Below are 144,179 nucleotides of genomic sequence, written 5' to 3' on the forward strand. Positions count from 1 at the left end.
CTGAAAAGGGCCAGGGTCCAAATGCTGCCCACTTCCGCAGTAAGACAGTGTCTCTCAACACTAAGCAAGAAAGCGCCATGGCAGAACATTCCTGACACACCATCTTATGAGTCAGAAACAAATGGGTTGGGTTGCTCTGCCTTTCATTCTGCCCGTTTGAAGGAGCTGTGTTCCTTCCTTACCCGGATAGATGCTGCCATACTCCGCATACCACTGGGCTGCATGCCAGTGCATTTTTAAAGTGTATTGCTCCTGACTTGTATGTTCATCTTACTTGTAATGTGATTGATTTCAGTCATTGGGCCAGAAATGCCCTTCCAAATTGTCACTGCTTAAGGGCACCGCTCAGGGAAAATACAGACACAAATCATCCCCCAAAATAAAAAGGTCAACAGTATTGAATTAGTTCATTTACAGAACTCTGTGGAATTAGCAATGTACTCTTAAATTGCTTCTTGAGTGAGGACTTTTGCCTCATTAATCCTAAACAACCTATGAACACCGTTAAAGTCCAATAGAATAATGAGTGAGGCTTCAGAGACCTTGCACACATGCTGTACTCCAGAAGGCAACGGGCTACTTTGTAATGCTGAAATACACAAGCAGCAGCAGAGCGCCTGTAAGGCAGCAAGCCCCTTGCTTTGCCATGAGAATGTGTCCCCTGCTTTTGCCATGGTAAAGACTCGGAGGCTCAAGTTGGTAAGTTACCTCCAAATACCCACAGCCCAGATTTTTGCTAGTATAATCCAGACAGTTCTAAGAGACGGTTGTAGCAGAAATTGGGTGCATTAGGGCAGACATGGCCATGCACAACTTTGGGACCAGTCTGACCAATGCAAGACAAGGTAGATATGCCCACAGATTTCTTCCAAAAGAAAATTCATAGGATGCAATATACCTTCTCCCAGAGACCCCCTCCTCCTGTCACTCATGCAGTAGTTTCTCATCTAGTTTTCTCCTGGCTTCTTGCATTTGCTCCAGTGAATGGATCTTTAGCTATATCACAGTCCTCTGACATTCGCTGTGAGTTATTTTAGTCTTTTTGGTTCTCATTTTCCTTTCTTTCTTTCCTTTAAAAAAGAAAAAAGAAAACCTGTTTCACTTTTGCTCTTATCAGAAGTCTGTCCTTGCTGATGTCTGTGTACTGTATCTCACTGGACGAAGGACTCTAGGTAAACATACAGATTTTGCAAGTGATGGCCAGTTTAGAATTGCCGCTAGCTTAATATTGCAGTATTATTTGCTTTCTCCATGTCGTTTATTAATATATTCCTCCTCTCCCTTCCCCTCCACTCCCCTTACCTTTCTCATCTCTTTCAGAGAAGAGAGGTCTGTCTGGAGTGCCTAGATATCACCAGTTCAGCCAAACACTGCACCTAGCTTTGCACATAGAAAGAGCGAATTAACTGTGTGATGTTATTACTCTAATCTTTGTCTTTCCTCACCCATCTTTATAGACGCTGTTTGTGCTTCTGACCTAGAGCTGCATGTGTAAATTAGACTGTAAACTCTCCAGCTCTGGGAGCAGGGCTTTTTTTTTTAAACTGCTCTGTAAAATACCTCAGAAAATTTTTGGTGCTGTTATGAATAATAATGAGGATAATAAGGCAATTTCCCTTTTTAGTGATAAAAAAAAAAAAATCCTGAAAGTATTGGGAAGGATGGAGGGAGTTATTAGCTTCCTCTTGCAACTATCCACAGTCAGCAGGAGCATTCACTTGGCTTGTCAAATAGTCAAGGAAGGGCACTGTCTTATTCCATTTGTTTCCCACCTCCCACATTTCTGTGGCATCAACACAGCTGAGTGGATTGCTTCTCTGTACGTCTTCCCAGGTAACACCCCCTCCCTTTTTTTTATTAATGTCAAAAGACATTTTCAGCCCTGCAGGGGACAGACAGCACTACCGTCTGGTCTCATGTTGAGTTATTAATTTAACCAAAAATTTCAATTTCAGATAGCCTGAGGTTAATCTTCTGCATTGGCAGCCCCTCATCATTCCAGTAGTGTCCCTAGTAATAACCTTTGCCTGCCTCATTACCTTTTTGCATGCATAATAGCACCATGTACTGTGGGACTAAAATAAGCATGGATAAAAATGGTGCATGGTTGTCTAGGATATTTTATAATGGTTTCTTTACCTGTTCAGAAAAAGGACAGCCTGTTCGGCATGTAACTTATTCTTCAAGGACTGTTGGGGGGAAAATGCACTTTTTACAGACCAACATCCATTTTTTTTTGTACTCGTCTGTAATCTCTGTAAACTGTATTGCAGGGTTTTAATGAGGCTGCTATTTGCAAAGATCTTTCTCCAAGTGTATTAGATGGCAGAGAGTATTAAAAACTAATTAGTGAAGGACAAAATGCAAGGAAAAAAATCACAGCACCTTTTCCTAAGTCAAATTTTAATTGAGTTTGTATGCAGCAAAACTGTTAGGTTCTTTTTCCCCACAAATGTTAAGTACAGAGGTTTCACCACTCTTATTACAGCCCCATAAATTAGTTTGATCATAACACATCCTTTAAAGAACAACTGTTGCTTCCTCAAAGTTTGTAAATCAAGCCTAAGCTTAATGTACTTTTTCTTCCCTTGAATTTTAATATTATTGGTGTTTTCATAAAACCAGGATCTCTGTTGCTTGTTTCGTGCTCAGTCCCAGTTCCCTGAATCTGACACTTTTGTAGATGGCTGTGATAAGCAGAAGATTGTGATAATGAGTAGTAAATAATTGCTAGACATGGGCAAGCTTCTAAGAAGCAAACCCAAATGTTTCCAGGTAATGAGAGGGAAAATATATCTGTGTGTATATATATATATCTGAAATGGGGATAAAGAAATTGAGGGTCCTACTTCCAAAACAGTTCGTCACCCACAAACGGCATGACATTTCTTGAAAGGCCTCAGCTTCTAATTAGCACCTTTAAAAAGTCAGGTTTTTTTCAAAAGACATGTATGTCCCAGCAGCTCCCATTACTCACAAGAGTGATGATAATCGGTCATATATTTTTCAGTTATGTGTGTCTGATGGAGGAAGACTTGGATGCTGTGCTTTTTGAAAGGATGTAATATATAGCTCATGGGATGTTAGTGAAAGCTGTATTTTCATACGGGGGGAAAAGTGAGTGTGGTTTTAAGGTGTGTTTGTATCTTTCTAGTTGTGAATTACTTCGGGAGCTGCACATAGCTTTGGCGATGCGGTAGGTTAAAATAAAGGGAGTGACAGCGGTCTAGTTGTTACTGCTTTAACAAGAAAAATGTTTGTGTGGAGAAGGGAATGCTGGGGGAAAAGGGTAAAATGGTTTTTTGTTTTTACTTTGTTTTAAGGGAGTGTGACCACTCTCGATGCATCAACGGTAAAGACTGAGCATTTGCGGTTCTCGAAAGAAGTTTGCTTTGGGGGAAAAGGTAAAAGCAGAGCAGAGCTGGTCAAGAAAGATAATGCCTGACTGGTCAAGGAAATGGAGATAACAGGAGGAGGGATGTAATGGTATGATTGTGAGAATGAAAATGCCATGTTTCGTAGTGGGCTTCTCTCTCTAGGATATCTCTGTCTGCATTAGGGAAGTATTACAGTTGTATGTATGAAAGATAAGGAAAGGCAGTGCAAGGGAACTGACTATTCCTAGTGTCGTAGATTTGAGAATTAATTTGATCTTCATGTTCCCAGGTCTGTAACTTTATAATAAAACCGTCCTCCTCCCTCTATGGGAGTTATGTAGTTTATGTAATGTATATCCATCTTTATGTGCTGTTACATAGAATAATGATTTTTCCATTCATATTTTATTTAAATGATCATTTTCTTTTCATATTTTTACTTTATTACAAGAAGCATGATATAAAATGACATTTTCATTTTTACTTCTCCTTTCAATAATGGGTGTCCTCACTTTTCTAGCAACAGACCCCAATCTTTATGCAAATACTATTCAGAAATAGTAAAAACAATAGCGAAGACAGAAGAAGCAACAGCCCTGAAATATGCACAAAGGAGAAATGTGTCTAAGTAGCATAGCTTATTTGCTAATAATTTTCCAAATGTTATCTTCAACTCATTCAAATATCAGAGAAGCTGAGGTGGTTTCCTTAGTTTTGAAGATTAGTTCTTCAATATCAATGGACTGTCAGAGCTGAGCAGCATAGGGTGTCTTCTACCTGTCTGCAGCAAAAGTATCGAGGAGTTTGAACTGCTTTTGCAAATGATGTGTTGGATCTCTTCCCTTTCAGTTTGAGAAGAGCAACTGCTTTGGTCCTTCTTGCAGAGTATAACAAGAGAGAATCAGGGTTCTGCTGAGTCCTTTCATACAGCTTAATCTTTAGAAAGTCACATGGCTGGAGTCAAAAATGAAAATATGAGGACAAGGTGCTGGGGCGCAGGAGCGATCCTGGACTCATTCTGCCTTAACTTTTCTAAATGGCTTTTTTTTTTTTTTTTTTTTTTTTTTTTTTTTTTTGTGTGAGTATGGATGCAAGCGTCATGTCAATGTACAATGGGAATGCCAGCTGCTGAGTAGAAGTTGTAACGCACCAGAATCAGGGGAAAAGGGAGCTGAGCGACACCACACAGAGGACTTTGGATAAACATGAGAAGTGTGGTCGGTACAGGAAGCTGAAGAGCTGGCAGGAAAGGCAGTAATGAACAATAATAGATTTAGGTGTCTCTGCTTAGGAATTTCTGTGCAGACATCTTGTCTTCAGTCCTTCAGCTTCTTTTCCACTCTGGCTAAGAATTTTTAAGTCCAGTCTTGCGACCTCCAGCACTGGTACGTGGAAGTCTTTGAGGGGACTGTATTATTGAGTTGGAAATGGGTGATAGGAAAAACCCACTTAAGTATCTATATTTTTCTTTTTTTATTATTTTATCCTAGTGTTGATTTAGGTATCTGCATTGGAAACTTGCCCTAACCCGACAATCAATAGTCTGTACTCAGCACTTTAAAGAGCATGCACATCTTGTTTTATAGAAGTATTTGGTTTCACTATGTTCATTACATTCAAAACTAAACTAGTTGCAAAGACTCACTTTTCTTGCTACTTGAGAGTATGATTCTATTTCTTGAAATCAGCAGAGGCAGCTTGGCGGCGTAGGGAATAATGGTTTTAACGCTACCGAAGATACTTTGGCTGTTGTGACGGTGGAGGTGCTCCCATCCCTGCTGCTTTCACTGGTTTGCTGGAAAATGACGAATAATCAGATGGGTCATTTCTGTTCAATTGCTGTAATTTATTGTCCCACTGAATCCAGATTTTTCTGAATGTTAATGAAAAAAACACCTATCACACCAGCTCATGCCATTCTGTTTTATGACCTTATTAAATCTTACACTTTCTTATCATGCAGTGACAATTACTGGAGTATAGGACAGAACTCCTTCTCTGCATCAAGACTTTCTCTTGTCACCAGTACAGGCTGAATGATTTAGACCAAATGAGCAGTCCTGAGAGACATTTTTACACTCTTGACAGGATTATAGAACAAGAGAAAGGCCATTAACAAATACAAAGGAATAAGCAGAAGGGAGAAGGCAGGTGAAGAATGGGAAAGTAAATCTTTAGATCTGTCACTTCATAATAAAATAACCTTCATGTTAAGATTTAATGAGCTGGTTATCCCACTAAAGACGAGGAAAATACTGTCATCCTGCATATCCCAGGGATTTTTGGCACAAGACACATCTGCTTACCAAGGCAAGACTGGAGGGGTGGTGTGTGTGCGTGCGCATCTATACGCAGTGTAGGCTCTCTTCTTATCGGTGTGATGGTTCTGCCTCTGAAATCAGCCCGGTACAGCAATGGCTGTGTCTGCAGGCAGAGCAAAACTTACGCTCTCTCTGCAGTGGTACAGTGAGACTAAAAGACTTCAGTAAATGACAATGTTTTATTTTTATCTACTCCCAGAAAGCCAGTGTTACTTTTTTCCATCATGAGAATTTCTTTGCTCTTGCATTGATTTCAGTAGTTACTCTTCAGCTACCCTTCTCATTAATTCTGTAGAAAAATTAGCCTTGTACCAGGCATGATTAAGAACTGAGAGCCCTCATTCCCAGCGAAGTATGCTTTACCACTAGATGATTCAAAGCAAAGCACTTTTACTATTTCTGATATAAGGAACTGAACTTTTTAAAGGGCCTGCTTTAAAGCTTATTTTGAACTCTGGGTTCATCAGAAGGCATTTTTTAAGAGTTAATGATTTATTCATAGGTAAAATAGCCATGCTAATAATGTGTTTTGCCTATTATAATACATACCTCACTGCCACACTATAGAGGCAGTTGTCATGTGGTCTTATCTTATAAATGCAATCACAAAACACTGTCTTAGCCTTGCTGTTTTTTTCAGCCACCGTAGCCCTCTAAGAAAAACCTTGCATAGTTTTTACGGCGTGCCTGGCATAGCAGTGTTGGTAAATAATAACATAATAATTATATTACAGTTACAGATCCAACCCCTGAGGTACTAGCCACTCCACAAGAAAGATTGTCCGTGCTCTGAAGAGTTAAAGTACTAAGAGATAATATTTTTCTATGTGTGTGTTTTGGAAGGTAGAGGAGTTGGAAGTATTGATGTATTCAGTTTAGAGAGAGAAATCGGAGGACCCCGAAATCAGATAACTGATGTCACACACACAACATAGCGCAGAATTGCACCCAGCTGTCCTGGGTTCCAGCTGAGCGTGTTGGTGGTGTTATTCTCTCTTTTCCAGTCGGTTTTACTACCTCAAGCAAGGTCATTCTCCTTTTCTAGGCTAGCAGGATAATACCATTCCGCTGGGGAATTAAACATTGCACAGTTTGGCACTTCGCAGCCACCAGTGAAGTATTGTATTCGATAAAGACATCTTTCAGCAGTTCTCCACTAAAGAAAACAGCAGAGAATGCAGCTGTTCAAAGCGCTCGAGGTGTGCCATCTCATCGGCCCTCTAGGCTCCTCCTTTTTAATCTGTAAGATATTACATGGTGTACTTTGAAGCGGGGTGGGAGACCATAGAGGAGGAGTGCTGTTTTCTTTCTGTTATCAATCACGTCTTTTGAAATCAAGGCTAGGAGTCCAACAACTCATTGTAGCAGAGTTCATGCTTCACCGTGCAGTACTTTTTCCTTTGAGAGGGCAGCGTATCTTGATCAAACGCTAACCAATGTGCTGAATATTTTCAGCATGGCTTTTGGTGTCAGAGTGGGGCTTGCCAATGTGATAGTGGGGGGGCTGCATCTTTTATAAAGCCTGTCTGATTTTCTAACACTTGTGAGAGGTTCTCCCACACTGGAAAAACAAAACAAAGTTACTTGGGGGCAGATAGTTTTGACACCACGTTAAGTATGAAGTTGATTATAACGATTCCTAGCCAGCAGATCTTTTCTTTAGAGGGGAAGCACAGTGACGGGACTTCACAGCCCTCTGACAGGGTTTCTGGGAGGGTTGTGCTTCCAAGTGCATTACGAAAGTTTTAATTAAAATGGGTAAAAGTCTGTAGTAATATTTTCTTTCCTTCCTGTTGAGGGAAGAAACATAGCGTTACAGCTGCTTCAGCCCTGCAAAATGCTAGGATGTCAAATTGCTGGGTAATTGCAGACATTGGTCATCTCTGCGAAATGCAGCGATGCATCAGTGATTGGGCTTGCTTAGGGTTGTTTGGGGTTTTTTACTAACAAAGCTTTCTGCGGGACTTTAGGCATTGACCATTACTTGAGGTCTGAATCTGCTAGTGGTTGCTGTTGTTTAGTAAATAAAGTTGACAGGGGAAAAAAAGAGCAAACGAACAAAAACAAAATAAGGGAAAATAACCTTGAAGCTGTGGTAAATATTGGAATACTAACTACATAAAATCAAACCAATGTCTCACAAGTAGAAGAGGAAAAAAAATGCAGAAAAGCACAAAGCTCCTTAGCAGAGGACAGATTGGGATTTATTCAGTTTAGTTTAAATTAGTCTGTGGTGTTTGTAACCAGGAGTAGTTCTCTCCAGTGTTGCCTCCTGTCACACCAGAAGGGCTCGAGGATTTGAGTAAGCAACCAAATGGCCTTAAAACAAAACAAGAAATAAACACATGCAGGGAGAGGATCCATTTCTCTCCTTATCTCGTCGCTATGTACCAGCCGAAGCCACCCCTCCTGTCACGTAGTGTTAGCTCCGTTAAGAGCTGTTGGGAACAGACCGTAACAAAATCTTCTGGTCTGTACAGCAGGGCCCTGGGGAAATCTGATGGCACTGAACAAGTCTGTGACCTGCCCAAGTGACCAGCCATGACCGGAGCTGGGAAGGCAGCTCATTCCTTCATTGTTGTTCAGATTCTGTAATTTTTCCTTCTAAATTCTGTGAAGATAGAACAGGACTGAAAATGAGACAACGGTATGCATGTATTTTGAGCTGAAGCACGTTAGCACTCTTTAGATGAGCTATCGTACATCAAATGACCATGTGCTTATTTTACTACATACTTCCTTCACAAAAAGCCTTTAGTCTGTAGGAGGATGTTAAAAGTTGCAGGAAATGATGTAATTTTGCAACTGCATTAAACTTCATAATGCTACAGTAATTCAGTTGCAGGTGAATTTTGGGGACTGAACAGCTGCTTTCTTTTTTGACTTTCAAGGTCTCATTTAAGTGGTGTCAGTTGTTAATTATTGCTGGTATATTTAAGCTTGAAGTAGAAGAAAAGTCTTTTGAAGTGATGCTTTGTTAAATGCAATCTTTCAGAATTGTTTGAAAATTGAATCCATTTTGCATAATAATTTCTGCTAAGCTTAACAATAGGTGAGTTTTGATCCTTCCTTTGTGTTGAAAATGTTACCTTAGGTTTTTTGCATTGTCAGCATGGCTCCCCTTCCTGTAACATCTTCCGCGCTTTTGTCAGGAGCAGAAATGTGGGCATCAGGCTGGTAAAACCCCACCGGCTCCCCCGCTGTGACGGGCTCTCTCTGCGGAAGGAAGTAGCATTTCTGTGTTACGCTTTTCTTAGTAAACAAAGGCAGGCAGCAGAAGGAGGGCAGTAGGGTTAAGCAGTCGTTCTTAACGGAGTGCGACAGCCTGCTTTGTGGACTTGCAGAAGCGGTTCTTGCAAGACCAGGTTTTAGACCAGTCCAATAGTTTTGGCTAGATCCTGTGATCTTCTTTAGGTGGATATTCTGGCTGAATCGCCAGTAGTAGTTTCAAATAAGAAAACTTTTGTATGTAGAGTGGCTATATAAATTCCTCTCTTCTTCTTGGTCTTCTCCATTTGAACTTGAGAGCTACGTGGTTTTGACCAAACGTCCTCAAAGCCCATCTCTCTGCAGTGCATTACACAACTCATTCTAAGCCAGACTATTTCATTTCAGAGACAAAATGACTTTACTAATCAGAGTAGATGGGACCCTCACGGTATTAATAACATTTATTAGTTGTTTGCATTACAGTTTAGATCTCCACCTTTTTTCAGTTTCAGGTTTTTATCTTCTTCCAGCAGTGTCACCCAGCTTTCACTATCTTCAAAGCCAGATCAATGCTTTATTATACTTGAGCTCATGACCTGACATTCTACCTGTGTTCAAAACAGGTATCTACGAACAGCACATGTTTTAATAAGCCTTAATTCTTCAAAAATCCCTAAGTATGTACAAGATGAGGGGAATGAGAGTAATTATAATTTTAATTGCATCAGTAAAGATTACCTCCTGACTCTGGCAGGGGGGAGATACTGATTCTAATAGTGGGTTAGGTAGCTGACTGTTTAAAAGAAAATGACATAGTTTCAATATGGTAACAGTAATATCCAGGTGCTTTGCTCATCTCAGTTCATCAGGAAGCTATGGCAAGGGAGGAAAGGGGGGCCGGGCAGGGGAGTACTTGCAGCTGCACAATGTCCTCAGTAGTCATTTGCGCTAACGCAAAGGTGTATTTTTTTATAGATTAAGGGCTCTGCCAGGCTCAGTGCTCCTTTGCGCTTTGTACTGTAGCCCTGTGCAGGCAAGATGGCTAAAATGGAGGTGGTGAGCGGGGGAATCTTGTCCAGTTGCTGTGCAGCTGAGTGCGGAGCTGCGAACAGAAGCTGTGGTGGAACACCAGTAGCCTCCAGTCACTTTAGTCACGGCTGTGTTTTAGGCAGGCTTGGCAGTGCTCTAAATCAAGGGTAAAATAAATTGTGTGTGTGCTTCAGGACTAAGGAAGGGGCAGTTGTTTAATCTTAGCCACACTTTTTTCTGAATTCTCCAGTGGTCATGCCTCATGACTTCATTGACAAGTTACAGTATAGGGCTGTGTAGTTGGAAACAATGTGGATTAAAACCGGTGAAGCCTGCATTCCAGTTGTTAGGGTTTTGATATTTGTGCATGGCGGAAGGCACGTAGCGAGGAGCTTTTTATTGAAGTGTGCTCCTGATGCCAGTTTGGCTAGAAAGAGGTGGACCTTTACTACACGGTCAGCTGACTCTGTAATGCCAAAGGGGAGGATAGGGGAGCTGGGGCCTTTACAAAGTGATAATCTGGTTCGCAAATAATCAGACTTTGTGAAGGAAGGAAAGCAATTTAATTTGTCCACCAAGAACAAAAGAGCCTTATCTTATTAAATTGCTATAATCAGAGCAAAAAAGCAAATTCATTTTATTAATGCAAAATGCCCTTGTATTTTTGGGTACTGCCTCCATTTCTGATGTACCTGAGTGCAGCAGGGCATGTGTGAGGGACCATGGCAGGTAAATAATGAGAATGCCACCCTGCTTCTGTGTTCAGCAGAGACCATCGTTCTGCTTTGAAATAATCTGACAGCAGACTCCACTTGCAGTATAATTTCTAAGTGGCTTTTCATTAAATCACAACACAATGAACTTCTTACAATAACATACGTTATTTCTCTGCAAACATAATGAATCATGAACAATTTCACAATGAACGTCAAAGGCAGTTAACATGATAGTCCTATTTATTATAGAGGGTGGCCATTATATTATATGGTGTATGATAGCTTGGACGATAACAACTTAAATGCATGTAATAAAATGTTTGAAGGATACCTTGATTTATAACAGCTTGCTTGTCCTAGCATCCCCTGCTATGTGTGTAATAATAATACATTTTATAACAGCTCACTGAAGGCGAGTGCCATATCCAGTCTCATTTTGTCAGGCTAACGTAGTTGTAGTTGATGCTTAATTGTATGTTAATGTGCCAGTGGTAGCTGGCGTGTCGATCAGGCCCGTCCAGAAAAGGGCTGTGTATGCTGTCCAGCAGGCAGCTGAAGGCTTTGTCTCACCTTTGAGGCTTTGTTTAGGTAAAGATGCCACCTGGCTAGGATGGCTATGGTAAGGATTTTAAGGGGTATGTATCGCTATTCCTGAGACAGTGATGTAAGGCTGACAGTAGCTAAATTATAAAAACCGAGCCCAAACCCCGCAGCGTTGCATGGGCTTAATCCGCGCCGTTCCCAGTGCCGTCTCCGCCGCTGGTGCTAGGCAGATGCCTGTGCACGAGGAAGGGAAGCACCCGTGATTCTTGCATTCGCTTGCCACCTTCCTTGTCGGGTGGCAGTGTATTGGTGACAGCTACTTAGTAATCAGAGGCTTGCTGATTGCAGGCCCGAGTGCTCTATTTGCTGACAGGATATTTCTGTTCTTTTAAGTGGGACCTAAGTTTATGAGCTCATCTGTATGGGGAGGATTAATCCAGACAATGAGTTCTTATCTGGTGCGTCTCAGTAAAGGGTGTTACAAATCCAAAGAGTGCATTTACATGGTAAATGGAAGAGAGCTCATAGCTTTGTTTCCAGCGGTACCGGATTCAAGGTACAACCACTTGTTGAATGGAGCTCTCTGCATTTTAGAGGGACCTGTCAGTGTATATACACACGCGGAGAGGTTTGGCGTCTTCTGTCTTGCAAAAAGCAGAATAATGTATGTTGGTTTTGCAGTGCAAAGGACAAAGATGTACTGATCCTGGAGTAGGGCTTGTATTTGTTCAGACAAATAAATAAGGCATTTTAGTGAAATACCTCAAATCACAATTTAGGGAGAATGTAATTGGCATTCTTGGGTTGTAGTTCAGACTAGTACGAAAGCAGGATGATGTTCTTGAATTGTTTCAATGTTGTCAGTAAAGGATAAGCTTCAGTTCTGATCCTATTCCTGTAGATTTTGCAGGTTTTCTGGAAAAAGGTATCCAGTACGCTGTTTTCCAGCATAAACTCCCATACAAGGCTCACTATAAAACCAGGGAAGCATCCCAAAGCACTCATACCAGAACAACTTGTTTTATCACAGAAATTAATGTGCCACTCATGCAGTAATCTAAGATGTCAGTAAAAGACTCTTTATTCATAAATAACTGATATGCAGTAATTTACGTCTGTACATTTATCTTCAAAAGGCTATAGCCATACAATTTTTGCAAACTCTACATAAAACATCCAAACTGTCCATTATTACTTTTTCAGTACAATATAACACAGCTGTTTGGCATTACCAAATATATATATGTATATATATTTATATATGTACATGTGCTGAAAAAAGAAGCCAGTGCAGCCTTTTCCAAGGAGTCTTTCCCAAGTATTTTACTGTACAACATTCAGAATTTACATTGATAGAACAAGGCACAGAAAGTGTGGTATGAAGCCAAGGCCATGCTTTTTATTTAATGGTCTTCGTCTCTCTTCCCTACTCCTTCAGCTTCATACTAAAGAAAGCATTCAAACCTCTGCTCTTCTTTCAGTTCTAAACACACTGAAACTGTGGGGAGAAGCGGGGGGAGGGAAGAATGAGCAAGAACCAACATTTTCAGAACCTATTAATTGCGAAAATAAAGGAGCAGAAAACAGGTCTCTCCGCTAGAGGAATACTTGTGTTATTTTCTCTTTTTAAAAAAAATTATTATTTACTTTGTATTTGATTATGTTGAAGTTCCCCCATCCCTTTTCACCAAAAGGCTGGTCAAAAGTTTTGAAAGTTGAAAGTGCAATGGAAACTTTTCAGTTAGCTCCAGTCATGCATGACACTGTTTCAAGTCTCACCAGAGTGACCAGCATCACATTTTACTTCATCCACATTAACAAAAGGGTTTTGTACCCATGTATAAACTGAGATCAGCAGAGTCACAGTGGGCATGAATTTGATTAAGAGGTGGGAGGAGGCAGCTACATCTCCCAATCACAAATTATATGATGGCGGTTTGCTTTTCCCAAATACATGTCAGAAGTGTACATATGCCACATCCCCAGTGAGACATATATGGGGGGGTGGGGGGTGTGTGTGCTGCTTCCTGATGCATCAGGGAACTCGGTGAGGTTCAGTAACGGTATCTGGGGTTTAGATTGAAAGTGGAAAGAATGCAAAAGCCTACAGCTTCACGTAAAAATATTCCTCCCTCCCCCTCCAACTTCAGTGCACAAATGGGGGAAAAACTGAAGGAATTGCTTGAAAAGATATCATCACCATAATTTTAATATTCCAAATTTCAATATGGGAAATGCCAGGGCTTACATTTTTTAAACTGCAAAAACAAAGCTTCAGTCAGTTCTAAGCGAGGATTTGTTAGGAAACATTCTTGTTCTCTGTAGCAAATAGACTTGCTGTTAGATCCATGTCTTCCCCCTCCTGCTGTGTCAGAAAAAACTTCAACCAGGCTTGGTGCAGAACACCCTTAACTTCATTTTGTGCTACACATTTCCTTTTGGGATTAGACAATAAGATTTATATACAGAGACCAGATAACACAGGGGTTTGACATCTTCTTAAATCTGCAGAAGTACGTTCTCAACCAAGGTTATCACACCAGGGGCAGACAAACTAAGTAGCTGCTGACAAAACCACGGTTCTACAGTAGGTGAGTGTCTAATCTCATTAGATTACAGTACACTACATTACAGATCAGGGATGGGTCATCTACTCTCCCTATCCCTTAGCTAAATTTTCACAAGTGACTTCAGCTCTAGTTACCCTGTGACAGCAAGGCAAGGAGGCTACCCATTGAATCCTGGCTCACCCGGATTCCCTTGTAAAGCACAAACCAGTTATTCAATACAATTGAACAGCTTATTTAAAAGCAGCTTTTGCAATAGCTTGAAAATTACAATACACCCCTACCCACCCAAGCCCCAGACAAGAAACACTAGTAGAATCTGTACTATTCACCTCTAATACAAAAAATATAGTGGCAAATTCCTAGACATTTATTTTATTTTTGGACAGAACAGCGAACATGGATACTGACAGATTTTTCTTTTACTTGCGGCAATGAGCAGAACATCAGTTCTGTTTTCTGCATTGCGGACACTGTTACTATCAAATCATTCTCTAAGTGATTCTTCAATCTTAGAGTGATTTATTTATTTTTGTCCATGTTGGAAAGGAGACTTTTGCTACCGTTTATGCTAGTATTGGCAATGAGAGAAAAGAGCTAGACTGTGCGCTACTAGAAAATGATTCATGATCTTTTGCCAGCATATTGAGTTTTATTTGTTGCTACAGGTATTGTGTGTTGTATACCTGGTATTTTTAGTTACTGTACTTGCTCAGGAATCCTTTAAGTAGTTTTAACTAGATGATCATTATATATCCGAGAAAGGATGTATGTGCCATTTTACGTGCTGCTGTGGAAAACCCGACAGCCTCTTCTGAAGCAGGAATTACTCAAGGGAGTAGATTTACCAAAGGATATACCCCAAATGAACAACCCATAGAAAACACTCCTCAGCAGGTTTAACATGAAAAAGGTTCTCGGTGAATAATGTTAACCATCTATACTGCTGTGTGAAAAGTGGGAGAACTTCCTAGGTGTAATTCAAATTAGTAAAAGAAAGGCTGGAAAGACAAATCTTCAGATCATTCACAGTTGTTCAGGAGTTAGGAAATTATTTCCTGTTTTCCACTCAACTTAACTACCATCCAAGAAATCATGCAGCCCTTTGCTTAAATCTATGTTTTATAGGCAGAAATAGACAGAAAAAAAAAAAAATTCAAATCATGAACAGAAGCCCACAACAGTTCCTCGCTTGTTTTAGCTTCACTGTATACATAAACTACATTTTTTTTGTAGTGGAAAATATTATCTGGAATTGATCAGTTGCTGAATGTTTTAAAACTCTCATATAGCACTATCTTTCAAGTGGGAAAAAAAAGACTATACCTTTAGTATGATGTTAATACCTTGGGGTCCTACAAGAAGATGCCCGTTTCAGTGATTTACGCCGAATAAGCTTCTCTCTTAACCTGCTGAAAGCAAGCTGTGCACAGGCCCATAGAGGAGGAGACCAGCTGTTGCCAGAGATAAAAATAATAACAAAAATAGTTCCCCATATTTTAAGAGACTTGTGTTGGTATCTTTTCATCTATTACAAAAAGCCCAATAAAGTTTTTGTGGGAGTACATCTTGGTTTTATGGGACTTGCACTAGTAATGAAGTTTGAATTTAAATCTACAGAGCAGGGTTCCTTTCCTTGTGGCTTAAAGGATTTTAATATAAACTAGTAAGACTGCAAAAGCAGTGTTGTAAAAACTGTAAATTAGCTTTACAATGCTGCAGTCTGGCGGAGCTGTGAAGTGCACCATTTTGGTGACAAAATTGTAAGTCATTTTTAAAATGCAACTATTAGTCTTAAATGACTCACAGCACAGAAATATCTGAGAAAAGTGCTTAGGAAGATGAAAATATACTAGAGCAGACTCTGGTGATGTCAAATCAAAATGGCTATTTCGCCATCTCAGACCCAGGGCAGCTAGATGGAATCTTAAGTGTGTAACATTTCATTTCTCTTCCTTTCACTTTCTAGTTTGTGAAGAGATTTTTAAAATTATTTTTCAAAAGTCATAATTTATAAAATAGAGGAAAGGAATAAATGTTTAATTTCTGGCCTCTAATCCTGCTTCAGATGCTCCTTTACATCTGTCTTTTGGATCAAATCATATATATATGTATACAGATTTCCAAAAAATCTTTTTAAGATAGATGTTAAAAAGTGTGCTTCTGGAATTTAAAGATTGCTAATAACTGTTCCACATACCTACTTATATAGTATGTGCATACAAATTCTAAATTATCATTCTGAGTGAATGAAGTATTGCAAAGCATACTTACAGCAGGCTTCTGGGGGAGCTGCAAAAGTCAGCTGCTTTCTACTGTGGAAAATAGGAAGCAAACGTTTAACATCTTTTACTTGTATTGTTTAGCTGTTTGTTAACGGTAACAAAATCCACGTTTCTACCTCATTTATCTGGTAGCAGAAGCATTTACCGAAAAACTGTTTGAGTATCTCTGTTTCTAAAACCGGGACTGTGCATGAAAGAGGGAGAAGTGGCATAAGCCTCTATAAGTAAAAGTGCTAAGTGCTATTAATATCATCCCACGGTGCTAACACAAAACAACAGAAAGAGAGCATCTGAAACCAGGCCTGCCTGTACCAGACATAGCAGGTAATAATCAACAGATGCAGTGGGGGGGAAGGGAATAGAAAAAAAACCCTGTAGCCTATTTTTCCACTCAGAAGTCTAACTTAAGGTCTTACTGTCCAGTTACTGCCTACCAATACCCATGATTATCATGGAGAACAAATAATTTCCATTTTATGGTATTTTTTTAAAAGATTTTGACATCTTCTCTGTCACCTCAGTCTTTTCTTTCAGCTAGACGGTTTTTCCTCACAGGTTTTATTTTCTGGATGTTCAGGATGTATTAGCTTGAGTAATTTGCATAGTAAAGTCAGTGACTGTTCTCAGGCGTCGTGCACTTTCTCCCAGGTGTTTCTTGTGGCTTTATGCTATCGCAAGATCTTAATCCTCTGTGACTGATACGGAACGCAGAAACGGCAAGAAACTGAGGAAATGGAGGAATTGTGTGGTTTAGCCCGCGTTCCTGTTGAAAAGCAGGTTTTTGGTCACTCCATCTCAAAAAAAGATACAGAACTAGAGATGATACAGAGAGTAACAGCAAGGATGCTCAAAGAAGTAGAATAAACCAGGGTTTTTCAGCCTAGACAAGAGAATGAGTGGAAACGAAATGTGAGAGAAGCCTGTAAAAGAATGCATAATATGGACAAGGTGATTTGGTGACAGCTACTCAATATTCCTCGCTACGTGGAACTAGGGGAGGCCAGGGCAATTCTTAGGCAGCATGTGTTAAACAAAAGGAGAGCTTGGAACAAAGGGCTGTTTGGAAAAACGCCAAAGATGGTTGCGGCACTTGTTTCTCCTGGATATGGGTCAGGAAGGCCAAGTGTTTCAGTGGGTTCAGAAGGGATTCGTCAGTTTGCTGAAGGACAGTATCATGTCTCAGACATAGCGGTCCGGTGCAACCCCCTGCTGAGGAAGTCCTTCAGTCCAGGGCATGTCCCTAAGCTTTCAATCCTGGTCGCTATTAGAGACACCATACAGGACTACATAGAGTTTCACCTGATGGAGAGTGGCAGTTCTTGTAAGACTCTGATGTCGGCTGGGTAAGCTCGCATTAGAAACGTAGGCTAGCGGCTTGGTTACCGTTTCAAACCCCATTCCAATGGGAGAAAGGTAAGTAAGTAAGTAGTACTGTGGCATTTCTAGTCTACTTAAAAGACCACAGGAGCTTCAAAACAATAATAGGTTAAAAAAAGTCAGAGATCTTGATTCAGAATCACAAAAGTAAGATCAGTAACAAAGAAGCTGCTTTAGCAAAAGTGAAGAAAAACCAGGAAACAAAACCTAACGGGAAACACCGATACTCTATTGAGCAATGTAAAATTAAAATCTTACCTCAGGCCCAAAACTGAACAGTTTCTGTTCCAGCACTGTAGGAAACTTTGACATTTATTCCTTTTCAGTACGTTAACTCAGACACTAGACTTCATTGGATTTTGGGTCTAACCTGGATTTTGGTGTACAGCCCAGCTCCCTCCATTCTGAAGGCCCTTTGAGATGCACTTTGGAGGAAGTCAGTCAAGACCACGTCTGGCTTCTCTCTCTCGAGGCTTTACTGAGCATTCAGTAGGCAGAGTTGGGTGTCGCTGTACACAGAGGTTTTCCAAAGCTATCCAAGTCTTGAAAGTAAACACTGTGCATTTCCTGAGAAAAAGCTTAAGGTCTGAGCTCCATATAGCAGTTCTTTTTGACCCCATATGCTGTGTGTAGCTCGCATGTATATTTGGAAAACGGGAGGAGAAAATACATACAGCTCTTGGGAATGCCATGAATATGTTACAGCACCTGCAGAGTAGTACTTAGGTCTTTGTTGTGGGAGCTAACCTAAGCTAGTTGAAAATTAAAACTGCATCTGAGGAGAAGCTGAGAACAAATTAACTGCTGGAGAGTGACTGTAGCTGGTTTCCCGGACAACGACAGCTCACTAAAGCTCCACCGCTTTTCTGTGGATGCCATTCCCTATTTTTTTTTATTTCATGACATTTTGTCCAATGAAGAACAGGTTTCTGAGGAGGAGGAATGGAAGTCACTAGAAATATAATTCAAACACAGATAGAACCATGTGCTGCTGAAAACAGTGACAGCTTGCTGCCAAATAAGCTGGTGTTTTTGTCTCAGTCTTAAATATGCTTGCAGCCATTATGATTTCCCATTGCAAACAGGAACTCCTGTCAGGCTGCATAAAATACTAAAGTGCAGAAAATGTTTGGGGAAGTCTAAGTATTTATAAGTCTAAGACTATTACAGCCTGCTGAGCTGGGAAAGCAATGAAATTTGCAATTGCAGATCAGCGAGAACAAGCAAAGTCTTACATCGAGAGTTGTTCATCATACTTTTCAGAACTGGAATCCTTGGTAAAGAAATGGTTTCAGATTATTATAGATTTGCACACTAGGTACCTACCCTGTGGCCTGTCATGCTGCTTGGCCAAATACAGGGGTAGAAAAACCCCAGAATGCTTGTTTTCAATTTCTCGCATTTCCATAAAGCTCTGAAAGTCTTGTTCATGTTCCTGCTTCATGCTGATTGTGTTATCACCAAAACTGATAGCCTAGGGCCAGAGCTAATGAGCACCTTGGCTAATTTTAAAGAATATATGAGTAAAAATAAGGGTTAAATTTGGCTCATTACCAGTTCTAGGACACTCACTCACAGTGACATCTCTCTTTTTGGTTCAGTTGAAGTAATTATTTTTGTATGAAATGGATAAAAAGTGAGGAGAATGCTCTAGTTAGATTCTGGGTTTGATGGTAAATGCAGTATGTTTGTAACTAAACCGAGTGTAACGCAGGTAGCTTTGTATCTGGTGACTTTTCCAAACTGTACAATGAAATCAAGCCAACTTTTGGCAATACTATGTGGGGTTTATCGTGTCAGTCTGAAACTAAACCAAAATTAAGCTGTGCTGATTGACTTCACCTTTACTTTTTAGTTTAGCCCCAGAACATGAAGTAATAAAAAATGTGTAAACTTGCTAAAATAGGGCTGGCAATTTCCTGCATTTTATTTGGTTATTTAAATCCACCCCCAAAACCACATTTTTTGACTAAGTGGAAGTTTGCAGGCCGAGAACTTTAGAAAATTTCTCTCACACACGCACACAAACTAATTTCACAGAGAAGGGTTTTGTTCTGTTATTTTGTTAACAGAATAGGCAGGAAAGCTCTGCAGCAAATGTACATTCATTAAGTGACTGAATTTTTAAAAGAAATTGTTTGGAACACACATGATACCAATTAAATTAGTTATGAAATCTTCTAATTCCTCAAACATCTGAACAGGATAAGGCCAGATTTTCAGTTCTTCTGTAGCAGATAGAAAGTCACAACATGATGCTATCAAATGAGGTTGTAAGCCCACTCTGTAAGTGCGGTAAGTTAGAGATGCAGGATGGAGGGGAGTCAAGGCCCCAAGAAGACAAACCTTTAAGCTAGGATTAACCTCTAGTGGCTCTAAATACTCAGTATCCTATTTGCTGATTTTCATTAGGTATTACATTAGCATTACTGTTTTGTAAATACATAGCATAATATTTACCTTTTATGGCTCTGTATCTCACTCCTTCCTGCCCCAGGAATGACAGATGTGTAGTTTTGGTTTTGACATTAAAACATGGATTTTAAATGAGAGAGGACAGGGAGAAGCTTGTGTTTTCCTTATTACTGAGATGATTCTTAATAGGGCTTCTTCTGCTCCTCCAACTGAAAACCGCATTGTGGAAATGAGTGTCTGTTTCCATACACACAGTGTGCAGAAACCCTTATTTCCTCCCTGCCAAAGAGATTCTCTAGTGTAATAGTCAAAGCTGGCCATCAGTTCTTGGATGGAAAAAAGTGACTAAAGTCCATTTTGTCTGCTGTAGTTGAAGTCAGGCTCTTCGATCTCCGTTGCCGTTATGTCTGAGATTTTGGAGTGTGTCCTTCCTATTTCTTCCAGGGCACAGGCTAGGGAGTCGAGGTCGCCATCATGTTGATGTCGGGCTTCCCAGAGGTCCAGAATGACGGCAGATGGACTGCTCTGCGTAGCAAAATAGGAGAGATTCCTAAAAGGAGGGGAGAAAAAGGTGAAACAAAAAGGATGAGGAGCAGCATATCCTGCAGCCACCAGGAATGTGCAAGTGCCCTCTGTTGCGCCTGGCACTCTAGATGTGTTTAAAAACCAAAAAACCTTCAGGAAGACCTAGATGAGATGAGTGGAGGGAACCCTCAAGAGGACACACACGGGTGCATTTATTCTTCAAGTATCACTTGCTCAGTTTAGCAGAGGTAGAACGAACAAGGGACTTGTATATTCTGAGGTACATAAATGCTGGCCAGCAGTGCCATCCTATATAATTTAGAAAACGAGTCAGTTCTGGAAAGCATCATTAGTAAACTTTGCAAGTATTTGTCAGGGAGAGGAATTATATAACTTAAATTGATGCCTGTGATTATGTGAAGATATCATATTTTATTAACATGTAGGTTTTAGGACTTTACAGGGGTGATACTTGCAAAGAATTTGGTAAAACAAAGTGTTTGTCCTAAACACATTACCCTGTAAGTCCTATTTATGGGCTTTAGACATAATCATCTGAATAAATACGTTAAATGCACATTCACAAGCAGAAATGTTATTTATAGCATTCGTATTACATATGGGTACATATCTGTAAATACAGGAAGAAACGGATGAACCTGTACCACAGAAAAGGAGATTCGGACTTGAATGCTATTGTTAGGTTTTCAAACCAAATCCAAGATAATTCAGTATTTGCTACTGACCATTTTTGGACTGTTACCCATGAGTACAAAACAGGCAGATACTCTCTTTTTCCCCCTCAAGCTTTGCTAATTACCTTGCCTCAGTACCTTCATCTCTAACATGCAGCGACCAGTCTGTGCGTGTGCGTATGTGCGGTACAGTTCCAGCTTTGACGAAGCTCCCTGTAGCAACAATATGAGGTTCCAGTGCATTGAAAGAACAGATTACTGTCTAAACTGAGGAACTAAAGGCAGGCTTTAGTTCCTGTCAAGTAATACCTTGACTTCAACAGAACTACTAGTACGGCAGTGGCCTGTGTTTTGAAATGGATGGGGAAATACTACGATGACACTAATGGGTTGTGCTGTGCAGCAGCTATGTGGGAATCTGTGAAGTCAAGTATTTATGCTCTACCATCTGGTTTTATAACTACATTTTGGGCTGTTTAAACTGCTCAACAACTTCCTTTTTCTATCTATGGACTTGATTTTATAAAAATAGATATTGCAAAGACCCTACCAGCTGTGTCCAACACAGAATCAAAAGTTAAAGGGCTCTCACAAATGCGGTCTTAGACAAGTCAGTGTAATCTCCTTAGTACACCGTCTCAGTTCCCTGAGAAAGAAGAAATCTCCTCCAGCTTCCTCTGCACATGAGGAACAGAAACCAGGGGAGATTAAAGCTCCTGACAATAGGTAGTAAACGCTGATAAGTAAAGCAGAATTTTCCGACTCTCTCACTGCTGCAAGACTATAAATTACTTTTTTCTTTAGTTCAGATGTGGTTTATTGAGATTGCCATGCAAAGCAACAAGTCAATGAAAAGTTATTTTGCTTGATTTAAGTATTCCTCTTCCCTCTCGGGAACACATTTATGGCGTTTGTGACAATCAGAAAATATTTCTGAGTGAACTGCCTCCACCAATTTAATTTAGCCAGGCGGCAAAGGCAAAATAAGTAGTAAATTAGTTTTTACAGCATCTTTCAGTTTTAATAATCATAATATTATTACTCCTAACAGTAGAGCATGAATTTCTTTTTTAAATATGCCTTTTCCTTAAAAAAAAACAACCCAAACCCAACAAAACCCTGCAAAATGTGTAACTCATTTTGGAATACAAAATATGCAGACAGAAGCCAAGGCAAGAGGCCATATGATTTTTCTGGGAGAACATGCAACCTCCTAAGTCTTTTAAACCACTGCTTTTGTAGCACGCAACAGTGCCAGAATCCTTCTACAGCCTGGTACTTCACCAAGACCCCACTCTCGTGGGCACACAAAGAGAAGGTCCCGGCCGGAACAAAGAACCCGTCCTTGGAAGCAAACATTGGGTAGGAACAGGGCACGCGGGCTTATTCAGAGGAGAAAGCAGTTCCTGTTCACAGCAGCTAGGATATAAAAGAATGCATGAACTGAGAGTAACTATGTTAATTACTATGCAGACATCTTTAATACCAGCAAACAAACAAAAAACCCCCATACCAGCAGCAAATTATTCCCATTGCATATGTAAATGTTCACCTTTCAAAACTGCCTGCCATTACCTGTTAATGCTGTTTTTTTGTGCTAACATCTGCCAGTCTTTGCCTTTGGCATTGGGTGTGTCAAATGTTGCACAGATTCGCTGTCTAATGGAGTAGGGGATCTTGAATGCTTTTGGACCCATCTGTGCGGGGAAGTTGCTGTCGTCGTGTGCAAAGAAAGCGATGGTTTCTCTTTCATTCTACACAGGATAGAAAAGCACAGCAGTTAGGGCATCAGGCTTTCTGCCTGCCGCGGGTCCGTAGGCGGCTCTTTAGCATGGTAAGAGAGCAGTCCAAGAGTCCTGTCGCACCCTCCTGTTCAGAAACGGGGAACCGAGGCAACATCCCTGCACAGCCTCTTCAGGCTGAGAACAGCTGTGAGCGCAGGCAGTTCCCTGCTCGTTCTGCTGCCTTGTTACGCAGGGACCTACCTGCAGGGAGCCGGGCTACGTGTACCTCTTGGGCGCCAGGTCTGCTGTTGGAGGACTTTTGGAGGACTCATCACACCTGAGCCTGAGCTTCCAGCTACAGTTTGTAGAATTGGCAACAGAAAATTAAATAGCTAAGAGGTATTTTTCTGATTTGTGAAGGAACTTCTAGAACATCACAAGCACCTATGTATAAAAACATTTAGAATAGTATAATTTTTCCTTCCAAAGTTTCCTCCTTTTGTTTATTTTTGTGTTACAGACAAAGTCCAATAGAGCAGTGATTGGTAGAGGGAATGCCACAAAAGAGTATGGGTTTCTGAATCTTTAATTGCTTAAGCCTAAAATATGGACACATAAATCCCTCATTTGTGACTTTTTAAAAAACACCTAAATTCTATAAGTACCTCAGTTGTTCTATATTAAAAATCTCCTAGGAATCCAGCTCCTTTTGTAGATCTGGCCCATGCTTTTCCTATGAAATTATACCGGTCTTGTGTAATATTTCGAGTCGCATTTCCATGCATTATTCGTTTCAGTGCAATGCAGCATAAATATTAAATAACAATGATGCTATAGTCTCTTCATATAACATTTATGACACATCCCAAAAGTCATCCATGGAAAATAATAGCAGTGCTGTAGATATATCGCATGGTCTGACTGTTTAAATTAAATATGCAGAACAATAGTACATTTTCATACCCTGCACATGTGAGATAAGCTACTGCTACCTGGTTAGTTCAGGGAATTGTAAAGCAACGAGCAATTCAAGTATTCAGTTGTTATTTATATATTTATTTTACAGTCAGATTATCCTCACTCTTCAATCACTTTTTGAGATAGGCATGAGAAAGCCTTCCATACTAGCAAATCCATTTGAAGACAGAATTGCAACATGCTCTGGGGACTTGTGGACAGATAGGTCCTTCTTTTAGAAAAAAAAAAAAAGCAGGCAGCAGCAACATTGTATTGAGATATATAGAGAATGACAGAAGTTTTTTTTATGAAGTAACAATAAAGAACTGGAACAATGTTTGGCCGTATTCTGAGGATGTTTTTATACAAAATTATATTTGTGGTTTTCTTATTTAGTTGCCTCATTCTCTGCACGGTGCAATGGGCATACATCTTTAATCCAGAAGTATTAATCTGGATTAATCAACAAAGTTGCTCAATAATCTAAAAAAGAGCTGAGGTTTTCATTGCCATAGGACACATCACCAGCTTGCTTGACTACATGTTTGATTTTTTTCACCTGTGAGCGCAGCTACAGTCCTTGCAAGACGTTCTGCGTATACCAAAATGCTCGAATAAGCGACTGGTCAGTGGCCTAACAGCATACAGGCAATCCCTCTGCTTTCAACTCTCAGTGCTCTGCAAGCTATTCAGAAACTTTTTGCAAGAAAACTATTACCACCAACTCAAATATGAATTATTTTTAGTGTTGTAGAATCTCTGTACCTGGATTTCTGCTGGAAATGGAATTTGTAAGGCTTTATATACTTGTTACAGTTTTGAACAGGGCATCAGGACCTACATAGAAAGGACAAAAATGGGGAGGGATCGCGTCTCATACTACACAGCAACTTAACAAAACAAAAAGGAGAGAGAACACTTTACCTCTAGAATGGATGTCTGGATCTGTAGGATTTGCTCATGACCCTTGACTTGCCGGACACAGACCTTGCAGGACAGCTGTGTAGTTGCGGGCGTGTAGCGCTCCAGCGAAAAGGCACAGTGCAGCGGCTTCTGGCTGCTGCACCACACGCGGGAGAACGGCACCTCCTGCGAGAGAACGCATCCCGCAAGAACGGGGAAGCAGGCGTGAGAGAGGGAGAGAGAAGTTGTGACAATCGCAAAACAGGAAAAAAATCCATTCTTTTGCTCTGCAACCGCTTGTTTACTAACATCCCTCCAACTCAAAGTAGGACAAAACTAATAAATGACAATTCAGTTGGTAAATACTAAGGTGTTACACCTGCTGACAGCTTAGATTTTGTTCAGTGACGCAAATGATGACAGACTCTCATCTACAATGAAATTCAAGAAAGATGCACTTCACTTACTCCTCCTAGGCAGGGATCGGAACTCTTACTCTAATCTGTGCCTCCTTGCCATCACCTTGTACTACAGAATCCCAAAAAAGGAACTTCCCATCAAGAACTGTACTTCCTCTCTAAGTTAATGCAGCATAGAGCATGACGGCATGTTTTCTATATTTATGGTCCATCCAAATTTAAAAACACCCACCTGCCTGGGTAGTCACGTGCAGCCCACTGCACATCACTGGTCAGTCTGTTTTACTTAGTTTCATCCTGTTATATTCTGTGACTACTTTCAGTGACTCCTCTACTTCAGCCAGGGACAGTTTATGGGATGAATGCCCTCATCAAATGCTATATAGACAACTGCAGCAATTAATCATCAGAGATTTCTGGCATCTCTGGTTGCTTTGAGTTCCTAAAAACGTACGGAAATAGACAGGAGAAGTACGTAGGGGGCAGCTAGCTTCTGTTTTAGGACTACTTTCTAAATACCAAAGTTCTGTTAATGGTCTCCTCTCTTTACACTTTCAGAATACCTTTTTTTTTTAAAAAAAAAAAAAAAATAAAATTCCAAACTTTAACATCAGCTATAAGCCCACTATGGCGTTCTACACTGTAGCCATGAAGGCACGCAAACAGTAAAAACCATTAAACCAAATGTGTTCTCTGTGAATTTCAAAATATTGGAAAATACTGTACACTTGGCAACCTGGAGAATAATGTAAAAGGGAAAAAAAGGCTGGTATTAATATTTCATTCCATTCTATCTTAGCATTCACCCATATGATTATGGGACAGCATTAAACAGCTTCAATGAGCAATTATTCTAACATGAGAAAACTAAAGGTTTTTACATTCCTTTTTCTAGAGGAGGATTATGAATTTTCAGGTTACTGTCCCTTTTTCACGCACTATTTTTAAATTTTATAATTGATTTGAACAGCATGTGAAGCTGATCCTTCAAATAAAATACAATAATTACGATACGCAAATTTAATCTGGGCATGCATTCTGCTTGCATTTTTCAGAGCTCTCTAAAGGGTTAATAAATGACAGACAAGGACATAAGATGTGCTGCCTATAGGCAGCTATAATTCCTTCGGTATTTGGTACTGATGGTTATAACTGAGTGACCTACCACCTAGTTAGCTGTTGAAATCAAGTAAACCATGCACTTCACTCTCCCGATGAGTTTCGATATGGAAGCTCACCTAAGAGCTTACAGCTCGGAAAACATGCGTTTCTTCTCTTGCCTTCCTATGAGCAATCTGCATTGGACTTAGGCTGCAATCTTCTCTATGTCCCTGAAGAAATTAGCTATTCGCTGGTAATCTGAGAATGCACAGCTTCAAAGATCAGCCTCACCCTATACTTTAAATACAGTCAGGGCTAAACTAAGGAGACTATCGTACTCATAGCTGATACGCAGTTTACTGCTTCTTAAAGAGCGTCTGGGGCTATCTGTAACGATGCACTAAGTGATAACGATAAGCTCTGCATTTAGATCCTGAGTTGGTAGCAGTAGCAAGGTACCAACAGCGATAAAGGAAATGTTAGCAAAATATTAGAAGTGGAGCAACTGTAATTAGATTTTTCCAGAGTAATCATCTCCGCTTTCATTCAGAGTGGAAGAATCACTCAGCTGAAAAGAATTATATGAAACATAATGCAGGGGGGCAAAGCATGGTGGAACGATGAACGTTTAAGTATTCCAGAAATGCCTTCAGTTTTATTCTCCCTTTATAATTAAGTTCCTAGCAGACAGAGGGAATGTAAATCATCTCATAGCTACAGCCAGACACTGGGTCCTCCAAGAGACGCAAGATGCTAGGAAGACAGCTGCTTTGAACCCCCAAAGGTGCCTGTCTGGCTTCTTAACATGCTCGTCACAGCCTCTTCCTGCTCTAACACCCAACCAGTTTTAAGGGTTCCCCCAGTTACTTGTGAACGTGGTGGGAAGGATGCCAAGCACTCAGCATCTGCTCCTGCAGGATGGCCAGGACAAACAAATGCACTTAGCATAGTCTCGAGAAATTCTGACTACCACCTGCCATTAACTGCTTTTATGCCACCGTTTTACATGATGATTTATTCATCTGCTCGAGCCTGGGAGCGGGATCTTTACTTATCTGAGAAATCATTGACATAAATCTTTCCTCATCGTGCTCTCTGATAATGGTTTCATTTGGTGGACCAAACAGAAAATTAAGGAGTAGGCTCTTTTCAGTTGTTCCTGACAACCAGAACAGCCAGCTTGTTTTTAAAGTGTGGTATGTAGGAGAGAAAACAAGTAAACACTGGAAGAAACTCCATATGAAGAAATAGATTATTTTATATATAAAGAGGCTGGAACCAAATCAAAGCTGTCAACAGCGTTGGGACATTTCACAAAACATTTCACTGAGAGGGAAATACAAAGCCAGCGTAAGTTGTTCTGCGCTCTCCGTTAGGAACAATTGTGATATTTCTCAGCTGTCCCAAGTCATCCTAGCTATACTCAATTATAAACTGTAAATATTTATTTGGCTTTGGTATCCGCACTGTGTCAGCCCGTTCTGCCAGCAGAGGTTTTGCACAGAGCTTTAACCCCGAGCGGCTGCCGCGAGAACGGGTGATGTGCCTGCTAGGATCCAAATCCCCAGCAGGTCTCCAGTCCATGCCTGCCTTAAAGCAAGCACAGCACTTAAGCAGTCTTCCGTGGGTTATGGCTCCCTCATCTGACTTTTTTTTTTGTTTTTATTTTGCAGCAATAAATTTATTAGCTACTTTGGACTGTGCCGCTTGCATTAGATTGAGCAAAGCGAGGTCCTTGCAACGCATGAAGATCGATACAGAGACATTTGCATTGGCTATCATGTCTTGTTTTAACAGAACCCTGTGGTTCAGTTTTGACTGGAAACTCTAGACTATTACTTGCCAACAGAGAACAAAAATACCTGAGTTTAATATACCATAAGCAATAGATTTATTCATAAAGTTGTACACAGCATTAAGAAAAGTGCTGAACCGCACACAAAGTATTTTGAGGCCTCTGAGTCACTCTCAGAATTTTGCATGCAGCAGGGACTCAAAACCAGCAAAGGAGGTAATGCCCCAAAGAAGTAACAACTTTACGGAAATTATCAGGCAGAAATAATCCTCCCCAAATTCTTAATTACAAAGAAACATGGAGGCTAGAGCGGTTATCAGCAAAGTTGTTTGCAGACAGCACAGTAAGTTTTGTTTTCTGCAGGCCATTTTTCTAGTTTATCACATGACAGTGTCGTTTGGGTTCCTAGGGGCTATTCCTCCTTACGCAGTTGCAATGCCTTTCTGCAGTAGCCTTCGCAAGCACTATGAACAGGCATTTCTACTGCGTCCAATATAGGCGAGCGAAAGTGTTAATCTCTGAACAGTTTTATATTCTATTTCTAGAGCTATTTAAAGAAGTTGCTTTGCTGCAAGAAAAGTCTAGGGAATTTTTCACCAAAGTAATGTGGTGTTTTTGAAGCAGTCACCATGGCGAGACAAGTTCAATTAAAACTTTCCTGCTTTTTTTTCTCTCGTACACTGGACACTTAACCAATGCACGTTCTGCACGATGGGGCTGTGGAAGGCGATTTGTCTGCCTTCTAAAGCAGTCAGATCGACATACGGTGACGCTACGTACATTTAGTTCAAATCTGCCAAACGGTTATTAGAAAGCAGTTTTCACAAAACAGCCTCGTTCTAAATGGCGCGTTGAGGTTGAATTTTAGTCTGTCATGCAGATTTATTCCCCAGGACTGGACAAGGGACCAAGAGACAATACATTAATCAAAGTATGGAGCTGTGATTATAACGCAGTGTGAGGCAAAACTCAATTTGCTGTATTAGGACAAACCACGACTTTTCACTGCTCAGGCAGGTACTAGTTGTGATAGGTATTTGATACAGTAGGGGGGCATCCTCATACTGGTCGGGTTGTCTTTCAAATGCACTTAAGTGAGCAGAATAAAGAGAACACTTCAAAGCAAGTAGTTCTTCGTGTGAAGCTGGAAATGATGCGGTTTCTTTCAGTTCTTATGTTGTAGCATAAATTATCCTTATATTCTTAATGATATAAGAATTTATCTGGATATAGATCAGGGTTTATAAGTTTCAGAGCCCATTACACTCATGTTTTGGAGAACATGGCAATACATTTAAAACATTTTGCCAAAATACCGGATGATAGATAACCGTCTTTCTATATGCTTCTGGGAAAAGGGAGATTATATAGTCTAATTCTAAGGTTCTGTATTTTAAACGACCAGCCCACTCTATGTGCCAGCACATTGCTTATAATTTCCAGTAACCATTACACTTAGAAATTCTTTTGTTTTGATTTTTACTTTCCTGTCTTCAACAGCCTCTTTAATTAATGTAGTACAGGGAAAATAATTTGCTCTTCCTCAGTTCTAAATCTTAGTATATACGTGCTGCAATTTGAACTCGTGACATTTAAATGCGTACATTTAAATGTCATTTTCAGCCATATATTCATAGTTATCTTTCTCATTCCGTTTTCAATAGATGAAAAACATCTTCACGAGTGATAAATTTTAACAAGACTATAGGCCTTCTGTTGGAGGTAATTGAAATGAGGAAAAGTACAAGCTTGCATTTTTGTAAAATGAAAAGTTTAAAGCATTCTGTTATATACAAAATCTGTGTTTGTCAAAGTCGTAAGACAATGCATTTTTGTTGCATACTCAAGAGATTAAAACCACACTTTTCAAAAATAGAAGGGACCATTGTCTTCTTTGGGTTATGCCTATACCAGTGAAAATTCTTACTTCTTCTGAATGCAAATGTAGACAAGTAAAACTGACAAGTACCTGACATGCAGTAAATGGTTTAATTCTCCAAAGGAAAGGGGGGATATCAAGGACAGATATCTGAAGACTGAAGGTATTCCCTTTGAAATGCAAAAGTTTTGGTTCCTCCAGTAATTGTCCTCCTTGGAGCCTTTCATCCGAAACCACTTCCTGCAATGGCAGAGAAGGAAAGAATTTTTTCAGTATTAGGAACAAATCCTAAATCTAATGAAACTTCATCTTTATGAAAGGTGCCTGGTTCACCTACAGCATTACAGGGTACAGCAGTGGATATCTCTCTCATGGGGCAGCTGATGGGCACTGGCATCTGTATTTCACCGCTGGAGCTGGAGGGATGGTTAGGCATTGTCGGCTCCGTCTCCCCGTACGCAATAATGGTACTTGCCACACTGGATTTTCTCGTTGGCTACCTCAGCATCAAGACCCACATAACTTCAGACTAGGAGCGCAGTACTGGAGAAGGAAACTTTAAGGGTATTGCAGCACAGTAATGGCTGTCTTCACGTTTTGGGGTTTCAAGTCAAAGCCAGCCAGTTTTCTTTTTTACTGCAATTTACTTGTGTTTGATTGTTACTATTTTATTGCATCCCGCAGGATCACCAGTACAAAGCAGACGTTTACCAGCGCTGCCCAGAGCGCGCTCTAACATCAGGATGAAGAGGGAAGCCAGACTATGTCAGCCCATTTCCAGGTAAAGCGATTTCCCTCCAAAGAGGAAATGGAAACCGGTTAAACTGTGACGACATTGCAGTTTAGTCCCTCTTCTCTTCTGGAATAACACAACTATCCTTGGTATTCTGATTAAGCTTTTGAATAAAAAACTCCTACGGGTTGTGTCTAGTATTCCTTAAACACTTGACAAAGGTCAGCAAGGTATTTACTGAACAGACTAAAAGGAAGACAGACAACATCAGGCATGTTGGTGAATAGTCTGCTCAGTTATAGATGAAGTCGGCAGCAGTTGTGGTGAGAAATTACTCTCAGGACTTTAAAGAGCACTGAAAGAAAGACACCAAGTGTACGCATTAGACAAAATACTTCGGTTTCATTTCTCCTCCCTTGAACATGTTCAGAATTACTGGACAAGACCCTCAGCAACCTTGGAAGGGCTGGCTGAGCAGGAATTTGCACTACAGCCCTCTAGAGGTCTGTTCCAACCTAAATTTTTATATAATTCTGTGAATTTAAAACATAATAGTAAAAAACCCACCCCTCCTGTACTTATGCAATGTTTATTCCTGTGCTGTTACAGTAAAAATGCTAGTGAGAAAGGAAAGCTTGCAGAAGTCTTTAAAAATCAGCTAGCAAGCAGTCTTTCAAAATTACCTTTTTTTATCCACATAAATGATATAAAATCTGTGTACATTGAAGAGGTTTAGTGCTTGTCAGTAGCAAAGTTGTTGTTAGAAGAACTACTGGAATCGCTGTGACCTTCTGAAAATATAATGACTGCTAGAGCTTTCTGAAACTGTAATAATGGATTTCTATTATAAACCAATTTACAGGCATTCAGTTTGTTTTAACTCCTGATGGCTGGGTTTACAAGAAAGGAGGAATAAGAATGGAGACTTCAGTTTTTGATTTTCAACTGCAAATAAGCTTATTTCATAACAATTTTCAAAATTCCCTGAATGTGTTGGAACCTTTTTAAAATGTACCGTAGTTGTATAAATACTGCTCTACCTTTAATAATGCATGTGGTCCTTAATTCCACAAACATCAGCAGGACTACGGCAAAATAAAAAATACAAAGGACTTGGTTTTTTATCTTTTGAGAGCCAAGAGTTTCCCAGCACACTAGGAATTGCATTAAGGGCAAAGTCACCTGTTGGAAAACTAAGGTAAAGTTTTCACACAGGGACAAAGTGAAAAAGCAAGGAACTTTGTGTCTCATATAGGACTGCACTGTAAAGCATTAACAGTGTCAAACAAAACTTGGTAAGCCCAATCTGATACTTCATACAAAAAAAAAAAAAAATTTGTATTTTCCATGTTCACCACTTAATATTTACACTAGCATGAAGCTGATGCAGCATGCTTTTAAGGGAAGTATAATTTAATAAATACACAGTTGTCTCATTACGTACACACTCTGTTGTAAGTTCTGTGAATGCAGAAAACTGGTAATTATTCTTCTAACAATTTTCCACAGAAGAGCAACAACTAACTTTGAAATCTTACCTATTTTGATGTGCATCAATGAAAAAATAAGCCAGTCTCCTTCATTGTTTTGCTGAATGTCACAATAATTTGAGAAACAAGATGGTACAGTCAAACCAGGCTGCTATGGGTGAGGGCTTTTGTGGGTTTTTTTTAATTTAATATACTGAAGGTAAAATTCAGCATGAATGAATCGCTGAAAGAGACTGCACCGTGCTGTACGAAGTACTGTGAAGAAAATAAATGGTTGCTCTGAGTAAGATTAATCTCATTTTCCTCTTGTGGGCCTCTCTCATAGTTGTGTTGCACAATTTTGTGGCAGCTTTTTTCTCTGTATTTAAAAGTTCCAAAGATTTTCGTACATTTTTAATAAACCTGCTGCACAATACTGAATGCATACAGGCATGGTGTAACTGATGCAGTTGCTACAGGCAGCAGACAGTACAGGTTCAGATCAACTGAACGGATGACTCAAAGCCACCGGTATGTGCTCACAAATGCCTAAGGAGTGCGGGCCTCTGAATTTCGGGCCGGAAAATACTGCTAACCTGCCAATTGTGTAAGTGTTATAAGGGGTATAATTACAAAGCTATTGTAAGTCTTTCACAATCCTTTCAGTGGCTTTGGTTTTATTAGGAGCACATAGACATTAGTGCGTGCTTCATTAAGATTCACGTGTCTATTCTGTGCGATAGCAAAAGGAAGCAAAAATTCATCTGTCACAACTCTCTTCATTTTAGTTCCCAAAAGAAAACCATTTTGTTAAAGCTTCTGAGTTTGCTAAGGCTGCAAAAGCCAGTGAATTTCATTGTTTTGTCTTGGAATACCATGTAGAAAAATCATGCTAATTTTAATCGTCACTCGGGGATTGTTTTGCAGTTTGTTTGTTTGGTTTTTTTAAAGGGGAAATGCAAGATTATTTGTTTAAAAAGGTAGTGAGGCAATCTCTTTCTTCTTGCTCAAATTGTAAAAAGGAGAGGAAATCCTGAACTAACCAATGACAGTGTCAGGGTAATGAGCGTGATAAATACTGCACATCAAATGATAATGACTTAGATTTCCTGCTTGTAGGGGAGTAGCGCTCAGCTCCGGATGCGAGCAGGCTCTGCCTGTGCCCACGTGGTAGCCGAGGCCTTGAGCCCACCCTAACGCTCCTGGCTTATCAGCTGTAGCTGTGTGCTGTGTTAACCGCGGCTGCGTGATCCTAGGATCCTGTGATTCCCTAGGACGTGGGCAGAGTGGGTTTCCATCTGCCTGGCAGAAAATGAAAAGAAGGTTTGGCTGTCCTAAAGCTCTTGCAGCGTAAATCCACAAGGGAAACAACAGCGCAGAGAAATTAAGGGACTTATTCCAAGTCATGCAGCAGTGGCATAAACATACACAGTATTCTCGTTCATTTGTGGTCTGGACCATTGCTGTTGCCCAGGGACCATCCCCAGGAATAAAGGAGTGTTAGTATTCTGTGGAAAACTAACTAAAACCAAATGAATGAAGTGAAACCATTTACCTGAAATGCACAAGGTGTGTTATCCATACAATATACTCTCAGATTGTAATCCAGAGAATTGCAAGACAGGCAGCCAAAAACCGCTACTTTCAGCTGTCGAACGGCACAGTCAGAGATGGGTTCTCCAATAAGAGCATAAGTTCCAAAGCTGTTTAAGAGAATGTGACAGGCATAAGGATCCAACAGGCAGTAGCAAGAAGTAGTTTCCTCTTCCACAGACATCACTTCCTGCAAAATGAAATTCAGGACAATAGGAGTCATGACATTATTTGTTTATTTTTTATTCAACTGGAACGTGAAGTAATTCTGAGAGCCAGTCTGCGCAATCTTGACTCGTGTTGACCTCAGGGGAGAAGGCAGACTACCGACATAAGTAAATACTCCCAATTTAGCCCTGAGTCAGCAATAGGATTTATGGCAATATATCGTGCAGAATTCAATGCGTACAGCATATAATAATAATGATGATGGGTAAGCAATTTTAGCATCTCTTTTTCAAGTGCTCTTGACTGTCTAGCTAATTTTTTTCCCAATGTCAAGTTAGGAAATTACCTTGAAGATTAAAGTCAATAAGCAAACCTTGAACAATAGTTGGTATTTGACTTCCTTTCAGAACATCCATTACAGTTATGTTTACCTTCATCAAAAAAACTCCCTATCCCACTCTTTTGCCTTTCATGCTTAGTTCTGCATTACAGCATCGTTAGATGAGGGATCTGAGGAGTCTACAGTCTGGTGTTACACTCCTCATTAATTCCTTTGTACCCAGCGCCAATGGAGCTGACCAAGTATTGAGTGCATCCGAAGTAGGAAAACTAAGCTGACCTTGAAATGGTTTAGAGGAGGAAAAGTATAGTAAGTTATAGCATCTAGGAACGCTTTAACTTACTGGGGTTTTTTCTCCTCACAACGCAATGAACCAAATAGTTCCAGCAGCAGCAGTGCAATAAAATCTGATTGCCTATGGATTTGTGTCTAGTTACTGGGTTCTGTGGTTCTAACATGTACAGTGAACGTTTTATACGTGGGAAATTCGGCACCTTTCCATCCTGTGTGGATTTCTGTAATGTTGAGTAACAGTTTGGTTCATGCTTTAGCCATCCCTTCAGGAGTATTATTAGTAGGCTGTCTCCCCAGATGATGCAGAAAGTTTACTATGTTTAAGACTGCTGCCTACCAAGCAGTTTCAGTTGAAGATGGCCAGTGGGCTTAAAAAATGCAGGTGGACAGACACAAATGATTAAATGCCCATGTCACAAATGCACAAAGCTTACTTTCCCTGATTAATTGGGATTAGAAAATACACTGTCAACCAAAAAAGCAAAATCTTTCATTTAACGTATACTAATCCTTCAGAGGGTATGAGCACAGAGTGACCACTGAATGCCCATCAAAATGACATGTACAAAGAGACAAGATTTTTAAAACAGGAGGATTCTCCTAGGTAAAAAAAAAAAATTACACTTGGAAGTGTATATTTTTAATGAGTTCCATAACTTTCTTATGGCATGATAAATTCTTGCATGGATATAATGATCTGTTCTGACATGAGTCTCTTTGGTAGCTATGATCTATCAAAACAATGTTTTTAAAAATAAATGGCTACTGGCTCCATTAAGTGATCCAAGAAAATGAATACTTTCTCATGTCACGTGGTCTAGATCATGAAGTTAACCCTTTTTGCACATCTTGGTAAAATAGTTGAAAATAGTTTAGCTGGTTCTTAACAAAATGCAAAATCTTTAATTATTTCTTTAAGATGACTTTTTCTATCATTTACATAATCTTTGACCTGTGTCTGCATGAATAAGAGCAATCACGTTTCCATCGCTAGCTGAAGTCTAAACTTACCTCCCATTTTCCTTGCGCTGTCCTTTTTTTCAAGTGAATATTCCAGTGCTCTGAATTCACTTCTGCGCAGTGCGGTATTGTCAAGGCAAATGGAGTGCTGACAGACAAATCTGCGGGCCCACAAGTTACTTCTGGTCCCAGAAGAACATCTGTGCCTTCTGGCTGTAGGCTTTGGGGGGGGGGGGGAGACAATAACATCTGTCAGGCTCTTTTTAATAAGGAGTGAAAATTTACTTTAACTGCAAATTTTAAAATATTTTAGTTAAAATCTAAGTACCTCATCTGTTACAGGAAAGGATAAGCGAACCAATTACTGTGCTAATTTTCATGTAGAAGCAGTAGCTGGAGATGAAACAAAACTATTAGGCCATATCTACTCAAATCATTGGCTGGTCAGTTTAGGATTCTGGTCTTTAAAATACATTTCAATTTGCTTAAACCAAATACAACACTAAAATTACTCTATGCAAGTAAGCCTCGCTTTATGCACCAGCTGGTAGTATTACCATCTAACTCTGCCTTCAAAGACTGTCATCAACAATATTTTCACAGTAGCGAAGATAAAACAAATTATGGTTTAAAAACACAGTCTCATAAATTTTCCCAGATTGAGTGTGAGCTCCCTGGTTTGAAAACACATTTATATTCTGCAGAATGAACAAGCTAGGTAACTTATAGCAGACATCAGGCACAGAACTTCTTTGCTTAAATTTAGAACGCTGCAAAGTTGATACACGCATGTGGGCTCCATTACTGTCAATGGAGACCCCATCAGCACAACTGAAGTCTGGAAGCTGAATGTATCACCTTTGTTTGGTTAGATTAACTGCTTGCTAAGTTATATAGATGAAGTATCTGACAAGAATCTTCTTTCGTTCATTTAAACCTAAATTTAGCCCTGTCCCACATAAATGTGCTTTCCTTACCTCTTATCATAAACACCTGCACGCAGCCAGTGACAAAGTGGATGAGACTCAGTCCTTAGCCATTAAAACTAGCAATTGAAACATCTTGTCCTGTTGGGGGGGGTTGGGTTTGGGTTGTTTTGTTGTTTGGTTTTTTTTTTTTTTTTCACTGTAATCCTTCAGTTGGATTCTACGTTGCCAAGTTTTGGCTTCTAAATGACTGGCCAGGGCATTCACTCTTAAAGCAAATGGTGTTTCCAAGATAAAAATAAAGGGAAGAACCTGAACCAAGATATAAATAAGATGACGTAATAATAAAACTTAAAACATAAGTAAGGGAGAAAATCCCTGCTTAAAGATTAGGATCTATTTCCCTGGCCATGTCACAAGCTACCACCACCCCTGCCCTTAGAGCTTTGCAGTAGCAACGTGGCAACAACCAAACCATCCCACGCTGCCTACGCTGAGCCCAGGCTTCATGGCTATGCTGCTGAACTCTGAGCCAAGCCGACGGGATAATACATTTAGGTGAATGTAGCTCTCACGTAGGCACACTTATGTGTAGCCCTGCACTGAAATCCATCAGATTCCAATCCTGCAAATTGACTGTGCATGTCCATCGAGCATCACCTGGGGGTAGCGTTCTCAGTATAACTGTAATAGCAGGTGCTCTGAAAATGCAGTTAAAACTACCATTCTTGCTAAAGACTTGAAAAGTTCCAACAGCTTCAGTGCCATCCCTTACTAAAGACTACATGTACAAGTATCTGTGAGATGAAGACTGGGGGGGGGGGGGGGGGGGGGACGGGACAACATAACATGCTAACAAAAAAGGCCAATTCTGCCTTTTCTTTTTCAAGTGTCATAATAATAAATGCTCCCTAAGCCTCAGTGCTTCTGAGTGTTTGTAGGATTCGTAGGCAAAAAAAAAAAAAATCAAAGCACAAACACAGCCTCTCCTGTAGCTGCCACGTTGCTCTTGAACAGCGAGCGCCTATGGGGCAGGCAGGAGCGGAGAGCGCGCAGCACAGTGCTGGCAGGCCTTGCTGCAGCAAAGCAGCAACCTCACCACGTTAGGAGACACAGGAGGCGATTGTCTGTTTTGTTGAACGGATGGCAGAATGACTATTCTAAGCAAACGGTTCAAGCAAAAAAACCTACTTGCTTCTGCTTATGCCTACGAATAACAAACAAATTTTCACAACAACTTCATTGCTAGGAAAACCCTGGTTTTGCACAGAAGACCATCACTTAACACCAACCACTGCTACTCTTTACAAATGGCTATTTGATTTCCTTAAAAATAAAACCTTCCCGCTGTTACCCCAAATCACCTCTCTTTCCAGCTAATTTAAGAAATCATCCAGTTACCTACAAAGAAAGGAAAATGTTTCAGAATTATTAGAAACCCTCAAGCCAACTTTTATGCATATTTATTTTTTCAGTAAGTTACTCAGTTCGTATGATTCCTCTCTGCTGTACCTTGGCAAAGGGTGATGCGTTCTACTGCCTTATCTGGTTTGATGCAGCCGCAGGAAGGGGGGTAGCAAGCGTATTTCCAGAGAGCGAGTCAAACCTTAGTTATTTAACTTGGTCGATGCCTTTCTATCCTATCTCTCTCCCAACACACACGTCCTTTGCCAAGTGGCTGCTGCTGACAAATGCATAAAATATGGGGAGGCTGTGGAGGCGGTGGTGGTGGAATTTTGCTGAAGTTACCTCCAGTACAAAGCTTAACAATTCATCTTCAATAATGGGAGCAAAATACAGGTTATTTTGTTTTCAGCACAACACCCTTAGGAGATGTGAATCCAGAGTTTTAGTTATGCTACTGGTGATGGTCCCCATCAGAAATAAATAGCTCAAATTTTTCAAGCATCAAGAATGAAACAAAACACAAATACACAAGATACGAGAACAAATAACGTCAGTAGTGGTAGGAGAGTCCTGGTAGCAGCCTAGCAAAGTTGATGGGAAAGACAACTGGGAGACTATGATTATAGTCTGTCTACCCAGCGCCCTCCCACCCACCTCATTTAAAAAAAAAAAAAATTAAAAAAAAGAAAAAGCCCGAGTCACTGAACTAGTGTAGGCTCTGGTCACGGCCGCTGGCGGCTTTCCAGGGTCACTCTGTGTAATTGCTGACAGCGTGCATCATGGAGAGACTGAGAGCAGCGATGTGGGTGAATGGCCAATGGCAAGCTAGTCTGAAAGGAGCTATTTAATTGCTTTTAGAGAATCATTCCCCTTGTAGAACATATTGGACAAACATATGGGAGTTCTGGGAATTATTTAATGCCAAATGAACTGAAATCAGTTAATTAGATGAACTCTCACACTTGTTGCAAGTAGCCAGAGTCTGTGTAATAACTGACGTGGTGCTAAGACTCTCGGGCAGTTCTGAGCCGTTGATTAGGCAAGGCAGGAAAGGGAAACATTACCAAATGCGGGTATTTAATATTCCCGTTGTTACAAGGCAAAACAAATCAGTAACTAGATCTGTCCCCTCAAATCCATCGAAATCAAAGGTCTGTAAGTTGTCCAGTAGAAGACAGACAAATAGTCACTACTGCTGAGCAAAAATTAAAAAATGTTTTTTCTAAAACCACTACACTGGTAAGAAACATTAGGAACTTCACCCCACAATATTCTGCCCTCTACAAAGTACTAGTAAAGAGGTTTCTTGCATTTAGAGGTTCATTTTCAGTTTAGAAATTGCTGCTAGAGGGACATTTGTACCTGAAGCCAGAACACTGAGAAAATGTTACGGGGAGGATCCAGTCCCTCAAGGAGAGGGCGAGTGCCACCGAAAGCGCCCTTCGTGTCGGCTGCCAGAGCAGCTGGTTGTGCGTCTGCAGCCCAGCCTAAAGACGCAGCAAAGCACGCTACGAACGCTAGCTGTTCTTGCCGCTTTCTGCTGTGCGAGGCGCCGAGTTGCGGGTGTGGTGGCCAAGGTGTGCATTCCATCCCAAAGCACTGCTCCGTTAAAATTCCATGTTGGAATACTGTGAAGGTTAACTGGAGAAGCGAGGAAGTGAATAGGAACAGTGCTGTCCATTTTTTTCTGGACACAGTGAATTTCAGAGAAGATTTTCATATTTGCCTTTCAATATTTACTCTCCCTGTGGCCAACCATAAGCATCTGCAACAGAGAACCCAACGGCGTAACAGGCTCCTAAATGAACCGTGGTACCTGGGAGGTGACGACTCTGGTGACGAACACGTCTGTGCCTTGACTCTGGATTTCTCATTGCAGTTCACTCCTTGGATGGCAAAAATATTTGCTTTCAGACTGCTGCAGACACTGATAATACTGTTTTTTTCCTCCCCTTTGCACAAACACTCATACAAATGAACATGATGGAAAAACAGCAAAATAAATTCATGGTTTAAAAAAAATCAATTTAAAAAAGGAACAGCGTGATATTTAAACGATATACCCATCAAGCCTGCAGTTTACAGATGAAATGGATTCTATTGCTGTGGGTTGCTTTTGTGAGATGAGAAAATTTTGCCTTTGGAAAATAAAAGTGCATTATTTGTCACATTCATATACCACATTGTGTGTAAATGCATACATTTATGAAGCTTTGATTTTTCAAATTATATAGTTCCAAAATATGTTTTAAGTCTGTGGAAGACTGTCTGTTTTCATTCTGTGTATGCACACTCCAGTGTGTGAATACTGTGTAGAGATGTTGGACACTCAAAGTTAAGTGCACATCAGAAATATATTCCGTTTTTCATATTGCGCATCCAAATGTGTTCAGTTACTACTGAACCTTCAAGTTTCTGCTGAATTCCTACAAATCACAAAGACAAAGGAAATGGGGGGAGTAGTAACGTGAGACCTGGTCTTCTCAGTCCTCTCGGTTTTCTTGTCTCCTATTTTTCCACTCTCTAATCTTCCCACTCTTATTTTGACTGTATGGTTGGAATCTCTGAAAACCATTATTTTACAGTATTTTCATAATCACTGCATCTCAGTGATGCTTTCCTCTAATATTTAGAATATAGAGGCACATTCACAATACTAAGTTTAGTCAATCTAAACTCATGGGAGGTTTTTGTATGATACCACCCAAGCACACTAATATACCTGTACAACTCCCAGCTTTATGTTTGATGGAAGAATGCAGTGTGAGGGTTTCTATATATTCAGGGACCCAAACCTTTACAGTTTATACTGGCACATGTAAAGAAAAAATAATTTGTTCATCCTGTAGGTGACTAAACGGTCATCTTAATCAAGAGGCACTTTGGCTATTCTCATCTTTTCTCACATTGTAACTGGTGTGTTATTGGAAACAATTAAAATGACAGTGCGTAGAGTGTAGTGTAGGAGAAAAAGTTTGCGAGAAAGGAGAAACAGAAAAAAAAGGGCAATCAGGAAAAATACAAATATTTCAGGGCAGATTCTGCCTTCTGTTGTAGCTCAGTTAACTTTCTTATTTAAGTATGGAATACAGACCACATTCAAGAAGGACACTGTATTATCTGAATAATTGCAGACTGACATTTTTCTCTTTGATACAGTTTTCACACAGGATATTTTATAAAGCTTTACATGCTTTAAAGGCATGTAGGAGCACTGCAACAAATTTGCTTACTGCTTCAAGGTGAATCGGTAACAGATCTGGGACCAGAACCCAGGATCCCAAATACTTGCCCATGCCTCATATCCCCCGACCCTGTCAGCAGGGTGTCATCAGACGATTGGATTGGCAGCCCCTTCTGACTGGAACAGCAAACCTTGCACTGCGATCAAGAACATCTGCTTTTGCATTAGCACACGACTACAACACGTAGAAGCCATACATAGCAGCAGATCCCCCCCTTCCCCAACTACTTAAGTACGTGACAAAGTTTCCCCCCCTTTACTCGAAAAGCAGCAGGTAAGTGGCAATTTTGGGGGGCAAGATACTGTCCTCAGTGTGCTGACTTAGCAGAAATTATCTCCTCACAGGGCTCAGCATATAATGATCGTAATTTACCACTTTTCAGCCTGCCTCTCTCCAACATCTCCTTTTCCTGCAATTCTAATATTTTTTTTTTAACCAGAGCATTATGCTCCCTCTATCAAAAGGAAAGCTGAAAGCTATGCAACAGGGGGCAGCGCTTCTCGTGCTTTTGTTCCAGCTGTTCTCATCTTATTTCTAGACCCCAGTAAGACCAGCTACTCTGCCACAGCCGGCAAACATTTCTCTCCTTCATAACAACCTAACTGGATCGCAGTATGTACTTTTTATTTATTTTTCACTTCTAAAACCTCTTTAAGCACGTATGCTGGCAGCAGGTGGTTGCGGAGCACGAGCGCTTTAAAGACAACAGCCACGCACTAGACCTTGTGCTGGCTCTTCCATGACGAGCATGTGGGGTTGAAGAACAGGCTGTTGTGAACGGACACACAATCTCTAGTGGAATCCTGAAGTATTTTGGTGCAGTGCAGAGCTGCCATCCCATCTACTGAAATATTGTTTTTCCTTTCTTGAAGAAATACACTTGACCTGCCTCCTCGGTGGGGAGAATTTGGGATGGGGAGATGTTAACAATGGCCTAGGGGTGAGGCATCCTTCCAGGTAAGTCACCTACAGACTCTGGCTGGTTCTTGGCTGGGAGCAACTAGCAAGATCTCCCAGCCAACAGTGCCGAGACTTACGCATCCCAGTTCTGTTAACCAAGTGACAGTTTCTAACCGCACAGAACCACTCACTTGCTGTAATTCCCTGCAGCCTGTAACAAACTTCAGTGACGCATCTTGAGGTATTCTGGTTCAAGGAACAAACCAGCAGACACCGATCTCTGTTCCAGCGCAGCTCTGCTTAGTCTTTCTGGCTTAAGGATGAAGTCAGAATTATGCAAGGAGGCAAGAGACATTTCACTCTAATTCTCGCTTGGCCCAGAATCAATAGCTTTGTTGTTTCTTTCACAAACATCAATAACCTGTACTTTCTGCAAGCATCAAAGCATGCATATGGTGTTTGAAGGTTGAGCTTAGCTGTTTTTCTCTGTAAGTAGTCCTTCAGTGGTTCTTTAGGAAATTCTAGCTGCAAGAAGCATCCTAGAGGATCTATGCAGTGAAGCCCATACATGTGTCCCTAAGACTTTTTGGTTTGGTGTCTTTTTGGAGGGACCACCAGTTCCATCGCTGATTTGTTCAGTTAGATGAGACACTAAAGAATTTTCAAACCTGATTTTGATTTCTGTTTAGGATACGGTGAGTTTTTTATTCCACAAATGATTGTATCAATTTACAGCAAAACCAGCTGATAATCTCATCATAGTATCTGTAGTGCACAGACAGGGACCCCCACACACCCCCAAAAGTGTCAGTGAACTCAGCATAGCTCTGTCAGATCCCATATCATCTCTGTCTCTCTAAAGTGACAGCTAACCCACTAATCCTGAACAGTCTAAATCTAAACAATACGATCCTTGCTCTCTCACACACGTTTCAGATGTATAAGGTATAGTGAGATCAAATCTCTGCAAGAACACCACAGGACTTCCTTCTTGTCTGCATCTACTGTCTGGTTATCTTTGGCATTAAATTAAATTCCACTGATTACCATATGATGTGGACAAGGTTCCATTCAGCAATTACAACTCGAGCTACTTAATTTTTAATGGTGATACATCTTCAGCTAGCGAAAATCAGGTACTAATTCTACCTGCTGGCATTTCCTCGCACCCTCGGACCACGGAAGCCCAGGGGCAGTAGAAGAGGAGGCTCCCTGCATGGCAGTGCCGTCTGCAGCTGCTAGAAAGGTCTGCTTCATTCCACCCAGTTCAGATGCGTGACAGATACATCAATCTTGCCTCAACTGCGTGAAGAAATGTACGCTGTTTTGATGGGGGAAAAAAAATGAGGTGGTTTGCTTTTGTCTCACTTTATAGAATTCCACTTTAAAGAAGAAGGAAGGAAAAATCCCCCTGTGAAAATCTTCAGTTCAGTTTGCTGCCTCTGCTTCTGCCCAGAAAAAAGGAAAACAGTAGGCAAAATTTGCTGCTTGTTTTTAATTAACCTATTTTAATTCATTTCTGCAGAACCCTTGCAGATAAAACAGCTGGGTTTTTTTTTTTCTTCCCTCCTTTTACATATCTTAATCTTTCATTGAAAATGATCAAAAACCTATGGCAGCAGATGGGGATAGAATATGAAAGTTTTCACAAAGGAGTACAGATTATCAGAGGAGGAAAAAAATGAAAATAGATTTCACTTTAACTTTTGAAAAATATTTCTAGGCTTTAAAATTTATAGGCAGCTCTGTATCTTTCAGGTCTTAAAGGAAAATTCCAGCCATCATTTGGCTGTAAGTTATTGTAAGTATATATTTACTGTATATGCAGTTATTTTCTTCTTTCCATGTCTCCTCAGATATACCCACCAATTTTTCAGTGCTTTTAGCTGAAGGTATGTTTAAGGTGAGGGAGATAGGAGAAATAGCTGCTGTAAAGCACTATAACCAACTCTCCTGTCTCCAGTTGTACAAACCAGCCCTTGATTACTACTTCTAAAAACTGTCCCTCTCGCAAGCACTCGAAATGAGGCTTAATCAGTGAACCACTCTTCACCTGGGACCAAGGTTTCCCAAAATTATCCTGGAATTAATCACTTAAAGTGTATACTACAGATTAATCACTTAGCTCTGTTTGGAATGTGAATTATGAAAGGGTAGTTTGAGAAAGCTAAGAAAGTTCTTTAAGAACTTTATTTTTTGCAAAAATATTGTTTGGAGTGCCTCACTGCAACTTGTGCGACTGGATGTGAACGTAGGACCAATAAATCCTGTCAGTGCACTTACTGAACTACAATTTGCCAGTCTCATGCAGAATTAGGAGCAGCAGAAAGACTCAACATCAAGAAAAGAAGAAATGAATTCAAGAGAAGTTTAGATTAGTGCAAGGAATAAAGGTCAGAAAATATAACTGAGAAACCCCAGTGGAACAAAGCCGCATTACAGCATTAACGAGCCCCGTTACAGAGTCTGCACGTACCAGATCCTCAGCGAGTTTAAACTGTCGCTGACACCTTTCACTGCATGAAGACATGGTCTTGTACTTGCGGAGATGCACTCAAGACGCAGCGGCTAACTTCTGGCAACAACTCGAAAAGGGGAACTGTAGAGTGCTTTTCAGTAGCTTATTTCAATGAAATAAATTTGATTATCCCTGTCACTTTTCATCTGACAATCTCAAAAGATTTAGCAGTCATTTATCCTCGAGAGACGGGCAGCACAGAGATTGCTTTGTCCGCTGCTGAAACGCGCCTGTTCAGAAGCGTGCGGCAGTTTAAGGACACAGCATGCCTTACTGGTTTAGAAGTTGACGTCAGGTACCTAGATGTTCCTCTGCGTTTAAATGGGGAAACACTCTGGCTTGAATGTTTTATTTTCTTTAAAAACCATCATTGTATACCTTTAGTGACAGCAGGTGAGAAACTTTATTTAGTCGTAGAGGCCTACCTGCAGCAGCAGAGCTCTGTGTAGCATAGAAAAGGGGAGGGATGCCAAGGTGACCAGTGCTGTAAGAAAGATGCAAATTGCTGTTTCTGCTGCCTGTGATACAAGTATATTCCCGAGAGGGCTCATCCAGGCACTAGACTGACTGACTCCACTTGGATTTGAGGGAGTCACAAAATAAAGAAAACCCATTGTAAACAGTAAGTGAAGAAGGTGAAGCATACTTAGTGGTAATGAAAACAAAGCCTTTCATAGCGGAGTCTGGTAGCACAAGTCAAAGGCTGAGCACGAGGTTTCTGAATGTTCTGTGTTTGCTGACACTTAATTCTTTATGGGTAACATCACGGTTCCTTAAACTGGGCGGGGGGAGAATATACCTGAACAAAGTGCATAAGCCAGAATGACGGTGGCAGGCTTTCCCGAGTAATACCTCACCGAGAAGCTAAGTGACGGGGTATATTTACCTGTATTTTACCTGCAAAAGGACACAAATTCCTGGAAAACACAGGCAGGAAACGGGGGCAAAACAAACTGGTAGAGGAGTTTCTAATGTGTTGCTCAAACTCAAATGCTTGCACTGGGAGAGGAATTAGGAAAAGTATTTACAATAGGTGGTGGTTTGACGCTGACAGTAGACAGCACGACTAGCCATTAACAACACTAAAAGGGGTAGTAATTGGAGAGGTATCTGAAGATTTGCTTAGTGTCTAGACAGTAACTTGAGATCGAATTCCTGTTTTTCTCTCCTGTACTTCTACTAATGTAATTTCAGACAAGATGTTTAAGACTTAACTTCAAATGCATTTCAGTTGTTCAACTTGAGGCATCCTGACCCAGTATTGGCACCGTGGGCTACTCCAGATCTCAGTCTGGCGACTAGACACATCATTTAGTTAATGAATTATTGCACTTTTTACCCCAAGCTCTTCTAGCACTTTTCACCTCAGCTCTTAAGAGAGCAGTGCAACCCCCGGTATCTCTCAAGTCCCTTCAACTCACAAGGAACTTGCCAAGAACCAAATGTAATAGCTCTCTAAAGTTTTCAGTTTAGAATAAACTTATCTTAGAAACTAAATAATGCAAACATTTCCCTCATAAAAAAAAACAAACAAAAAAGTGGTCTTAGGGAAGAAAAAACAACTGTAGGTCTGAAAATGAAGAATGTGTTCTACCAGTCTTGACCGTTCAACAGTGTGGCTAGCATTATATAAGCTTTACCTTCCCTCTGAATCCAGATTTTAGTCTAGCGCGAATGTTACACTTAGACTAAACAAGCTGTCCTCATTTGCTGAAAGGCACCCAGTTCCGCACCAGTTTTGCCATTTTACTCTCACGCAGGGTTTGATCAGTAGCTGAGAGTGAGTGAACCAAGCGCGCAAACTAACTCGGGCTCTGCTGATGTGTGGTCTGTCACTCTCAAAGAGAGTGCGGAACACTTTGATTCTTTATAATCCATGTTGTGTTAAAATTAAAGCCGCTAGGAAGTCTTTTTATCGGAACAGCTATCAAAATCTGCTAAAGCCATCTGTTTCTCTGGCCCTGTTTATTCATAAAAATAAAGGGGAAGATCCATTCTAAATCAAGCGACTTTGGGCCAAATTCCATTGTATCAATGAAAACACCCACATGTGCAGCTGGCAACAGAGTTGAGTGCCATGCATCTAACAGAACCTTTAAAAAGTTTTAAAAGCATCTAGAAATGAGCTAGGTTTCTTTTGTACGACAGACATTTGCAACATGCATGATGGACCAACATAAAAAACCCCCAGTGACCTGCATTTGCCAAAACCACAGTTCTGGTGTTTGTTTTCCTTTTTTTCCTTCTTGTCTTTGCACTAAGTATGACAGAGCTGAAACCCTGAGAACCGCAGAGAGCTAACTTGTTTATTTATGAAAGACCACCAGTATCTCAAACATCACCTTCCTGTCCTACCAGACGCAATCTTAAAAAAACCCCTGAGGATCAAAGTGCAGTTTAATTTCTCCTGTTCACAAGCTGGTGGTGGCAAATCTGGCGAGGGAACAGATTTTAATGGCGATTTATAAAACAAAGTAATTTAAGAAATTACTAATTTAAGAGCATTCACTTATTCGCATCATCTAGGCTACCAAAGATCTGTCATGAAGTAACAACAATTCAGTACCTACGTATCATAGGGTCATTCAAACTGATGACCTGGATAGTGAATTTTAACCTGTTGTCTGCTTGAGAGTCTACGGACCCAAAGGTTCTGTAACAAGTAATTAATGAAGGCATCTGTGCTGTTAGTAGACTTGCATGATGTAAGTCTGCAAATCAAAAATCATAAAATCATTGACTCAAAATTAAGCACTTATTCATCAATCTCCTTGAGGTGTCCCATCCTTCAACAGCATTTGCAATAATTCCGTGTGATTTCACAGAAACATCACAAAGATCCTTTTTGCTGTCATTTATACAGACACAGCATATGTCACAACAGTGTGGTCACACCAGCAAAGGAAGGCGGAGTGACTCTTGCACACTCCAGTCCTTTAGACAGTGTTGACAAGAAATGCATTAAATGAGAGAGTTCCACCAATTCTGGATGCATATGTGTGGCTTTTAGCATACTTCTTACCTGGACTCCTTTTGAGTGATGGCAAGATAGATTTCCCACGAGCTCTCTTCGGGAATAGCTCCATGTGGTATCAACAAACTGACTCCTACAAAAGAGCAAAGGCAGAACTTAACTTTGGGAAGGGCACTGGGTGTAAAGAACAGTGCACTACTGGCCTCTGATTTGCAAGACCTAGGAAGGCCATCTACTAGAGCAGAAGAATGCTCGGAAACAGTGGTTCTGACTACATCACTATCAGATGAAAGGAAAATACATTATTAATACGATCCACATTGTTATTAATATTTAACTGTCTTAGAGCCTGGAATTATATTGACCCATGCTTAAAAACTGCTTGCTCCAACAGAGGTTTTAAATAGTTGACTTCCTGTTGTTTTGTGTCACTAAATGACACTGGATTCATAGTCTAGTCTAGGTGTGACTGAAGGCTTAACTGACTTAGTGCCTCTGCCTTTGTAATATTCATTCCTGAACATAAGAACAATCTGCGAAGAAATGAACACATTCCATGTGTTGTGCATGACTGTACACTAACTATCGCATCCCTGAATTATATACTGCTATCAATCTTCTCTAAATACAGACCACATTTTTTTATGGTATGCTTTAAAGTACCCATTTTATGAATCATGAAGGATGCAAGCTCTAAAGCGTTCAGTTCAACCAGATACTAAGAGATAAGCCTGGACACACTAGTAAAATGAAATCAAAGTTGAATTTAAAGTGAATAAAGATCACCAGAGTTTGAAAGATACCCTCTTGGCCAGCAGTGGTGGTATCTGGCTATTTCTGCTATATTTGCCATTTTAAAAAAGAAAGTATCCAACATAAGGAATTTTATTCAGCATGATATGAACGTAGTGATGTAGTGCAGCATACTGCAGGACTATAATTTTTACATCTTTTATTTGACTTTAATTTGGTGCCATATGTTTTCAGCTAATTTAACAAAAAATTTCTTAAGTCTAAAATATGTCTCACAAAACTCTGAAGACACAAAACAAACTCTACTTCTTAAACAACGCAAATTGAGCATCTCTACTGCAGTGTTTTAGTGCATAGCCCAATTTTGAAATGCCAGTTGACTTTGAAGCGCCCCGCTATGGAAATCTGTCAAGCTATTAAGCTAAAAGAAAGAGAAAACCAGAAAGCCAGGAGTAAATGCTAACGAAAGCCGCACTAGAGTTTTCATTGAGAGTGGAGGCTGTTCTCCAGAGACGTCTGTTTGTTGCACGCTGCAGACTTCAGTAACGTAATGAAGGCTGACAACGTTAACGCAGTCAGATGTTGGTGCATGTAGATTCTGCGTCAAATATGACCCCGTTATATAAGATGCTGATCCAGTATCGACCGCCTTCCTGGGGAGCCCTTCTTTTGGATCAGGACCCAAGTAAGCAACAGCTTTGATTAATGTGACTTTCATGCTGAAGACATCAAGAGACGCAGGAATTTATAACAGTTCAGATAGGCATAATGCCTCTTTACTACTCATCCCAAGCTTTGTTCTGATCAGTCTTCTCCTGTGTGGGCAACATGCTCTACTTCCCAGAATTTGCATTAAGGGAGCCCCTACTTTTTCTTTTCTTCCCTTTTTTTTTTTTTTTAAAGTTACAGAACACTACATCAGGCAAAGTAAGTTTGATCTAAAATTATTTTATATGCTTTTAATGAGAAAGGAGCTACCCACCTGTGTTTGGAACCACTAAACGGCCACCCAGGTGTCCAAAGATGGCAGTTGTCTTCAGCTCACTTCTTGTTGAAATAGAAGACAGGTTCTGAATGTAGGTAGCCTTATTTCTAGCCTGCATTGTCCCAAAAGCTCTATTATTCCCATGAGGAAAAGTTCCAGAATGTGCCTTTCCATGATACTCGGCCCTCTCCGTCACCCCTAGGGACACCATGAATGAACTCTGAACTTTGACTTTGATGTCTGACAGCGGGTTGAACAGCGAAGACTCTGTCATTAGCTCCTTGTCCATGGGGTCCTGCAGGCAGATGGGGCCACTGTACGTCCTGCTCACTGTCAAGTCAGGCTGCATGGAGGAGTTCAAAAGCAGGGAGTTACCTGGCAGAATGAAGCAGATCGGGGGGTTAGTTACTGAATTGATGCTAAATCTGAAATCTCTTTCTGACCTCGCCACCATTTCCTTTTTGACTTGCTCTTCCTTCCTGATATTCTCAGGGCTCAAAATCACAGGTACTTGATCGCTATGTTTTCTGCACTTTAGGCAACTCCAGAGTGCATGAATCCAAGAAGGAACTTCCTTCTTCTTTCGGTTATGTGTATGCCTTCTTTCTTTCTTTTTTTTTTTTCTTTAATTAAAACCCACTGGGTGAAAACACATCTTCCTGCAGACCTTTTCCGTGAGCTTACACGAAACAACAGCTTCATGTCGGAGGGAAACTGGGTTGAAAAGAAAGTGGGACATAGGGAAAAATACTACAGCTATTCATTTAGGAGCATTTTAGCTCGGAAAACACTGAAAAAAAGAGAAGGAATGGATAGATTTAGGGCCTGAATCCTTTAGCTGGTTTGGTCTTTTTTTGTTTGATTTTGTGGTTTTGTTGTTGTTGTTTGGGTTTTAGTAAATAAGTTTTCCGAAGTAACTAATTTTCTGGAAATTATCTGCGCTGCATCTTTGAAAATGTGATCACTTTAAGGGACTGCAGGCTGGGTTGCTAACATAAATACATATCTGCAAAGAATAAAATTTGGATCCCTCTAATCCATTTTCTGTATGTCAGTATTGTGCTCTCTTTTCTCAGCAAACTGAACAGAGAACTGGCTTTTGTTTTTTTCAGCTGAATTGTTTAGTTTACAAATGCTCTTATTTAAAAAGCCCACAGACAGAGAACCCAAAGTAACTGAAACTGAACTAATAGCATCCTGGCATGAGAGAAACTGGCACACTCAGATATTTTCAGAGTGTCCAGAACTAATGTTTTTGAAACATTAAGTGAAACAAACAATTCCCCAGACTCAAAACAAGACTTTCATGGCAAACCGAACAACAAAGGAAAAAATTACTATTTGAGACCGTCATTGAGAATTACATGATGCTAATTAAAGGCTTGGATTTTTAAATGAATGAGTAAACATCCTTCAAACATCCTTGTCTACCAAGCCCTTTTTCTAATTTCTTGCAATTTATGCTTGGTGAGGAATGTTGTCCAGAAAATAAAGTAACTGTAAAAACAACACCACAACCCCCCCCCCCCCCCAAACCCCTAACTCTGCAACATATTTCACTTTTCCAAAGAGAGGAGAGACATGGGGATACTTTCACACCCCACCAACACACCCGCCCACCCACAATAAGGCAGGTCTCTATGTTAGAATGTCAGTACGGAATTAAAAAAACATACTATTTTAAAGTAATCACCATTTGTATTCCTCCCCACCTTTCTGTCCAAAGGAAATACTATTCCAGAAAACATCTGAGTGCTGCTTTTAGTAAAAGTAAATATTTCTTCCCTATTTTATTGTACTGGTGGCTTTCTGAAGTATTTAAAAAAAAAAAAAAACAAAAGCAAAACCGAACATGTTTACGCACATTTATTTCCCACACACCTCAGACTGTGGATGTTTGCATGCTAACAGCAGCTTATAAAAATACTTAAAGTTGGGTTTCTCAAATTAACAGTAAAAAACTAATCACTTTTATTGGAGTAAATAAAATAGAAGATCTGTAACTGAGTAGGAGGGAACTACAGACATGTTTTCTGGGCTTGTTTTGGTTTGTTTGGGCTTTTTGTAAGTCACAAATGTCAGTGCGGAAGCTCGTGAGGGTATTTCTAAAGCGCTTAGAGTGTGGTCAAGGTGATGTATTTGTCCGAGCTGCTGTGACAGAGCAGTAGCAGAGCCAGTAAGAGACGGTCCTAAGCACCAGTAAGAGACGGTCCTAAGCACCAGTAAGAGACGGTCCTAAGCACCAGAGCCCCTTCCTGGCACTGCGGCTGCCCTCGCCTGGCGTGCACACATCTGCTCAGCAGCAAGCTGCAGTGCCCTCCCACAGCCAGGCACCAAACGTGAGCTTAGCATCCCTTTGCAGTAGGAGCTCTGGAGAGAAGAAAATGAAATCACAACACTAACCTTGTCTGACTGTTTTAAAATTAAATGTCTGGAAGCCTCCTGTCAGTGCAGATGAATCAATCACATCCACGCCGTACTCACTCTGACTCCGTCTGTAAAGGGTAACGCCAACCACCAGCACAGCTACAGCAATGACTGCTGCTCCCAGGCCGGAGTACAAGGCAATGTCGCTGGCAGTCTCAATATCTGAAAGGAGAAGAAGCAGGTACCGAGTCAGCAACACTCACAAAAACGTTTCTGACTGGCGCTGGCTGGCCGTGAGCAACGGGGATTGACTACAGGAGGCCAGAGCCACGTGGCCAGGGAGGTAAAGCTTGGGCCATAAATGTGGAGCAGCTCACAGCAGGGCAGTGGAGCACAAAGGAACACTGAAAAGCAAGCGTTTGAAAGCATGAGCAAATATCCTGATGCATCACTCCATATAGGTGAGCTGACATTGCTTTAGGGATTGCATCACGGTCTTGACAATTTTCTTTACAATGGGAGAGTGGGACTTGTGAGTCAGGAGCGGAGCGCTTACTGCTAAATAGCCTTCTCTCCCATCAGCACGCATTGCTAGCTTGGGCTCCTTGCTGAGGCGTGCCGTCGTTTCCCATTCCAGCCCAGCGGAGATGATTACGGTACGGTAATACGGCCCTTAAAGGCAGGACGTGGAGCAGCGGCAGCTAGGGAGGGCGGCTTCAGCTATCGGCACAAGTCCCAGCTACTGCCAGCCTCCGGGGACGTGTGCATTTCAGCTCTGAATTCTGGAGCTAATCCAGGAGGTCATGAATCCTCTCAAAAATTCTTAGTGAAGATTTCCCCTTTCCCCTCTTTATTTTCTGCCTGAGCTTTAGTGTAAGAAGGAAGAGTCCATCCTCTCACAGCTCAGAGGGGGCTGAGGAGATCCCACCTATCTTCTTGGATTCCTGCAAGCATCTTCAGTCTTCCAAACCAGGCTGGAAACCAAACCTTCCCTGTGATCGCACCCATGCATTAAGCTTACAACCAAGCTTTCTAGACTTCAAACTTCTACAGCAGAGAAGAAGAATTCATTGCTCTGAAAGGATGAATCCAAATGAAACCTGCAATATTATGTAATTGAATTATCCAGTCCCGCTATTCTAGATCTGCTGGGATTTGGGACCACGTACCATGAAATTAAATTACTTGGCAAGTACACTTAGTGGGTCCTTAGATAGTTCCTTAATGCCAAACTCCAGTTCAGAGGAAGAGATGATCATGTATTCACCCTATACATCATCTGTTAGCCGACCGGGTGGTGCTCCTGCCGTCAAGTGAGAAGCACTCGCTACACAAAGTGCGTTTATTTATAACAAACGATGGTGACAAAAATAACTAGGAAATCCAGACCAGTCAGTATCAGTAAACAAACGGCAATGTACAGAAATAGGGTAGGAAGTTAAATTCAGCATTTAATAAATAGCCAATTACTGAAATTACTTAATTAGTATTTGGGAGGAGGCTTCTGTTGTGCATGTTCTTCTGCAGAAAGTCAGAGAGCTTTATTTTAGCTGAATTTTTAAAACGAACATGAAACTTCAGACCATTGAGATGAAAGAAATGAGTACCTATTGGCAGCATGAGAAAAGCTAATTTTCCTGCTTCACCAGTTTCTTATGTAAACTCAATGTCTGACAGCTAGCAATACAAGCAGCTGAACTTCCTGGGAAGGCACACCAGCTGCCAAACGCAGGAGCTGAGTACCGACTGTTCTCTAACAGAACTGAAATACCATATGAATTGCAGCAGCAAGGAAACCGAGTACGTAAACACTGCTCCAAGTGGGCTGGAGCACGTGGGAGATTTGCTGTGAGTAAGGCAGCGTAACTGATTTTTTAGTTGGGCAGTTGAATCAAAAGTAAAATAAACTGTTTGGCTCAAACTTCCTTAAGAGAAAACACCCTTTCCGTCCCCATTCTCAAGCTGTTCCCTGTCAACCCCAAACACAACATTCCAACATCCCATTCATCCCAAAATAAATGTTTTGAAATCAGTTTTACTAAGACCACTATTTAGCCCAGAAAATACTTCTGCAGGTGTTGAATTTTTAAATAACCTCGTACTGAAAAAGGTTTCCGTTTTTAACGCATTTAGAACTTGGGGCGGGGGAGATCACAAAGTTTCTGTGCAAATACCAGCTTTCAGAAGAAATCCGTCTTCTGTGGTATGTCACGACAAGTAATCACAACTGAATAAACTTGTAAGTAGCTCTTACCCAACTTCTTAAAACATTACACTTGCCACACAGTTCTACTAAATCAATTACTAGAGAAAAAGATTTTTTTCTGAGGTCTTTTTTTCCCATTTTTCTCCCATGAGATGCCCCCTTGAAAAATGTTGTGAAGAGAATTTTAAGCATTTTAGGTTCAGAGTTAGGAATTCTAGGAAATAAGCTGTTAGCTGACGATGTAAATGTGTTTGCCTACCCATGGGAGATGTCCCTACTCTTTCATGGCAGACAGAAAAAGTAGACAGCAACAGAGAGGGTCACGGGGGAAGACCGAGACGACCTGAATCCCAGTCCATGCCTCAACCACATGCTGGTCTACCTCCATTTTACTCTCTAGTATCAGGTGCAGAAAGAAAAGTACAGAAACTAATTACATTTCTAGTCTTTCCAATTTTTATTCCCAAGCTATTTTGTTGTTACAGGGAATTAATTATGAAACTCTGTTGTTGACTTAATTTTTGTGGGCAATTAGTACACCGAATAAGCCAAGAGAAGGAATGCTGTGTATCTCCAGTGGCAGCAGAAACCTAACAGCAAGCGGGTTCTTTTCCCTTCTAGAGAACCAGAGTGAGCTGGTAGTTATTTCATCACAAAGCATCTTTAAGTCTTCCATTTTGATCATTACTTTGAAAGAGAAAAGTGCTGAAAATCTGCATTACCTCATCTACCTTCTTGGGATAATAAATTATAAACTCTGAAACATGCAGAAATAACCTGTCAGTAAAAAATTACTGCCACCATAACAGCAACAGGTAGCAAATGTAGGAGTTGATCTCTCACCATCAAAACCAGAATATAAAACACACCTCAAGTTCTCACCTGTGAGTAACTGTAATTTATTACTCTAAATCCACTTCAATAGCTCAGCTGCTTCTTTTCCATTGAAAAGTGAATGCTGTTAAGTATCCCTAGAACTTGAATTTGACACTTTACTATAAATTATATGATTAAAAACTCTTACAGTTACTCTTTCTGAATTTCATTCTCTTTAATAAAATGGTCAGTGTTCTGTTTCATAGAAGACCTGGAAGATTTATTCGAGTGTTCCCATAACTATTCCCCTGCAAGGGAAAAAACCCACCCACAAACCCGAAGTAACTAACACACAGAGTTCAGAGGAAAAGGATAACCACCTCAGAATTTAGCAGATTTTTAAATAGCTTTTTCTTAAAAGAGTACAACCAGAGTGACACGGCATTCCTTTAAATCATTCCTATGGAATACAACTGCTTAAGAAAGGGGACTTTCATTTTTATGTAGGATGTTAGTATTTCTTTAGAAACAAATACTTTTTTTAAAAAGTAATTTTAATCTCTTCCCCTTTCTATCTTTTCTTATGGATAATTCCTTTTCCATTGGAGACTAGACATTAAAGAAAAAAGAAAAGCATGGCATATTTGAGGAACGGGGTAATTTTCTGCCTTTATTTTTTCCCCTAAGGGAACAAAGTGAAAAACAAACTCAAAAAGAAAACATTTCTAGTCAGCCAATTACTATTTAATGAACTGCATCCTCCCAGCCCAGAGGAGGTAGGGACTCTCGTAAAGCACTACCATTTTTATACATTTCAGTTACAGGCTACATGTTTGTGGTAATTGTAGCCTATATTTCACTCCACCTCCTGACACTGTTACACAACATTTATTGAAAGCACGTTTGATGGTAATGAAGTTTCTATTAACTATGATTAAGTTTCATAAAGCACCTGAAGATAATTTAAGATGTGCAGGAGCAGAAAATGAAACATTTGGTTTAGTACATTAGGAAACGTAATTGATTAAATTATCTCATTTACAATAAGTGCTTTCCAGGAGCTATGCAGGGCATACATTTCCCCCCGTCTACCATTAGAGTTTGCTTGGAGATCTGCAAGATTTTCCCAGCTTCCCACCCTCCCCCCCATTTCTGTCACTCTCACTTCTGGTGCCCCTTAGCAACTTAAATCCAGTTTTCATATAGCCAGTCTTTGAGAGAAGGATCAAAAGTCAGAGAACCATGTAAGAGTTACTTAGTAGAACAGGTCGTTTCTCAATTAGCTTCGTAATTGACTTTGATTTTGCATCAGTGATGATTCATGCAGTCTTAGAAACTAAGTTCCCGTCTCTCTGAACGCCAACAAGCTGTATTGCATGTTTCTAACCCCACAGCTATAAAGGAACCCTTTAATTCTCCTAGGTATCTTATATGCTAAAATCAATTCCATTAAGGTTTCTTTTTTAATAAATCAGAAAATAAAGCGATTTGACTGATATTCTTTCAAGATTCTCTAATTAAATGGGATCCGCGCAGATAAACAAAGAAAAGCGTATCAATTGCCCGAGCTAAGTTATGACACAGACCAATTGTACGTGACCAACTGGGAGATGACTCCAGTGAGACAAAGACAAAACCAAATGAAAAAGGCTGAAGCAGCCAAAGCAAGCACAGCACATTTTTGAGCAACCGAAATTTGACTTTGTGTATCCTTAGAAATACTTAAGAACTGGAAATGTAAAGGAGAAATATTCTCATGCAAGCTTTCTACGCGTTTGGAGCCGTTTAATGGGTGAAGCTGGGTGGCTGCCATGCACCCTGCAGAACTACAGAGCATGAAAAAGCCAAACACCCTTCACTCACCAAGAGCTGTAGCCATCTTGGACAAGAACTCTGCTCCTCTGATTATTATTTTTATTGCGTCACATTTTTGCAACAGTTTTGTTACATGCCTTTGTAAATAGTTACGAAGTTATCTGTGGATAACATGGATTTGAACTTGACCAGTTCTTTTAAAAATCAGAGGCATACCCTGGGATCTGATAACCCAAAGGCTTCCTTCAAGCCAGCAAGAAATTTTGCTGCAGAATGTTTTGACATTGCAGTCTACAGCACGCGAGCTCAAAGCAAGGGTAGTTCAGGTTTGGATCTCCAAATGTTTTTGGGCCCGAGTTCCATAAAATTTCAAGTAATCTGATCACCCTATGCCCCTATATCCTGGAGGAATACTCAGACTTAAAACCCTCATATTTTATAGTATGTAATAGAAGAACCTGTCTTCAAAGAAGATATAAACAATCACATGCCTTAGCTCTCAGTACAGGTGGATTCTTGTTTTAAGTCCTTCAAAGAAATTAAGCCAAAAATGCATTTATAGATCTAGCTGTCAAAATTCAAAGACAATTTTTTGTTGAGAATTAAGCAGTCAAAAGTCCTCAAAACTTTGTGTACCATTTATGAAAGAAAAAAGCAATGTCTTTGCTTTACAACAGGCCTCACGGAAATTGTGGTTTTGATGAAAGTGTGTCTTTTTTTCTTTTTTTTTGTTAATGAAATCTTTCAGTTAGTCAATTCACTCCAAACATGCTGCTCTAAACTAAAATTCCACTGAAATCAATGGAAGACTAAGAAACAAAGAGTGCAGGAGAGAAGCCCGCCAAAGCAGTATTTAAACGACATCTATAAACTCTTCACAGGGCAAAGCACATAAACACGCTTTACCAGTTGATAAATCAAGGCCCAAGGGAGCTGAACAAGACCAGGCAGAGCCAGTGGTGGAACCAGATTTGAACCAAGAAAGCCAAACCCGTACGTTCATTTCTTTTTTCCTAATTACAAGTCCTCAAGAGATCCATTTCCAGATCAGCATTCCCGTAGAAAGGGCTCGCAATCAGACACAAATGACTAAAGAACGGTCACTTTTCTATTTTTAGTCTAAAACCTATGATCACAAAGTTGCTAAGAAGAGGCTTTCAGTAGATGTGAAAGCCTTTCATATAACCTTCAGTTTTATTTAGCTCCTAAACAAATAAAACAGAATGGCAGAGAAGATGAGAAAAATCATATTTACAAGAGAAAAAAAAAAACCAACAACTTACTTTGGGATTTTATTTCATGAAGAGGTTTTTTATCTGAGAGAGAGAGAGAGAGAGAGAAAGTTGCACTTAATAAATTTACATGGAGCATATCTATTTCCTTTATCGCTTCTGTCTAGCTCTGTAAATGAAACATTTTCTCCTTGTTTGCTGACAATATGAATATTTTATGTTGTCCATATTTTTCTATTCGTCTCCCCCCCCCCCCCCCCCCCCCCCCCCCCAAATCTCTTTCAGCATGTTTCTTAGCAGTAATTTCTCACTTGGTTAATTCAAGTATGTGTTAGCTTTATTGGATGTTTTTGTTTAGAATATTATACATCTCAGGAATAAAGAAGTTCAATACTTTAAAGCGGATCACTTAGCAAAGAAAGTCAGTTAAGAATTGGTTCTTTCTTTGTGTGTTTGCTATATGGAAAGGTTAGTGATGGACGTTTTAAAAAGTAATTTTTAAAAAGCCAAAATGTACAATATATTCACATGTAGATATCTAAATATACACGAATAATAACATCTTTATGTGTTATAAAGAACATAATCAATTATACTACCATGCATATGCAAATATGTTCTAAAATAGATTTTATACAGTAGCGCATCTCTCAAAAATGAGGCTTCTCTGTCTCCCTCGTAATAAGCATTTGAGTTATCCTTTATAACCTAATACCTGAAAAAGTAACCTTTAGGGAGTGGGAGGCTCGGGCGGGTGCGGCACCCGCCGGGCACGCGCGCAGACTGTCGGTGCACGAGGCGCGAGGCGAAGCAGCCCGCCCGGCACGCCAGCCCGGCGCGGCAGTCCGCAGGGACGCCCAGCCCCTGCCGATGGGCGCGCGTTCCGGGGGGCTGCAGGGCTCTCCAGGCCGCCCTCCGCGGGCCCTCCGCGGGCAGCCCCGAGAGCCGTTCTGCCAGCCCTTAGCTTCCTGGGCAGTCTGCCCGGCATCGCAACTGTTCCAGTGCCTTTGCTGAAAGGGCGTCTGAAGAAAACAGCAAAACACCACAACTTACTTCTGTAAAATCTGACAGAGACTAGCAGTCCAGCAGAATTACACTAATCTGATAGAATAAGATGTGGGATATAAATCCTTAAGCAGATAAGACTACATCCATTTTGTACGTGCTTTGCGTTGTAAGGAAATTCCTTTTGCCTGAGCTGCTCCCCGATTCCTCTTTTGGATTTCTTTTGTACGAAGGATCCGGTACTGGTTACCTGTAGAGGTCGGCTGTCAGCACAGCCACTGCAATCCCGTGATCCACACTGGGAAACAGCGGTCTCAGTGGAAACCGCATCAAGGCACAAGATGTTCACAGCTTATTAATTTGCTATGTGATAATGTAAGCAAGTGAATTACGAGGCACCTTCTATTGTTTTTACTACTTGTGAAAATAGCAGTTTAATAATACTTAACCCAAAAGAGTCTTGGATTTTGGCGTTGCCAAAAAGCTGGGTGTGTGTTTTTTTCTTCTTGAGGTTGTTTTTATTTTTGCTAGGAAACAATGTACGTAAGCACCAAATGAATAGCGTCAGACTCGAGCTTTGCAATGGAAACAAACGTTTCTGTGCTGCTGACATACACTGCTATCTACAGAAAACTGCAACAGAATTGAAATGCATTTGCCGTATAAACTGGTGCGATTGCTCGATCCAGAAGCCTCTTGGCAATTTCAGTATCACGGCTGGTTGAAAAATGGAAAACAAAATTATTTTGTGATTTATGGTGCATTAGTAAAAACACGTTTGTAGTTCATCTGCTTATGGCCTACTTGTTTGTTTCTTTTTTGGGAACTGGGAAAAGAAATCAATAGTTTTTGAAGTTATAAAAAAAAAACTTTAAAGCAAACAGATAAAACAAAAAACTCTACAAACCCCTCTCTTTTATTGAGCAAAGAAAAAGCTTTCACCTCTGCAAGACAGAGAAATCCACCGTGGAAAAGTGTACTACCGAGAATACTGGAAGGAATAAACAATGAAAGAACAAATATGCAAGAAACCAGTAAGTTATTAGGAGTATCTTGAGTTAAAGTGACCTCTGCATTCAGATTGAGTCAATCTCTGTTTTTCTCCCAAGTTGGCAGGCTTGGCAATCTTTCATATATGTCAAAACCAAAAATAATTCCACCTTTCTTCTGCATATGAGTTTATATCTATTCAATTGTTACAAGTCCTGGAAGAAATTCCCTGAAAGAAAAGCACTTTCAGTTGCTCCTCAGTTAAGGACTGGACTATCTGGATCCATCCAGAAAATCAAAAACCAAAGCAAGAAAAAGGATGTTTCTGCGAGTGAAAGGGTGTCATGGTTGCGTTATTCCCAACCTCTCCTGTCAGGGACTGAATAAAGCACCTGAGAGCAGACCCTGTTTTATCACCATTTACTGACTCCAAATTTGAAAATTCATGCTGAGGATTAGTATGTTTTCTGCCAGTTCAGTCAGGCCTACGCCCTCCTGGCACCTTACGTTCTCTTACTTTCCTTTAAGTTCTTATTTGTTAACCAAAGAAATATTTCACTTCTGGTTTTGCCTCAAAAAAGGAACAGAGTTAACAAGTTGTGCCTGATAAATAACCTCCCAGAGATTAGTTTTCTGTAGCACAGTACTGCATTTCCTTCACAATTCCCCATGGGACGAAAAGCAGAGCAGAAGAGGCACATATTGCAAGATGAACACAGGAAAAAGATTTTAAAAAATAGGGTAATTGCATCAATTCCTATTAGCTGAGAAAGCAATTACAGTCCTAAAAATACTGTGACACAAGTACACACACCCAGCACGACCCATAAAGGAGCACAGCATCACACTGACGAAAGGAAGGGGCCGCGTTATGGCTCAGCCTGAAGGCGCGTGGAAGCGCGAGTGGCGGAGCCGACACACGCTCCCCGGCACTGCCCGGCGCGGCAGAGGAGTCGCCGAGCCGATGTAAAACACGAAGACCACGCAGGCCAGAGCCGATCTCGGCTCCTCGCCTGGCAGGAGCAGCTGCTGCATCGCCAGGCTGCAGCCTCCTCTGCTCGGCTCCCGGCAAGCGCTGGTACGTGCGAAGGGCCACGCTGACAGCAGACTCGACTCTAAATTACACCCGCATAGATTTTTTTCCTCCACAAAATACCCAGAGATCAGTTTCTGATCCCAATATTAGGTGAAAAATCGCTGGTGTGTGCAGCAGAGAGATTATATTTGTCTTTAAATTAATTTTGGAATATTGTCAGTTCACAGCTTCCCTAACTCCCATCTCACTTTATGAAAGGAACAGAAATACTTCACCCAGTGAGATTTCTGCACAGAAAATCCAGCAGCAGCAGACTTCCCCCCCCCCACCCCCCCCCACCCCGATATTTAGCATAAGTTAAGAATTGAATTTTGTTAATTTTAAATAATATTGCTTTGATGTCAACATACGCATCCCTAGTAGGCTTAGATTTTAAACAGCTTTTCATTTCAATCAGAAAATCTGGCTTTTATTACTTATGCCACTTACCCTTTGTAGAATGATTTTGATAGTTCATTTCCAACATATTTTACAGACTTTGTGTTTCACAGCTGACACTGAGTTGATTAAATCTGTACAAAATTTACTCATATTTTAAAAAATGCTTTTTGTATCTTTTTACTCATAATGATCCATTTATTTATTTTAAAGAAGACAAGTTCTTTACACATAGTGTATTAAGAACATTTTAAGTCTGTTAAGAGCATTTTAAGTCCCGTGTGTAGAAAAGTGATTTGCTTCTGAAAGAGAAAGCTTTTGCTATTCCAGACGTACACTGTTTACTTCACTTCTGTTTGCACATGGTTGTGCAAAATAGTTACATTTTCTTAAAACTGCATCTAAATCTAAGTGATTCTAAATGTCATGGCAAAGAAAAATTAAAATTCTTCTGCAAAGGCGATGATGAAATCCTGTGCTAGTAGATTTCAACTTGCTGGGGCATTTTTCTGTTCTCTGCAGTGCCATTAGTCAGGTGCGTTAGTGCTTCATTAATACCACCAGTCTTTGCACCAGTGGCTGTACAAACAGAAAGCAGAGGGACAGCACCTGATCCAGAGAGCTTCATTTTATACAAAGCACATGACAGAAAATGAAAATATAATTATAAAGAAATCAGATCATTATTAAAACTAAGTTAGTTGCCATGTTGTAACTATTCCAATAGCCATCTATCAAGTAATTTGGTGATAAGGGCTTTCTTGCAATGCTTGCTATTGGAGTTCTTAATAGGGCACATTAACAGAGGAGCTTAAGTAAAGCAGCAGCAGGGAAAGCTATACTTTATTGTAATCTATTCTACGGATAAACAGAGAACCTGTGTCTCCGGGGTTGTCAAAATGACATCTTTTATAGGCATTAAATTTAATAACAGAAAAAATAAATGCTCTGGCTGCATTCTAGGCATATCTCTAATCAGTGATATGACTGTCATGGGATGTCCGTTCTTTCTTCTTTTTTTTAAACTTTGTTTTCTCAGAAGAAAGGTGAATTGGCAACTGGCTCCTTACAGCCTGAAGTTTTTTTTGCTTTCAACTCCTAGTGATCTTTCTTTGCAGGACCTTTCAGAAGGCAATCTGCTTTATTTTCCACAGCCAAAACTACTACATTTTTATCTGCTGGGAAAAGCCAACCCCTCCTCTGCCTCATACCCCCTCTGAGATTACGTGACTGTTTGGACCAGCTGACATCCTAGCCCCTCTCCTTTCTGTTGAAGGAGCTTGCACACAAGGGTCTCACTAAAGCTGCAGGCCATACAGATTTAGATCCCGAATGCCTATACAGAGTTCAGCACTGGCAGCCTGTACTGGGGTAAAGGTTGCTCATTAAGAGAAAGCAGTCACTTGCAAGGCATGTTTTCAATAAAGGCACAGAACACTGAATGAATGCACCAACATGTACAGAGTTCACCCTTGAGAATTTTACAAGGTAGCTTTTATATTTCTTACTATGAAAAACAGTCTTGTTCTAGGGAACACAGACACATTTAAAAAAAAAACAAACAAAAACAAATCCAAAAAACCACCTTGAACGTTGCACTGGTAACACGTCTGTGAACAAAACTCCGAACACCCAGTCCCTTTTCCTCTGTGTGCAGTAACACGGATAAAGAGATTTCATTTGGTCAGTATGTGAAACCTTTGTTCATACAAAAAAAGCTTCAGAGGGCTTTATCCTAGAATAGTTCCTGAAAACACACTCCTGGAATTAGCAGTAAATATCAGAGGCAGTCCTCAAAAGACAGCTGGCAAGCACAGCACCAACCTTCTGCACTTGTGTGACATCTGAGAAGGACCTGCACCGATATTAAAGTGATAATTCACCACTGAACAGAGCGCGACAGGGACATTCTAAAACCTGCCTGTAGACAGCGTCTGGATCAACTCCTCGGGGAGAGGGAGGCTAAGAACGGAGAAATTAACAGCTGGAGAAGCCAACAAAAGCCCATGTGATACCGTACCTTGTTGATACAACATGGTCAGAGGCCCAGCCCGCACCTGAAACCAACTGTGCTCAAGGACTCCAGGAGCGTTGGCGATTTCCCGCATGGAATGAAGCCATCGCCATCAGGTAAAATGCGTATCGTGACTCTGCTTAATAACCATAGCTCCTCCCCAGGCCACATGCTCCTTTCTACCAAAATAAGCATAATGCTATACTTGTTCCCCTACCTCTAAAGCCTAAGTGCAGCATGGAAGATGAGACACAGGACTGACGCACTATGAAAGGATATTATTCTCAAGATTAACTCTATCCCAGCCGAAAACCGGGACAGTAGGACAAGTAGTCTATAGGGAGGACAGGTAGACATATAGCAAGACTGCTGGGTATTCCTTCCCTCCAAAACCAAACAAAATCTTATTTAATGTCTCAGCTGAGGTATACATATTTCTGAAGCCTGAATAAATATACAGGATGCTATCTGCCATTAAGAAATTATTAAAATCGCAGGGCAAAAAAGGGAGTTCGTTGTTTTAGAAAATTATTCTCCTCATCTCACCACATGTACTTCATTGAAGAACCGGTTGGGCGCAGTAGGCACTTACACTATTGTAAGCACGTACATGATGGTTAGGAGCACAAGGATTTATAGCCATATTCCTTCTGTTGCGTGCATCATGGTGGAAGAAGAAAATGACCGCTTGGCATAACGTGAACACATATATGCAAAAGAGCAAGAAGGAAGGGTAATGCAGTACCATAGAAACAAAGAAAGAGGACCATTTAAATATAAAATTAAAGAAAAAGTAGACTCATTTCAGTTTACATCTTTCAGCCCTAGCACTCCTGATTGCTTCCACGGCTGCCATTTCATTGCTAGAAGGCGAGGAGGTGACAGCATCACTTCATGGGTAGGGAGCAGCATTCAGTGTAGGAATAAACTTGTGAATTCCTTCTTTGTTCTGAGACCGTGCAGCTGTCCCCGGGTGTTCTGCAACTCTACAGCTGCAGGGCTGATTTTCTTGGCTCCTAGTTGTTTGTTGACAGTAGCATCTACCAAATGCCAGATGCTTTCCAGACGTTTATGAAGGGCAAATCCTTTCACAGGCAACTCACCATGAAGCAGATTTGCCTTTCACTTCTGTGTTACAGGCAAAAAATGGAGTAAACTTTGACCTTAAACAGCTCTTGCACCAGAAGTATTCATGTTGCTTTGCCAATTTACTTGCAAGAAAATGTAGAAGGCAAAGTAGTATGTTCTGTGAGATATGTTGTAGCAGGTGGTCATAATTACACATTGCAAAAAACCTTTATTTGGATTTTTAGAATCATCTGAAAATTAATAGGTAAAGTATGTGCTACACAAATCCAGTGACTCAGAAACCACTACGGATTCAAACTTCACATATGCAACCCTCTGAAAACAATCTGTCTTTTCACAGCAATATTTCAGCCAGAAGAGTTCTACTGACACGGGTGTGCGGCAGATATGCTACGTTACCCAGATTACAGTATACCTTTTAGGCCATACCTCCTAAATCCAGTTCAAGGCCAACTGTTACTCACCTTGAATGCAAAGCCCTTCAGTACAGTTCTCTGACTCTTGACTCAAGCCCTCGCAGTACTTCCCTCCGTTTCTTGGAGGCGGTGCGATACATTCCCGAACTCTCAGGTGCTCGCATTCTGGACTGCACACAGACCACTCGCTCCACACCTCCCAGCTTCCGTCCACTGAATGGGCAGGAAGAAAAAACAAGCATCACCACTGGATATCAAACTGGTGTAGTTAGAGGTCCTACCAAGAATACTTGTTTCATCTCTCTCCTCAGGTCACAGCAAGTAAACCAAAGTACAATTCTCAGAAGAAATAAATACAGTTTCATCAGACGCGAAGTTAAAATCCAGCATTAGAATGTACCGCCTCAAGTGTGCAATATGGAAGCTTTTAAAGTGGCACCAGTATATAACATTCTGCAAATACAGTCAATTAAAACTGCAGGAGGAATCATTTTCTTTACCACCTAGCTATTAGCTTCTAATGTTTCAATACAAATGCTACCTTAAAACAGGCTGATGTAGAGAGGCCACACATTTTCCTACCAGAGAAATGATGCTGACATTTACAAAAAGAGCGCAGCCGGCCTTACAGACTTCTGGCTAACGCCCCGAGCAAGACAATGGATCAGTGCGTTGCTTTGCTGACTGCTTCATAGCTGTCTCTAACCCTGTCCCAAATGAGAAGGGATTCCACAGCTCCCTTTCCTTTGCATGCATAAATCAGAGTGCAGAACAGTCAGATGAACACAGAGACATATATAAATAACATTAAGTTCTTTAAATCCCAGTTCAGGACATGTTCTATCTAAAAAACTCGTAAGAGCTAGAAGAGAGATGTGCCAGAATCCAGACAAGTTGTGCTGCGACCACAGGCAAACACAGTCTCTCAAAAGATGCATGCATACAGCCCTACGAACTTCCTTCAGCTGTCTACGTGAAACACCAAGTCCTAAATCAGACAAGGGAGGTTTCAGGTGAACAAATGAGGAAACGTATAGTGTCCAGGGATGTAACACTCTGCTCCATGTGTAGCATGAGCTCAATTTCAAAAGGTTAATAGACCTGAAAGCAAACTTTTGCAAGCTAAGTATTACTTTTAAGTGAAGTTCTCAGCTTAGGTTTCTGCGTTTCTCCTTCTGGCGTTACTAACATCACCTCTCCTTTCCCTGCACCTCCACCCTCTTACATGATTTTTCATATTGAACCAGTTGCTGTTTTGCTATTATTTAGTTAGCTTCAGTGTAAGGTAAAGCACTGACAAACCTGGCAGACCAAGGCCACAGGTGCTTGTGACTACTGCTCAGACCCTACACGAGGCTCTGAGCTGCAGTCTAAACAAGGATGCAAGCATTTCCAATTTCCTCTTCGACCTCCGTGGGCTCTTCGGAGCACAACTGTCTACCTGGCATTTCAGACCGAAAGAGCTCTCCCGTAAGCGTGACATCCCAAGTTACTCCTTAGTAGACTGCGCATATCTCACCAGGGCAGAGAGAAGTGCAGGTAATTTTCTGCACTGACATTCCTTCACAAAATGCACCTCCGTTGAGTGGAGCAGGGTTGGTACAGGTCCGTGATCGCTTCTGCCAGCCCCGACCACACCGTGCGTTGCAGTTTGACCACTCAGTCCAGGATGACCAGCCTCCATTAACTGCAAAACACAAACATGCTTGAGGTTGCAGTAGGTGCGTTAAGAGACATCGAGCAACAAATCTGATCAGATCATTTCATTCAAAGGCAGAATTTTGTTTTTACATTCTGCAGGTAAATTCCACGCTGAAGTAGGAGCACTGCTACCTATCAGTACACAACTACATAAAGGCCACGGTGTCAAAGAACACAAATGTTTGTTTTGGAAGAGCAATATGCTAAGCAGTGCAAGGACTGATAGAGCCTGGGAGGGAGGTAAAAGCAGGCACCTCAACTCTCATAAAATATGCTTTGCTTAAATCATAAACAAGACTTCTTTATTTTAAAAAGGGCGATTTAGGAATGCTCTGCTTCCACCAATAAAATGTCACATGCAGTAATAAACGTGGAGAGCAACAGAGGATGGAAATAAAGCAATAGTTCTGCTCTTTTGTCCTTTGCTGTGTAACATCGAGATTCACTAGCTAGTGCCTGGACACTGCAGTACCACCGATCCAATTACGGCAGCCCTTTATGCACCTCCCCAGGCATGTGCGTCAGGGTTTCCTGATACAGGCAACGCTTATTTATGTGGTTTAGCTTATAATTGGATCTTCTTAATATCTGGAGCAAGGACTGTTATTATTGACATAACTTCTGGGAATCCATCACAAACAAAAACCTCGTCATTCTAACCACTAAAGGCAGGCGTGATCTCAGCCTTGAGCAACAGAACTGAAATTTGTCATAACAGGAAGGAGGTTAGCTATTTGATTTCAAACCAGTTGTGTGTTAAAAACATAAAGTACTCCAGCAATAAAAGCACACACATTAAGTTTTTCCATAATGACCACATTTTCACTGACCATACACCACAACTGTCGCAGACATGCTCCTTCTCTTGGCCACAATGTTGGCAGCCATGCAGGTATAGTTCCCGGAGTCCGACAGGCGTGCCTGTCGAATGATGAGGTTGTGGTCTGCTCTGGTGTCAATGTTCTCATCCCGGTTGGAATCTATGGGCTCCTCGTTCTTTAGCCATTCCACCTGGCAAGGGATGGAGCAGAGAAGAGCATGAAGTAGGAAAAGATGGAAGCAGGAAACCAGCAAAATTGTATTTCAGTGATTTCATTAATAAATGTCATTGTGGTCTTTATTTTAAACATTACGATAAAAATGAAGCTAGGAGGGGATCCCAAAAAGGAAGACATCCACAAATTCAGAAAATAAACTATTCCTATTCTGAAGACCCTAGAGCTTATTAACACAGGCACACCAAATGAAATGCTAGGACATAATAAAACAACAAATAATAAAAGAACAAAAAGAATGTCAAAGAGCTCGTTCAGAGTTGCAAGGGTGTGGATTATACAACTATAAAAATGTTATTTTTCTTCTACTGGGAGAAAAGGAAGGAAAGATGAGGAAGAAGAGGATAAGAAAAAAAGGGAGGAGAACAATTAATCATGCTTTTCTTTGTGGTATTAGGTAGTTAGGAGGCTTTAATATTTAATCCAAGGAATCAAGAAGTGATGATAAAAAAATAGTGGATCATTCTAGTTTAATATAGTTCATTTACCTTGTGGTTTTCTTCACTGTAAGTATTGAAGCTTGAACCTGAAATAATTATCTGAAACAATTTCAACTTATTATTTCCTCTATATTTGTTTTTGAATCTATACTGTATATTTTGTTTTTATTGTAACTATTCATTTATTCAATTATTATCCTACTTAAGAAAGCCCTATTGGCATCCCTAAGAGAATGAAAAAACAGGGGGAAAAGTCTGTAAACCTGTAAAGCCAGATGAAGGCACTTGATGCCTTGGGCTAACGACCTCATTAATCTGATAGGGAAATACTTCCTTTGACTCAAGGAAGAGAGAGACACGACCAATGGAGATCAGCAGCCCAAGTGAAAGTCAGCTGATGATTGCCGCTTTTTTATTCCTCCCCTAATCCTGAGAGGAAGGCGGGATGGGCTAGTAACTTAGAAAGGCTGATTTTTATTCAAAGAAAATGGAAGAAAATCTCAACTGAGAGAGAATAACAAATATTTAAAATTACTACTCTTGATATGTAGTGCATTATATGTTCAAAAAATTGGACAATGATCAGTTAAGCTTCGTAATAGGTTGGGATGACGTACTAAGTATTATTAATTCCACATTTTCAAGAGAGAAACAGACAGAAGGATGAAATCGCTTGACATCACGCGCAATGGAAGAGCTAAGTCATCATAAGAGATTCCCAATTTACATAAACATTCTTAAACCATTAGTATTTGTTGTCAAGGTACATAAATACCGTGAAATGCTGTGTATAATATATTTCAATACATCTTCTCTAGGTCATCAACATATCTCTGAGTATACCCAGGAATTATCTGCAAGTTATTTCTCTACTTGAAACATTAAAAAAACCAGCTAAGGCATGGTAAGCTGCTGTTACAGAAGTGAAAAATTAAAAATAGAAGCAGAATCAACAGATTCTATAAAAAGACTAAATAAATGTGAGTTATTTTAATAGGTTTTCTAGACCTAAAGGAGGTATGGCTGTACCCTGAAGTCAAATACCCTTCTCCTCTCAGTTCAGATGAATAACCTCGTTTAGGAACTTGTGGAAGGACTTGGAACTTTGTGGTAATGAGCTTATGGATTTGCTAGCTACAGGCATTCATTAGCACACTGTTCTGTGCAGATGGTCTGCAATTTGTAGATTTTCCAGTTTATAAACAAATCTGCAAAAGCTGACCATCAAAGCCAATTAGATTTCACGCCAGACAGCAGGTTCCCCTTCCACTAGCATCAGTCATTTTGGTTGGCTGGGGACAGAAGGTGTGTGACTGACACATCCGTAGCTTCTCGCGTCCCAGCACCACAGCAGTCAGCTGGGAACTTACCTTGAAAAGAATCTAGGTCTGTGGCACTGTTACCCTACATGGAATTAAATCAAGTGATTATTTTACACGTCTGTCAGAAGAGGCATTACCTGAGTATGAAGTACAATTATATCTTTCATACCGAAAGTAGTTAAAACATTTTAGCTCTATATACTCTTTTCCTCAAACTGCAGTTAACCAAAAGTGGTAACAAAGAGAGAACGTCACCATCAAAGCTTACATGAAGCACTCGAGACGTGTCCGTCTATTTCTGCATTCTTAGAAAGCCCTGTCCTAACCCTCTTTTGGTTTGGTTTTCCTCTCAAATCTTAACTTTTTTTTATTTTTCAAACAATCTCCTTCACAAAAGTTTAAAGAGTTTTGGGACCGAATGACTTTGTATGCTACAGCACACATCAGAATAAACATTTAGGGTGCAGCTTCCAGACGGTGAGGTTCTAAGATACGCCCCACAACATGGAAGGAGGCACTGCCTGGCACAGGTACGCTTACTTAGGTAACCCAGAGGAGACTTTTTGCCAAATCTCGCTCCCTGAATTTGCTTCCCTTACTATTGTTAGGGGATGCAGTCATGCTTTGCAATGCACTCAACGCACCCAGTAGCTGGGGCGTCCTAATTTCCACTGCCAGGAGCACCCAGGAGATCAGGTGAATGCTCGTGTTCATGCTCCCTGCCTTTCACTCCCCCAGCGAAGTGACACGGTGACGCCTGCGCCTGTCCTGAGCGCGGATGGCCAGGCGCAGCTCTGGAGCTGTAACCAAACAGCCCTACCAAATGCAGCAATGCCGAACTCTCCCCTTAACAACCTCTCTGAATGCATGACATTTCCCTTTGGTCTGGGTAAGACGAGCAACAATCAAGTAATCCATTCACTATTCAGTCTCCCTTCTGCAGTTAACTATAATACTAATTATCAGAGGGGGTTTCAGCAAAGAAACTAGGAATGCAACTGAAATTATGGAACAGCAGCACTAGCATAAATCAAGTGACAGAAATTCAATGGTTGCAGTCAGAATTAAGCTCACTTTATGTGCAGTGTAATGACAAACATAATGTTCAAAGAAATGACAAACATGTCTAGTATATTACTAGAGTTCATTATTTCACAAGTATATACATAAATTTTGCATTTTGCCTCTCACTGGGTCAGGGGCTTTTCTGGGGTGGCGAGGGGGGCCCAGGAGGGTTCAAGGTCCCCGTCACTGTTACACCAGCACTTCGGGCTGTTTGTCCTGCAGACAGCTTTTCCAGGAGGGAGTGCACACTGATCCACTTTTACCAAGTCCAGGACCGCAAGGCTTAGCGAATGAAAAACTTTTACATTAATGCAAAGCATTTAAAAGAATGATGATCACGGTGAAGGGAGAACATTAAACAGACGGAACATAAACATGGAAGTGTTGAGAGATGCGCGATCAAAGGATGATTTGTAAGCGAGGGCATGCATTGCCTTTTGCATATCTGGAGGCTTGATGACACTGCGAATGCTCATCTCTAATTCCAGCCTCCCCCTCCCTTGAAGGAAAAATAACACTTATTCAAACTCATTCACCGCCTTTGCCTGAGCAGACAAATGCTTTCAGAGATGGAGAACTCAAGGATGAATTGTTAGAACAAACTGAGAAATTTAAAGGAGTCGTGATGACGAAAGGTTGTCGTTACTTGCAGTGATGCAACCTTTGGAGAAATTCAGCGCACACGCAAACACACACAAAAACCAACCAAGCAAAATAAAGGCACCAAAGAAACCTGCAGTGTCTCCATGCTGAAATGAGGCGTGGTGTTCTGAACTGCCAACCTGCAATGCCTGAAGAGTAGACTCAAAACTCATTAGCGTTTAATTTCCCTCGCTTTATCATCAGTGGAGGTCATACAGTTGCTTGTAACACAATTAAATACATTTCTTTTTAAGAATTAGTCTGTCTGAAGATCTTAAATATTTCTGTCTTGAACTAGACTTAAAAACTGCTATAATGTGCTGTAAGTTGATATAAAGATATCTGATTTTTTTCCTCTGAAATTAAATCTGCTCAGAAATAAAATACCCCCATCAATTTCTAAGAAAGGCTAATCACGTAATGATCTACAAAAGAAATGCAGGGGTAGATATGGATTAACTCAGCTACTACATATTGGGTGGCAGCAGATGAATTAGCATAATCATAAATTTGTTCCAATTACAGAAAGCAATTACCAAAGACCAGCTTACAGTATTATTAAAGCAAAATCAGTTAAATACACCATATCCTAGGTAGATTACGACGGGAGTTAGCAAGCTCTTTTTCTTTAAAAAATAAAGCTTATCCCAACTCAGCCATATTTCTGTCTGCTGTATACAACATTAAAACAGCCTGTCAGCTTCACATCACGGGAGCCAACCGCTGTTTGAGTTGCTGCAGGTGATGGAGTCTCACTGCGCTTAGTATGTGCAAAATAAATAATGTATGCATGTCAGCCTTATTTGTGTAGGTATCCATACAGATACTACAAACATACATCTTCCGGTTGCCATACAGCAAATTCAAACACTCTGGGGACTCGCAAATATCCATGAGAATATTGCCGGAGGCAGGAGCATAGCTGAGTGAGACTGCAGGGAAGCTCTGGCAGACGTCGCTACGGTTCCCTTAAAACTCTGCCCACTTTACTGGTTATAGTTGTGGCTTCTGTGGGAACAGAATGTTACGCCCCAAAATCTCAGCTGCTTTTGAGCCTGGTGGCACTATCACTGGGAGCATTTTATTTCGCTTTGACAGCACTGTGCTAGGCCTGTACACAGATATCAGCCGTGTAATTCAAGGAGAAAAGCCGACTAACTCCAGGTGAGGAAATACCATTCTTCTGGCTAAGCGTTACCCTCCTTCACCACATCTGAGGGGCAGGCTACACAGCTGTTAAACCTCCTGGTCAGACTAAAGAACCTTCTTATTTGCAGTAACAGAAATGACTTTTTTGTTTGGTTGGTTTTAATACCAAACTTCTTATTTAAACCTTGAAGATACGAGTAGGTCAGATATCAGTTACAGGCCTTAAATGATTTTATGCACTAAGAGTTCTTCATCAATTGCTCGATCTAATTTAAACATCCCAAGAGCTGGCTGCCCGTGACTGGATTTTCTATTCCTTCTAGTGTATCTTGTTTGAGACTACAAAGAGATTCAATACCCAACAGGAACAATACAAGTCAGACTTCTTGTGGGCACACATGATAATTTTGTAGGTTAGAAGACAAAAGACCTTGGTACTCCTGCTTTTAGATTATACCATCCTGCCCTTTAAATACAACACCTGACTTTCTCATCTGGTCAATAACCAGAGTACGTATATATCAAAGATAATATAGTTAGAACGTCAGCTTCTCTTGAAGAGAGAATCAATTGCTTTCTCGATGCAAGATAAACGCTTTGTGATTTTAAGATGGGAAAGGTCAACACCTGACTTACAGCAGCAGAAATGTTTCTTATAGCATAGTCAATTTACAGATTTTAAATATTCTTTCTCTCAGATAGAGAAAGTAGTAAACACATCCTTAACCTTCCTTTAAACCAATACCGCTGTTCATTATGTTCTGAGAACAAGCCAACACTTGTATCTTTTGGATAAAACTGTTTTGTCAGCCCCAGATTCACTTAATATTTTAAATGTAGTACATCAGACTAGCATTTAGAAAGTATGGTAGAGAATGCAATGAATAAATAGGTATATTGCTGCTCATGAGACTGCAGATAACTACACTAAATACAACTCTGGTATCTTATGCTTCCCTGGTAGCAAGGCACAGACCGTCTTTTTGTGAGCAGACAAAACCAAAGGCAGCACACCAAGGAGCGGGACCAAACAGCAAGTTTACAAGTGACAATGATGGCAAATATTTCTCAGATACTTCGCCACACCTGACTAGACGTTAATTTAAAACCAAGGACCTGAGATGAAGTGCTTTGTAACCCCACATTTTTGTTCCGATTTCTTTATTCTCAAATTTCTTCTTCTCCTCCATACATCTGCCTACTGTAGCTGAAGGTGCACATTGTCTTGTTATTACTAACAGTAGCTCTAACTCTGCAAGGGTCAGAACCCTATCTGGTAGTAAGTATTATCCAAAAAACACGTTTAATGTAAAGCTGTTAAAAATACCTATATACGTTAAAGATAAATGTAAAGATTCCTATGATAAAGAGGACAAAAAAAGTGTGTTGGAGGTCAGAAGGGGCGGGGGGAGGGAGAAGAGACAGATGTCTTGATGCATAGACCATTTAAAGAAAATGTAACAAGAAATAACCTGGAATATAGGTGCATTTTTATGTCTGTGTCCTTTGTCCGTAATACCTGTTTGACATGCCCATCATCTGTTTTTTAATTAAACAATCCTCCACCACGACTTTCAATAGTGAGGAATCAAGTTTGCACATGACTTTTTGACCTGACAGAACCAAGCTATCCAAGCTGACAAAAAGTCATTAAAACAGGTCTCTTAGAGACACCTCTTTGGATCTTAATTCTTCTTACACTGCTGTAATGACAACTGCAGAACAGTGAACATTATCTTGAATTGATTCCGATACCATTTTTGCTGTTGCCCATGAAGGTACTTAATTAATTCAATATAAATAATACAGAAGGCATCTCTACTTATGCTCTTAGCTCCCTAAGAACAAAAATAACACTGTTATATAAACAAAAGAACTAGGCAATACCGTATTTTCCCCTCTAGAAACTGACTTTGCGTTAAAAAAGAAGAAAAAGGCAGAGAACTTCTGAAACTCATAGTATCTAATTTCTAGCTGAAAACTTTTTTTACCTGGAGAAGAAGATATGTTTGAGGCTGATTTCTTTTCTACAAAAAAGTTTCTTTTTTTAGAAGATGTCTGCAATAGATTCTCTTCCACATCGTGATTAACAGCAGGTGTATCAGGCTTCTGACACTTTCTCCACTGACTCTAGAGCAAGCCTAGGGAGATTGCATCGCTGGGCGAATGTCAGCTTTTATGAATATTCCTCTCCTCCCGCACACTAATCAGCTCAGGCCTCTGGCTAGAAAAAGTTCTTTCTACCTTATCGCTGATTTAGGTCTCATATTCCCCAATCTTTAAAAGCCTTATTTAAAATGGCTTTTTTCAGTGACCCATAATGTTTAGTGGAAGAGAGCAAGACACATCCCTTTCCATTCCTTTCAGATCTAGCATGAAACTCCTGTTTCTAAAAATGCAAGTGTGTCTAAGCTGGAGAAATCTTCCTTGATGTTACAGTTAGAATGGATGACTACAGGCAGGGCAGGTGCTCCAATTACAGTGATGCATTAAGATGGCAGCATATCTTTGTTACAGTTTTATTTTGCTTTCTACCCTAAGACTCAAATAAATAAGCAGAAGAAGCCTCCATCAGCATAAATCATCATGGGAGATTAATAAAAAACAAAAGCCAGTTTGCTGGGTACAAACCATTCATATCTACCTTTATGATCACACAGTTATTTTATCAACACAATCAAAAAACATTAATCTTCCTTGCTAGGAGCCTAGTGCCAGCAACACATAAGAAGCAGGTCAGCTGTACCTCCTGCATTTCTTTAAATTAATCCACTGAGGAATCCTGTTACCAAATTGTTTAATCACAGCGCTGTCACACTGTTCTGGTAAGCGTATTTTTCCTTCATTAGATTGAATATATAATCTCATTACAAAAATCTGACACAGTGACTAACTCGTATATCAGCCTGCGCTTTGTTGGCTGTACTGTGGAAAGCAGCACAGGAATCTTCTCTTTCCCAGAAGCACAGAACGGTTTGGGTTGGAAGGGACCTTAAAGATCGTGTAGGTGCAACCCCCTGCCGTGGGCGCGGACGCTTCCACTGGGCCAGGTGGCTCACCTCACTCTGAAGAGACGCGCTCAGCTGTTGCAAGAGGGATCACCTCAAAACTCAAGAGCTGCATGCTGCTAATGCACATTTTCTTTCTTAGTACTTCACTTTATGTGGCACGGAGCCAGCGTATTTGCTACATAAACCTCCAACAGCAAGGGAAGCCAAGAGAGATTATACTCACTCATGGCACTCGATGTACCACAGCTCATACTCTGAGCTGTGTCCCCTTTGCAACGAGCGTTTGTGTTTGTGTGCTTTAAAATCACAACCAAAAATTCATATTGCTGAAAAGTCCAGAGGAGGGGAAAAAGGCTAACATGGGAGGGGGTGAGTCAAAAGGCAATTAAAACATGCTTTTGAATAAGCGTAACGGGAAAGGTGACAGCCTGCACGTATATCTCAATTTATAATGCTAAAGGTGGGCAAGGAGTTGACTCAGACATGCTATTTTAAACCATTGCTATAAAGATAACATTGCTAAATATGCCATTGCTGATGGTACATTGTCTGATTGTTAAAGATATAGCAGATCCCCAAATATGTTTATCTTTATTCCTATTTTTGGAGGAATAAGTATCTAACATTAATTGGAATACTGTTTTTTTACCTCTGTGCAAAAATTATGAATGAATCAGCATTAATAAACCCAAAGGTTATTATGTGGGCTTATATGGTAGTTTTCCAGTGGGGCAGTGCACACAAATGTCTTGACTTCAATTATTTTACGGTAAGCAGAAATAAATGACCTAGTTGACCCTCAAATCCTAGTCTCCAGACTATAAAGCTCATCAATACAGGTGAGCAGATGAGACTCATCTAGAGCTTTCCTTTTTCTAGAAACTCAGATAAACTAAGGATATATAGTAATCCACAGATCTTGTTTTAAAAGGATGCAATGCACACTATATGTTTCTCAGTATTATGAATTAGGATGGTTGGAAAGAAGCAAACAGCTAAAGGCTCCAGGAAGGATGTTCAGGTGCCACGCCAGTGAGGTTTTATTTGTTTTTCAATGCACAGATATTTGGAAAATAATTACAAGTGCAGTTGACACTGAAAAAAAATTTTTAGATAAGATTATTGGAAATTATGTTTACAGTGTTTTGCTAACATGGCATCCTGATAGGCAGTATCACATTTGTAATAGATTCTCAGAGATAAGAAAATAATCCCAGAAAAGCCTACAGTAATTGAAAAAAAAGAGGACAAATAAAGAGATCTCTTCTCTTGCACTTCTAACTGCTGCTGATCAACCATCACGGCACAGCATTACAAAATCTCAGGAGCATCCCTGCCCATGCTTCAGATTATTGCTCTCAAGAAAATTTAGAAGAAGGGTCCAGGTCTTTGGAAACCGCGTGTCAGGAGCATTGCTCGGATCGCACACTGGTAAGCGTGAACACGATCCTGCCTACAACTGTAGGCTCTATTATCTGCTCTCAGTAATCGTACCTGAGATCAGCCGGTTAGTCATTAGTTTGGTTGGTTGTGTGGTCTCCTCATCCCGATTATTATCACAGCAGCTTCCGCACTCCTGTTCTGCACATTACAGCACACAAGGCTATAATTTTACTGTTACGGTGAATCATTACTATGTAATGTTGGTCTTTATTGTTGGTAGCTTTCAGATATAGTAATATCTCACAGTTACATTCTTGAGATTATCAACAGAAACATCCTTTAGATCCGTTAATGAATCATCTTCTACACACTGGAAGAAGTATTCAAACTCAACCTCTATAAAGAAACAGTTGTTAGTTAACAAATGTGTAACATTTATGCTGTGTCAGTAGATGCATACTAAATGCAGCTGAGCACCAGATTCACAACTTACTGCCTTTTCTTGTAACGTTATTTGCAATTAAAAAGGTGTTGATCTATTGATCTATGTCCAGAGAGGTAAAGCATTCCCTAAACCTTTACTGTTAACAGCATTTCGGTTCAGTTTCACAGTACTGTAACAATATTCATTCCAGATATAAAAGGACCAACCCAAGTATATTGCGTCAGCAGAATCTGAATAGAGAGAACCCTCACTACATTAGACACAAAAGGCATGTTGTAAAAAGAAACACAACTAGAAAGTGGAGTAACAAGTATGACTGCTACTTTGAAGTTACGAAAGATCCTGAAATTGGTATCTACCAGTGGGTCTTTTCTCATACCAGGTTGGTTGGGTAGGTTGAATATTTCAACCTATCCACAATCTTTTCACCTTTGAAACAGCATAATCTTTTTTTGTTTTGTTTTGTTAAAGGATATAAGTTTTCCCCTTCTTGTGAAGTTACGAAATTTATCTACAAGAAGGTAAATTTTCTTCTTAGAAGCTTATGTTTGTGTCTCTACGCGGAGCTCCCAGTAACTACAGTAGGATAAAACACCATACAGTTACTAGATGGTGCTGCTTTCCTTCATCAAGGTTAGTCCAACCACATTGTAGCTACATACATATGCACATATATACATGTCTCTATACAGAGAGAAAGGAAAAAATGTGTTTGCATTAGGAGTACATTCAGTTTGTGTGTTGATGATGAGATTCAGGAAATGTGTTTGGAAATACACAACTACAACAACATTTGGATAGGAACAGGGAAATCGTAACGATCTTGGCAAAAACTGAATGTAAGGGCACGTACAGATCTCCCTTGCTTGTGGGAGAAGACAAGTGGTTGATCAGAAAGGATCAACATATTTGGGGACTCCTCATTTTGAGAGGGAGACAGTTGATGGAGGAGCTTCCTTAGATATAAAAGGAAAATTCAGTTGCACAGAAATCACAAAAATAAAAAGGAAGAGCAAGAACAGCTTCAAGGGTGGTTAAGAGACTACGAAAAAAAAAATACTGTGAGCACATGGGTTCATCACAAGATACTCACTGTCTAGCAGATGACATTTGCATCTGCACTAAAGCGTAGTAGATACGGAAACACTTTACTCCAAGGACATCTTGCATTCTCCCCTCCTCGATTAGAGCACTAGTCACAATTGACAGTAAACCAGCTGCTCTCGCTACGAAAGCGAGAGTGCAATTTAGCAAAATGGGCGCTGATGTGAGAGGATCAAAAATCGCAAATGCAGTCTGTTTTACTTCATGTAAGCTGTGCCCAAGAGACGGTTTCGTCCTGGTTAGTAGTGGTGCTCTCCCAGAACCCACACTCAGCCTAGAAGTGACTGCTAGCAGATTGTTCCTCCTCTCACTCAATCCTCCCTGCAGTTCTTCACACACCTTCCTCCTTTTGCTCCAGCACAAACTGTACCATACGTTCCTGACATCTTGAATGACTTCGGCTAGGAAAAAACCAAAACCGATTCTAAGAGAAGTTTTCTCTGTAGCTTTGAAGATGTCATATATCCTTCCTGTCTGTTTCTGAATGCATAAAATCGGGAAGGTTTGAGAAATGCTCTGCCATGCTTCTCTTTCCCAATGACCCTTGCATCTTTTCCTTTCACAACAGCCCACGCCCTGGGCAGAAGATACCACATTTCTGAATTCTAGTTGCCCACCCATGACATTGTCAGGTACACCAACAATCAGAGGATAATACAGCCTTCTACCAAATAGATTTGATCCTTCTGCTCGCAAACCTTTGCTTTCAGCATTCAAATTCAGAAGTTTGAATCCCACTGAAAAGGGAATAAAAGCAGATGCACATGAAAGTACTGTGCAAAAGTGCTATATGCTCTTCACAGACTCAGAATCACAGAATCATTTAGGTTGGAAAGGACCTTTAAGATCGAGTCCAACCGTTAACCTGGCGCTGCCAAGCCCACCACTAAGCCACGTCCCCACGCACCACATCTGCACGTCTTTTATATCCCTCCAGGGATGGGGACTCAGCTGCTTCCCTGGGCAGCCTGTCCCGGTGCTTGATGACCCCTTTGGTGAAGGGTTCGTTGTATTATAGGGTTTTAAGTATCGGGAGAAGATTGCCAAACATGCTGAAGACGTAACCTTCAGGAATCGGGGACAGAAAAAACCAACAGGACCTGTAGGCACTAACACAGCACTAGCAAAGAACCACAACAGTCATTGCTCCTGCTGACCAGAACAATACGCCAGTACTGATAAAGCCTCCAACGACCTTGTTCGGTCAGAACGTACACCGCTGTACAGCTCCCAAATCCTTGTAGGACTCTTTCACAACTACCTTTATTATTTATCATTATAAACTTCATGATAAAGTCTTATAACTTATCCTTTCATGTTCAAGCATTTAAAATTAAGAGCATTTCTGAAAATAGTACCAGAAAAATATATGCCACTGCAAAACACTACATCAAAAAAAGAAAAGCCCCAAAGCACATGTCTTTATAAAAAGGAATTATCTATTCAGGGGAACTACAAAGTTATTTCACTTTGTTTTTCCTCATTTTAGCAATCTAATTCAGAAGTGTTTTGCTCCAGCATTTCTATTTCATGACCTCAGTAGCTCCTGGGTGTACTGATTTACTTAGAACAAGTCAAATCCCAGAAGGAAAACAAACTTTTTTCCTACTGGAGGAAAACACAATACGCAGATCACTTGCTTGCGTGAAATCCAGCACAAATACTTATTTTGGAGAGAACATCCAAGGATTTTTTCAAGTAAAGAGTACATGTGCAGGAACTAAGATGCTTCCAATAGCCGCAAAATGTACAAAATCAGCAAAAGAGGCACCTGGAGATACCGCTAAGGAGACAAGAAGAGAGCTGACAAATGCCATTGTTTCAAATAATTGGTACAGGTAAAAAAAAGGGTACAGGTAAAAAATGAAGTGACAGATTTAACGCATTCAAACAGTGCAGTGGCAGAATAATGGAGAGAGGAGTATAACCTCAAACTGCGTATTAGGATGGCAGAAGGCAAGCAACAGTGCACGTGTTCCTCCTCTCTCTAGTGGCTGGTCTAAACGGGAATGAAAAAGCTGTAGCGGCTTCTAGCTATAGGAACAGCTCTCCACTGCAACCTGGCAGAGTTCTGCATGCTCACGGTAAAGTATATGAGTTCAGACCATGCTAAATACCTCTGAGCTTGATTTCCAAGACAAATCATGCTTACCTGGAACTTAATTATTTTTTCACTAACTGATAAACCTCTCTCAGAAGCAGGGTTTCCACAACATTGGTATACTGGCTGTTCCTTCTGGCCAGCAGCCATACCAGTGACGAATGACTGCTCCAGTCAAACAGGCTACATCTTAGGCACAGGTGTGAAAACTAAATTTAGGTGACAGCTGTATTACAGAATGAGAACAAGTGTTGATCTAACACACAGAGTCCAAATAAATAGGTTAGTTTTATGCAGATCTTATGCAATCTACGACTCCCTGAGATCGCTCGCATACAATGCAAGGTATTTGGTATACGATGCTGTGGAGGCTGGCAGGTCTTTTATCATGAAGCTTGAAGAACAGGCAGCAACACCCAACGCATGGAAAATGCTCAGGGTGTCCTTACAAGAAGCCACTTAGAAATTCCTCTTGACTCAAAATACTCAAAAGGCATTTTATCCATCCGTGTCACTTTGTTAACTCTACAGTTTAGAACAATGTAAGACAAAGTCTTAAAGCACATCAGATGCAGAGGCTCGCTAGCCAGCTACGCGTGACTCACGCAGCGCACCCGGCTGCCCTTGTTTGCTCATGCAGGTATGGCTTAAAGGGGATGTTTGTCTGCCAGTCAGCTGTCTGCAGCGGAAACAAGGACAAACATTAGGAAAAAAGCACTGCTTTGACAACCTGGGCTCTCCATAACATTTCAGAGTTGCCAGTGTCCAAAAAAGAGCATCCAAAACAGATCCACTTCAATGTTAAACAGCTTAGCAAAAATTTTTTTTTTAAAATGTGATTGTAATGAAGCAAAAAAAAAAAAAACCAAACAAACCAAAACTCGCCATTAACCTAAGTTGCACAACCAGATATCCCAATTTATGTAATTGACCGTTACCCTGAAATGTATACAGCTAACAAAACCCACTAAAATGTCTGTAACATATGAAAGAGTACCAGTTCTATGCCAAACCGAGTCCTTTTTATTCCCCACTTACACAGAATAACTGTGAAGTCTAAGGCTTTTTATTTTAACATATTGAGCAGTAGCACTGAAGTGGTTTTTACAAGCACTGATAATCACAAGCCTTTTTTGCCAGGAAACCTGTTCTTTGTTTGAACCTCTGCAGAGTATTACTGCAGGCTCTGTACCCTGTGTATTACAACTGCTGTTGTAATACCTAATCCGTGATCTAGGCTGAGTAAAAAAAAAGTTCAGGGAATTGAAGATGAAGTACTTTAGGAAAAAAGACAGAAAGATAATAGTGAAGCAGACATTTCTCTCAAAGACGACAGGTGATGAAAGGCAAGGAATGAATACTGGATTTGACCAAAGGTGAAACAGCATATAAAATAAACTAAATCTTGATTCTGGTTTTGTGTTGTCCAGGCTTCTGTGAAGCAGTCACAGGCTTAAACAAAAAGGCTTTAACTGAGCAGATGTTTTGTAGAATAAAGAGGCCCTACATATTATTAATCGTCATGTTCTGAACACAATCAGCGCAGAGCAGCATGTCATGTATGATCCATAACAACATCATAAAGTATGAAAAATGAAAATGATGAAGTTGCTCTTAAAAGAGGCTAAAAATTTGAATTGAACAGGGCACATTTGTGTGTCTGTGCGTGTGTCCGTCCAATGGAGAGAAATGGCAGAATTTTAAAACGCAGAGCAAATAAAATTGGAGAAGAAATTACTAGAACAATTAAAGGAGCAATTAAGAGGAAGCCACCGCATGGTTTCAGTAGAATAGGATCAACATTTAGAGGTTGTTCTGTTTCACTCAGTAGGGTATGCTGAGAACTGATAAATGGAGATTAAGGGGAAGGCACGTTGATACTTCTAAAATCTGTAAGGACTCCAGTAGAATTTTATGTTCTAAGTAGGTTCAAAACTGCTTTGTCCACACACGCAGCCATTCAGTTTCATTAGCCTAGTAACTGCTGCTTTAATCTGTGGCATTTTTCACCACACGCACGGTGTTGGATAGTGTCTAATAAAAAAATCTGAATTGCTTTGGATTCTTGGAGGAGTAGCAGAAAAAAAGCAGTAATGATGTACATACCGGAAAGAAATACCTATTTTCCCCAGCTAAATGAATAATTGGTCCTCATTGTGCAAGTAGTGCTGTGGTTAACAGAACCTTCACTCCCCAAAGACAGACTTAGACAATTAAGTCTATGAAAAATCATGATCTGTTCAAGGATTCACACAATGTGGACTGCCTCTGGAAATGTTTCTTGCATTCATATGTGCATAGTGACTTCCAAAGTGATATCTGTACTTCATAAATCTTTACTACTTTATGTCAAAACTGATTTTATATACAATTCTACATGGAAAACACTCATAAGTTAGACATTTGTGCAATTCTTAACATCTCCAGAAGATGCTGTGGGATATACATGAACTGTCATTAAAATGTTGCTTCTAGAATAGCGGATTTTTTTGCCCTGAAATGTCAGTATTTTAAAGGTCTAATTCATAAACAGCAATACCATAGAGTATACATACCAATTCCGCCAGAATTTTAACATCTTGTATTTGTCAGCTGGCTGTCGCCCAAGTGACCTAAAGGTTACATATGCCCTACTCTAAGTGTAGCACCTCAGAAGAACTTATTAATCATTTCAGTACCTTTATATCTTAGAAGCCTGACCTGCTAACCATCACAATATAGCACGGACTATTTTCAGGTGAATGTATCTGTTTAGAGACATTAGCAATTACCATTAAACTTGGATTTGTAATATGACCAATTTCTTTTCCAGAAACAATACTCCTCATTAACAGTTTGGAGTAACGCTGCAGTCGTAGGCTGAAGACCTGAAGTGTAAGACGCCACTCCCTCCCGCGGAGCGGGGGACGCTTTAGAGACCTCGCGAGTGCTCACGGCAGATGCGCTACCAGCCAGCTGCAAAGGAACAGTCAGGGTTCTGAAACGCTGGAACCTACTTTTCAATACTTAAGTTAAGAACTTGCATAATTCCTTCACAAAGCAAAAGGAATTTATTTCACTGTTCCAAATGCAATGCCATCTAATTTTGTCATGTCTACGTTAACTATTTAATTCTTACAGCTTCCCATAACTTTATGATTTTAAAAATGTGGATGTTGGCTGCAGTGGTTGCTTAGAAGTAAAACCAGTCTATAGGAAGAGCTTACATGTAGATAAATAATCATTGAGACATATTGCACATACCCGAGTTCAGTCTTGAAAGTGAAATGTCTTCAGTGAAAAATGGAACACATTTATTTTATTTCTAACTAATGTACCTTAAAAGTAAAGCAAATATTGATATTCCAGACACAAGACCCAAGATCTATAACTAACTGTATAAAATGCATGCTGTTTGCATTTAGTAATCATACTCTGTTTTCTATAACTAGAAACAAGATTCATTGAAGACTATAATTCACCAGCCTTTTTTGCCATAGTGTTTTACTACAATACCATTATCCTGCCATATTACATTTTACTGTATGTGTACAAGTCCCATAAATACGCAAGCCTATGTAAAATAGGCAGCAATGACTCTCACTACTTTTGGAATACTTGCAGCTTTTGAATTTTATGTGGGTTTCACATTTTGTTGATGTGTTTGCAATTGCATATGCACTGCCCAGAAGAGAAATGATTTTACATTTCCATTAAAAGCTATAGCAGTAAATAAACCATCAGAACCCATGCAGATATTCACTGGAACATCTACAGCAGTCCATTAAAATGTCAAAATCTGTGTTAAACATATGAAAAAGTAGCACTGGATACAGCACATTTAAAACTTAAATATATGCATATATTAAATGATAAAGATATCTTAGAGCATTTCACAAGCCTCTGCAGAGCACTCAACACAAGTTTACACTCATCAGTAATAGTTTAGCACAACAGCTGCCCTTTTATTACAAAAACCCCCCAAAATCAGACCATAGATGTAGAAAGAGCTGCAAGCTGCTACTAATGCTCACATACGAGCTGATCAGAGACTTAGTCTCAGAGAGTATTTATTTATAATAAAAGGGATTCAGAATAAATTTGAAGGTCAACTTCTGCTCAGATTTGCACCTCATGCATCACAATGGACTTCAATACCGTTACCCATCAGGCATTTCTAGTTGGGAGTTGGCTCCCCTGAGCTAACACGTATTCAACACAAAACCGCAGGTCTCTCATTTAGCAGCATTAAGAACCACAGCATTGTTCTAGGGAAGATGAGCAGAGTCTAGTAAGGTAAAGATTGTTTAATTTTGTTTGTATTTATTTGAAAGCCTGAGGTTTATAAACACTTATCTCTAATATCATGGTTTATATGGCACCTCAATACAAAGCAACTGACACTTCTAAGAGACAGTATAAATCTACAGTAACTACCAACGATGGTAGAATTCATTAAATTCACCACAGGCCAACTGTGTGCATTCCAATGGCAGTTTTAGAAGGTGCTCCATTTTATACGACTATCAGTTTCACACCCTTCTTCAAATTTAAGACATCACATTAAGCCCACGACTCAAGAAGGTGATAGAAATTCCTTCTGATGGTTAATGTCAGTACAGAATATGGAAGCTCGCTATGCAATTAAAGAAACATTTAAAAATCTGCTTATCAAGTCCACTAAATTAAACAGGAATAGCCTATAACAGCTTGAGAAATTTAAAGCCCTTTTGTCACTGGTGGAAGATTCAGTAGTAATATGCCTCCAGCATCCCACAACACTGGTCCAAAATAGTGAAAGGAACTTAAAACTAGTTGTCTAAAAAGATTACTAGCTAGGAAAGCAAGCACTTTTTTTGCTCCTGTACAAAAAATAATTAGTATTTTACTCTCTGGAGCACTAATTAGGTAGAACATAAAGAACAGAGATTATCCTAAACTTAATTAAATGGATATTGACTGAGTATTTTCCAGGTTACAGTTCAAGACTCATTTGACAACAGTCACGGAGTGCAACATCATGACTATCAAGAGCCAGACAGTAAGAAGGAATTACCACCAGTGAACCAGAGAGGATGTTATAATTTATTCTGTTTGCTGACTCTGTCACAAACCACAGGATCTATTAGTCATATTGATGCCAGATGCTACACCTAAGCTGGTACAGAGCTGCATGAAGTGACAGAATCAAGTCGTCCACATTCTTCATCGTTTCACTTTGAAGGTAAATGACTGTGTCACTGAGAGGCAGCGACTCTAGTGCTCAGTATGTTCTTAAAATTAATAGAAAGAAAAATATCCTTTGGCAAGAGTACAGGAAAACACTAAAGTATTATTAGGGTTACCAACCTGCCAGCATTATGGATATGAAATCTTACCAAAGTTGCTTTATATAGTCAAGGTAATAGGTACGAACAGCACTATATCATGTTAACGGCAGGACTGTAATACACAGAAAATAGCAGTACAACATGTATTTCTCAAGGATGAGGGCTTAATACCTATTTAGAAACTCGCAGCTTGCATCTCCATTGCTTTGCACTTTGTGTATCGATTTAAAGCAGAGATTTGCAAAAAGCAGCTGGGGTACCTAGCCTGGCTGGCTGGCTCAGGGACCCAGATGTGTTTAACTCCTTTAAACATCTTTGAGAACCTACATACAGAGCGTTACAGAATCGTACATAATGTGACTCTTATCATCAGACTACATATGGCACCAAGTGCAAAACCCCACTTTAGTTTCCTAGCCCTGCAATCTGAACCACACAAATGCTGGTTTACACCCATAGGGGACCCGGGGAAGGCACCTTTATGCCAAAGGTGAACAAAAGAAAAAGGACCCCAAAGAGTATATGATTTAGAGAAGAATTATCTAAATGCAGAAGGAAGGAGGAGGAGAAAGTATTAAGCAGAATGAAGGAGAGACTGAAAATGCTAATACTCAGCGTATACACAAAGAGCAGCAAGCTTGTCAAATGCAGCAAAAAGGAGGATCTATTTTTGATGTCTTCCCCCCACCCACCCCCAAAAAGAAGAGTTTCAAGAAACTGAAGAGAACACAGACTAGAGAAAAACTATTTAAAGAAAGAATAAAAGCAAAGGTCAGCTGAGAAGATAAGGAAAGAATGTCAGGAAATTCACTTGAGAAGATGTATACAAGAAGAAACAAAAGGTCTTATATATTAGACTCTATAAAATGGAGCACTGCTTAAAACAATCAGAATTACATGAACAGAAAGCAAAATCAATCTATACCACTTGTTGACTGAAGCACACACTGAAGCTCTGACTTCAGCGTGATCCCAAGACGGACTGCACAACTGCCCGCTGATAAACCTTTTTCCAGGACTGGCATGAACGAAGAGAAAACGCTGAGAACTTGAGAAGCAGGGGTGGGGAAGTAGAGACTACTGCGCTCCATTAGGCACTATGCAACACGTTCTCTCTTTTTTTAAAACAGGCTAAGCTCTGCCACATTTCCTCCACCCAGTCTTCATTTCACATTTTCAAGGCTGAACTGTAGCCATTTACAAGCCACACACAGGACTTAAGAGCCTTGACTAAAGCTGAACGCAGAGTATATTTTATGCAAGGCTATAGGTTAAGGATATGCTCTAAAAGTCACCTAAAAGCAGTGTAATACTTTCTTAGTGTGAGACAAAGGAGTGCACCATGAATAACTGCTGGGTCTTCCTAGGAATAATGCAAAGTAATAAAATTACTTACACAACTTACACAACAACAACAACAAAGTGCAAAACACATATACAGAAAACAGCACTGTGCGCTGGAAAAAATACAATCCGAGCCAAGTACGAGAAGCGCTTTACCTCAATAACACAATGAGCTTCTACAGCAGCCGGGGCTAGTCACACATGGGGCTGGCTGCACGCTGGGACAAGAATCTGCGGATAGATCCGATACGTTTTTAGAGGTGAACTGGTGGGCTGTCTGAGCTCACGGAGCCTGGCACGTAGCCGTGTGCGAGCCCAAGGTGCTGCCGTGACTCAATAGGTGTGCAGTACCTCAGCTCAGCCAAGCTGCTCTGCACCAGACCCGTGTTTGTTTAAGCTGCGGTAAAGGTTTCTTCCTGATAACAGAAGTGAAGGGAGCCTGCCGGCAAGTCAGACTAGCAGATAATGCAGCTCAAAGAAATGCATCATGTTATTATGTCACTGTCAAATACACTGCTTTTAAAAACGTCTTTTTAATAGTGAAGCCCTTCTTCCCTTCACAAATTTCTTCAAAATGTTCCCGAAACAAGCAGCTGTACAAAATGAACAAGGTTAGTCTTGTGAAGACATGCAGATAATCGTCAGTGGCAAGGCTGAAAGTTTTCCTCTGGTGAACTCAATACTCAACTCGACATTTCTGAGAGGAGAACTCAGGCCTCCCCTTCCTCTCATTTTCACCACGCCAAGGAAAAGCAGAAGTACTGCCTCTGATATCCACGGAGTGAAACAGTCTCAGCAACACAAAAAAATCGGGTCCAGAGATCCAAGGCCAAGGTACCCACCTGGCAGCCTAACAAAGATGACCAGCAGACGAGGACTCATCAGTTCAGCCGATTCCTGTGCTATACAACAACTGCCTCGCTGCATACACTCCAAGCTGAATGAGGCCTCTGTTGCACACAATTAATAAACATATCTATGGGGAGAATCTGTTGGGGGGACTGAAAGCCAGAACTGTCTCCTCCCTAGGCCAACTCTGCATCAACAGTGAAAGGAATGGCTCTGGTCCCACCAAGCCTGTGCCAGCAGAGACTCTGTTATATTTAAATCAACATTTGCCACAGCAGGGGATTATCAGATGCTCTACTTAAATGCTGGATTTTCTTTTCTATTTTGATGTTTAACTCATAAAAAACAGAATTTATTTGGGTTGGGTGCTGATGCCTGCAAGGACAGCTGCTCACCAGCTTGGTTTTGCTTGCCATGTGAATGCATGAGAAGAGGATTTAAAACCTTTTTCCAGTCTGCCCAGTGTCAGGATTTGGGTTTTCTTACTCTCTTACTGCTGTGGCAATGGACCCAGAATGCCCCAAGCCCTCAGCAACCTCCCAAGGCAGAGATGTGCAGAATTTTCTCACGTTCCCTTCTTCACAGAGGCAAACTCTGGAGATGGGAAACGTGCTAACAACGGCTGCAGAGACAGAAATAGAGGGTGGGCTACGGAGCGATCGAAGACGGCTGACCCGGAGCTGCATGTAAACTGAAAGGCAGCACAGTCTGGGAGCAGAGCCGTGGTGCTCCAGGAGATGGTATGTGGTATTACCACACTTAGAGGGAGGTGCCTATCCTGCCCGTACAGAATTCACAATGGTTTCATCATTTGCTAAGGCTGTCTGAACTGTTTGAAAGGGTAAAGCAATAGGTAATACCTCAGTTACTCGGTTTTCTTGACTGCTGTTGCCACGTGAGGTTTTATTATTAGTAAAATCGGGCACATTCAATAGTATTTCACGCACAAGAGATGGACTTTGGCTCCACGAAGAGTGTAATCAAATTCTTGGAAAGAGAATGCAAATTCAGAGAGATGCTCCTTTATATGTCTTTTACTTAAGACCCAGCTGACACAAGCAAGTGAAATTTGCTGCTAAATGAATCAAGACAGTACAGTGCGTTTCAAAGCAGCATTAAAATCAGTGCTTGCCTCAGCAGGATTTGGTGCTCCTGGTTCATGCCTGTGTAACATTAAAGCTGAATTAGAATACCCCCGTTCTTAATTTGTAATCCTCCTTGATTGTTTGCTTTTGCGAATGTGTTATTCAGCTTAAAGACTATTTACTAAAACTGAACTGTACGAGCACGCAGAGCATTGTCAGCATCACACGCGCTTCCATTATTTGTAAGTTAATTTAGACAAGCCCAATTTTAAGCCATATACAGCTTAGATACATTTAAACTATGGATCCAAACCTTTAACCCATATTCTCCTAACTCCTTTTATGCGTATTGCGTGCGGAAATTAACGCATGTAAGCAAACCTTATCTGGGTATTTTCATTGCTACTGGTGACGAGATATGGAAGCCTTACTCATTCTGGAACAGATGGTAGAAACGGAAATCTCTCCCAACAAAACTAAACCTGCTCTAGAGGAATTGTCTCTAGAGAACCTCTCTGTGAGGTTTGGTCTTGATCGCTGTATGATCTCTCTGTCATCCTGGCTGTCCCACCCCAAAAATAAATTAAAAAAAAGTATTAGTATGGGAGGCACCACTGGCAAAGATGCTGACTGTGATGACAGCTCAGGAATTCTCAGATGTGGACCCGTAATGCTGCTGCTTGGTTACACTTTTTCCTGCACAAAAGCACAGTAACGGGTTGCCACGGATGGCACATAATGGCATAAATATGCCTGGGAAATGCCGATATATTTAGTAACAAGTACCTCTGCCTACCAAGAACTGCTCAGATCCACTCACTCAGTTTTAAACAAGGAAACATTAGCAGCGGCTAAAATCACTTAGGTGAAAATGTTTGAGGAGTGACTAGAAATGTGGAAAGGAATAGTGGGAAAGAAAGGCTCTCCCTCCTGGTAATTCTGAGGAACCTATGAGGTCAGCCATCACTAAAAAATATCCCTGCCACTTCTTATAGGACTAATGACAGGATTTTTCAGATTAAGCTATGGTGTAGATGAAGAACAGTTATTTTTAATGCTTCTATCCTTAGATTTAAGAAATCTTCAGCACCTCCAAGCTGCAGAAAAACAATTCCAGAGATGAAGATTTATGTTCTTGATAATGGGGCAGGCTCACATAAATAACTGAGCCAAACTTAAACTTCATTCCAGTTGTAAAGTGTCTGCCTCTTATTGAGCTGCACTGCGTGATTAGAGGTTTGACTATATCAGTCATTCATAGCCATTGTCAGAAATAAATCGCTAGATTAACTTGCGACTATGGCAAGCACAGAAAATGCGTGCTCTTTGGGAAAATAATGTTCCTGAACTTCTGCACTTGATGGAATAATCAAAATCTTCCCAAAGGATTCAGACAGATATTGGCATGGTAACATGAAAGCGTCTGGAGTGTCCTATCCATTTTGTTTTCAGTTTGCATTTCCAGGTCCATGCAGAGTATGGATTAAAAAACCCAAACAAACAAAAAACAACTGCCACAATTAGCATCTATTTTGCATCTAATGTAAGAAAAGATGAGCTGCTTTGTCCGTAATTATTTCAAGCCTTATATTTTCATCTAGGGCTTCATCCAAACTCTGATGAAACAAATTCTTGGATCAGAACCATCGATTTGTTGCCAGCACAGGGTCTTGAAACCTTCTACACTTCTCAGTACCCACATGACAATTATTGAGCAAGACTTACTGGCTATCTCAGTTATTTCTCATCCACATGTTTAACAGGGCAGGTTGTCTTTAACTTGAAAGTACCAAAAGAATTTATACCTCAAGCTTACTGCCACAAACCAGAGCCATTACTTATTTGAATCTGGTACCCGGTTTCTAAAGACACTGACCTACTTCCAGTAGACTGTTTACGTGGATGAGCACAGAATTAGTCTTGCATCCTGAGCCTTTATGTGAAATTTTATTATCCAAAGCAAATATGACCTATTAAGATTTACAGGCCTTATTAGCAGCAATAACAATTTTACCATCAACATCAGTAAATCGGGGTTTATTGAGAACTCTACAACTTTTATCTGTAGAAAGCAATTAAAATGTCGTTTTTTCATTGGATATAATTCCTAACTTTCATAAAAGACAGATATCCTGTTTAATTGTTGAGCATAAAGCAGTGTAGTTCAAATAATTCTAAAATTCTCTGGAAAATTCAAACAGCATTGACTGAGAATCACCATTTTTTCCCCAAGTGGCCAAATTCCAGCAAAGATAGCATTTTTGGCTATTTAACTATACAGAAATTGGAAAACAGTCAAATGTATGCAATTAGTTCAGCAAACCGTACTTGTTGGGTAGAAGTGTACCTATCATCCTTTGTTTCTTTTGGCCTCAAATAAAACACATAGATTTTATACAGTTTTTCACTTGAAAACTTTTTGCTCACCTTTAAATGCTTTTTTTAGAATTAGTAACAAAACCAAACTGACATACATGGTAGCATGCTCTTCAGACTATGAAAATGGGCAATGTAGAAAAATGTGCTACCATCTCCTAAGGAAGGAATTAGGATCCTTACCATTAAAGAATGTTCCTTCAGTGAACATACAGCATAATGCAAGACACAAGGAGTACGTGAAGGCTACAAAGTTTTGAGAGTGTATATTAGGCAACTGAACAGAGAAAAAAAATTGGTGGTGGGTGAAAAAGAGCTGAATCCAATAGCTTTGACTAGAATTGGGAAGCCTTTGCCAGTGTTTACACGGCGGACAGAAAGAGACCTAGAGCAGCACGTCTGGAAGGAGGATGGGGGAAGCGAGAGGAAGATGACCAGAATTCCAAGGCACTGAACAAGGCAGAGTTCCTCCAGGAAAACGGGGCTCCCAGCTCCCCAGGCTGACACACACCACCAGGACCACGCGTCAGGTATTTCCACAGCCCAGAAAGATACTTTGCAGTCAAGTAGTAGCCACATCACCCTTTGTTTCACTTTGTACTGCTTGTTTCCAGCCTTTCCGGTAACTCAGCGCTTGATTTTGGGCGTTTTATTAATAAAAACATTCACTTGTTTTACTATAAAGCCTGTCTAGTTTTGTAGAACAAGGGGAACCAGGGTGAAAGGAATAAAAAGTGGGAATTTTTACCACAGAGATAGCAAATCTGAGACAGGATGCACTGGCAATCTGGAGGGATATGCATTCAGGAAACCTGGCTTAGCAGTGCACGTCGTCCGAGAGAACCAGGTCACTGAGGTTGCCAGCTGGTGGCTTTGGGGAATCCCTGCAGGCAGCGATCACCAGCCTCTGCAGAGAGCAGGAGCGATGAATCCCTCACAGACCAAGGATGTTTAGGCAATTACACCTTTGGAAGTTTGGTTTGTGTACAAAATAGGTATGTTTACCAGAATACACATTTCAATAATTTTGGCAATTCTCTGTAATGCAGTATCCATTTTTCTAGTAACACTAAACAGAGTAAAAATAATGCACAGCTGAGGAGAATGCAGTAACAGACATTTGAATGACAGAGTAATGCACGTTAGATGCCTAGCTACGAATTCTTACCATTCTTATTTCTAACGCATTTTCCTTTTGGTCTTTAACACTTCTACCTGATTTTCAGTGTCTTTTGTGCCCCAGTTTGCTGCATTTCTCCTCTCTCTATTTTCAATTGCATCTGCTCAGCATGCTGCTTCTTAACTAAAAGGACACATTTCTTTGGAGTTTATTTTTCCCTGCTTCTTTTGTTCCTTCAGTTAGAATGTACCGCAGCAATAGTGGAGATAAGGGGAAAAAATAACTTCTGAGTGATACTATTTGTCTTACTCATCAAAAGATGCTAAAGAGCACGCTGCGGAGCGTGCAATTAGACATACAGCGCAGTATTTCCAGGGCTGCTCCGCAGCTCCAGCCTGTGGCTGAGCCTGCGCTACAGCCCGACTGCGGGGACTGCAGCTCACCCACGTACCAAGAGTTAGATTTAAACTGCTGACCTCAGCCTTGCCACGGCAGTACTGGCTGAAGACCACCACCACCAGTCTGCCTTTTGGTAGGTAAGAACAGTGTGATGCCGTGCTAGCTTCCACCATCAGATTTTCTTTGTTTTTTTTAATGCCTCTCTAACAGATTTTTAAACACAACCCACTGAGAACATCTTCCCCCAAGAATACTCTGGCTATTATAATTTTAAGGCATCCCCATTAGTTTCGTGTTAAGATTCAACTTTCTTGACAAAAAGCATGTTTAAAGCTAAGCAAAAAAACCCCAAATTATTACTTGCAGCAAATTTTCTCTCTCCAGCAACAATTTATCAGAATATTTTCTTTTTTTTTTTACTTTCAACAAGAAAAGTCATTTCTGAGAAAATAAATAACAATCTGCTTTCAGTTTGTAAGCGTAAAACTTGAAAATTGTATCAAAACGAGGATTTTTTTCAGCAAACGTTCCTAAATTCTGATAGAAAGCCATATATTTAAAGAACTTATTTAATAAAAAAATACGTATTTAAAGCAGTCTGTCAGAGAGAACACCGTAACCAACAGCAGACCTTGAAAACCACACGGCAGCTCAGCCCTTTTCGCTTGTCCCGTCCCCCACCAGCCGCCAGCAGCGGCACTGCCCCAGGCCTCACCTCAGCTGCAGGGACTCCCTCAGGTGGCCGGCAGTGGAGCACGATCATCCCTTCGATAGGAACCTCCTTCCCTTGTGGGTCTTGCTCAAAGTTCTTCCGTAAATCTGCAGAGGTTAATGCAATAATTCATTACACCTCCAAAAGCCATTCCTCCCCAAACAATTGTACGTGGGCTGCAGAAGTGAGCAGCAGCACCGCTTTGCCGTATGCTCGAAAGTGTGTGCATAAAGCAACGGACAAACGGGAGCTACTAATTCCTCCCAGATGAGAGGCAGAGAGCCCGTCATCTACAGTTGTGTTTCCGTTTCTCCACCTTTAAGAAACGATCTGTGTGACTACAGAGACAATCAACGTCAGAACCCCCAAACTCCGTGGTTCCGGTTGTGCATTCAGTCTCGCAAGCCATTGCCCTTCCGAAATGGCGCAACAACAGCAGCATGGTACTGTTAAGGTGCTGTTAGAACCAGCTGAATGAATCCAAGACTGGGTGAATAATTTTCCTAGTACATGCTACTCCAGATGAGTGCCAGGGTATTTTATAAAATGTTCTAAGCTAGATGTTTTCTTCAGATTGCCTACATACTGCAAGCTGTAGGGAAAGAAAGGAAAGGACTGAGAGCAATTCCACACATGCCAAATTGGCTGATTACCAGATTGCTTCATTTCAAGCTAATAATTCAGGATAAGAAATGGGGCATATTGTCTCAGAGTCACGCTGATGTGGCCGCGGCACTTCTATGCACAAGTGTTTGGGTAAACCAGAACAGACACAAAGGAAACCCGCATCCAGCGCCACTGACCTAACCCAGATATGCCCATGAATATGTAAAGTTTTGCTTGCTGTGAAAGGAAAACAAAACAGAAGGAATGTTACTTACTACATATGCTTTGAGAGTTAGGATGTTTCCATTAGACATACTCATTTCTTCAAACAGTGTCTCAAATTCCACAATGTGGATTTACTGATTTAATTTTCTCCATTGCTTACACTTCATGAAATACACCCCCTTAAACAGCAGAGGCTCTGAATCAGTTACACTTCAATATATTTTATAAAATACATTAAGACTTATTTTAGCAAGCTGGTCAACTAGAGAAAGATGCACGCAGTGCGTGTATTCTCCTTTTTATGATTCTTTGTTAATGTTGATTTTTTTTCCACACAGATAACCAATATCTTTTCCAGTATCCTATTTAAAAAGTCATTCATTAACAGTTAGGCTGCAGTTGTGCCTACAAATGCCTTTATTAGGATGAAAAATGGAGTAAGATCCATCTTCTCATTTTCTCTGCGTTCCACACTATCATAAAGAAATACTTACCTGCTTTTTCAGAGAAATATAAAGTGCTGTAATGCTTTGGACTCGACTCACAATTCAGAATCTCTAGGCTTTAAGTGCAAAACAAAGAAAAAAGGAGAGAAAGGAAAAAAAAAAAAAAGAAGTCGACACTACCACACTATGCATCACAATGACAGGTGCTGTGAAAAAGTTACGGGTTTGGTATGCTACCACAAATTGGCCCTACACATTCTCATCTCTAGCCCTCTAGAGGGGATTCCCCAAGTCAGAAATCCATGCCCCAAATTAAGTAGCTAGGTTGTTCACCACCGACAGGATGACACAGGTCCGTGAAAGGGTGAGCCCTGGAAACTCACGGCGGGCACTTCACAGACATCTGTTGGCAGCTATTCATTTTTTCTGTCTGGACTACTAACAAGTCCCATCATCTCTGCACTCAAGAATTGCGGTTCTTTTCATAAAAAAACGTGGCTTCAAGTAAAAGTGGCCCAGCAAACGGGCAGTACAGGAACACAGTTCTCAGGCGAAACATTCGGCTGCACTCAGTGCATCACATAAAGCAGAAGAGAAGAGGACTCTGAGTGCCTGCTAGGTTAATGTGATATCTGCACTTATGGATGGCAGCTGGGATATGGTTTGCAGAAGAACTGGTACCACACTGATGGGTTTAAAAGTCCCAACACACGGCTCCACCTGCTTCTGCTCGTTCTGATTTTTACTCATATTGCCGTATTACGGAGTTGGGAAATCACAGTGCGGAGAAAAGTCAATAAAAATTCAATTCAGAATAATAGTCCTTTGCAGCTTAGCAATACGGGGAATTATTAGCTCATTCAATGTTATGACAGTTAATGCAGTAAAATAAAAAATTGAATTTACACATATTTACACATTCAAACTAAATCAACCAACAGAAAAAAACCTGTCATTTATAAAATCAAGAAGTTGTTACGCTGTCCTATTACTTATCTCAAATGTTTATTTTAAGTTATGCTGTTAAAAGATTTATCAAGAATTGCTAGAACACTACCTGATAAAGTTACCATTCAGAGTTTCTTGCTTGAGCCTCCCCCAACCCATTCCTCCTGCCCCTCATCTCCTTCCAAGAAGCATTTCTCCCAATTCTTTGCAGCTTGTTGCCAGCATTTCCTGGGACTAGGTCTTTAAAGACCCAAACCGGTGATTTGAAGGAAAAGGGTTCACAACAGATTGCGGGAAAGTAATTTCCTGAATTCTCTGCTTGCAGCACTGCTGCAAAAGGATGGTTTCAGGCTCTCGTTCTGTTAGAACAATGTAGATCTAATTGCAAGGTAAAAACTGGATGAGGCTTTGAGTATCTCCACAGTCTCATAGTAACAATTGTATTTGGGTTCTGTCTTTTCTATGTCCCTCTTGCTATGATGGCATTTATTGCATTTTCCGTTTTTTGCGTTTTTCAAATAATGATCTGTCAGTTGTGAGTTATAACACCACAGCATACTATTTCAGATATGAAGAGCAGAGATAAACTGAACACTTCCCATCTGGGGACAACGGTTGTCCTCTGCTCTCCACTGTATTAAAAATTCTGGAATGAGTCTTCTATGCTAAAAGAGATTAAACCAAATAACCTCCCTTCCTCCGTAACTCTTAATTAGTCTACAGTGGTGTTATGTAGAACTTTACATTTGTCAGGCTACAAGACCAGAGTTATTCCCTTTGTTTAAGGTAGGATGTAATGAAGCCCACTAAGCCAATAGTGACAACTACCATAACCACATGGCCGCCTTCAAAACTGCCACTGGTAATGACCCTGTCCCTGTTTGGTATAACTTAAAATGTATAAGAGATACATTTTAACTGAATAATTCACAACTCTGCACAGTGGAATTCCTTTCTAATCCCATTATGGCAAGCAGCAGGCATATAGAATCATTTATAATATATTATATCAATTATATCATTTATAATATATCAATTCTATGATTCTATAAGTAGCTTAACAGCACAGTGTAACTATGTAGGGTCCAATTTCTTAATACTGCATGTCACACCACGTGACTCCATAGGTCATGCAACTGGCTCCAAAGTCAAAGCACGAGGCCTTGCAGGAGGCATACGAAAAGGCAGATGGTAGCACCTGGGAACACACACCAGCCTCAAATCGAGGTCACAAGGGGGATGGCAGCGAGATGGAGTAACCCTACCAGCCAGAAGCTGATGGAGAGGATCGCTGTTAGCCGTCTTCCCACACGAGAAGGGCTGATCCTCTGCGCAGTGTCTTCCAACACGGGAAGCACATGCTGAGCTTCCAACTTCTCCATTGCGACCCACCCAATATATGGGCTGACTCCGAGAGGCTCCTGTCCAATTTTCCAGTCGAAGGATGAAGTGCAAGAATAATACTTTCACCTCGTTACAAGAAGGAAATTTTTCCTAAGCCGTTTTAACTTGCCTGAATGACAGATTCAACCATCCGATCTAGATTTCACATCAACTAGGTAGTTAAAAAAGTAGAAGACTGCCCACCTTGCTTATGAATGATTTTATTATCTTTAGTAGTGGCTCTTATAAATGACTATATGAACAGCATTTAAAATTACTTTTTCCTAAACAATGTATGCTTAGTCCTATAGAGAAATGACAGAATTTCTGCAGCAGTCTTAGTTCTGTTTAGGATGTTTGTATCTCATTTCCTCAGAGAAAGGAGGGAAGATATTTTTTCCTCTACTGATTGGAATTATTCAATTTTTCCTACTTTTATCTCATTTCCCCCACAGCTTATCACACCTGACGACCAATGATATGCTTCAATATTGAAAACCAGATTTAAAATACCATGCTACAAAAGCTTCTAATGTATTCTTGCATTTTTTTTTTATACAAAGTGTAGAAGACAGACATTGTGAAATGTTTTTTTCATATTTTTTAGACCCCTGTGATCAACATGGAGCAAAAGGGCACTTTTCAGGGGATTTTCACTTTGCATTAACCTTTTTTATTACATTGCATTGTTGTGACACTGTGCATATGTAATCCAGAATCTCTGAAACAGACTTTCTAAGCGTAAATGCAAATCAATCAATCCACATTAAAATAAGAGAGAGCTCTGAAAAGAAACATGGCCTGCTTTCGGTGATATTGCTACAGTATGGCCTTGCACAGACAGCAGCACCTTACCAGCATCCATTTATATTTAACCCTAGAAGAACAGTATGTGGCCATACCTTACAGAACCTAGACCAGCAGAACAGTCACCGTACTCACAAGCTATGCGGACAGATGCCTTCCTACTCTTTGAGGTCCCTAGATGGCTCCATGCAACACACTGGCACCAGTAATCTTCTGGCCCATGAAAATCTTCCACCTGCTGCCTCGTCACATTGATGAACACCTCTCGAACTTTCAATCCTGAAGGGGAAAGATACAGAAAATTAGCTGATGCAGGCTATCTCACTCGGGCATAAAGCTAAGGTTAGCCAAACCTTTCCTTTTAATTAAACAATTCCATTTTTAATCAAGGCAAAGCTTTAATTACTTTGACAATAATATATTGCCACTAATTAAATTCTAAAAGCTGAGGAGGTCATAATGCATTGAGTTACAAGAATTACCTACCCACTGCGGTCTTTGCAAGAATATAACACATCCCTCAGAAACCTTGTCTCTTGTGCCTTTTTCACCCAGAGTGTTTATCTGGAATTTTATACCGTAATATACAGTAAAATTCTCTTCCCATCTAACACCTCAGTGTCCTTGAAAGACCTTCTGAAGTATCCTGGTAGGCCCCCAACCAAGTCAAGCAGCCAGAACTACGCAGGTATGACAGGAACTAATCAAACGCCCCAGTGCCTCCCAGCCTGCTCCAGCCGCTGCTACCGCAGCTCCACCCAGCAGCCGTTTCCTCACACGGGAGAGAAAAGCTGCGCCTTACGCTGCAGCGCAGGGAAAGCTCAGCTCAAGCCATTACAGCCTGGAAGGACGAGGCAAAAAAAAAAAAAAAGACGGGAATAAATTTCACAGCTCACAACTGGCAATGGTGCTCTTCGCCACACCATCCTTCTGGGAGCAGCGAACCAGCTACAAGGCTGAAGTCTTGCCTTTCTTAACTTTCACCGACGGAAGTGTTTGTAACATCAGACAGATACCTTGCTTATTTTACTGGGTTCCCCGAAGTATAACCTTGCTAAATTCATCTGCAGCGCAATGTTGTTGTTGTCTACTGCGAATTTGCTTGTTGTTTCTCAGAATGAATGCACACCTCTTTCCGGAGGTAGGAATCGGTTACACCTGAAGAGCTGAGAAAGGGATCTACGGCAATAACCAAAGCTAGCCAGCAGTAAAGATGGGAAAAGCCCTGTGCTTTTTCTCAGCCCGCTACCATTTTCATAACCTCCTGGGCACAGGTGCAATTTAGCAGTATTGCCCTTCAGAGCAGAAGCGCTCGCTTCAGCCAAAGCTTGAAGGTAATACAGGACACCAAGGAGCCCTGTAAGCCTGACACCGGATTTTATACGCTGGGGATGTTCGCCGTATCTGCAACTACCTTTGCATGACAGCCTTGGGGAGAGGAAATATAATCCAAATCCGGGTTAAAAGGCATTAGGAATCATTTGAAAGAGCTAGTCAGAAAAACATTAATTTGAAAGTAGAAAACATTCATGCCTACTACTTTCTTCTTTCTCCTCCTGTGCAGTCCCAAGATACTTATTTCCCCTTCACTGGAAATGAAGGAAAACTCAATCTTAAAACATTTCATGCCTGTGAAGTTTATAAAGCAGCAAGAAATTTCTAAACCTGGACTCCATAAAAATTGGCTTCCACTTAATCTCAGGCATCATTAACAGCTGGGTATTGCACTTCTGACAGGCACCGGGAAGTCACCGTGTTCCTGTGGTAAACAGGAGAGACGATGCCCACGGGGGACGCTCAGTGAAGAGGGGCAGGGAAGGTCAGACAAGCTTTAAATACTATCAAGCAATACACAATTTTTGTTCCTTTTCCAGCAACAGGCAAAGCAGATTTTTACTTCTTTTCATTTAGCCTGTTTGGCTTGCCCTAATTCACAACAATACCTAAAGACACGGACAAACCTGCAATAGCTTCCTAACTTGTCTCAATAATCATTTCAGTCACTCAAATATTTATTCACTCTGCAATAAACAAACAGAGGTTTCCTGGTTGTTTTTATTTGCATTTTGGTTTTTTTAAACATGTTGATGCAGTTTTCAACAAACCTGTTTACAAAACATCCCTTTGTTTTCTGCCATGGTGAAAACAAGCCATCATGAAGTAAAGACAGCACATGGAACTCAGCAGCTCCGCCAGGAACTCCTCTCCTTGCTGACACTGACTGTACAATGCATGATGAAATTGCACCATCTCAATTTAAACATCCAAGCTGCTCTGACAGCGATGAATCCTTGGATTCTCAGTCATACAACCATTTTGTAGAGTGATCTTTGTAAGCTAAAGGTAAGAGCGGCTACAGTAAGTTCCATTAGAGAGCACGTGAGTCCTGGTGACCTGGCACAGCGGGTCTTAACTGGCTGAAGATCTGGCATCCCACCATGCCTATACGACACCGACAGACACGCACCTTCTTGTTACCTACCTATGGCAAATCAAGCTGCCTGCAGTCCCTGAATGATCTCAGTCAAAGCTCCAAAGCATCAAAGCTCCAGAGCCTCCAAATCCAAGCTAATTTGCAGCCATGTCCAACAAGGTTGCAACCCATCTACTTCAGGACTTTTTTTGACAGGGGTGTAAAATGGTGAAGTCCTTGACAGATGCTGACCTTGCTAAGGTGGCCGTCGCTCCTCCAGCATTCTATCAGCTGGCACGCACTGCTGCGCGGCCACGCACATCACGCCCGCCTGCAGACACAGCGCTGCTCTGTACGTCGCTGTGAAGGTACAGCCTCTTGCTGTACCCGGTATCTCTAGCTAGCCTCCCATCCCATGACGAGCTTATTCCCACCATGACCTCCAAAGGCGCACCTTCCTGGGGAAGAGGATGCTCCCGTCACCAGCCGTGAGCTACAGCCTTGCTGGCAGTGCTGCCATTCACCCGCCCGGTTCTGGTACACTGCCTTCGGAACTCTCAATTTCTGAGCTACTCCAGGAATTTTTGGAAGCAGCAAACAGAAACAAGGGTATGAGAACTGCGTATTATACAGCTTACTGGTGCATCCATGCTAACAGCGACAGAATCTTTACTGATACCAAACAAAAAAAATCATCACATGATGATGATTGAGAAGCAGAAGCCATTTCTAGGCTCACTGGTACTGTAAAATTCTGAGCAGTCGTCAGCAAATATAGGCATTTACAGCTTCACATTTATTAAGGCAGCATATTCTCCAGCCCAGCTCTTCCGTTCATTGACACATTATTTAATTAATCTATATATCAGCCTATATTTTCTGAAGCAACGTTTAATGTGGTTTGAATCAGGCAAACAAACAGCACATGATGTGAGAAGCTGGTGGTTCAGCATCTTGAGAATGGGCCAGGCAGGAATTCAGGTCCTTCTAAAGGTCTCCCAATTTGCCAACAGACCAAAATAAATGCATCCAAAATAGCAGAATTACAGAATTGTTGTGGCTGGAAGGGACCTCTGGAGAATGTCTAGTCTTTGGGGAAAGTTACGCTTTGTTTATGAAGAAAGTACACCTATTTTCATTTGGGTTAGAAACAACTACAGAAAGCAAACCTATTGGGAACAGAGGCATATATTGCTCATTTATCATCACTGTATTTCACCAACAAGTATACTCACCTACCCTCTGCATCTCAAGAAATGCCAGAAAAATTGTTCACAGGTAATGTCACAGAAGGAAAAATCCATGCAAATAAAACCAGGCACGTAATAAACAAGAGCAACATTTTACCTGCGACTTGTATAACTCTAATAAGCACTGCAAGTCCAACCCTTTAAATTATTGTGCAAATTATAACCATCATCTTTTGTTATACAGTACAGCGTTACAGAATGTAAAATTATGACTATGGTACTGATATGCTAATAAGCTTTCTGCACTGTTGGATGGTTTAGCTGCAGACAGACTAATGCTGGCAGCAGATGAATAATTGCTCTCCATGTACTAAACATAACAGAGCTGCACAGAACTTCAGCATTTGTCAGCTTTATTTGTTTAAATGAGAAAAACACTGACAGCAGTTATTGCTGTAATCCTTTTATTTATCAGACAGGAAAACTCTAGTTACTCTTAGCAGGTCTGATCCTCTGGTGAAACCAAAAGTTGAAGTATTTGTAAACTAATTCTGAGGTGCATGCGGCAATGTTCAGGCAAGAAAAATAAAGCAGAAGGAAATTAATCAAACTGTAATTATTACATTTTTATCACAGTAGCATCTACCAGTGCAGGCTCTCACTTTATGAGGCAGAGTCCACAGAGAGAGCAAAGCTCCTGTTCTGCCACGTTTGTGGCATGAACGGAAAAGGCAGAACACGGATTACTATCTCTTTTCTGCAACTCAGGAAATAAGGCAGAAGATGAAATAACTTGGTCTCCAACCAACCGACTGTGGCAGTGCAGAGACGGGAACCCGTATCCACGGTAGCTGCAGCACGTGCTGGCTTGCCTGCACTGATTTTCTGCACAAACAGCAGCAAGCCCACAACGGGAGAGACTCAGTGCAAACTCTTCAAGCCCACCAGGACCCCTTACGTTCTCAGGCAGCCAGCACGTGTCGCAGCCCATAACTACAAAGCTTACAAAACTACAAAAATCCTTCCTCTCCTGCTGCTCCTCCTCTTTAAATTAACAGCAACCCCTGTGTTACTCTAAGATTTTTATTTCTGTCCTATAAAAACAAAATCATGTAAAATTGCATTGCATGTTCATCACAATGACAAAATATGCCCGCTGTCTACCAACAGCTGTCCTTCCTGTCCTTTTCCACGTACGCAGTAGTGCTGTAGGTAAAATCCAACAGAACCGTGTGCATTCCAGTGCCATTGCCAAGTACTTCTTGCATATGCCCGGCTAAGAGCTTGCTGGCAGGAATTTATAGAGATGCCAGGATAACATTTCTTGTATTCCGCATTAAATTTCCTCTTGTTTGGGTTTCTTGTTGCTATTTTTCACCACTTTTTCTATACAACCTCTCAGAATTTTAATCACATAACAAAACAGCGGAAGGATGGAAAAGGACAGACCTGTCTTCATGTAGTGTAACGCCCCTTTAGTGAGCACCCCAGCATCACGCCCTTTAACCAGAGGCACCATTCTTGGCAGAAATCCTAGCGCAGTTTTTCCCAGATGGAGCCCACGCAGTACGCAGAACACTGTGCGTGCTTGGTAACAGACATGTTTATGCCCCAGATTTGACTCCAGAAACAAGGGCGCTCCAGTATGCACATTAATTCTAAAAAAGCCCCATAGTCTCCTGTTTACTGAAGGCTAAGGAAGAGCTCCAAAAGGATTTATGGATGTGGATAGATCATGGTGAGAGAATATCCACGCCTGTCCTTCAACACTACACTGTACAAGCCCGTGCTTGCATGTTTGTGTCCTAAGGACCGTTATGGCAGTTTTTGGAACACACAGGCACGCTGAACTGTCTGGACCTGCTTTTGTTTAGAGAACAATACTTTCAGGGTTAGCTCCATCCCTGGGCTAAATTCAAACCTGTGACATTTATATTCCAGATCCCATTTGCTAAGCCTGTGCCTCCATGTCTCAAACCTCAGTGTTACTGGTGTTATTTAAAAAACCCACCTAATGTTACTTGATGTTTTTTTATTCTGTTATTAATCCAAGACTTAGAAAACATAATTGCAGTGTTCACAAGACAGATACTCATTAACCATATGGAAGAAAAACATTTAGGGACGACATTTCTTCTATATTGATTCAGCAATGCCTTCAGAAGTAAAGGTTATGCCTATTAAATTATTTTTGAAAAGGTAACTGTAAAAATTAAAATTCATCCAGATTAGCATTTACAAAGTCTTTAGTATGAAATTTCTTCAGAATGTGTCACTTAAAAAGACTGCCAAACACCACTTTAGGAGATATAACTTCTTTTTAAATGGCATTTTTTCCTCTAAAAAGGAATTTCTTGTATTGATAGAGAGGATGTTATGCATACACTGCTATTTCCAAGACATGGAGTTGCCTAGCAATCTTGGGAATTTAAAAACAGAAGGAAAGCAGTAACAAAACAGAATTGTGACATTACAAGACGGTGCAGCATTAAATTGGTTTGCAATACTTATCGAGATGCTTCTAAATGAGAAAAGATACAGGGTGTGCCGGGAGCACGATAAAATGTGTTGATCATTTTCAACTTTCTCCCTTCTCATTCTCTTCTTTTAGATACATACTTTAACACAATGCATTTCTCCTACTTAACTTTATTACTGACCAAATACGTCTCGCTGCGTGGGGGTGAAGGCAGATCTGAGCCACCACGCTGGCGGTTTATTCAGGGTTCATCCTGACAGGGACATCATAAAAGCGTATGTTTCTCTGCTTCTAGTTCCCACTACAAATTATGCCATTGAAACACACAGAATTACTGTCCCCTCCCAAAACTATTATTTTCTTTCAGAAAGCTCACTGTCTGTGGTCAGTGTTTGATCAGGCCCCCTGTCTCCCCTTGGAGAAGTTGGTGGTGCATATCCAGTTTGTTACCGTCTCTGTGTAACACCTCCTACGTCTACAGTCATTTTCATTCCCTTCCTTTTGCTCATTCATACTAGGCCTCTTCTGCCAGGATCTCTACTCCCCTTCTCTGCCTTTCAGCCCTGTCCTTTTCTTCCCCTCTTCCACCCACTGCTTTCCTTTTTGCATTCTGGGAAACCGCTCCTCCCAGCTCTGCAAAGCTGCGTCTGCAGGGTACACCGCGAGCAGACAGGCGCTGGCTTTGCCGACGCACCAAGCCAACCAAACCGCGTTGCTGCAGGAGCCGGCAACAGCCTGTGCTGCCCCACCGCGCCCTGCTGCCGGGGCCCGCTGGCTGCGCTCGGGGCAGAGCGGACGTCGTCGTGCGACTTTGCAATTAGAGCCGGTTCCCACTCCGTCAGCTCAGTGCAAGCCCGCAGCTACCTGCCAAGCCACACGACTCTCCTGTCCGCGTATCGCTGAACGTGACCTCCTGGTCTTTGCTCTCTTGTGTATATTGTTGACAGGCGCTGCATTCGGCTCTATCTCCCGAAGGACGCGTGAGCCCTTACCTGTAGTCTCATCCATGCTTTCCTCAGACACGTGCTCATTTTGATGGACCCATTCTCCATTGCACTTGAAGAAAATCTGCATAGCTGGCATAGCTTTACAGCGTAAGACAATGGGGTTGCTTTTTATAATGTAGGCATCATCTGGTTCCTCCATAAAATGAGGCAGTGTTCCAGGAGCAGATGGGATAGACTCTGGAAGGGCTTCACTGTTATCATTTCCTGAAAGGGAAGGAAAGGAAAATACACATTTTTTTCACATTGTTGCACCCTTTGTATCATCTCATTTAATTGATTAAATACCATTTTGGATTTTATTAAAAACTGATTTTATTAGAGAAACACCTGTAGAACTCAATAGCTGTCAAGATTGTGCTTTGCAAGGAATTTGACACAAACATACACACAAAAAAATCTCAAATACTTCAAGTGTAAGAACTGTCAAGAAAATTGACAGAAAAGAAGCATCAGACTCATCAGAAAGCTGCATCATCACTATTGCCGATTCTATAGACGGGGAACCGAGGCACAGAAAGATTAAATGAGTCACCTAAGGTCAAGCAGAAAGTCCATGGAAGAAGTAGAAACTAAACCTTATTCTCTTGAGTGACAGTCCAGTGCCTTAACTACCAAATCTTCCTTTCTTTCACTGAATTTAATTTCCTTTAGACAGTTGCTGCAGATTTAACAGGGATCAGAGTGTTAACCACAGAGAAATATATTGATATGAACCGCATTACTGTAGCACTCCAACAGTGGAATAAGCAAACCGTGCATTTCATACCCACTTACAGGAAATTTCCAATATGCTTTTACACTCTTCCCACTTACTACAACCCCTTTAAGGCGATATAAAGGTGGAAAAGTGGTTTCTGTAGGGCCAGAAACTGCAAGACAGTGAGCTTTCTCAGCTTACATCACAGACAGGATCCAAGGGCATTCACTCAGCAATGTATAAGCCTAGGTGTCTTATTTTCTGAATTCCTGTGCTTAGACACGAACACAGCAGCACTGGAATACAAGCTTTTCTTTTACTACAACTCTTCTAATTGAGTCAAATCCTAGTTGCTGCTGTCAAAACAGAGAAATTCCCATTGATTTTTAGCAGCTCTGGGATTTATTTCAGTAGTTTGTCAGTTTTGTGAGAAAATTCAGAGAACAGCAACAAAAATAAGTCAGAAGGGATCAATTTACAAAGGAAGATTAGAAAGTACGGTATATATACAGCATAGGCAAATGATATCAGAGGAGGACACAGTCTATATGCAGATGAAGGGAACACAGTATCAGAGAAAGAGGAACAGCCGAGGGCAACATATATATGTCATGTAACAATATTTTATATGGTTAGATATAATTACAAAAATTATGAAAATTAAGATTAAAAATTATAAACATTTTAATTTTTTCATGAAATTAAGTTAGATGAAAGGTAAGTTACGATGATATGAAGTCTAAAAACCTTCACAGGTCTAGTAGATTACAGAATAAAGAGAACATACTTTGTCTTCATTTCTGTTAAAAATAGGTATCTCACACCTAGCACTCAGTATATCAGTGTGTGCAAATATACACTGTGTATGTGCTGTAAGATCATTATGATTTTCAAATGAGTTCAATGTTTTAAACTACATCCACAGTGTACTTTATAAAATATTATCATAATTTTTAGCTTTTTACTACTGAACATTTATGCCAATTTCCATCTTGTCAATCTTCAGTAATACTACGTCCCTGCAGGCTTTATTAAATCCATGCTTTATAGGAAATAACAAAAAATGTCATTATAAGATTTTGGAGAGGCTTGGAAATCCCATGCTCCCATCAATGCTTCGAGCACTTCACAAGGCAGCAACACGCTTGTGTTGAGGAAGAATAGTGGACAATTTTATAAGGATCATTCAGCAGAGAACTTAGAACGACCCATTGTTATTGCACTAAATTTGCTATTTAGGGAAAGACACAAAGGATGAAATGCCAGCCCCGCTGAAATTAAGGGCACAATTCTCCTCGCAAGTGGCATCCCCATTTAATGATACGGCTTTACATTCCTGTTAAGTGTTGCTGATAAGCACCTGAAAACAACAGGCTCTACACCTCTTAGGGGATTGCTGTGCTTCTGTCCAGCTCACCTCACCAACAGATAAAGTGAGCGAAGCACAGAACAGTTCGTGGTACCACCAGCAGCGTGGGTTTGGGTTGTGGAAGTGGCTCACTCCTAACGAAAGCATTTCACATAAAGAGGTAAGTCAAAATGCATCTTTTCACTTAAATGTAACTGGCACTACATTAAGTGCCCTTGAAAATCAAACTCACAAAGATCACAGTACACAAAAGGAGGAATGGTGTTCTATATCCTATTCCCAACAGACTCACAGATAGCTATTACTGTATTTTGGCATGGCGTACAAATGTAATTGCGTGAATTCACTGTTGTACGACATTTTATAATCCAGATGAAATCAGCATCTGGCAAGAATTTACTTCACTGAGTACAAGAGGTAAACAAAGCAACTCATTACCCTACCCTGTGTGAGGTTAGGCTGGAAGGCAACTCTGTTCCTCTAAGAAAATTCACAAAGGATTTGCATTCCTTGCTGTTTGTTTATGGAGATATTACTTTTCTCCATATGGCTACCTAATCAGGCAGGGACTGCAATGACACCCATTTAATGTGTTGTGATATCTAGAAGCTTTGCATCATAAATATTTAGTGCGATTTATGATACACAAAACTACTGGTCCCTTTCTCATGCTTAAACACAAGAGTCACACAGCAGTATTTCAGATACGTTAAAATAAATACCCTTCTGCATTTAAATGTCGTGCTCTAACCCTAATTAAGATGACGTTTCCTGCCATGCACACTAAAAATACGGTTGATGATTAGACAAGTTGCAGTGTCCACAGCTCCTGGGAGAGGAACAGGCACCATCACACTCTGAGCAAGTGCTACTGCTTGCTTACAACAGGAGACCGATGCCAAGAGTGAAGTTAGATTAACAAACGAGGTATTTTTTTTTCCTTCACTTTCAAAGGCCACCATTTTCTTTTTTTTTTTTCACCCATCCTGCATTTCCTACTAGCAAGGACTCCTTTCTAGCCTTGGAGTCTTTCCAGCGTTCATCTCAAAGCTACATGTTCTTATCGATCCCTGTGAGAGTAAAGTTTGTCATGCTAAAGAAAGGACAGACTTGTACAGAACTGCTCTCAGAGTGCTTTACAAATCTTAAAACCACAGAATAAACTAGAAGACTTTGCTTTAGCAGAAATGTATTTGTTTCACATGCTACCTTCCCAAACGTCTATACAGCAAATAAACGTATTTAAAAACCATCAACATTGTCTGATCTCTGAAACACTCCTGTTCAAAGACCATAGTACACCAATTAGTAGAAAAAAAAATGTAGCACTTGTACAAGCTGTCCACCATGAGATACTCGTGCATTCATTGACAGCCACTGAATCAGTGACTACCTTCCACTTCTTCAGCAGCAAGCACCGGTAAGATGTACCTTCTCTTCTGGTATCACCTTCCAGCTCAGCAGACTCCTTACCCGCGTGCAGGCATGACAGAGCCGACAAACTTCAACTTTCTTGTTCGAGGAGATACTACTCTGATTCCACTAGCTGGTACGTTGCGGAAACCCAAAAGAACTCCTTCTGGTACACTGACGTTCTTTCAATTGTAGCAGCAATAAAATTCGAATTTGCTACATCCTTCTCCCTGGTTTTTTGCAGCTGTTAGAGGGCAACTTCTGACACAGTGGTATCGCTCTGTACCGACACTCACTTTTTCAGGTTGATGGGCCTTTTCCTCAAGACCACAGCAAGAACTGGTCTCTTGATTGCAAATTGCATTGTCGAGCTCACTGCTCATCTTGCTGCTGTATCAATCAGAGGTCATGTAACAGACTTGCACAAGCTTCAGGGGAGTGTAAAATTATGTGAAAAGAGACTAAAGAAAGGAGTATTTGGCCCAAAACGTTATTTCATGTTCAAGTCCTAAGCAATTTGGCTCCTGCAATCAATCGCAAAGCAAGATTAGACAAATTATTGAGGCATTTCAACTCTCTAAAAGCAATCTAGCAAGACTGAAACAGGAAGATGTATTGAGAGCCAAATCTGTGCCACGCAACTCACCTCCCTCACTGATCACTCGAACTGAATGCAATTCCTTGTTTCAGAGGTATGCTTCTTGGAAGTACACTACAGAATGCGAGCATTCCAGAATATAAAATAAAGACACCATATTTACGTCTCTATTAGTGTATGTACACACACACAAAAAATTAAATCTGTAAATAACAAGAGACGTCACAGACCTTAATCGCATCAGTGCTAATTGGACAAACTGTAGGAAGATAATGCCCAGACTGATGTTCTGATATTCTAACAACCAGATACTGCCCATTCTTAATCAGGTAGAACAAATCCCAGAACAAATCAAGTCCTAAAAAGCATTATTTAGAAGGCTATTACTGATGTTACATAAATATACCTGCATTTCAGGATAAATAATATTTTACTGAGATAACTACAGTAGCTGCTGACCAAGGCAAAGCCTCTCCTAAAGTGCACTTAATACTTGGATTTTTTTAACTTAATGCATCTTTCCTTTGTGCATCACCCTTTTTGTACCCTAACTTGTATTCAAATTCATCTGAAAGCCTACTGGAACTTTGTAAGGGTTTTGATTTCAAATTATTAAGGTTTTTCATTTATAACTGTCAGTTTGCAAGATTCAGGCCATTCATAGTTACAGAAAAATGGCTGTTTTAATGCAACAGTGAATGACAGAAGACCAAACTATCAGACACAATTCTTGTATTCTTCATTCCTGGAAAATTACCTTTCAGGAAGTGCTTTGTGTTTTATGTTCTGCACACTAGTCCAATAGGGACTTTAAATCTTTTTATGACAATAATAGAAACAAAAAAGAAAGGAGGAAAAAAAAAGTTAGGAACAAACACTAAATTCTTCTATCTAATAAATATACTGCTGCTAGTTGTCAGATCACATTAGAAAATCCTGATAGCAGCAGACATGAATTCTTCAGTATTTCAGAACTGATTAGGATATAATTTAGATGTTAAAGTGAAATTTTAAAACAATAAAAAATCATGAGTTCTCAACTTTTTTCCCTAAATTAATAATTATTTAAAATAAGTAAGTAGCATTACTTTCTGTATTAAAAAAAAAAAAAAAAGTTAAAAGTGTCCCAAACAAGCCAAGTAACTTGCTGGGAATAAATATGAGTAATCCTGTCGTAACAATTATCCTCCTAAGACTAAGATTAGATTATTATCACGAATCACGAGCACTTTCAGATTATAAATCCAGGTATCAATTGAAGTATTCTCCATCCCCTTTATCCCTCCATCTCCTCCCCTCCACCCCTGCAAAAAAGAAAACAGAGCTGTGTGACAGCTGGAAGCAAAGACTGCTCATAAGTTTCTGAACACAGCCCCTTTTAAATTTTTGTGGGACAAGAAAAACAAAGCTCTAGACAAAGTAACAAACACGATTATTTTCCTACCTTAGTTTCCTCCCACTCTAATGAAGCGTTCCTAAGATCAGAGGATCCCTGCTTTCCCTTTCTGCCTGCGGGATTTTTTTGTGGTTTAGGTTTTTTTCTAATTTATGTAACCGCCCTAAAGACAGTTTCCTTCCTTTATCAGCTGCGCCCACAAGGAGACAAGAGCCATTCCGATACAAAAGCATTCCCTCTAGCTCCTTGTCTTGCCCAGCGCTCCTCCCACTGCTGCCTTCTTCCAAGTCCCCTGAATATATAAATCTTGGCATTAGCACTTGGTTTCTTTATTAGGCTTTTGGACATTTTCTGCACTGCCAGCCCTACTTCCCTGTAGGCAATTCCGGAAAAAAAGCCTTTTCCCAGATGTAAACATCCCAACCACTCTTTTTGGACAGGTCTCTTCGCTAGTTCAAAGACAGTGATGACCAGAGCCCTCGGCACTCGCTTTCTTCCCTTTCCACGCACCTGGTGCTGCTGATTCCTGTTGAACTTCGAACCACCCGCGGTCATTATTTTCTACAAAACTAAATAATGCCAACTGTCCTCCATGCGTACACTTGTTTTTACAGGAAAGTCAGAAGATGAAAAAATTCATATTACAGAATACGTAACTTCCTTATGCATGGAATGGTTTTCATAATGAAATTCGAGTCGTTATTCAGTCAGAAAAGCAACTTAGTGAGATTTGTCCATGTTCCTTTAATCAGATGACCCTGTCCCATATGCAACAATGTTAATTTTTTTGGAAGTCACTCAGATATCGATGCAAACAGGAGATTCTGTTGCCCACATGAAATCCTTTAATGCCGTTGTTATTTCCTCTAGTACACGGATTTACTAAAGCCTATAGGGACATGGTATTTAGCAAAGATTGACAAAACAGGAACAGTGAGAATGGTCAGTAATGACATGCATGCTGATGAGTTTCACTGCATAGTGTTTCTTTAAACTCTATACATTGAAGGGGAATCCAATTATTCCTTACTCAGCACTCCTGGTAAACGGCAGAGGACTGCTCCGTTGGTATGAGTGCCACAGCGCACCCGCGCAGCCGTTCCCACTTGCCTGCCAACCCTCTATCGCTGCACGGTACGGATTTGTGGCACTAGCTGCTGTCCTGTTCCAGACTCCGCAATCTCACAGTCAGTGTTTCCTCAGTGTTTCCTGCCTTTTCTACTTCAGTATTTTCCCCAAAGATATAATTTGTAAACTTAGAGAAATGCTTTAGATTTTTTATATGTTTTTAACTGAATTCCTGGTTTCTTCTAGCTACTGTATAGCATAATGCCAGATCTAGCTTCATTAATGAATATGTCTGCATGCACCTCCGGCACCTGTGGCAACGCACAGGTTTCTATATATATTATCAGTGTACTATGACCACTACTATGCTGATACTACATTTGTCGTATACATTATATGTTTCTTTCAATATAAGCCATTTTATCTGTGTAACCTGACACACACACATAAATGGAAAACTATCACGCAAGCTGTCGGTCCTCCTCTTCTCCAAAAACACATACTTTTCAGCAAATTTAAGAAAAAGTTCGTAAGACTAGTAAAGGCAAAGAACTAAATATTTAATTCACTTGATTGGGGATTAGGAAAAAGAATCTTTAATATTCTAAACTTCAGTTATGTTCTGTGCTGCATGTAGTCATAATATGCTGGGGAAGGAGAAAAATGTTGTTCTATATCTATTTGGTGAGCACGTGTGAATGATACAAAACTATGACACCCAGTGAGGAAATTCTTAAATACTGTTAACTACATATGGCGAAAGCTAGAAAACTTTCTTCCTCCTGCTCCTCAATATTTAAGATGATCACAGTCATCTTAACGTGGGAATGGTATACTCGAAGAGTCATCCCTGGTTACCAGCATGTGATCCTGTGCTCCATGAGCTGCACGGTAAAATTTTCAAAACTGTTCCAGTAACTTGCGCTTCCAAGTCATTTCTGTTACCAAAGGAACTACCAAGACTTTATCCTTGGTGCTCTTAAATATTCGTACCAACCTCTCAACCACTGGTGACTCTCAACATAGATGTCAGAAATAGTCCTCATTTGTTCCTAGTTCTGTTGGGAAAGAGAAGCCAGAGCTGGGAATGAAGAACCCACACCGTTACCCGTCAGCAGTTTCCACCACACAAAACAAAAGAAGAACAAGGCATGGGATGAATACGCTACAGCAAAACGACGAGTAAGGAAAGCAGCACTGCTTATGTTCAGACACATTCAATATCCAGTGCTACTTTCCACCAGATTTCACATGACAATGATTTGCTTAAGTGATGAATATTTAATTCAGTAAATGAATATATTAAAAGCAGCTCGGGAAGAATGTTTTCAGAAAGAAAATGTGCTTATACGCCTGTAAGTACGCTATGCGTTCCCAGGTAAGAACTACAATGTGGGTAAACCTTTTCTCATTACCAATCTTCCCACAATGCCTGTAAAATTTCCATATAAGGTTTAATGGATTAGTAAAATCTGGATTTAATTCAATCAATAACTGATTTGGGGGAATCTTTGGCATTACATTTTACTGTTGGCATGATGTGATTAAGCATAGCAGTGTTTGCTTACATTTGTGTTACTATGAATTAAGCCTACTTTATTTTGGTAAATGAACCGTGTTATAAGAAACCAGACAACATTAGAAGGGAACTTCCCTGCACGTGAAAGGCACGGAACCCTTCTTAATGTGACTTCTGTGCCTAACCAAAGGTTGTAAGATGAAACACCTTCAGGCATATGGAACAGGTAATTGCAACTGAAGCATGTACATATATTGTAAATATATATATATTTTTAGGGTAATTTTTCTTTCTCCCCTGAGATGTTTGTTCACTTCTCATTTCAGTGGGGCCTGAAATTATAATTAGGTTGCCAAGACAATATCCCATGAGTATAAGATAATAATAAAATATCAAAGTGGAAAAACATAAAGATGTCATTGATATTTGGACTGAAATGAATTTCTGATATGAAAACGAAACAATGTCAGTGGAAGTCTGTAGAGACAATGAGACAACAGTAATGCAGAAATGTCAGTGCCAACACAAGTCTACATTTGCAGTTTCCTCTACAGGAAACAGCACAATGCCAGTGGAAATGGAGGTGATTCTGTAAAGGCATCTTTCAGCCGTCTGCTCCTCCCCAGTTTGCACGCTGGCACTGGGTGGGGCAGAGCAGGCGGGTAGCACACGAAGGGAAACCCTCCCGGACTACCTAAGGAGTCAGACAAATTCCTCATCCTAACATTTCAGTCCAAGGCAATGCACTTAAGGAAACTTCCCACTGCAATGTGACAGCTGCCCACAAGGGCTTCGCTAAAGAATAATGCTTAATGAACCAAACACAAAAATATTTACCAGTTATACCTGAGATACACACCACTAAGAGTATTCCGGGCTTACTGTGACACCAAGGCAGAGGCAATCGGAGAACTGCCAAGTAGGCGACCTTGCTTTTGGATAAAAAATTCCTTTGAAAGTAGCAGGTGTGCAAATAATGTGTATTTGCACTGGTTCTTTCTGGTTTTGTGTATTCTAATTGTAGTTTTCAGGGTTGTGAAATACAAATAAGATAACCTAAAAATCAAAGAAATTCAAACCCAGAATCATCTTCCATAATCAACTTTGCTTTACTGAGAGAAAAAGAGAAAAAAAAAAAAAAAAAAAAAAAAAAGCTAATACCACAGTGAAGATTCTAAGCTGGTAAAATCATATTACAGCTAAATTATTTTTACTCAATTTCCAGAATGGACTGAACCTCACACCAAAACTCATGGCTTAAGCATTAAGTACCTACCAAAAAGACTTGTGAGGAAAAAGTCTCTTTTTGATGATGTTTTTATACCCAGGAGTACGGAAGACCAGTAACACAAAAGGTACCAGTTTCAGAGCATTCTGCAAAGCAGAGAGAATTTCAAATGCCTTTGCAACCTAGTAATACAGGGGGTTTTTACTGGATATTCATCTGCCCTACAAGGAGGGAGCATTTCTCCTGCTTTTAAGTGACATGTCGGAGGTAGTTGCCGCTCAGATTTTTAAGATACTCTCTTAAAACCTGACATCTCACAGGATGCCATCCTGTGGAGAAGTTGAAGTAAAAGCCACAGTGAATGGACCCCTCCTAACTCCTCCTGCTCTGCTGCCAAAATCTGCTACGCTGATAGGGTCTGAGACCTATCAGTGCTTGAAAAACTTGACTGCCAAAGGGAAACCCCGCACGCCTCGGTAACGGAGTCAGGCGCTTAAAAGGGGAGGTGTTCTTTGAACAGAAGGGAGCTCTGCTGGGAATCAAGGATTGCTTACAAACACGCTGTACAACCGTGAGCATTTCTTAGCAGACAGGGTTCTCCTAAATTTTCAGCGCATGTTGAAAGTCAGAAGTGCTGTATATACATCTCAGCAAGCCAACTTTTGATATCAGGATATTAGTTTCATCAGACCCTCTTGCTTCCTATGGATATAAAGTATAAACTTCCAGCAGCTGTACCATAATCCTTCTCATCAAATATTTGGGCGACAGGTGGAAAATTGTTCTGCCAGCTGAGGAAGACAAAATCCATTCCTCCTGGCAATTTTCTGCAATGAAAACTCCAAAAAATGAATGTGCAATAAGTTGTGGAAATAAATCTAAAATATTATCACACAAAAGCAGTGTGCACAGAATCTTTAGCTGCAAACTAACCCTGCTTATCTGAATTTTAAAGAATCTCATTTCTTCTTCTGTGTGCATAGGACTAGATATTAAGTTGGATGCTTCTACTTCAAACTATTAGTTATACCTGCTTTTTTCTGTTTTGCTTTGCACTTTGAAATGCACTGTGGCTTCTTTGATCATTACTTTTTTTTTTTTTGCATGCACCAAGGAAGTCTGACAACAAATCTGGGAAGCACATATTATCAATTTCATTTTACGGAAGGGTAAGCAGTCAGTCTGAAAATGGACTACGTGAATAAGAGCAAGCCATGAAGCCAGGAACCAAATGCAGCAAGAGCTGTGTTCCAGCACTTAGTAAAACCATGCTAAGCTGCATACACTATTCCTCTGTTATTTAGAAGGCTTTGGATGACATTGTCTCCAGCTTATTAGCAGGAAAGGAGAGTGAGAGCCAATATATCATCATGGAAGTAAGTTGTCTTAATAGGACAAAACAATCAAGACAACTGTGGAGTATAACATACATACTTTTAAATGCTTGTTTGTTCACTTTAACAGTCCTTTCCCACGTAACTTGCTTTACGCCTATGAAGCTGTCAAAGGTTAAATGCTTTTTCAACAGCAATAAAACATACATGTAAGAGAAAGGCCCGCGTACAAAAGACTAACTCACTAGTGGCGAGCAGAACTGTCTGGAGAATGACAGAATGACCTGCCACAGTTGTAAGCAACTGAGTGAACCTACTTTAATAATTCACCGCTCCTTGGCCAAAAAACCATGATAGCTAGCCATGTGCACATTGTTTGTCAGTCAACTAGGCAAGTCAACGTGTCGGTCTGAACCACCTATTCTTCTCACTGACAAGGAGCACACATGGGGTCCTTAACTAACCGAGCAGAAAAGCTCTACTTCCCCTAAACATTCTCATTTCTTCTATTTCTCTGAACAAACCCTTTTTTCCCCCCACTTCTCACCAAACAGCAGAAACAACATTATCATCCAAATGTCCTCTCACACAGAATCCATTTAAGAAAGACCCTATGACGTCAACAAAATTTTGCTGTGACAGTATTCTTTAAGAATATAAAGTACTATTCCTTTAGTGAGCAGGACTTCTTCCACAGAAAGGATTTTTATGCTAATACAAGCGAGGCCATTTTCTCAATCCTCATTTAATCCATCTTCCTTCCCTTTTAGTATCTTATGAGCTTGAGCTAAGGGCTGTATACTTCCCTTAAAACTCGTAGGCCTCGTTTAATCTCTGCACATGAGGCAGAAAGCACAATTTAGTTACATATATTTATTTATATAAAATGGAACAAAGTTTAAAAGCATCGCACCTTTATCCACAAACTCTAGCCTTAATTCTTCTTTGACTCTTTATCAAACAACCCAAGTAAAAAGCCCTTCTGCAGCTCTACGCAGGACTACACCTTCAGATGTTTAAGTGACTGAGACAAAACTGATGCCAGTTCGACAACTGATCGCACCACCTACACAGCTCGAGAATGAAAGCCATCACCTTTCACCACCTCCACCTATTCTGAACCCCAAAGCTAGCTGAGAATCTAGCAGCTCACTTCATCCTGCTGAGTCCCAGTGGGACTAGCAAGCAGTCTCAGCAGAGCAACCAAGGAAAGAATGGTACCTGGAGACCACTTCCCATTCATACAGCTTGAGTGGCTTCTTTTTATAAAAAGGAAAAAAAGAGAAAAGAAAAAAAAGCCCTTTTCACTAGCACCACCTTCCCTCTAGAATTTAATTATTGGGCTGCCGTTGTTGTGCCCTCTCTTCAACCATTTCATGAGAAACTTCCAGTTCAATGAAATTCGTAAAAGTAACTTTCCATAAACCGCATTGTTGATGGCTTGCAGGACGGTAGGGCATTTTTTTCACCAATGAGGATTAATATGTTCATAAAACATTAGTGGTCTTTTCTATGCCAACAAAGATGAATGTGTTATCCTATTGTAATCCCTTATGTATTCCAAATCTATCTATATCTAAGTTATACATATTCATAAAAATGATATATTGCATTTATTAAATATTAAGTGGATTACAAACTTGAAGAATCTTTCATGTATTTACTTAACATCTAGATTTTTTCTTTAAGCAGTATGCAAGGCATATAAATCTTTAAAGGCAAAAAGATTCTCCAGCATTCTAAATAGATGAATCTAACAAAGTCTTCCAGCATGCAATGTGCTTAGAGTATCAAACTAGAAGAAAAAAAATATTTTAAAAATGCTGTGAGAAAATAGGTGGTCATACCAGACTTGTACGTGTGAAGAGAATCAAATGGGCGAGGACAACGATTGTATATTTGGCTAACAAACAGGACGGAAAAGACCAAGGCCTCAGTAGATTATTAAATGACCCCAAAACAACCCTAAAATTCTCGGTGTGTGTCAGATACCTACTATCACATGCTGACTACACAAGCTTTGTCTTAAATGGCAATAGCATTAGTTACACAAATTTTAACAATGATTTCCTGGAAATACGTCATATTTATCAGGTGGTTGTAGGGAGAGCGGAGGGAAGCTTCACTACCTTACTGTACCGCCACGTGTTTCCAGCTGCGTCACCTTTGGGGTTGATCACCTTTGGGACCAACAAATTGCCTTGAAGATTCAAGCTTTGTTGTTGCGTAGGACACTTGGCCTGTTTAAGGTGACAAGAAATGAACTCTGAATAAATTAATCAGTATCATTTCACTAACTGATGTTGCATGTGCCTCAAAGGGCTGCCAGCCATAATGGTTGCCATTAAAAAAATCAAATATTTACTTACAGTTTCTACATTATGGAACAGGTCTTGCAGGCAGCTGGAGAGAGTCACTACTACAATTTAGCACAGAAGCACAAGATAAAGCAGGAGATATAAAAGCGAGGGAAGGCTCCTCTGGAGTGCTCTGCTTGGTTTTTCTGTATATTTAGACGATATCTCACATTTACACTGAAAGCTATACACATATTTCTTTAGTAGACTGGTCTTTAGCACTCAAAGGCAAATAAACTGTCTTGCTAAAGTCTAAATTTAAGGTGGGGGTTTTTTTAACCAAAGGACATTTTTAGAACTTTTAAATTAAATTTTCAGTTTACATACAAAAGAAGTAGTTTTGAACTTCAAGTGCCTATGACCCATAAAGGGAATTAATTAGAACCAAACTAGAGCAAGGCTAAAATGCTCATTTTGATCCTCAACAATGAAGGAAAAATAGTGGATTTTTTCCATCTGTGAGAATATTAGGGAAAAAAAAAAAACCAACGATTATTTTGCTAACGATACTAAGAGTGCAGCAAATAAAACATGTAATTGCTTGGATTCCTTTCAAGGATAACAAATAATTCACCAACAGAGAGTGAATTACGTTAGGATAAAGTTAATGTGCTTATCAACATAAAAGTCAAGGGGAAATGATGATAATGTAAGTAACTTGTTTTTAAATATCACCAACTCATTTTTATTAGGACCCAGCAATTTGTAGAATATATTTGAGCCCAAAGCTAACCAGATACACACTAACAGCTTTAATCTGCTGTCCTTCTTCCACATTCCCACCACCCAAAGACTGAAATCAGCTTTGAAATCATGAGGATGAGATTCTTCAGCTGCTAGTACTGCTCGAAAGATACTCCACCTTGATTGCTCTCCCTTGATTGGCAAGACTGTAATTATCACTTGGATCAGCTGCACTGTGATATACCAAAAAAAGTAACTTCCATGGGAAAAATTAACCTGAAGTAAACTAAAAACTCCAATTTGTCCACAAATGATGAGTGTAAACTAGGATTTCTCCCAAGTACAATTACCAACTTAACGTATCTGCTTACCAAACCCGGGGCCAAAATACAGTACCTGCTGATGCAAGTACTTCTAGCTCAGCAACAAAGCAACAATAAATATAATTAATTCATACCCAGTTCATAGTTGCACCTGTGCTACAATGCTTATTCTTAGCTACAGCGCCATTTTATTTACCGAACGAGCCGCAGAGCTCTTTCCTCCAACTTAATTTACAAATCAATTGTCATTATTAAGGCTAAAGGCATTGATGTGCCCAACTACCAATTCAACTCTGGAGGAGATGTTTACTGCAGAGCTATCCACATTCTGCTCCAAACTGGACGACAGACAAGTTTTTGGTTTGTTTGCAAGCAAGTAATAAGGCTGCTGTACAACTGCTGACAATGTATTAAAAAACAGGGGGCAAAAATAACCCACACATATGCCAAACTGCTCTTCTCTTAAAACTACTGCAGCATCAAAGCTGTTCTGCAGATAAATGTCAGTTTAATTTCTTTTGTAAATGTTGGAGGCGAAAAGAAAAACCCCACCTTTCTTCCTCCACCACCACATGATCATGCATACAATTCTTGACAACAGATGTTGCATACAAAGCACATCACTGTTTTTCTTGGCTGCCTGCATAGGAAAGATAGGCAGCACTTGTTTAAAGCTACGCTTATAATCTCAGCAGAAACTCTCCCCGGCCCGTCCATTTGAACTCCTCAAATCCCTGCATTCCAGAAGAAAGGTATCAATGAACTGGTACTCTCAAATACTGAGACATGACTGCATCGGAGCCAAGAACAGAAAGTAGCATACACCACATTTGAAACAGAGAAACAGAAAGATCAGGGAATCCTTATTTGTCCAAAGACTGATATTTGCATGAATAAAGCATGATTTGTCTTCAGCTACAAGGCACCTCAAGACAGAGTTTCTAAATATGCAAACATTAACAGCAAGTCTCATTATTTCTAAATTCTGATAAAGATAATGTTCTTGTACAAAAATGTATGGAGATCCTACTTGAGATTTTTCAAAGTATTCTAGAATTGGATGTTTTCATATTAGAACTTTCATACTATTGTTTATGTCCCACACCTTTGAGAAAGGGCACAGAAACCTCAGGGTTTGTGCTGAACCAAAGCTAAAAAGTCAGTTCCTTCCCTTGTACTTAATATTTCGATAAAACCTGTACTCATACAATGAGAAAAGCCTTGAAAAAGGTGAATTGGTTCAACGTAAGTTGCTATGAAGCCGGCTCAAGCCTACTTAGTCAAAAGGCTCATTCTAGAACTTGTTTGCCTTAAGATTAGTTAAGCTGCACCACTGTGGAGGCAATGCCTGGTTCGGCATTAAAACCTCGCAAGATCTTGGTCTGATCCCAAGCAACACAAGGCAGCCATCCAAACCCCACATGGGTTTTGAGAGAGATATATATATATATAGAGGAGTTGCGATAACGAGGGATAAGACAACAAAGATCCTGAGTGGTATGCAGAGAGTGATGTAAGCGCATCGACCTTATTCTGTTCAGAAATAGCTCTTATGCCTGCGTGCACTACTTCTAATATTGGCTAAAATATGGTTCCCATTTGAAAAGTTGGCATTTTTAATTTATTTCCTTCTTTTGCCTTGCACAGTAACCTTGCTGTGAATCAAATTCAAGTATCAGTCACTGTCATAAGGAAATTATAGCATGGAAAAAAGTGTGTGGTGTTTAAATCGTTAATCTGAATAGACAATAGCACAATTCCAAATACAAAAGGAACTTCCCCTCCCACACGTTTCCTTTTTTTAGCCATAGCCAGTTACCAAATACATGAGTAATGTGGAACAGAACATGAATCACAGGGCTTCTTCGGGTTTATTTAAAGGTATTCTTCTATAAAGGTATAAAGTAAATGAAAACCAGGACCTGACCTGAGATGAAACAGATGCAGTGACTTTTCTGCCAAGTAAAATATATAACAAGGAATAGAAATAAGGGGAGGTCACATTTCTTTCCTAGCATGTGCAAACAGCTCTCTCCAGCTCCTCCTTAGCTAACAGAGCCTCTTATAGTCCACAGTGTCCAAAGTTACACTCATAATTCTACTTACATGCAGTTGCTCCATCTTTTGTTAAAATTCCTGTGGTACTCACTAAACAAGCCAATCTGCTACCCTTAATAATTCATCCCAATAAAGTAAAAGGGCATTTCTCTTCAGAAGTCATACAAAATTTCCTAAAACATATCAATAAGCACAGACTCTTCAGTGCACAAAGTGCTCACTAGCAAACATTCATCCTTTATTTTTCTAGTCACATTGCCATTAAATAAAAATTATGTTCCTAGTACTGACAAATGCAACTTCTGGAAGAAATGGATTAAAAAGAGAAGAGGACTCCCTAAATTAACTCATCTGCTACTAAAAATTTTCTGTTTCACCTAATAAAGTAATGTTCATTCCTGCTAGATTCACAGAAGATGGTATTATTCCTATGATGAGATCTGGGTTCAGTTAATCTTAATTACCGAGACAATGATATAGAAATGCTTATTTGAAAAAAACATAAGCTGAGAGAGAAATACAGTTTTGTTTCTTCTAGCCTACATTGAGAAAGCAAGCTCTTAAAAGATATGTTCTTTATTTTAATGCTGATAGTTTTTGAGACAGCTGCAGTAATGCATATATCGAAACACAATTTAGGTACACACAGTAGCCAAGAGTAAGACATCACAGCGTAATTCTCATCAACTGAGCCTTAAATCCCTAATGATCTAATTAAAATTGGACTAAAAAATGCTGTGGTTATTTTTGCTTCTCCAGGTAACTCAAATTTTGTAAGACAACAGGTAACATTCCAACTATAATATACAGTGCACAATTTAGATATGAGTTTAGATGAGAAGAATACCAGATTTCCAAATTCCTATAAAATACAGAATAGCAAATCGTATAATAGCTGTATCTGCAAGCATTTCCATACCTTGTTGCACTTTACACAAACAGAGAGATGAATTTAATGATGGACCTTGATATTCTGAAATTTTATTTTATTGTGACTGGGGGGGGGGGGAACTTTCTCTGCAGCTAAATAATACAGTTTTGGAAGCAAGCATTTCTAGTGCTTTTTCTTACAAAAAAATAGGTACCTCAAATACCGTCCAGTTTATGAAGTATCCAGTATCCCTCATAATGAGAAAGATCCGATTAGTAGATACTTTCTGCATATGCAGAGAGACTTGAGACAGAGGTTTTTAAGATCTTTCTGTAAATACCAATCAAAGCAACAAGTGACATCTACATTTTCAAATATTTTAACATGTGTGTTCACAGCAACTGAACATAATATAACAAAGGGAAAAAACCAGCCAGTGCGGAGGGCACTCTCCTTGTGCTTCCCCGTTAAAGGAGAAGTCTGTACTGGCTATTGGTTTTATATCTGTATACTTTTTCAAGGTATCCCCCTGTTTCAAATATTTTATGAGGCAGACGCAAGACCAGCTGCATCAGCTAAATGAAACAGACACAAGGAGAGAAGTGGGACAAGGATGTAGTAAAATACACATCCTTTCCAGTTTATCGGTGTAACGGCACTGCAGACTGGTCAGTTCTCCATTAACCCACCTGCCATGTACCGGTCATCATTCATCTGCAGCATCGCTACCCTTGGCTGCCACGCACACAACCCGATCCATCTGCCTCCGTACTATAATTTGAATTCTGAAACAGCCGCTGAGACAAAAACCCCAAAGACAATCCAGAAACAAAAACACACTCGCACATTCCTGTGCTCCCTATCCAATTAAAGAAATTAATTCACCAAGTCAGACATAACAGGGGAGGAAAGATTAGGCAACACAAGGAAAAAGAAACAGGAAAATTGCTCTGAAAGGAACATTGGACACAGTTATCATTAATGTTTCAAATTAGCACAAGTTACCTTCGTTTAATTGTACTCATGACGCATGCCGCAAGTGAAAAATATACAATATATTCTCAAAACCAGATTGGCTTGCCATATCCACATCCGCTGAAATGACACATTTTCAACATCTGGCAGTTTCTTCTTAAGCCCCAAACCAAATGGAACCCAATTAACCTCTGTTCTTTACTTTTATTATTTCCCACTGACTATGCCAACTTGATCCGGAGTTGAAAGCTTGGATCCATTACATACCTTCCTCTGGCTCCTAAGCATCACGGAACCTCTCCTCTCAAGAAAGACAGCCTTTAAATTCACACGCTTCCTAACCAGGCGTAACCAGATAACAGGTTGAAAACTGGAGGCATTAGATGCCAGCAGAATAGCTGTGTTTACTCACCTTAGTATCACTATTTTCAAAGGATAATCTTAAATCAATCTGGGTTTTACCATTATTCTGCTGAAAATACCCTGTAGCTTTATTGGCCAGTTTGATTAAGCCAATACATCTGCAGTGTCATAGCCTACAGTAAGCAGCTGTGCTCTGCAGATCCATTATTTACTGCAAAGAGTATTTTCAACTTTAGCACCTTAGTGAATTTCAAGGTATGACTGGGGCTATTTTCCTACCCAATACAGCTTAAAATTTGCAATAGGTATTAGCAAAAGATCTAACCTCCATAGAATGTGTACTACCGATACACACACAATTAAACATGAAAAAGCTTATGAAACGTCACTTTCATACAGGATTCCAGAATCTTAAGTCTTACATATAACAACAGTGGACGCTAAAAAAAACCCAAACCAAAACACCAACCCACACACAGAGAAGACATTACAGACAGAAAAGGTGAAGAAGATGCATTTATGAGAATACAGTGCGTTAGCATTGCCCTCCCTCTCAGAATTAATTGCTATCCTAAGCTCCACGCAACTAAAATTGAAATAGTAAAATATTCTAGCACGCTGTAATATTATGTACATAGACCTGTGAGGCATTTCAATTTATTTATGTTACTATAGTTCTCATAAGCTGTTTTCTGCACTAGGACATAATAAGATTTCTGTAGTGCCCTCCAGTTAATTGTTTGAACAACTAAATATTTTGCAATTCTTCTTTCATTATTCTTCTTACAATCAGATAGCTCCTCCTCAGCCTTGGAAGAATTTAAGCAAAGATATGCTACCTGAAACACAGAGAGTAAAATCTTTTCAGTTTCCTTGAGTGTGCCAGTCTTAAAGATCCTTTAAACAGAAAACCTAAAAAGAATCACTCCTCAAGAGCCATCATGATCATGCAACACAGGCTAGAAATACTGGCTGGATCCCCAGCCCAAGAACGTCGAGTTCCCGAAGGACCGGCAACGCAACTCTGGCGCACACGCCTCCCCTCCCCAACGCACGCAGACCGCAGCACGGAGCGCGTGGCTGCCGAACGCAAGGAGCGGTCGCCGGGAAGCGTGCCTGCTCCGGAACGGAGAGCCGACTCCTCTGCAAGAGCTGGGCCCGTTCCTCAACGGGACGCGCTTACGACGGGTGGCTCCTCCTCTGGGCCCGTTCTACCTTTTTGACTGGCTAACGCAAAACCAAAATGTGGGAAGCTTTTACAGAAACTGCCCACTCTCAGCAGAAAAGAACACTCTACGACATTCCAGACCACAACTTTGGCAGACAGCTAGTTTAGCATCTCCTACCAAAATCAAATTTCTGTAGTAACTTGGCACAGAGTAACTTCTCATTCAGCTGCTTACAAATTTCTTAAATAATTTTCCCCCCCCTTACATTTCCCGTTACAGTGAATCAGAATCCAGGGGCGGTAACATTCAGGTGTGATTCTGACTGAGCTATAACTAATTCACCGCGGTTTTCTGTAACTTTTGCTACCTGGCAGTTACTGTCCTAATCAGGAACTTAAACTGCCTGTTTATTCAGCTACCGGTGGGAGAAGAAACAAAAGAACCCCAAAACAAAGCAAAAGAGAAAAAGAAAAAAAATCCATTTGAAAATACTTTCTCTCAAGAACCTCCTACACTAAACGCCCCTACAGCTGACAGTTTTGTGCAGCACAAAGATTAATAATTTTCAAAACCTGACATTTTCCATCTGAATCGCACGCTACTTTGTGAAAAATCTTTTCTATATCCTGCTCCATGCTGCTTTTCAAGGAGAAGGGCATTTTAGGCTTTGACTGCTTTTGTCATGTTAAAGACCTGAAAAGACTTACAGCTGTTGGCTCTGCAGCAAGTCGTTCATGCTGCAAACATGCACTTTTGGGTGGGACTGGCAATCCGTATCTGAACAGATTATCCATCTACGTGCATCAACTATTCTCTGTAGTGCCATCTCCATACTGGCACACACACACCCTGAAGCAATAAAATCATCCACCCTTTCCCCTTCCTCCCCTCACGTCAGGCAGTACTCACCAGCGTGGCAGCTCACCTCTGCATGGATTTCGTTCTTTCCACATTTGTCTACCCGTGTGGTTTCAAGCAATTTTATTAAATGCTGTCCTTTCTGATCTTTTACAGTGCAGAATGCTTTACAAAAGAGCCTACAGCTGACCGCTCTTTACTGCAAGCTCTGGAATCTAGACCATTTACTGATGTTAAAGATTTCTGCAATTTGGGTAAGGAAGCGTGAGCCCCCTTAGTTTCAGCATTTCAGAAAGTGCCAGGCCAGCATCCCGAAAGCATACCTCATTTATCCTCTAAGCAAGACTGGAAGAAACTTTGGGGTGGGATTTTTGGTTGGTTTTTAAAGGAGTATTTCTGCTTTTTCTTTTTTCGTATTCCATGAAATTAGAACTTCATCTGCTATTGCTCAATTAACGACCCATATTTCTTTTCTGCATGTGAAAAGAAACACTATGACCCAAACAGTTTTTCTGACAGATAAAAGGCTCCAGGGAAAGAAGCCACAGAGCAGTGATTTTCCTCAAGCCTTGGCAAGGACTGTATTTCTTGCAGAGGACAATGCAGTCCCTTCAGATTCCAATTCACAGTTCAATTTTTCTAAACTATACTTCTTGTCCAACAATACAAGACATTACATTCTTCTTCATAACTTACCCTAAAATTGCTGGTAGTTTTTATGTTGAACAAGCCAAATGAGTAAATCAACAAAGCACCCATTGTACAGGGGTTTTCATGCCATTATGAGCCGGACTATTTCAATTTTGAAGCGGAGGCTGCTTTATGGCTTGAGAGGCAGTGTCATTATATGTAATATAACCTATGAACTGAAGTACTAGACTACAGCAAGAATAGGTCAGACTCTGGTACTAAATGCTGTATGTTTTGATAATGCCCACGATAGGCATGTAAAACCCATTGCTAGAAACAATACCGGATAACAAGCTACTCCTCCCCACCCCCCCCAAAAAGGGGAGAGGAAGAGGGGCAGACGGCCACCTTTGCGCTCTCACAACTCAAGAGTCACTCTCAAAACAAAAAGCAGCAATAACATCCTAGAACGCTTCCATTTTTTTCCCAGCATGTCAAAAATTGTGGAGTATGACATTAAAATCCATCTCCTTCAAACTCCACAAACATGATATTTGAGTTCAATTTCTCAACGTTAAGAGACACGGTGCTTTATTAGCTACTATAAATGCCGCCGTTCAGTTAGCAAGTTGATGGATAAGACACCAATTCCACTGACAGCTGTTCCCACTCAAGTCCAGCACAGCTGGGGTCCGTCATACCTCACCTGCCAAGCCTTTCGCTGGCAGGTAAAGCGACGTCCCCGTGAGGGACACAATGAAAACCAGGAAGCTGATCCAACAATATTCCCCTAATTCATTCATTTACCATTTAAAGCAGTGGCATATATTTATATCCCGCAACCACTGTCTGTATTTCTATTCAAGTACTATTTATCTGATGACCTCTAATGATCAGTTTGTGAGAAGAGGAAAGATGCTGCACTTCCAAGAGAAATGTCAGCACAACAACCCTACAGTGAGGCTGGGTGAGTTTCTTCATCATTATGAAGACACTGAGCGTCTAGAACCTTCTTTTCCTGCTACTGTGTGAACAGCTAAAAATAAATTCAAACTGATGACAGCGAAACAGCATTAAGTTTCCAATTTAGCACAGAACAGCACTCATATTGCTTTTAAAAAGTCAATGAGATTTAAGCACATGCTTGACTTACAACTTATGCTTAACTCCTTTGCCAAGTCTAGTTAATCTGAAGAATTGCATTCTATCAGTGATTGATGCATCTGACCTCCCTAAAGCTGGTATCAATTTATGACAGAATATTTAACTCATAAATAGGATTTTATTTAGACACACAAACGAGAGTTCAAGTCAGTATCATTCCTCTATATGCCTCCCCCTTAAAACACTTAGGATCAGCAGCACGGAAAATTGCACTGATGAAACAGGCTCCCTGCAACTTGGCTGTGCTGTAACACTCAAAGTCCTTATTGCTTCCCAGCTTGATCCCATCGATCTATGTCATAGGAAACAATGTGAAACACAATGCAATATACACAAATACAATATATAATACACGATATATTCAAAAAGACAAGTACGTATTACAAAAGCATGGCAAATCTATTCTGATTCTTAAAAACCCCAGCAAGTTTGAAGTAGCTTTGCTAAATCAACAAGCACTCACATATTTCACGTTGGGAACTGAGAATAGAAAAAAATTATACTGATAACAATCTTTTTATTAATAATGTACAAAGCCTTTCCTCAAAATCTTAGATAGCCTGTCAGAGACAAAGGCATTCGCAGTCTTTTTTTTTAAAAGCAGAACAAAGCGTAGAGGTTTTTATCTTCCCTTCTAAATGCCAACTGATCCTAAAAAGTCTTGCAAATGCTGCCCGTTGCCTTACCTTTAATAAGTAAACACTGTTGAACAAAAAATATACTGCCACAGATACATGATTTACTGAACCGAGTCTAAGAGATGACATTGCCGACTAATCCCCAACATACCGCTTACACCCGTCCATTCGTTTATGGAGCCTCCAACAATGCGGTACCTACCTTCCACAAGAACAACTGCCGTGACATTTCCCTCTTACCACTTTGTCAGCAGGAGGCAAGCCTGATGATGATGATGATGATTATTACTAATTTTAGATTATTATTATTATTACTACTAATTTTAAAGAAGAAAATAGGAAGTAAAATAACCATAACGTCCTCTATTCAGACAGTGGCAAGTTCTTAAAAAAATAGTCATGCAACTATAGGAAAAAGAAATTAACTGAATGCTATGTTAAAAAAAAAAAAAGTGATAATCCCACTGAGATTCTGATCAGATTTTTTTTGTCCTTAACATCAGAGAAAGTTTTCCAAGACAGTGAAGAAAACAAGGTGTTTAACGTCTCAAAGTCTGCATACATAATTTCTATTTAATTTGTTTTCCTTTTAAGCTTCAGTAACATTTGCTTCTTTCTGTATTTTCCCAATGTGGGAAAGCTCCATAAAAATATTTGTATAAATAAAAATTTTTTAAGTTATTTCAGAAGAAGAAAAAATTTTACCCAACAGCGACCTCATGTATGAGGCAAAGAGATTAGCTTTCAGTTTCCGGTTCTTGCCAAAGAGAAAGTAAACGTGGGTTTGAGCAAGTACCTTGGTTCTGAGCTTCATTTCTGATCTGTAAAGTGGCATTTCTTTTCCTTCATTCTCTGTGCTTTTTATGTTGCAATCTCTTCACAGTAAAGCTCTCTTGTCAGTGCAATGACTTGTATTGCTTAACACAGCATACTGTAATTTAATTATGTTTGGAAACTACAGCATACCAAATAAGAAAGGCATTATAGCAGTGAGAATGGAAATGAACACCGTAGAGAGAACAGACCAAGTAACAGGTACAAGTACAAAAAGCACATATTTTGAAAAATAAGGAGTTGACTGGGGATTTTTATTGTGGTGGTTTTTTTTTTTTTTCCAAGTTGGGAATCTGCAGCCAGCTTCCTAATAAACACTTCCATCGGTGCTGCTCATGAACTATGAACATAGATACAATGGTTGGATAGCTGCCAACATTCTCACATTATTTCTTCCAACAGCTTCTGCAAGTATCTAATATCCTCAGCCATAAATAATGAGAAGTCAATCACAGAAGTATTTTGGGCCTCTGCCAAACCAGTAAGTTAAGTAACAAAAAACCCCTGCATTTCAGTAAGACTTGAGAACTTCTCCTGTAAAATTCATGCATACAATACAATTCCAGAATATGAACTTATTTTCAACTGGAAGTTCACGACACCACAAGCACCGTAAGATACGCACACGTTCTGCCCAGGAGCTGCAGCAGTGAGTTGCGCTGCACTGTACACACTATGTAAATCATGAACTGGAAGAGAAGTTGGAAGTGAATTTCACACAAAACCCAGCACAACATTACAGCCTTTTTAGAAAAGTCACAAAATTAAGGATTTTGTGCAGAAAAGAAAAAAACAAAACAAAAAAAAGTGTAGCTTTTGTACATGCTTGACCAACTAGATGAAAATGTGTACCCCTCCAAACCAAACTCTTACTTTTAGCCAATTTCAACATTAGGAGGAAAGAAACAGCATCTCTTCGAATCTACCAGCCTACAATTACCTTCACATATTTAAGAACATACATACATGCACACATACAAGTGGAACCTGACGGCTTGTATCTAGTAAATGATCACAAACTGGTTTTGGACTGCCCCAAGCCCTACCAGCTGCGCTCAGAAACGTCTTTCCTTATCTTTTACAAAAAGCACCCAGAAGAATGTGGAATTATTGAGGAGCTATGTTCAAATGCTCTATGAACAATATCCTTTTCATATCTGCAAGATGATAAAAATCACTTGTTACTTCATTGCTGTTTGAGTCATCTTCTCCCAAGAAAAGCAGTATTATTAACCTAGTATGTTTATCACCAGCTCTGTGATTGAAAGCCCTTTTGTTCCAAGACTTGAAGATTTATTTGTCAAGTCTGACAGCTCTGATGAATCCTTGTAGTGAACATCAGTGCCTGAAAAGGAATCTACAAAATCATGAGCTGTAGGAAATAGCCAAAATCATGGCAAAATGTATTTGAAATGAGGAGACAAACTAGATATCTAGATAAAAATCTGCATCTCCATAAAAAAAGACTCACTAAAAAATATGAAAGCATTACGGAACACTGAAATGCTAGCTCTCACATGTGTTTAACATACACTTTATAGAAGATACACATACCTAAATTCCATCCAGGCATCTTTCATTCTAGAGCTTGAAAAAAATCAACAGGTACAAATGACATATAGACATTTAGTGTAAAAGATAAGACACAGTCTTCGCTCTTGCCCATGTAGTAAAATTTGTGGTGTTACCTTAGGCTGAATTTAAATACATGAGTTTGGAAAATAAGCCCTTGATATGATTAATCTTATCGCATTTTCACAGTGCTGTATTATGACATATTTTAAGTAATTTTCTTAATCAGAGAACTCCATAGTATACCGTGAGAAATGTAACCTGTGGGCACAGCAAAGCCTATAACCATTCAACTAAATGAGGGTCTAATCAAAAGCAAATAAAACGACGTCAGTAGCTTCACAACACACAAAAGTCAATGCATATATCCAAAGGAGCATTACATACTGGGTGCTCTTAACAAATAATATTTACGTAAGATTTGGTAATGTATTTGTGTACGTAACCGTGTATCACGTAAGCACAGAAATTATGGGCCAGATCCCTCTCTGGCATGAAGTTGCATGGCTTCATTTAAGTCAAGAACCAAATACACAAATCTTTTTATTACCCACAGACAGGCTTATAGATTTATATACATCTATAATTAGCTTTAACACTGGACTTGCCATTAAATCTGAGATCTGTCAGAATCTCCATTATGAGACATACACAAGCTTGACTGTAATACAGCAGCGAGGGAAGCTGCCAGGACTCCACGTATCTAGCTGGACTTGGATACTCTCCAATTACACCAAAAGCTGTTTTGTCAACGCAAGAAGAATAAATCAGAGAAGATGTATTTCACCTTTTCGAAAGCCAGGCAATCAGCTCATCCATCATCTTCCATCAGTGAGAACTTTAGTAAATAGAAGCAGAATAGGAGTCGATAAAATATGCTTAAATACCACCCAGGCCTTTACTTGCTGTGCTTTTAATTTGGTAAATAAATGCCTTCCGTTGGGCACGCACCCTAGAGTCTTCACCATGACGTAGATTAAGTGCTCTGTTAGCACTGCACTGCCGAATGGATCTCAGAGGTATAGCTAACTATAATGGCCTTGAAACATTCAGCCTAAATCTCCCTGCTGCTTAATTTCAAACATTAAAAGGTGCATGTGGGGGTAAGAAAACTCTGGAGTTAAAAATATAACCCTTATTATGGTTTTATTTAATCTGTTAACTACACAAACAAGAAATGTGTGTCTTACAGGCAAGAAGCAAAAGTGTAATAATATCCAAGAAATCTAGTAGAATATATTGTTAATTAAATTGTGTTTAGCCCCAAAAGGCACATTCTGTCTCTTTTTTGAGGCTTAATTAAGAATAATATCAAGGGAAAAAAATCACCATGAAATCACCATGTATGAATTAAGCAGTATGGGCAAGAAAAGGCTTTCTGTTGCAAGAGTTCTCACATGACTGTGAGGATTTTTCATTCTGGTCATCTTCTTATTGATCTCTTTTTTAAGTAATGTATACTAGATGGTGAATATTTAATAAGGTTTTACTATGTTGTTATAAAATCTAGTACTCTGTCTATAAAATGACGTAAAAAAGAGGAAAAAGGATGCACAAAGAGCTCTTCAAGAGCTCTCAGCATCTATAGTCATAGCTTAATTTCAGAAGAACTCAGTGCCAACTTTGGGGGGAAAAAAAAAACCACCCAAAAAACCCAAACAAACAAAAAAAACCCAAAACCAACCCAAGCAAGCAACAATTCCTTGTGTCAGGTATATGCAATATTTGGAACACATCAGCCACGAGCCTGGTAACAAACAACCAGAATTCCGAATATTTAGGCTGGTAAATGAAATCTTAGTTGTTGTGAATATGAAACCTATTCAGACTTTGGGCGACCGGATTGTAAAAATGTTTGCATGTGTTGCTGTTTTGAGTTCTTTCAGATTGTATTTTCCAGTTAGGCAAATGCAGCATTTTTACAAGATAAAGGACTGTTATTAGCCATCTCTGAGGGCTCGGTGACCAGAACAGGGCTGCACTCCCCCCATTTCCAGGGCACCAAACGGCAGTGCTGAGCTCCCTTTAGATCACGCTAGAAGCCATCAGTGACATTAGAGTCAGAAGCAGCAGAGAAGCCCAGAAATTAAAATGGAAAGTGGTAAAGAGAAAATTCACTTTAACGTCTATCTACCAAAACAAAAGAGCACCACAGTCTCTCAAGTAAAATGATTTCTTTGAATAAAGAAAGGATGGTAAAGGAGGAAGAATTTATTTCTATTTAAACTCAAATTCAGGAAGTGTAAGGGGAGATGCTGACAAGTGAAAGCATCTCTTAATAGATGCATGTGATTCCAATGTAATGTTGCACTTCAGAAGAAATACGGGCCATCACAGGAAGAAGTCAACACACGGTGACAATACATACATAGCCAATGAGGGATTTTCACAGTGAATTTACAGATTTTGATGGACATCCAGTGGGTTTTTAACACCAATTTATTCTGAGATGGGGCTTAGCAAAGCTGCCAGACATATGCTATTTGTAGAATCTTGTTTCCTGCCGTTTAAATGACCTTTACTATTTTTTACTAATGTTTGCCTCTAATCCATGTCTGGCATAATACTGAATTATTAATCACAATGCCTGAAGTCTGTGCATTCTGGCTATGTGAATGCCAGAATGCACCACAATGCGTGCTCAAGCAGGGAGGCCAAGAAGAGGTTAGACCCCTTGAAGGCCACAGGTACAGGGCTCATACTATTGCAAGAACACTAAAACGATTTGCATAGAGGAGGACGGAAGGCACTATTTTACTTTGTCTCCGGACATGAAGTCCATTACCTATGCCACTTCTTCGATTAAGCATTTTACATAGGTGAGGAGTAACCTTTTGGATTTGGTTGCAAAGACTGGGCTTAAGAGTAGACCAAGCCCTTGTTTCTCCTTGCATTAAACAGCGTAACTACAACCTACTCCTAGGGTAGAAACAGTTTTACTTGCAAAATTACATTCCAATTGTCACAGGGTGGAGGTGGTAATTCATTGTGGGGTTTCCTGTTGGCCAAGAGGACTATATGCCCTAGGAGAGCATATAAGCATTTACGCGTCAGCAAAGGGCATTCAGCACAGCGCAAGACAGAATGCAAAGAAACGGGCCAAAGGAGGAAACAGCAACATCGTCAAGATGGGGCTTTGTCTAAGGGAGTTATGCAGTTGATGAGCATCACCCACCACAGTGCAAGTGTTCTTGCCATCCTCCCTCCTATCACACTGCAGCTGCTTCTGGCCCTGCCACGCAAGGAGATGAAAGATTTCCTTCTGGAATTGCATAACCAAAACGCAGAAGCGTCTTTGAAAACACACAACTGCCTAGTTTCTTTATATTGCTGGCAGATTTCATACATAAATTAGCTGATGTTATGGATGCTTCAAGAATAACTTATTTTTATTCCCCACATGCTTTCCCATTATGCTTAGTAATGCACTACACAAAACACATGCATTGTCAAGCACCATAGGGAAAAGTAATAAAAGTATCAGTAGGAAAGTAGCAAAATGAGAAAAAAAATGTTCAGCAATCTTTAATGAGGTCCTTCTGGTCTCTAGCCAAAGCTTCCAAGAGCAAGGCAGGGAAATTCCTTTTTTTTTTTTTTTAAAAAAAAAAGTTAAAAATCCTTAAATATAAACTTGATCAAACCTCAATTTTTTAACATAACAACATACTGTTTCTTTTGCAAGTGATTTTGATGTCAAAGAGTAATCTAAGTAACAAATCCCATCTTTCTCATTTTTATTACAGTTCAATTTGACATTCTGAATTTTAAATTAGCCTTATGTTTGGAACAGAGACAGTCACACTCTTGTTTGCTCTTTCTTCCTGGTTCAAGAACAGACGTTTTCACCTGAGTACAACAACTTCCTAACTGGCAGTGGCATCTTCTATGGAGTGAGAAATGTGTAATTCGAAGACAAAAGGAATAAAAAGGAGGACCATAATTCCCAGTTTCCTGGCTGAGTGAACTTCTGTATCTCGATAACCTTGCCCACTAAACTAACGAGCAGGCACTTCCTCTGTTTTTCAAAGTCAAGAGAATAGCTGAGGCTATAAAACCTGGTGTAGAAGATCAGGTCAAAAAAATGTAAGATGCACCCCTGTCTCGAGTCACTGGGGGCCAGAGACTGTAAAGTGCACATTAGTTCGCTGGGGAATTTCTGTCTGAAAATGCTAATTTGTTGAAGCTGCAACTGTTGGGTCAGGCATTTGCTCTTTTTTCCCCTGACCTGTTGGACCTGCTCCATTTTATATGGTTAATAAAATATGAATTGAACAAGAGAAAGAGGAGGCTACTCCAGGTGAGGCAAGTAGGAGATAAATTCAGCTTCTCCACACTGCAACCCCTGAACTTCTCGCTGTGTTGCAGTGACCATGCAGCTTTTTGTGCTACTGGTTTGTAATACAATCTCAGAGCCCTCCAGACACTGCTGTGATCCTGTCAAATGCTGGGCAGTTCAGGCCAAGCAAAAGAGAGCAGGTAGAGTTATCCAGTATTTCTTGCACTTAAGACAGGATTTGTTGCTTCCTATTCTACAACAAGGCAAATACCCCTCGCAAAACACATAGACTCGATTCAGCAGTTCAGGCTCAGCATCTGCACATGCAGTTGGATGACAGATTTTTCTCCCCATACACTCTAGAAGCTCTCTCCCTCCCTCAACACCTCCCCTCCTGATGCTCCCTTGAACCATCCCTCCTCTCCTGCTGTTCCACAGAACCTTCCTCTTTGCCTTCCATCACCCAAAACTCTTGTCCTTCCCCCTCTTCCTTGTCCCCTGCAAAGCAGCCACACTCACAGTACTTTTTACCTCTTTTTAAAAGCAATATAATTTTTTATCTCTTTCTCCGTAGTGATATAAACAGGAAAAGCTAAACAGGGATGCTCTTAGGAGAATTCAGATGGTCTGGCCCAGTTTGTTTCCTAAAAGTCACATTTTATGGGAACTATATTATCACTGTGAAATATCACCTCCTGGTGATGATACAGCAGGTAATAAACCCCGTCCCACTGCCAGGATAACAGTTGGGAGCTATTACGGAGCAGGGGACATAGAAAGGATGGGAGCGCAAGAGAGAAAAAGCATGCAAGAATTGCTGCCTTTTAATATTTATTAGTACAAAACTGAGGCACATAAAGGCATTTTTCAAACTTCATAAATACTTCTGGCAACCTTTGATGCCTCTAGAATTAACTAAGCCGCAGTTCTGTGAAACTGCTGCCATAACAGGTAGGGTCTGCGGTGGCAGCGTCGCCCCTGCGGGCAGCGAGATCGGCAAGCAGACTGCGTGCGCAGGGCGGTGCCGTGCCAGCACCCGAGACTGCTTCTGAACGGACCGGTACAGCCTCTGAGCACGAGCAACAGGACAGAAATATAGCGGGGAAAGTAACTGCAGTGTAAGGAGGAGGAGGAGCGGGCAGCAGGGTAGCTTGCTAGAGCCTCCTCCTCACATGCTCCTCTTTGGAGTGCCAGGTACCACGAAACCTACCCGCTCCCTCTTCAAAGCTGCTTTTCTTTTAAGGGTGCATTGAAACAGCTATCAGAAATCTCCTGGCCTTACTTTTCCCAGTATCAAGAGCCCTCAAGCGTAACAAGTCCGAACTTTATTATACCAGGATTAGGAGAAAAGGCCAACGCAATGCTCAGCTTCGGTATCTACATCTGAATCTAGCCCCTAGAGTAATATTTTTCCTAAAATCCACATGCTTGATTAAAATTTTGAAACCTGACATTTAATGCTAGATGAAAAGCCGAAAATCCTCTCCAGTTTCTTAAGAGGAAACAACTAATTTGAAACTGTATTTTATTCTCTTGCATGTAAAACTGTTACGGGTTTTCAAGTGGTTATGATGGCTGCTGCTTACATATCAAGAGAATTTCTCACCATTTTATACTGGTTTCTTTTCCAAGACAAGAATAGTTATTCTGCTTGCAGCACACAAAAATTTGCCCTGATTGGTTTTGCCATCTTTTTTTCCTTATTACATTCCTTTTCTAAATATAAATGTTGCAAATATTTTTCTACACCTCTCACTAACTCTTCTTTGATTTCATGGGCCATTTCACGTCCCCGTCGGCTGGTTTAGAAGCAGTATCTTCACAGGCATGCCAAAGGACTTCCTCCTAAGTAATCTTCCCACCTGTGGAATGGCAACACCTGTCAGAAGGACGGAATGGACGGGAGGAAGTGGGACCAGCCCCTTCTGCTGGAATCGATCATCACGGGCCTGCTGAAGCCCTAGCTTCCGACACTGAGTGAGGAAGTATTTTTTTAGAGCTGGCACACTTCCACTTCTGCCGATTCCACTGTGGGATGACAATGTTTAGCAGAAGCACAGAACAGACAGATTAAGTCTTCTAGCAGAATTCAGAGTTCATCTATCAGTGCTTTAAATGCTCTGCTGGCAAATGCAAAATGTGACCCGTCTCGAAATTATATTCTCTTTAGCTTCGGCACATTACCAGATATATCAGACTACAGATTTATTTTTATCTCGGCATGCTTTTCCTTATTTTATGTTGCCCTGGTACTTATGACTGGGCAAAAGCGTTATGTCTTTATTTCAAAGACACTGCACTATTAACTAGACAAAAACCAAGGTCACCAGCTAAGCTCAAGAATTAGAGGGCCAAATGCCGTTCTTGGAAGCTCTCAGTCAGCTGCATGCACCAAATCGCCTTCTGCTCAGTACCAGCTTGGTGTTGAACTTGCACTGCAAAACACCGAAACGCAACAAACCAGCTCCACGTATTATCAATAACTCTCCCTAATGTATTACAGTTACTGTCATCTTATTTAAATTGCACTTTGTTTATAGTGAAGAAAAATCAGCATTTTCCTGTGTTTAAAAAGAACCGTGTACTTTGTACTTTGAAGTCTATCACTCAGCATTTTATCCAGCCCCAAAAATCACCAAAGCTTTTGCAGTTTCTTAGAAATGCAAAGCATTGATCTCCTACCATTAAAAGTTTATTCAGACAAAAAATTTGCTCAGTTCCTAGCATTTATCATCAGCCTGGTATTCATGGGAATAGACAGCAAATTCTCAGATATTTCACGTTTCATGTTTGAAAAAAAACTTCAAGATTTCATTTACTTTTCCCAATCCAGGACACGGCAATCAATTATACACTTTATTCCACAATTAAGTACAACACTGCAACCCCGTTCATATTTGTGCTGTGAAAACGGGTCCTATGAATCGTAAAGAATACAGAACAACTGAAAATTAGCTCATAATACTTCACATTTGAAGGTTTGGAAAATACTGAATTAGGGGTGTCGTGTGTGTGTGCCATTTAGCATACTCAACTTCCAACAGAGAAAACGAGCAATGAAGTTTAGCCTAGCACTGAAAGTTGCTGAAATGATAATTACGTGAAACAAAAATCCTACTTACTCTCAAAGGAATATATGATTCAGGCACATTTAGCTGTGTTGGGAAAAGCACGGAACGGTGGTGTCCTGTCTCCAGAACGCTGCTACTGCTCGGCACCGCCCCGCGCAGACAGCCCTTTGCTCAGTACAGCAGTTCCCAGCCGCCCGCCGTAGCCCGTGGGGAGCAGCTGCAGCAGCGCGCTCCGCTCGCAGCCTTGCCATCCCAGTAACATCCAGTCTGCCTCCAGACAGGCAGCGCTCACATCGGCATCCCCTGCCATGTGGTCAACCTGCCTGTTCGGTTCCAGGCACACCTACAAAGGCTACTGGATAACAATTAACAGGATAATGACTGTGAGTTACTAGCTTACCCCACCAAAGAAAATAATCATATTTTGGGAAAGCCAAATGACTCCCTGAATGGTTTTGACTAATGACACTGTAATTTACTGTAACCTCCAAGTTTACCATTTTATTCTGTTTGTGTGTTTCCAAATTACACCAGAATTGCATTGTTTGCACTTTTAATCTTGTAAAAACTCTCTGGCAGCCATACACATTCCATGGGGGAGGATTCCTAATTTATGTAAAGTATTACAGAAAATGATCTATATGACAGTTTGGTATAAAATGCTAAATGCAAGTCATTACTCACTGAAGATAATTTGAGAGTATTGTGTCAGGGGAGACATTAGATTACAGAGGATAAAAAGTAGGAATAGGTATTCACATATTTATTCATATTTGCATAATCAACTGAAGGAGATAGCGGATGTTCTCTTGGGCCCAACTAGTGTACAGTGAACTGAACAACAGTTTGGAAACTTCCTATTGTTTTTCACACTATCAACACAATACTTTTTTTTATTTTTTGTCTTGCAAAGAGAGACATAGTTCTTATCCCAGAAATAAGTGCACTCCTAGATTCCGTTGTTGCTTGCAACTAGCAAAAGACAGGGTACAGGCTGGCTAGTGACTAAGGAGATGGAAGTGGTTTTGGTAGCCAGCACAATTAAACTGTTTCTTTCTTTCTTCATTGCTTCAATTCTGGAATTGCAGGATTTACCTCTTATTCTCTGTCATGGAGAAAGGGTGCCCCACACCTCCCTCCTTTCAAGCAACGGAAGAAAGGTAGCAATAAAATAAAACCAAACTATTTATTTACACATGGCTATCCAGGAAATTCATGGCTGCTTCGGTGCTATGACACACAACCCCGGCACTTTTGCTGAAGTGGTGAGTGAGCGTAGCTGAATAGTATGCCTCTGCCAGCTGGGTAATTCATTGTCCTCCTCTTCAGGTAGGAGCTATTTATTTTATACTTCAGAACATGATACTTAAAATTACAACTGTCCCACTGAAAAGTATTCCTATTTTTTTCTTCTTCTTCTTTTTTCCCAGACTAACATACCAGCTAAAACACATTACAAACCAATTATATTCACCAGCTGCATAGCTGGATTTACACTAGTGAACATCAGCATTTAACCTAGACAGTAGTTAATGAGATATCTGGAAATGGCATCCACACATCAGCAGCTCTGGAGCAATTTCTCCAGAATTAATGACCTGTCAGAACTTCATGAACACACAGAGAGCTGTTCTCTCCAGTTCTGTTTACCAGCCAAAAAGAACTACGTGGCTCCCTGTCCCTCCACTCTTTCCTAATTCTCCTTATGCTTGTTTCAGCTTCCATAGCCTGAAGGTTTTATCTTCCTGTGGAGTTTGTGTACTCGAACTCTTTTGTTTTAATGATTCTGTCTCCTGTTGTGCCCTCTGTTGCAGCATACTGTTTATACAACTCTCTTTCAAATGTCTTCTAGAAAAGGAGGGCTGGTGGAGCTGATGGTGTTTCATCTTTCTTGGTTCCTTCTGTTTCTGATTATCCCAGATACACACTAACACTCTCTCAGACAGATAAGCAGCTCAGTACTTCCAGTGCTCTAATAAGCAAGTTTAGTTGGAGCTGCAATGCTCTTACTGTGGCACATTACTGTTCGCTGCATTTCCATTTTTCTCCTTAAATTTAGGACTACGTTGGTCAATATGTAATTGGGGTAGGGAGGGGTCTAGGGGAGTCATGAGTACATCCCTCTATTTTTACGACAGCAGGATCCCTCTGCAAGGCATTAAGAAAGATTTGGAAGGGAGAACTAAATCCTCTGTGCAACTGTAATCACGCTTCGCTACATACCCGTATTCTCAGATACGTGTTTCTTACCATTTGATAGGACAGGGCATCTGTCCGGCACAAAGGGATCCTCGTTCCGCCAACATGCTTCTTCCTGGGCAAATCAATCATTTAATAACACACTGAACTTTGTCATCATAATGCCAATTGTAGATTCCATAAAAAAATCATGCAGTTCATCTTGCGGATCTAATGGCCAGACTGCAACTGCAGAAAAAGAACCGGCCTCCTAAGGGGGAAAAATATGGCTCTGTTATCCTCCCATGGCTGTTTAAGTAAGGGATTCTAAGTCCACTTTAAATCCACTTAAAAGGAAATAAACATTCCATTCATAATGTGTAAACCACTAATCCAACATGAAATGCTTAGGCAAGGATGTCATTGATTTTTCCAAAGAAACAGGATTTTGTTGGGAAAAAACCCCAAACCCTGTCCACTACTGAAATGTTTCAGAGAAACACCAACAATCGTAGGCTTCTTTTCCAAACCTGTTTTGTTACACGTAACACCTCGAGAGGAAGTTTAGGGGCAACTTTTCCTTAACTTTTCACTCTACTGAGGGACCGAATCACTTCCAGTATCATTTCTAATACATAACCAACCTTTTTGGTCCAGTTGTTGCTAAGAACTTAATAAGGCAAGCCACCAGCTGAATGATTTTCCTAGGCAATTTAAACGTGAACCTTCTTTAACATAACATCTCTCAATATTTTTATTTGTAATTTAAACAAAGTACACCAAAGCCAAATACACTTTCAAGTGTCAAATCTAGAATGTTGGCAAAGCGTGTGTGTATATGCAGAATGCTGGTAAAGTGTGCATCTCTCGTTTTTAAAAACTTGCACGCCATGCATGCAATCTGACCAACAGCTTTGCTTCAGCGCTTGGCACGCACATGCTAGTATAAAAAGTCAGAAGACAGATTTACAAGCTTGTAGTGAGATACCCTTTGATAATCCAAGTTTGAAGCCGTATGACAACATTTGCATGTAAATAGATTCTTTTCTGTAGAATACAGGGCTCTGCTTTCCCCAAGACAAACCTCTGTGAGCGCTCTGGAGCCATCGTGCCACTCTCTGTCACCTCGGAAGTGCTATAGCTACACTTGCGATTCCTTGCTAGCATGCATGCATTTAAACAGAAAATATTATCCGTGGTAGTAAATGTCATCTGCAATACCGACTTTATTATTATTATTTTAAAAATCTGTACATCTGGAGGAGGATGTACTGACAAGTGGGTATTTTTTTACAGTTAGGTCACATTTCACACTGCTTCATAGACAACTATGATTTAGACTTTAGACTGGTGAACCGCCTTGAATTACCCTTTCACTTTTTAAAATAAGGAGGTTGTAGAGGGTTAAAAGCGACAAAGTTTTCAGCATCTACGAAGCCTACAAACATGCAGTTTAACAGAGTATTTCTTGGGTAGGTGGCTGGGCATACTGAGGAAGCGCAGATGGTGTCTGGTGAATAGTGCAAATTCAGATATCTGTGAGCCAAAATAGACACAACCTGAATTTCATGTATGTTTTCACTGATTCCGTTGGGCTTCTCTGTCTATGAAAAACACTGGGTCAGAAAGTCTTCAATTTTTGTTAGTCCAGCATAGCATATAGGAACAGATGCGACAATACTGCTGCATAGCTTCTGATCTCAGGAAGACTTGATATGCAGCCTCATGGATCTTGAGATTTTCAACATGCAAAGCTATGCAGGACAAGACAGGGCTGGTCGTGGGCAGTTTGCAATAATGCATTCTCCAGTAATATTTCCAATACTGTCCAGAAAAATGTAGGAATGTTTTGTACAGCATTTTAATAGGTTAAAATAAAGTGGTCACTTTTGAACAATCTTTTTTTTATTTTTTGAAGAGTAATTTATGATTTTGCACATATTCATTCCAAAATTTGAGGGGGGGCAGGCCTTGATAAAAACCTATATAATTTATAAGAATAAAGATTAGAGACACATGTTCTTTTGCCAACATTAATTAAACTGATTTAAATTAAAGAATGAACAACCCAGCCTGAATGACAACTGATCTGCATGTACTTATGTGCAGACAAGGAAGGCACGTTTGAAGTATTTATGAGTAACAGGACTGGACAGCCAGGCTATCGCACGTCTGAAGTGAAGCTCACTAACAGCATAACCGAGAGCTACAGAAAAGTATTCAAGAGCCGCAAGTCTTCTGTTACATAAAGACAGAGTACAGTGATACAGTTTTAGTAGGCTAATTGGTAATTAAATGTTTTCATAATGCTACTTACGTTTCAACTTATCCCTTCATGAAATCATCATTTTAAGATAACATCTAATTAAGATTATTTATTTGTAGGTACATACCATAATCCTTTTAAAAGCCCTGTAAAAACACCTTCAAAAGCATGCGTACCAAGACGTAACACGTGACTGAAGAAATACTACTTAGAACTTTCTGGAGTTTCACTGATTTGAAGGTGTAATGCGCTTCTCTTGTTCATGTTCATGAATCACTTCCAATTGGGATTGTGGGTAGAATCTGCTTTTAGCTCCTGATTTTAAGACCTGTTTGCTAACTTTTCCCACATTGTCACTATACATAGGTGGGAAAAGAATACGGGACAGTCATTAAACATGTATTTTTCCCAATATATCACAATTACAGCAAACACCTGTGCTAAATAACAGTATACCAGCAGCAGGCTGTGAACACACACACACACTCCAATACTGTTACAAGTTTAACGTCTCAACATTTCTCAAGCATTGACTGTAGCATGGGAGGCAACATACCCAGATGACCAATCACTGGCACATTGAGAGACTACTTGAAAAATTCGTGAATGAATGGCGCTTCCTTAAAAAAGAAAGAAAAGAAAGAAACAAACTAATCCAAGCAGAAGCTACCTGCAGCGTACACCCGTTACTTTCTGGAACTACAGCATGGGACTTGAATCACTCACAGACCGAATAGAAATTATTTTCAGACATCTTGCATCTACATAGCTTCCCCGTCATTCTTGTCCTGTCCTTTTTCAAGCCCAGATTTATGCACTGCTTTTTCCATCCCTTACCAGTCTTTTCTATGAAAAAATAAAATTAAAGAAGTGCTACTTTGAATACCATAGAGCTCCTCACAGAAATCCATGCCTACTTGCACTGCTCTAAGGTGAGCATTCCTACCATGTTTGAGAGAATTGGATGCAACTTCTAAAGTTTTGTTTTACTTGGAATAGCCACCGTCCACGCAGCAGAAGGGCTGCGCACAGCCTCAGCTGGGATGACATTCAGAGCTCACGACACGTCCAGCCACCAGACGGGAGATTAGAGTAATTGTTCAAATCCAGTTTGGAGTGTCTGGCTTTCGGACACAGTATCAGCTGCTTAAGATTTTGGGATTTCCCTGTGATGAAATCGGCACATCAAATAGTTCAAGGAAAAGCAACAGCTCTATTATTTTGTAAATGAAAAATACGGACAGATCTGAACTAATTTCTCTAATATCAGTACTGTAAGAGTATTGTTTTGTAGGAGTGCTTTGGAATAAAATTTGCACTTCCACTCCTGTGTCTGTCAGCTTACAGCTCTAGGAATGCTTTACCCGGGTTTTTCCCCTTCCATTCAACTGCAGCAGATGAGGTATATACGTGAAGGTCCCACCACCTCAAGTCCCTCATACACACAGAAATTTCTCACTAGTCTTCGTCCCCTTGAATTACCCTTTTGCTTTTTAAAATAAGGAGGTTGTAGAGGGTTAATAGCTACACAGTTTTCAGCATGTAGGAAGCCTACAAAGACGCAGTTTAACAGTGTTTCTCGGGTGGGTGGCTGGGCACACCGAGGAAGCGCAGACGGTGCCCGGCGCGCTCACGAGACGGCACTGCGGTCCTCTCGGTACGCGCACGTGCAGCTCAGACAAGACGCACAACCCAGAGAAGGCAGCGCTGCCAAGCCCGGTATGGATGCACGGAGGCCAGTGAGCTGGGGAACACCGACACCTGTCCCACATGCAGCCTGGCTACAACGGCTGGCTGAGACTGCTGGCCTAGGACTGGCATTAAAACATTGCATTTTAATTCTATTTCCAGCTTCTTTACCGTCATAGGCAAATACCTTCCTGACTATGCCTCCTCTCTCTTCTGCTTCTTTCCTCTTCCATACTCTGGCAAGCTGACGAGCAAGTCTGTTTTCAAGCTTGCAAAGGATTAAACACCATTTCAGGTTTCAGAGAAAATTTTCAGAGCAATTTCGAAATGTTTTCAAATTGGAAAACAAGGAAACACTTAAACTTGTTTTCCGTTTTTGTAAACGAACTGCCTAGAAAAGTCAGCTCAGGGGAAGTTTTGTTAATTGAAGAGTTAAATCTTAGTTTCCTGCACTAATATGTTTAGTATTCTTTGGGAAGTCAATAGTAGGGAACACAAGTTATATTATGCCTGTTTCCACCCAGAGCCACTTGGTTATTTTAATGCATTCAGAGTAGAGATTTAATTGTACCTTTCACAAAACATATTAGGTTTTATTTTAATATTATTATCATTGCAAGAAATTAAGTAGTATTTGAACTTTTTTCCAGCATAGGAAAGATTTAATATTTGATAAGTTTTCTAAATTCTTTAACATCCAAGTTAAAATTAATTCAGGAGGAAACGTTGGCAGGACAATTTACTTGCAAGGAAAAATTTCTAACTCTAATGAACTGTGTTTGAAATTGTTTCCAAGTCTCAACGTTGGACATTTTCAAGAGCCTTATTACATTTTCCAGACTGGTAGAAACATGATTTCTGTGAAATGACCAATTCACAGCCAAACTTAATCCATAGCCAAGAAATGAAAGTATCTCAAGCTACTTCATGTGGTTGGG

The 144,179-nt window shown here is 40.3% G+C and overlaps 1 protein-coding gene across 1 annotated transcript; it reads right to left on the bottom strand.

The window, feature by feature from the left end:
* Positions 1-20,185: 20,185 nt before the first annotated feature.
* On the bottom strand, positions 20,186-108,505 carry UNC5D (unc-5 netrin receptor D). Its single transcript, XM_075724181.1, has 18 exons — positions 108,419-108,505; positions 108,183-108,304; positions 104,629-104,855; positions 97,690-97,833; positions 93,143-93,246; positions 67,059-67,239; positions 66,047-66,214; positions 64,576-64,740; positions 57,591-57,623; positions 51,507-51,692; positions 49,101-49,478; positions 47,414-47,498; positions 35,447-35,615; positions 33,596-33,823; positions 29,929-30,078; positions 24,666-24,830; positions 22,636-22,814; positions 20,186-20,390 (listed from the first exon to the last, which is right to left on the bottom strand). Exons 1-18 carry the CDS (start codon positions 108,503-108,505, stop codon positions 20,186-20,188), a joined length of 2,976 nt encoding a protein of 991 aa, XP_075580296.1.
* Between the last annotated feature and the right edge of the window lie 35,674 nt (positions 108,506-144,179).

The sequence above is a fragment of the Pelecanus crispus genome, chromosome 21, assembly GCF_030463565.1.
Source record: "Pelecanus crispus isolate bPelCri1 chromosome 21, bPelCri1.pri, whole genome shotgun sequence".
Lineage (NCBI taxonomy): Eukaryota > Metazoa > Chordata > Aves > Pelecaniformes > Pelecanidae > Pelecanus > Pelecanus crispus.

Coding starts and splice junctions, on each gene's coding strand:
- UNC5D (XM_075724181.1), bottom strand. CDS start 108,505: ATGAGCAGTGAGCTCGACAATGCAATTTGCAATCAAGAGACCAGTTCT. Junction 35,616..47,413: donor ATCACTCAAAAGGAGTCCAG/GTAAGAAGTATG, acceptor CCCCCCCCAAAG/CCTACAGCCAGAAGGCACAG. Junction 24,831..29,928: donor AACCATTTACTGCATGTCAG/GTACTTGTCAGT, acceptor GTTCTCTCGCAG/GAGGTGCCGTTCTCCCGCGT.